Raw genomic sequence first — 120,779 nt, 5'->3', positions numbered from 1 at the left:
GGCAAAGGTTGTTAATGTTAGTATCAACCTTGGACCAAAAATTTTGTGTTATGTAATATTACTACTATGTTATAAATATTTGAAAACAGGACTCGTCACGTATTTTAAAATTCTTGTAAAAAAGGATTTTATAATTTATTTTAAATATTTTATAAAAGGTAAAAGATTGCAAGATGAGTGAACTAGAATAAGGATTTGTGTGTATATATGGAGAAGGGGACTGATCGAATGTGCATGGGTCTCTCCACTGCAATGAGATATTAAAGTGGCTAAGGCCAAGTTGTAATGCATGAAGTGATTAAGCTTTTTATTAGTGTTGTAGAACTTTTAAGCAATGGGGTTAAGTGGGGGACCAAAGGGGTCGAATCTCGTCACTAATTGCAAATTGTAAGTGGGACTTGGCACCTTAGCATTTGGCAAAAATATGCATGCATTTTTAATGCAAGATTTACTTCTTTAGGAGTAAAATTTTCGAATACGTGCTTTGTTCTTTGTTGAGACCTCATGTGAGACCTGTGGTGACGTGGTCGTGACTTAATCGGAAATACACATTTGACACATAAAAGAGTTATAAATTTAATCTCGACTCCTTAATAATAATTTACAAGAAGTTTTCTAAAACCTAACTTTAAATAGAAACAAAAGAAAAATGTTAAAAACCTAATAGCATGGTCTTATAGATTGAAAATCGAAACTATTCAGTTGACTTATCAATTCAGAATTTTCTAGAGATTTTTTTTTAACAAATTTGGGATTTTCAAAACGTAGTCCTTGAGATGAAACACAAACAAATACAACGTCCTTTTCTCAGACACCTATGTGCAGATTGTGATTGTGAAATTCCATCCATCCACTATACATAAGTTGGAATATCACATTCGGTGAAAATTATAAACTCAGCAACTTTGAAATGCACCACATTCTTCTGCAAATCTTCAATTCACGAAGCCTAATTAGCAAGAAACCTACAAGCTTAGCTTCAAGTTTGAGTAATGTTATGAAATTGATAGCAAACCACCTCTCTTTTCGTCGTCTGTTTCTGTTCTTAGTTTATACTTTTATTAGGTCGTCCGTAGTTGTTGAAACACACTTTCGAGCGAATCTCAACTATTCTCGAATAAGTAACATAAACAATGTTGCACGAAATAAGAATGTCAGCTAATTATGTTATATTTTTGCCGATATAATTAAAATTTACGCACATCTCGATCTCGTATTGATAGCTTGTTATGAGTTTCATATATTAACGAAACTGTTGTAAACAATTCATTAAAATTTAATTAAATCTAGTTAGATGAAGATTTTAATATAATCACATATTTATTCAACACACTTCTTAATCGTGATTTTTTAATTTGTAAAAAAGAAATACTAACATAATTATATGGGTTTGAATCACTAACATACGTATATTAGTAGCATACATTTAAGTATTCAACGAAAAGAAAATGTAGCACAATTTTGTCCTAAGATTTTTATGTATATATATAGGATGCCATAATATCATTCGGTGAAAATTATCTCATTCTATAATTTTTCATGTTCAGTATTTTTTTCGCTGAATGTATGCTAATATCGTTCGTATTTTCTTGATACATCAGTGATCGTATTATAACTATCCTAAACCAATATGAGAGTATAATTTATAACAAAACAAAATTAACTTAATACATAAATATATACTCCCTTCGTCCCATTTTAGTTGTCACATTTGGTTTTGTGCCGGTCAAATAAACTAAAGTTTGACTGAAATTTATTACTACCTCCATCCCAAATTAGATGTCCCCGTTGACTTTGGGCACGTAACTTTAGGTGCATTGACCGTCTACTTCCGAAATTTATTTTTTTATTTTTTCTTTTATAAATGAAAATTTCATATTTTAATTTTAATTTGCAAAAATAAAATTTTAAAAATAAGTCACATATCTATGCGGTCAATGAACCTTAAATTGTGTGCCCAAAGTCAACGGGGTCATCTAATTTGGGATGGAGGGAGTAATATTTTATTAATTGATAAAATTAAAAAAATATATCATCGGAAATAACTTTTAATCTATTTTAAGTTTACGTACATCTCAATCTCGTTTTGATAGTGTGTTACGAGTTTCATATATTAACGAAACTGTTGTAAACAATTCATTAAAATTTAATTAAATCTAGTTAAATGAAGATTATAATATAATCACATATTTATTCAACACTCTTCTTAATCGTGATTTTTTAATTTGTAAAAGAGATATACTAGCATAATTAGGGATATGATCAAATAAAAACTTTTTTAAGTTATAAACTTACAAACTTTTTTTTTATTCTCCAATCGTGTTAATCCTTAGTTATAGAAAATATCCATGTTGAAATTTTTTGAAAAAGCATCACAATTTTTTTAAAAGACACATAAATAAATCATGTATTCAACACATTTGTAACTGGGATTCAACATCGGGTGTTGAACACTAATTATCATTGTGTTGAATATATCTGTAAAGATACTTAAACTATACCTGTGGGGTTCGGGTAGGGTCTAGAAACATAAATATTAGTTATATAATACGTTTAACTTAGTTTTTACGTTGAAAAATTAGTTTATGTAATTCTCCAACAATTTTAGTCGATGTTCAACAAATTATGTTAAAAATATGTTGAACTCAAATTATATATGTGTTAGAACGTATAAAGTTTGTAAGTTTATACCAGAACCCACCCCAGCATAATTATATGGGTTTGAATCCCTGACATACGTATATTAGTAGCATACATTTAAGTATTCAACGAAAAGAAAATGTTGAACAATTTAGTCTTAAAATTTTTATGTGTATATATAGGATGTCATAATATCATTCAGTTAAAATTATCTCATCTTATGATTTTTCACGTTCAGCATTTTTTCCACTACGTTCAGCATTTTTTCCGCTGAATGTATCCTAATATCATTCGTATTTTCTTGTTCGTATTATAACTATCCTAAACCAATATGGTACACATATAATTTATAACAAAACATAATTAATATACTTATATAAAGGAGAAGCGGAGGGCGTGTAGGTGGCGCCTCTCACATCGCTCCGTTCTATTTTTTCTAATTTTCTGGAATTTTTCGGATATATTAAAAGCAAGTTTTAGAATCTGATTTTGTTTGAGATTATTTATGGAATACTACTTTTTTTAGTTTCGGATATATTAGAAGCAAGTTTCAGAATCTGATTTTGTTTCAAATTATTTATGGAATATAGTAGCTTGAAATTTTAATCTGATTTTGTTTCAGATTAATCTGATTTTGTTTGAGATTATTTATGGAATACTACTTTTTTATTTTCGGATATATTAGAAGTAAGTTTCAGAATCTGATTTTGTTTCAAATTATTTATGGAATATAGTAGTTTGAAATTTTAATCTGATTTTGTTTCAGATTATTTAATTATGGGAAAGAGTAGCACACAAGTCTCTCTGCACCTATAAATACCCCTATAAGTTGTAGGGTTTTCGATTATCTAAACACAACCTCCTCTCTCAATACCACACCCGATTTCTAATTCGGTGTCGCCGCTCTTCTGCAACGATAAATGAAGGCTGTTTATACGGTATTAAAAAAATAGTTGTTGCAAGCAAAGATAGTCATAGACCGCTACGTGAGAGTCGACAATTCCAAACACGGGAGAAGAATATAGTCTTAACATGATATTGATGGATGATATCAATAAGTTAACTATTAGTGATGTATGTTTGTTGGTTATTCTTTTATAATATATGTTTTGTTCATTGGACATGTTTGTTGTTGTTAATTTTTATATGATTTACTTTGTATACAGGAAAATATTATTCATGCATTATAGACTGCTATACAAGGAAAATACTTATATGAAAGGGAATCGAGGGGCGTGTAGGTGGCGCCTCTTACATCGTTCGGTTCTATTTTTCTAATCATCTGAAATTTTGAATGAAAAATATCAAAAATTGCTCCGTTATATAGTATTAAAAAAATAAAGATTGTTACAAGTAAGGATAGTTATAGACCGTTATCTCACGAATTTAAGTTAGATATTTTTGTGCACAATCAATCCAAAAAATTGGAGGAAGGTATGTAAGAATATGATTACTTTTTAAAAAATAACACAAATAAAATTAAGATCCGTCGTTCTTTAAATTGTTAATTACGTGTAGAAATTCATTTTCATTTTTTCACCATGAATTATAGTCCAATTTTGCAATTTTATATATTAGTATTGGTATTAAATCAAGATTTTTATAATATAAAATTTATTTTATCCTACAGATATTAATTTTGAATCATTAATATACTTTTTATAGACAGCCACAAAATTATTGCATCTTACAAATATTAATATTGAATCATTAATATAATATTTATAAGCCGCCGCAATGCGCGGTTTCTCAACTAGTTAACTTAATACATAAATATATAATAATAATATATTGAATTAAATAGATAAGGATGAGAGCGGAGACAAGATATCGGTGACATGCTAAAATTTTAAGTCGTTGAAAAATAACTTTATGCTTATCCATGTCTTCGAAGGTGTTGTTTGCCCATACTTTGAGTTGTTGCATTACCCAGTACTTCTGGTACCTCTGTTCATTTAATTAACAGGATATATTAATATATTCAATTTCATAAAAATCTAGAAGTAAAATCATTCAGTCAGATTCCTCTCTTGTTCCTTTCTTTCTGTCCTGTATATTAATTGTGCATTTCTCATGCATTTTCTGAATTTTAAAAGGGCATGAAACTCGTGTGGGAAAATAATTCTTTATAGTCTGTTAATTTTTTTTGTTGATAGAGGAATCTGGTGAATCAACAAACGTGAGGTTCGTTGACGGACTTAGGTGTTTTTACGGTGATTATATGACGGAGATCCGCCGTGGACGGTGGTTCTAGGTGTTTGAGGGTGGCTGAGATCAAGGGAATATATTTCTGCTCTCGTTCTCACAACTCTCGATATATCCCCTTGATGTGCCTACGTACCCCTTTATATAGGGGATCAAGCCGTACGTAGTTCTATAGAACCAGGAGTCCTAGTTTGATCAGGACTAGGCCTCTTGGGGATAAGACCAACCGTGGGTCGGTGACTTATCACTTAGAGTTCTACTCCAGTTAGAAGTAAGCCTTGAGGCAACTACCTTAGACTCCTAGTCCAAGTACATCACGGATACGGCATCATCTCCACTACGAGAGATGACACTAACCGCTACTCTTTCGTAGCATGGAGGAGACATTAGATAGAGCCGTGACCACTTCCTTGAGGTGTAGTGACGCGTCCTTACCCCTTAGCGAAGGTTCTCACTAAGAGGTAAGACCAATGAGGAGCCAAGTTACACGATCGTCCCAGTCCCCCAATGAGGGCTAACTCACCAGAATACAGGACCCGGACATATGATCGGCCTTCGTGTTACCCCTGAGGGCCTTCTACAACCATGATCACCCCAGGCCCCCGCACGAGGACAACCCGGCAGATAGCAGGACTGGGGATTATAGATCACGCCCGGACGTAACCCGGGAACTACCAGATGAGCCTGATAACTACCAGATGAGCTCTGGCACTAGTCTTCATATCCCTCAGAAGGGTAAGCCTTCGTATCCCTCGGAAGGGTCGTCATCGAGACTCACGCAACCTCACACATATATATTTTACCTGTGGGCGCGACCGCGGAGGGCGCGCCCTTCATCTTCATCATTTTCCCTTCTTCAGTCTTCAAACAAGTGACACCTGTTCTTGAGACACAAGGCCGCGCCTCCCGGGATTACCCCGTGGAGGGCGCGCCCTCCTCTACCTCTCCATAGCCTCAAAATGGCTATAACAAGTACTCCCCAGATTTGGTAGATATTGCAAATGTCTAGGAAATCTTCACAGAGCATCTCCCATCCTTGACAGAGGGCGCGCCTTTCTTGACGGGCGCGACCTCTCCCTTCTGAATTTGAAAAGCCACGACCGTTACAAGAGGACAGCTGTCACGCCCAACCTCCTGCTATAAATACTCCTTCTTCGTCTTCATTCTATCATTTTCACACATTCTCTCTCTTCCCGGCGATTCCAGCGGCGACTTCACACTTCCGGCGGCTATTCACCGATTTTCCGGCCATTTTCAGCGATTTCACTCCAACAAATCAACTACCCAACTCCTAAGGTACATTTTCGTTATTCTTTTGAAAGATTTCACCATGTATTTTACTAGATCTAGCACCGTGTCCTTTCGTCTTCCCGCTGTTCTTCATGTTCTTATGGTTATATATATGTACATGTATGTGTGTATATTTACTTGCTTTGCGTTTGATCTGAAATCACAATTAGTAATAGAATGGATCCTGTTTGTCGAATTAGGGCTTAAGTACCCAAGGGCGCGACCTCCTTCGAGGGCGCGCTCTGTGAACTATAGTGACAGCCACACTGGACCATCATTCTCCCATACGCTAGTCATAATGCTTAGAGGGCGCGCCCTCTCTCATCGGGTCGCGTCCTTTTACTCTTTCGAACCTCCCATCTTCACTCACCTCTTTTCTCTTTATCTTCTCATATTCATCTCCATGGGCGCGCCCTCACACCTTCTTCACTTTTTTCTTTTCAGCTGGCAGACGAGGGCGCGTCTCCTCCTTTTCATCCCTTTCGAGATTTCCTCAGCCGCATTGGGATATCAGTTTCCCCTCCTGAGGTCTTTCCTCCTTCCCCTCTCAGAAGCCCCCAAAGAGTTCCACAAGAGCTCTTAGAGAAAATCAACAAACAAATAGTGGAGGGCACTTTCATTTCAGACATGGATTCCTCTTCGCCGCAGCCTCAGGACACTACTCAAGCCCAGCCATCCAGTCATTGGGCGCGCCCTGTTGACTACGATTCCGAAATCGAGTCGTGGTTCGATGATGGCCCTTCACACACCAAAGCTGACAACACAGCGGAGGCCGCGCCCTCTAGGACGACTGAAGCCGCGCCTTCTAAACCTGACAAAGGGAAAAGGATTGCTATTGACGACACTCCTCCTAACTCTCCCCCTTGTCAAGAAAGTTCCTCAGAATCCGAAAGCGCGCCTGAAGAGGGACCTAGTGAGTTCACAATCACCTCCCCTGACAGTTCTCCGGAGCCCTACGAACATCCCAAGATAGAGTCATGGGAAGAAGATATTGAATGGGACACCCTTCCTGACAATGATACCTTGTCTCCTAGGGCTGTGGAAGCCATCAAGAGAAGAGCAGGCAAACTGGCCTGCGTAGACCAGGATTCCTTCATCTCCTGGGATGAGCTGGAGTGGATCCAAGATTACTACAGCATGCAAGGGAAATCCGTAGTCCCTAAGGATGGCATGCGTCCCCATAGATTCGATAAGGATAACATAAGAATCCCCAGGATGGTAACCACTCTCAGGCACGTGCCTTTGGGCGTGACCGCGCCCCTTCCCCAATTCTACATTGATCTATGTGATTGGTTCAAGGTCGCGCCCATCCAACTCTCTCCCAACTCATATATGCTGGCAGCCGGCCTCTATATCCTTTTTGACAAGGTGGGACTGGGCGCGCCCACGATGCGAGAGGTGAGTTATTTCTTTAGGTTGGCTCAAAGCCAACCTGGATACTTTTATCTAGTGGTGCAACACGAGCACAACAAGAAGGGTCTTTCAGAGGGAAGAAATACCCACGTGAAGAAGTGGAAGGATACTTTCTTCTACGTCTACAACACTCTTCGGGTCACCACTCAGTTTAATCCCAATCCAGGTATACTAACTCCCCCCTTTCTTCACATAGGCGCGCCCTTCTTGAAAGGACGGCGCGCCCTCCATTTCCTTTAGTCTATCTCGATAAACCCACTCTTATCCTTTGTTTACTTTCCTCTAGTCTATCACGATAAACCCACTCTTACCAAGGAAGAAGCAGACCGCGTAGGTAAGGTGTTTGGCCTTCCAACTGCTGAGAGGAACATTCCTTCCGTGGTTACGGAAGAGAATTTGGTAAAGGTCAAACTACTGCCCGAGGAAGTGGGGACCAAAGTTGGGTGGAAGAGATTCATAGACGGGCGCCCCGTTGGTGAAAAACTGAAAGGGACCAAACGAAAACGGTCTGAGTCTAGTGACTCAGAAAGTGATGGTGAGGATGGTAAGTCGAAGCCACGCCCTTAGACGAGGGCGCGCCCTTACGCTTTTGCTAGCTTGCTACATCCCTATCCCCACTCCCCTTGCATCTTGCACTTTTCACGCATTTGCATGACATACTTTTATTTCCTCGACTTTGTTAATAAAGGAGGGCGCGCCTGTACTCTAGGGAGGGCGCGACCTTATAAATCTTGTCAGGCTCTAACCCTTGTTTTGTCTCTATCTTTTTCAGATATGCCTCGTCCAAGCTTCATTGGCAAGAAAGGTGCTGCTGCCAACCAGCCAGACAAGGCCGCGGCCTCTGGCTCTAAGCAGCCACAGGAGAAGGCCGCGCCTTCCACTATGGTCCGGACCACTCTAGAGGTCCATGATGCTCCATCTACCGAGCAGCAACAACCTGCCAAGAGGAAGAGACAACTAACCAAGGGCGCGTCCTCTGTGAGCAAATCGGCGCGCCTCTTTGCCGACATGGGTGACACCTATGTCGACGAGAAGGAGCTCGATCAATGGAGAGCCAAACCCCAGGAGGAGAAGGACACTTTCCTGCTAAAGGGCGCGGCCGAGTTCCTTGTTCACCTCCACGACAGGGAGGAACGTCGACTGGAGGACGCGGCCTCCTTGAAGAAAGCTGAAGAGAATCTCTCCAAGTTGAGGGAGGATTTCAAATCTCAGAGGGAGGATCTAAGGAAAGCTCAAGAAGGGTGGAAGAGCTGCCAGAGGCTTCTTAAAGAGGAGAGGGCGCGCCTCGAGCCCCTTCAGAAAGAGATTGAGGGTCTGAAGAAATCCAATGAGGATTTAGCTACCGCCAATCAGCAACTTAAAGATAACCAGGCCTCTCTTTCAGCCGCGGAGGTCACAAAGATCGAGGGCGCGGCCTTCGATGATGGGGTCAACAATTATGTGGCCACCTTCGTTGCCGGCGCGCCCTCTTTTGACTGGGGCTCCCACTTTGGTTCTGAGATGGCAAAATGGGTAGAAGAATTCAAGGTCGAGCAACCAGAACTCATTGCTGCTAAGAAGGTTCTTATCGAGGAAACCTTGGCAAAAGAAGCTTCTGCCCATAGGGAGGCTGAGGAACGGGCGCGTCCTCAGGACAATGTGACCAAGGACACTGCCGACAACCAAGCTTCCTAAGTTTATCTTGCTTTATCTCTTTAAACCCTGAACGTACACTGAGGAGCAGGCCCTCTTTTGATGCCTTGCAAATTGTACTTAAACAAATTTCCATTTGTGACATTCAGAATTTCTCCGGAGGGCGCGCCCTCTGGTTGGCTATTAATCTACCTAATTGTCTTGCTCATGTTGTTAGTGTCTCTCAGTAATGCTTGTTGTTGCTATTAACTTGGCTATGTGACCTTACTGCACCATTTCATGTGGCGAAGACATTGTTTCTTGCTCGAAATCACAGGCTTATAGTTTTCTTTTAACTTTACTCCAGGGCGCGCCCTTAGAGTTATTGAGGGCGCGGCTTTTGCGCAAATGGACTGTAAACACATAAAATCTTTTATCGTCCTTCACGATACTTATTTTAAGTATCATCTATCATCGTTTCCCAACGCGCATATTCTTGAAAGGGGGCGCGGTCTTTCTTTTGGCAAGGGCGCGCCCTTTGTTAAAGCTGTAATTTGAACTGTGCTTGCTTAGTGAAGCCATAAGCTTTCTATTGTATTAGAAAATGTGTCAAGTTGTGGTTTTGTTATCTAGATTTAAGATGCCATATCTTTTATAGCTATTGCACGAAGGGCGCGCCCTCTGTATATCCTGGCGCATTTTATTGAAGGCGCGTCCTCCATTTGCCTTAGCATATTTTTCTGGGATTATTTCCTCATGCTATTGGCAGGGGCACGGCTCTATAGCTACTTTGACAATCTTGTTTGAATATGCAACACATCTTTTTGTGGAAAATAGAGTGGCTCTAGGCCTTTATTAAGATGGTTACAACATATCATGGCCTTGGGCCCATAGCTAAGGACAATAGAAATAATGCGCTCGAGTACGAAACCGCACCCGTCCCAGGGAGTTGTTAACCCCAAGGGGACATAAAAAGACTAGCAAAAAACCCCGGATAGGAGAGAGCATATGTGTATCACCACTCCCCTAGACTAGGGATGACATTAGTGTCATGGCTAGTCTATGCAGCCTTTGGCTACTGATAGTATTTCTTTAGATGCTCCGCGTTCCAAGGACGCGGAACAGGCTTCCCATCGAGGTCTTCCAACCTATAAGTTCCTTTCCATAGTATCACCTTCACTCTGTAGGGACCTTCCCAGTTAGCACCGAAGACCCCATGCAAGGGGTTCCTGTTGTTGAGCACCACTTTCCGGAGGACGAGGTCCCCTACTTGGAATGGGTGAGCCTTTACTTTGCTGTTGTAATACCTCGCTGTCCTCTGCTGGTATGCAGCTAATCGTATCTGCGAGGTAGCTCTGATTTCTTCAATCATATCCAAGTAGAGTCTTTGGTTGACGTCGTTGTCCTGTTTCTCAAAGTAATCTCGCCTGAACGATCCAGCTCCAACCTCTATTGGAACCATGGCTTCACATCCGTAGGTCAACACAAACGGCGACTCCCCAGTTGTAGTCCTAGGAGTCGTGTTGTAAGACCATAGCACCATGGGGAGTTCCTCTGGCCAGTTGCCCTTGCTATCCTCCAGCTTTGTCTTCAAGGTGTGTTTAATGATTTTGTTTACTGCCTCCGTTTGCCCGTTGCTCTGAGGGTGGTACACCGCTGCAAAGTCCTTCTTTATTCCTAGGTCATCACAGAGGCCTCTCAGTTCCTTGCTGTCGAATTGCTTTCCGTTGTCCGAGATCAGCTTATAAGGGATTCCAAACCTGCAAACAATAGAGTTAAAAACAAAATCCTTAATCTTTTTGGCTGTGATCGTGGCTAAGGGCGCGGCCTCCGCCCACTTGGTAAAGTAATCCACAGCCACAACTGCGTACTTCACACCTCCCTTGGCTTTAGGGAGTTCCCCAATCAAGTCTATCCCCCACATGGCGAAAGGCCAAGGGCTGGTCATGCTGGTCAAGGATGTTGCCGGGTTATGGGTGAAGTTGGCGAACCGTTGGCACTTATCACATGCTCTAGCAAAATCGAAGGCGTCACTCCTTAGGGTAGGCCAGTAGTATCCTTGCCTTAAAACCTTCATAGCTAATGAGTTACCTCCCGAATGGTTCCCACATATGCCTTCATGGACCTCCCTCAGCACATATGTACACTCATCGCCGTCTATACACTTCAACAATGGCTGGTTGAAGCCCCTCTTATATAGTTTGCCGTCATACTCGACATATCTGGCTGCCTTATATCTTAGCCTCCGTGCTTCGGCTTTATCTTCGGGTAACTTTCCTTCCTTAATGAAATCCCATATTGGCGTCATCCATGTTTGATGCTTGACGCCGTCTCTTATCTCCATGACATCTAGTTCCGGGATGCTAGGCACCTCTTGGAATTCTAATCGAATCACCCCCAACAAGGAAGCTTCCTTTTGCGATCCCAACTTTGCCAAGGCGTCGGCGTCTCCGTTGAACTCTCTAGGCACCTTGTTCACTTGCACTTCCTCAAATTGGTCTAGTAACCTCTGGACGCATTGGAGGTACATAGCTGTCTTGGGTCCCTTGGCTTGGTATCCCCCTTTTATATGCTCTACCACCAGCATCGAGTCAAGCTTTACCACAAGCCTTCTAACTTTCATCTCGAGGGCTAGCTTTAAGCCTCCCACTAGTGCCTCATATTCTGCGTCGTTATTAGATAGTTGGAAGGTGAAGTGGATTGCGTTCAGGAGCCTGTGTCCCTCGGGGCTTACCAACACTATGCCAGCACCTGCTCCATCATTATTCACTGCTCCGTCGGTGTGCACCGTCCACCATAATTCGGGAATGTCCTCTCTCGGGGCGTCCGGTTGTGGTGGCAAGTCTGGATCATATTTGATTAGTAGGCCAGAGTTCTCTCCATCTTCTGGGAATTCTAGAATGAAATCTGCCAGGGCCTGACCTTTGATGGCGGTTCTTGGTCTGTAGTCAATGTCGAACTGTCCTAACTCAATCGCCCATTTCATCATCCTACCAGTTACCTCCGGTTTATGCATGATTTGACGAAGGGGGTACGCGGTTCTTACCTCCACCTTATGCGCTTGGAAGTAGGGTCGTAGCTTTCGGGATGCATTTACCAAAGCGTACACCAACTTTTCCATACTTGTGTAGCGAGTCTCCGCGTCCAACAACCTCTTACTTACATAATAGACTGGGGACTGACCCTCCGCGTCCTCCTTCACTAACACGGCACTGATGGAGTAGTCTGATACAGCTAGGTAAAGTACGAGCGTCTCACCTTCATCTGGTTTGGCTAAGAGGGGTGGCTCGCCCAAGTGTTTTTTGATTTTTACGAAAGCGCTTTCACATTCTACCGTCCATTCGAAATCCTTGGATGCACCCTTCACGGCTTTGAAGAACTCTTTGCATTTTTCGGAAGACTTTGACACAAACCTATTCAAAGCGGCGATCCTCCCAGTTAAGCTTTGGACCTGTTTGATATTGGTTGGAGACTTCATTTCTAACAAAGCTTTGATTTTCGCGGGATTGGCCTCGATACCTCTGTGATTTACCATGAAACCAAGAAACTTCCCTGACTCTACACCGAAGACACACTTTTGAGGGTTGAGCTTCATCCTGTACTTTCTTAGGATTTCGAACATGTCAGATAAGTGGGACACATGATCATTGGCTTTCTTGGATTTTACCAACATGTCATCAACGTACACCTCCATGGTCTTTCCGATTTGATCCTTGAACATCATATTTACGAGCCTTTGGTAAGTCGCGCCTGCGTTGATGAGTCCAAATGGCATGCCAATGTAACAATATAGACCTCTGTCTGTGATGAATGAGGTGTGCTCCTGGTCAGGCTCGTACATGGGGATCTGGTTGTAGCCTGAGTATGCATCCATGAAACTAAGGAGAGCGTGGCCAGCCGTTGAGTCTACCAGCTGATCGATCCTAGGTAGTGGGAAGCTATCTTTAGGGCACGCCTTGTTGAGGTCAGTGAAGTCTATGCAGGTACGCCACTTCCCGTTAGGTTTTTTCACCAGTACAGGATTTGCCAGCCACGTTGGGTAAAACGACTCTTTTACTAGTCCCGCTTTCATGAGGCGGTCTACTTCTTCCTGGAGGGCCTCCGCTCTTTCCCCACTTATTGGTCTACGCTTCTGTCTAATACCTTTTTTGGTGGGGTCGATGTTGAGATGGTGACACATAACAGCCGGATCAATCCCGATCATGTCTTCATGACTCCAAGCGAATACATCAAGGTTGGACTTTAGGAACTCTGTCAGCTTGATCCTTACCTCGGGGCTCAGTTTTGACCCTATTTTGAGAACCTTGTCATCACTCCCCGGTGTAACCTGTATCTCGACTGTGTCCTCGGCTGGTCCCGTGTTCTGCACGAGCATGGGCAACCTAGGGTCTAGATCAAAATCAAATTGTTGGGGGGTTGCCTTGTGCTCTGGGGGTGCGCCTTCGGGTATTCCTTTCACTGGTGCGGGGTCGTCTAGTTCCATCACTACCTCCGCCTTGTCTATCTTCCGGATTTTTGCGGGGGGTGTGTCCTCTACCTCCGCGACTTTTCCTCCACATTCTTCCACCGTTGGCTCATGTGTGAGAGGTAGTTTGTCCTCAAAGTGGATGTGTTCTTCTGATGGTAGGGGTGAGGGCGCGCCCTCCGCATCACTTTCTGGGTATTGTATGAAGTAGATGGCGTGGACTGAATGGAGTTCTTCGTGAGGTCTCACTCCTCTCTTTTCTTGGAAATTTTTGAGTGACCGGCCATAACAATCGCGAGACTCGTACTGAGATCCCTTCACACACCCAACCCCTCCAGGAGTGGGAAACTTCAAGGTGAGATGATAGATGGAGGTGACTATCCTCATGTTTTTCAAGAGAGGGCGTCCCATTAGTGCATTATGAGCAGATGGGTGGTCGATGATCACGAACTCAGATATCTGTGTGGTCGCCCGTGGGGCTTCTCCCAATGTCACAGGTAGGCGGATGGTTCCTTTAGCCTTGATGGCCTCTCCTCCGAAGCCATAGATGTAGAGGTTCTCTACTGTCATGTCTTTATCTGGTAGTCCCATCTTCTTGTAAGTGTCGTAGTAGAGGATGTTAACCGAACTTCCATTATCCACGAATACCCGGTGAACGTTCATAGTGGCGATGCGCATGGCGACCACCAGGGCATCGTTGTGGGGATGGTGTACCCATCTAGCATCGTCCTCTGTGAACGTGATGTCCATGGTCTCTCCTTTGAAGACTCTCGGGGCCCTAGCTGACAAGTGGTTTACATTGGTAAGGGGGTAGTCCCTTGCCTCCTTGGCGTACCTCTCCATTGCCTTTCGACTACCTCCACCTATGTACGGGCCTCCGAATATGCTTCTAATGCTACCTTCCCTCACAAACTGGGTATCGCTCTGCTTCTCATCATCTTTATTTTCGGGTGACCTCCCGCGGGTGCGCCTTTCCGGTGGGTGATCCATTCTATATTTCTTCACCCATTCCGTTAAGTAACCTGCCCTGAGTAACTCCTCGATCTCCTCTTTAAGGTGTCTGCAGTCCGCGGTGTTGTGTCCAGCTGACTCGTGGAAGTCACAGTACTTCTTCTTGTCTTTGGCAACGTTATAGGGAATAGGCTGCGGCTTCCGAAAAGGGGCCTTATCTTTGCTTACCGCATAGATGTGCTCGGCTGACGCCACGAGAGGAGTGTACGTGCCTGGTTGTCTCGGAGGACTCCAATTCCTTCTGTCACTAGCCATGTGTACCCTTGCTGGGGAACGTCCTCGTCCTTTTGGTTCCGGACTAGGTGTGTGTTCCTTTCTCTTACCCCGCGACTTAGCGATTTCTTTCTGATTCTCGGCGAGTGACTGCTCTACCTTTTTGAAGGACTCGGCTGCTGCGTACAGCTCTGACAGGTTAGACGGGTCTTTCCCCTGTAAGTGCTTCCAGAAATCGGTACCAACCTTTAACCCGGCGATGAGGAAATTTTTCAAGGTCTCATCCGACGCTCCCGTAACCCCCATAGACTCCTGGTTGAACCTCTTGAAGTATGCGGTTAAAGATTCGTTATCGCGTTGCTTGACATTGGCTAAGGTGGTGACCGGTGGGGCGTATTTGGTTGCGGCTTGAAACTGCATCATGAACATTCGCTGCATGTCTACCCAAGAAGAGATCACACCTTCCCCTAATTTCTGAAACCATTGCTGAGCGCTTTCCCTCAGACTTGCCGCGAGGAACCTACACCTGACGAGGTCTGGGATTTGATACAAGTCCATCTCAATGTTGAACCTGATCAAGAATTCCCGGGGGTCCGAACTGCCATGGTATCGAAGGTCTGCATTCACATGTCTGAACCCTGTTGGGAGTTGGGCGTCACGAACTGCAGCGGTGAATGGTGAAGGGATGTTAGGTACAGCGGTGGAATGTCCAGCTTGTAGGAGGGCAAGTAGTTTCTTAAGGTCTTCTCCGTTGATGGCTCCGAGTCCAGGGATGGTTTGCGTAGCCGTTTGGGTAGTAATAGGTGTAACCGTTGTGCCGGTATTATTAGCTAGGGTAGTGATAGGTGTGGCCACAGTATTGGCGTTGCCGCCTGGGGTTTGAACGAAGGTCGTAGCAAGGGTCGTCTGCGTACCCGTGGGTGTTTGTTGTTGGGTCCCAGTGGCCTGTTGATTGGTTGTGATGGGAGTTGTTTGCTGAGGGTTAGTGATGATAGGAATAGTCTGCTGAGTATTACCTTGAGCGTTGGCTTGAGGGTTTGTACCCGTATGATCGTGGGTGGTTTGATTGGTCACGCCTGTCTGGCCATTAGGTGTAGTTTGTTGAGGATTGGTTTGATGGGTTGCGCCCGTGTTACCATTGAGGGGGCGCGACCTTCTTCGACCTAGCTGGTTTGGCGTGTGCTGACTAGACTCGCTCTGCGAAGGGAGGTATTCAATTATGGGTGGTCCGCGACCTCTTCCTCCGACCGATGTATGGTCTCTGCCTCTACCTCTTACTCCCCGGTAGGTTCTGCCAACACCCGTGTCACGCCTTTGCTCTGAGGGCGCGCCTTGGGTCCCCTGGCGCTCTCGCTGTTCCTCTCCCGCCAAATGCACAATCATGGCCAAGCTGTCTTGTGTGATCCCAAGTCTTTCGGCCAAGGGTCGGGTGTTCGCGTTCTGATTTCCTCTTCCTTGCCCGGACCCTCCTGGCTGAGTTGGTGGTATGGAGACGGTCAAGGGCGCGCCCTGGGTACCATGAGCCCCGTGGTTGACGGTTGTTCCTTGGGGATGATTAGCGCCAGGAGTTGCATCTCCATACTCCAACATTCGAGGTGTAGGGCGTCTGAAACGTCTGCGTCCTCTCCTATCATAGCTCCTAGACTGGTGAGGACGTCGGGGTGCGAGTTCTTCCAGGACGGACTCCAGGGTATTCAACCTTGTGTTGTATCTTGCTTGATTTTGTTCCATTCGGTGAAGGGCACTAAGAAGCTCCGTATTACTGACCACAACCGGAGGTGGGTTGTTAGGCAAGGTGCGGGGGTCTTCAATGTGCACCGGTGAGTACGGTTCTACTGGTTCGTCTTCAACGTAGTACTCTCCTTCATACAAATCATCGTCGTGGTTGGCCATCTCTTCCTCTTTGAGATTTCACCTGGTCCCCCTCCTTCTAGCGCCAATTTGTTGATAGAGGAATCTGGTGAATCAACAAACGTGAGGTTCGTTGACGGACTTAGGTGTTTTTACGGTGATTATATGACGGAGATCCGCCGTGGACGGTGGTTCTAGGTGTTTGAGGGTGGCTGAGATCAAGGGAATATATTTCTGCTCTCGTTCTCACAACTCTCGATATATCCCCTTGATGTGCCTACGTACCCCTTTATATAGGGGATCAAGCCGTACGTAGTTCTATAGAACCAGGAGTCCTAGTTTGATCAGGACTAGGCCTCTTGGGGATAAGACCAACCGTGGGTCGGTGACTTATCACTTAGAGTTCTACTCCAGTTAGAAGTAAGCCTTGAGGCAACTACCTTAGACTCCTAGTCCAAGTACATCACGGATACGGCATCATCTCCACTACGAGAGATGACACTAACCGCTACTCTTTCGTAGCATGGAGGAGACATTAGATAGAGCCGTGACCACTTCCTTGAGGTGTAGTGACGCGTCCTTACCCCTTAGCGAAGGTTCTCACTAAGAGGTAAGACCAATGAGGAGCCAAGTTACACGATCGTCCCAGTCCCCCAATGAGGGCTAACTCACCAGAATACAGGACCCGGACATATGATCGGCCTTCGTGTTACCCCTGAGGGCCTTCTACAACCATGATCACCCCAGGCCCCCGCACGAGGACAACCCGGCAGATAGCAGGACTGGGGATTATAGATCACGCCCGGACGTAACCCGGGAACTACCAGATGAGCCTGATAACTACCAGATGAGCTCTGGCACTAGTCTTCATATCCCTCAGAAGGGTAAGCCTTCGTATCCCTCGGAAGGGTCGTCATCGAGACTCACGCAACCTCACACATATATATTTTACCTGTGGGCGCGACCGCGGAGGGCGCGCCCTTCATCTTCATCATTTTCCCTTCTTCAGTCTTCAAACAAGTGACACCTGTTCTTGAGACACAAGGCCGCGCCTCCCGGGATTACCCCGTGGAGGGCGCGCCCTCCTCTACCTCTCCATAGCCTCAAAATGGCTATAACATTTTTTATTAATATATACACTAGGTTCAGAGAAGAAAACAAAAATGTTTTAGTTAAATATCGAATTAAAAAAATATTTATTGAACATCAGCGGATTAATAGCTCATGTAACTTAAAATAATTGTATAGTTTATGACTAGCTACCAAATGTATTTCTATAGTTTTATCAGTGTTTGACCATACTTAGTTTGAAAAAAGAGAAAAATAATATTTTCGAAAGATATGTTTGTAAAAATTAAAAAAAAAACGTCAACATAGCCAACTAATTTAACACTAAGAAAATATGGTCCAAGACAAATGATTGAGCTGCGTCTATATATCCGTAACTTATTTCTGTTAAGCATTGAGTGGTGAGTTGCATTAATATGTCGAAGAATATTGTAGAGTCCTGTTCTTGCTTTTATGGTGCTTGATACGTATTTTGATATTTTTTAAATTTTTTAAAATTATTTTTAAATTTATCTTTCTAACTAAAAATTCAAATATTAATTTTTTATTATTAAAAAAATAAAAATAAATTATGAATCATACTTTATAATTTATACGAGCATTAAAGTGCGTGTCACGTTCCGAGTATATATAATATATTGGAACCGAGAGAGTATCACTGATTTTTTCGTGAGATGAAATTAATTTTAAAATATTAATTTGAATACGGGGATTACAATATCTATTAACACAAATTGGCATATCTTATCATTTCATTATCCAATATTTTTCTTCTGGCTGATAATTTAATACTAATATTCGATCATTTTCAGATAGCTGCTTTTTATTAATATAAACTTTATTTTGTCAGCTTTTAACTTTTTAAAGTGCTAAGTTTGCAATGTATCGTTTTCAAATGAGACTATGAGAGTATTCACAGTCAACTGAAGTTCAAATAAAAAACTGAATAAGTTTTCAAAAATGAAACATAGATGAAGAAGCTACAATAATGCGTATCGAGCCGAGCCAAAGTTTTGTTATCAGAGTTCAAGCTTTTTGTAGTCGTCAAACTGAGTGTAAAATCTCTATATTTAAAGTTGAGTCCAAGATTTCTCGAATTCAGAAATTATGTTTAAATTCAACCCGTATATAAATCGATCCGAGTTAAAATATATATTTTATCATCTAAATCTGAGTTTGAGCTACTTAAAATAATAAAATATCTTTTTCAAAATGAGAGGGTAGTCAAACCTACGTTTATCACATCTAATTTTGTCATATTATATTATACTAACATATTATCATATTAAAGCCGAGTTCAAAAAATTTGTCAAAACATGGACCGGTTAAAATGTTTTGACAAATCAAAATATTTATACGAACTAGAATTTGAAGTTCGAATTTAAATTGCCGAGCTCGGATCGAGTTCAAAATTCGTCAAAACTCGGACCAATTAAAAATTCTTGACAAATCAAAATTTGTTTCAAACAAAATTTGGAATCGAATCGAGTTCGAGCGTCTCAACATTTAACCATACTCCTAGCCTACATGTGTAATTTTAAAACGTCCAAGTGCAAATATCAAAAGATGATGGTGCAAATTGAAGTATGGGATGCAAAAGAACCAGATTCACCGACAACACTCATAGCGAGTATTAAAACTGGGCCACTGCTCATGTGAACTTGACACTATTTACACTTTCAATGCTCGAAACAGATGAGTCCAAGCAAGCAAGCTACTCGTAAAGTCTTGAATAATTATTAATCGTTATCTTCTTCACCTTCTTTGTGAATTTATTATTTCGTACGCAGACAAGTGGAGAAATGAATAGGTTTGTTACATGAAGTTCTGGGTCAGTTCAGTACACTTTGGTGTTGTGTCGTGTACGTAGCGGTCAACTTTGAACAACTCGGAAAAAGTGTGCATCTTCTTCATGTCAGAGCTCTCGTTGTACTCCAGTTAATTCGAATATGTAGTTATTTAGCAAAAAAAAATAATCGAATATGTAGTTATAATATCTACCTAATTACAAATTTGGTGTATTTTTCGACTGAAATACTACTCATAACTAATTATAAGAGGAAAGAAACATGCTTCATAATACTCCTTGCGTCCCATTATACATGTATATTTTGGAAAAAATAAACATATTAAAAAAAGTAGATTAGATATAATTTTACCCATGTATTATTATTTAGTGTATTGAGAAGTAAAAATAGAGCTGAGTTTCAAAAAATTATAATGAATATAGAGATTTAGTGGATCGAGAAATGGGAATGAAGTTGAGTTTCAGAAAAATCACAATAAATATATAGGTTAATTTGTGCTGGAAGAAAAATGAAACATATAATTGACAATAAATTTTTTTCTTAAAAAGACATGTATTGGGTTGAAGTATATTGACAAGCATTGTAAAGGCTATAAACCACTTTAGTCAAAAAAAACATTGAGATCTCTACATGGTTAAATTTGAGGAAATATGCGACCTCTTCCTACTTTTTTATGAATGTCTTAATTATTGAAACATACTTTTAGATATTTGGCTGGTTATTACTTTTAAAATTCAATTTTTTGAATAAAGATATAATTGAAATTTTAATTTACAAAAACATTAATCACACATATTTAAAATTATTATACTATTAAAACATATGAAGTTAAGTATCCAAAATTAAAATTTCAACAATTGAATGGAGTGCAGCTAACAACCGGTTCAATTAAGAGTTTAATGTCAGCCGAGAATAATAACAGAATTATGAACGAAGATAACTCCCATTCGAAAATTTGAAGTAATAAATTTATCATTAAATAATTTTTTAATAATTACTCAAAATAATAAAAATAAAAAATCAAGAATTTTTTCTTTGTTTTCTCAACCGGGAACTTCACACAGCCGAGAAGCAATTGGTTTATTCGTTGTTAGCGGACTGACCGACAAAACTGAAGTCAATTGTAGCAACTAGTTGACTTGAGAAGAGTAATTAACATTACAGTATCCTAAACCTGTTAAGGTCTAATTAATTAGCATATGCATTATTGTATGTGAATTTTTCTGTATCGGAGTTTTAAATTATGGAGATATAAGTAAAAAAAATTAAAATTTTATTTTAGACAATTTGGATATTATGAGTGCGAGGGTGTCGGATGAAATAATGCAAACAAGCGAGCTAATCATTATACAAAGAGTTAATGACACTTTGTAACCCCTAAGTTTGCTCCAAATCGCAGTTTAGTACCTAAACTTTAAAACGTGTCAATATGCACCCTAAACTTAACATTCTCGTGCAAGTTGTAACCCTTAGTCACTATTCCGTTCAAATCTACTGTTAACTTTAACTGTTTGAGCGGTAACTGTGTGTATATCAGTTTCTAACAGCTATTTTATCCATTGTGACCTCTCAAAAATTATGTATTATATTTTGAAATTATTTCTGAACACACACAACGATATAAAAAAAAATTAAAATAATTTAAAAATTATGTATCTAGATTTAGAATCTGCAATTTTATATTTTTAAAATTATTTTAAATTTTTTTTACATCGTTGTGTATGTTCAGAAATAATTTCAAAATATAATACATAATTCTTGAGGGGTCACAGTGGGTAAAGTAGCTGTTAGAAACGGATATACACACAGTTTCCACTCAAACAGTTAAAGTTAACGGTAGATTTGAACGGAATAGTGACTAGGGGTTACAACTTGCACGAGAATGTTAAGTTTAGGATGCATATTGACACGTTTTAAAGTTTAGGTACTAAACTGCGATTTGGAGCAAACTTAGGGGTTACAAAGTGTCATTGACTCTTATACAAAAGTCCCACAAAGTCAATTGCTTGCTGTCTCTCACTGAATTTAATATTTGAGTTCCAACTTTAAATAAATGGACCAAAAAGCTAGAGGGCCTCTTTTTGCTGGATGCCATTAAACGATTTAATTTTATTTTTCTTAATTTAAATTTGGTAAATAAAAAAGAGGATCCAGACTCATTTCTGGGTCATACATAAAGGCTGAATATTCGACAAATATATGTCGTAATATAATCCCACTCGAGACTTTTCGAAAATATGAGGTCGGACACCATTCGGACTTCGGAGGCAGAATCATGGGTCGGGCTAAAGTCCTGATCTTTAAAATTAAATGATAATATATTTTATATATCACAAATTTAATTCAGTATTAACTTGATTGTTCCTGCAATTTACGAAATTTGATGATGACCTTTTTTGAAGTAATGATGATGATTATATAAAAAATTTGTTCTGATTCGGACACTGATTTAAATTTATTTAGGAGTTGATAAAACAAAGACGTTATCATGTATCATCTTAGCTAATCAATAAATTTTAAAACCTTTCTCTCAAAAAAATAAATAAATTTTAAAACCTATTATTTAAGTTCTGGTTATTTTGATGAACCCGAGTCCACCATTAATATTATTTGTTTACAACTGAATGAAACTAAAAAAACGTCACGATGAATCATTTATTAATTACGACTTTTCTTTAGCAATATTATTTTCGGCCTCAAGGAAACAAATCAGAAACACTGCAACGCATCTTTTTCCACCAAAACGATTTGCAATATCTCATCATTAACCATCAATATACTTATATAAAGGAGAAGCGAGGGGCGTCTAGGTGGCGCCTCTCACATCGCTCCGTTCTATTTTTCTAATTTTTCTATTTTTCTAATTTTCTGAAATTTCTGGATGAAAAATATCAAAAATTAGAACTACTTTTTTTAGTTTCGGGTATATTAGAAGCAAGTTTCAGAATCTGATTTTGTTTCAGATTATTTATGGAATATAGTAGCTTGAAAGTTTTAATCTGATTTTGTTTCGGATTATTTAATTATGGGAAATATAGATTATTTATGGAATACAGTAACTTGAAAATTTAATTCTGATTTTGTTCAGATTATTTAATTATGGGAAAAAGTAGCAAACAAGTCTCTCTGCACCTATAAATACCCGTATAGATCGTAGGGTTTTGGATCATCTAAACACAACCTCCTCTCTCAATACCACAAACCTACCTCTTTCTGGTGATAGTTCTCTTACTCGATCTCGATTTTTAAAGGAGAAGCGAGGGGCCGTGTAGGTGGCGCCTCTCACATCGCTCCGTTCTATTTTTCTAATTTTCTGAAATTTTTGGATAAAAAATATCAAAAATTAGAATTATCTTTCTCTTGCTCGATTCTTCTGCAACGATAAGTGAAGACTGTTTATACAGTATTTAAAAAAATAAAGATTGTTGCAAACAAAGGTAGTTATAGACGGTTATATCAGAGTCCACAAATCCAAACACGGAAAAGAATATAGTCTTGACATGATATTGATGGTTGATATCAACAAAATAAACTATTAGTGATGTATGTTTGTTGGTTATTCTTTTATAATATATGTTTTGTTCATCAGACATGTTTGTTGTCGTTAATTTTTATATGATTTACTTTGTATACAGGAAAAAATTATTCATGCATTATCTGTTTGCTCCGTTCAAGCAACTTTTAAGAGGGTAGTTATAGACCGCTATCTCACAGATTTAAGTTAGATGTTTTTGTGCACAATCAATCAAAAAAATTGGAGGAAGGTGATAATGCAAGAACATGATTACTTTTCAAAAAAAATAATTAAGATTCGTCATGCTTTAAATTGTTAATTACGTGTATAAAATTTATATTCATTTTTTCATCATGAACTATAGTCCAATTTTGCAATTTTATATATTAGTATTGGTATTATATCAAAATTTTTATAATATAAATTTATTTTATCGTACAAATATTAACTTTGAAATATTAATATACTTTTTATAGACAGCCAAAAAATATTTTATTCTATAAATATTAATATTGAATCATTAATATAATTTTTATAGGCCGCCGCAACGCGCGGCTTCTGAACTAGTTCAATATAATCATCATTTATGTAAAGAGAAGGGTGGTGGAAAGAATATATCAAGATTCTAGATTGGGCTTAATGTTCCAAAAGCTTCTATAAACCTAGTCATATACTACTATATATAGGAACAAATAGATTAAGATTCTAGACCGGGCTCAATGTTCTATATGCTTGCAATAAGCCCATTTACGTATGGGCCTATTTCACCAAAGTTTTTTACCCGCTTAGTATATGTTTAAATCTTATAATTTTGAATGTTTTTCAAATAAGCCTAATTCAATTAGCGGCGAGAAGCTTTCTTACATCAACCTTGGCTTTATTTTCAATATATAATGACTACTGAAGGAGCATGAGAAAAAACAACTGAGATATATGTCAACGAGCGACATCATTCAATTTTCGCACCTGTTTCACGAGGAACTTGAGTGTGTCACAGGTAACTCAATATTGGACGAAAGTTTGATGTATTAATTCAGTCAAATGTAAGTAAGAAGGAAAAAGCCGTCGGTACGTGATATGCAATTTTATTTTATTTTCTCTTGCACAACTAAATATTTGTGTGCTTGCAAGTTAAAGCATCTTCCCACTATTTATCATTATATTAAAACAATGATTTTCGGGATTCGTTGATCGATTTTCCCATCGTCTCCATCATCCGATCAGCCATCATATTATAGTCTGAAGCCTGTCCGGTGAGTCCGTTCCTCTTTTTATCTGCTCCTATTGCACTACAAATGTAAATTATTTTTTATTATTATTTACGATCTCTTCTTCTTTTTAGAGAGATTAATCTCATTGATTTTGGTTCACTTCAGTGTCAAGACTTGTTTTTGTGTCAGATCTTGGACACCCTTTGATTTTGCATTTTGTTTTTGCGGTTTTGATAATCTTAGGTAATAGATTGTGTGTTAGTTCATTACAGTTCTTGATTTTTGGCTATGTATGTATTTTAAACTGCACCTTGTTTGGGTATGGAATGCTTGTTCTTGGCAATTTTGATGTGTTTGTTTAGTTTCTTGGATTTAGTTATGTTAAATCTGTTTTGGACTCCCGAATAAAATCACTCCTCCAGCTCTCGACGCAATCATGAATCTGCTCATGCTTATTCTTGGTATATTCTTTTCTCAATTTTGATCGAAGCGGTCATGTACGAGAGAGATAGCATAGCGGTGGTGGCCGAGGATGGCGGCGACAGAGGCTCCGAGATCAGTACGGGATCCGATTTCAAAAAGGAAGGCGTTAATTGTGCCTTAATTGAGGACGTTTTATTGTGCCTCTTAATGAGGGCCTTAATTGTGTCATTGAGGGCGTAAATTGTGCCTCCTAATTGATGGCGTTAATTGAGCCTTAATTAAGGGTGTTAATTGTGTCTTAATTAAGGACGTTAATATTTTATTAATTGTGCCTTAATTGAGAGTTTAATTGTCTCAATTATGAGTTATCATGATTGTGGAAATATTTGATATAATCTGTTTTATATATTGACTTATATTTTTCTTCTTTTCCTTGTTCTATTTTCAGGATTCTTGGAAGAAGACTGGTTTTCTTTTCGGACATTAAAGTTTTATTGTCTAAATTTCCCCGGTCATCTTGCATGTCCGACGGTTAGATAATAAGCTTTCTTGAATGAAAGAATTATCACGGTGAATTGCCGAGTCATATTCGTTGAGATTTATTCTCATTATCAAAAAAAAAAAAACTTATAATTTTGAGATGTTGAAAACATAAAAAAAAATAGTGTTCTTTTTATATATTTGATTTTATAAAAATATAGAAGAATGCTTATAAGATATTTTATAATTCTTTATTATTATATTAATAATTTTATATTTGCTAAATTATATATGTAAAAAAATTATAGAACCTATGTTTAACTAGTTGTTTGAAAAACCCAAGAAAGAGATAAATTCACTGATCAGAGACATGAGCAAATCGAATGCTTCTCCTGATTAATCAGGGCGAAGATAAATAAATCAATAAATATGAATTTCGACGGATCCAATTCATCGAAAAACGAATGTCTTATTCGCAACTAGGGCTGAGCAAAATCAAACGGACCGGAATAATCGAACCGAACCGTACAAACTCAGTCCGGTTTAGTTTGAAATTTTTTAAAATTTTGGTTAGTTCGATTTCTGGTTATTACCGAACTAAAAATTCGGTTCGATCCGAATTCTGAAATGCATAAGTTCGGTTTAATCGAAATAACCGAAGTTTTAAAAGTCAGATTACAGTCTGTTTATTAATTGAGCAACAGACTTGATATATTTATAGAGTACAATACACTATTACAGTATAATAGTCATATTTGTTGGGTTCCGTCCCGAATTCCTAAATAAGTTAAGAATCCTAATTTGAGAAGGTATCTTATTTATGATAATTGAGGTAATCCGATTCTTGGTAGAATATTAATTGTGGAAGGATTTCTATCCAAGATAGGAAAAGATGGTAATTATCATAAATAGGAATTTGAAGTTGATTAGGATTAGAATATTTGTGGTGCCTATAAATATAGTTATTTGTAGGAGTTTTATTGTATTGCGAAAGTTAGAGAGTTGTGTGAGAGATACACAAGAGAGAACTTTTGTGATCAAGTTGAGGTGTTTGTATACAAGAGCGTTGAGTGAGGGACCGACTCCAATCTTGTAATACATTCATATTTAGTGGATTGGTGGTTTTACCCTCCCTTGAGGGGTTTCCACGTTAATTGTTTGTGTTCTTTACTTTCGTGCTTGTTATTGTGTTTGATTAACGTCAATCTATAGTGGATGCGATCCTAACAATATTTGCATGCCCGTGCATTTTACCAGCACCAGAATAGAAGGCTGTATGCTTTTCAAGTAGTAGAATTGTGTGCAAAAAGTCTTGGTGCCTTATATTAAGGACCAGAGGGAGTACCTTCTTTGTCTCCAAGAAACCAGAATTTATATTTCATACACACATACATTTACTGCTTCTTTCAGGAAAATATAGGAATCCATTCATAATCAAGAAACCAGAATTTATATTTCATACACACACATTTTACTGTTGCTTCTTTCAAGAAAATATAGGAAATCATGCATAATCTTGATATGGCGGCTTCTTGGATTCAAGAAGCCTCCATGTTTTTTCATGAGATGAAGCTTGATGAAGGAAATAAACAAGAACTGGGTAAGCTTTTAGTAGGTATAAAAGACAGTTGCAGAAATGCAAGCGATTATGAGCTGTTGATGAGGTCTGATATAGTTGAGCAGATCTTGGATATGTACCGTAAAGGGGATGATATTGGGGTTATTGTGTTGTCTGAGTTGGTCGGAAAGACAGTTGTTCTGCCAAAGAACAATGCGCGTGTGGGACTAAGATTCTTGACGAGAATCATGCCGAATTTGGTTAAGGGCGACGATTTGTAAAAAAAATGCAGAAGGCTTTTTACTAGAACTAATCCGTTGTTGTCTAAAGGAGGCATTAGAAAATTTGAGGTATCTAATCTTTTTTACGATCTTATTGATGAAATTCAGGTAGGATTCACTAATGAGCAGATCAACCCTTCAGTTCTATCATTAATGAGTCCTTATGTCGGATATCTGGAAAGAACTTGTTCGCACAAAATCACGCAAGCGTACGTGGTCACAAGTAATATAGAATATAATTCAAGTTCGTTCCCACAGAGACTGGTGTATTCAGAAATATGCACTTATGCACCAATGTATGATTATTATTCAATGCTTGGACAAGTATCAAATTGAGTTTTGGTTTTCTACTTAACTAATCCTATTTGAATTATGAAACTAAGAATTATCAACTAAGAGAATAACGAATTACTAATGAGAATGAAACATGGGATTCTAGCTTCATTAACAACTTCATTCAGAGTTCTATCTTTATTCGATTGTAATGGTTGATAGCTAATCAGATAACACGAGACTGATACACGCCAACTGTCGTTATACGTGCACCATACTGCTACACATCCACAATTAAGATAGAAGGTAAACAGACACCAATTATGCTTAGACCCTATATGTCTATAGAATTTGAAAACATAACGGTTGAAGAGCAAGTTATCTATCAAGATTACATAGGGCGATGCAAGATGGGTAAAATCACATCACAAGTCATGTTATCGAACACGAAACCTATGCTCGCATGGCCAGTTCTAAATCAATATATTCACTGTCGCTTCAATAAAGATTAACAAGCAATCTTAGATGTTAGCTACGCATCCAAGACGAATAAGCACAACCAATACGAGGAAATCAAACCATCACATATGAACAAGGCAAATTAACTACTGAAATTCATCGATAAATCCACTAAAATCCCATGACAATGATTAGTTCATAATCGAACTTCTCATCATCATGGGTTCGAATGTAAACATGGTACTGAATAGGAAAAACAAAATCAAAGTACTAGAACAAGAGTTAAGAAACATATCCGAAACGAGCATCCAAAGTACGCCTACTTCGAAGAATTACAAAAGTGAAAAGTATAAAATTGATCTTGATCTTCTCCGTAGCCGTCACGTGCTCCTTAGAATGTTTCTAGGTTGTCTTTTAAGTCCCCCAAGTCCTCCTTTAAGTTTCCCAGCAAACGGGCCTTTAAACGGATCAAAAACGGGCAATTCGGGCCAAAATTCCCGCTCAGGTCGTGGGGCGGCCGCGCCAGAGTTGGGGCGGGCGCGCCAACGGGGCGGCCGCGCCAAAATTGGGGCGGCCGCGCCAAATCAGCAGCCCTGACACCCAACCTTTTCACGTCCGTAACTTTCTCCTCGTGCATCCGATTGCTTCGCCGTTTTTTTCCAATTAAAGCTATGATTCCCCTCTTCGTTCTCCTTCCAAGAAACCTACACAACACCACACTAAAACATATCAAAAATATCAAAAGCTTGAGGCCATTCCATCAATTTAAGCCAAAACGAAGGCTTCCAAGTGGATATAAAATCCACTTATCAGAACTCCACATGGTTTTATGAATGATACTTGTGTTGTCGAGAAATACGAGTCTCTATTGTATCTCGTGGACGGCATATTATTTAATGGACGATTTGTAAATAGCAGGACAATTTCGCTCTGATTTATGATATCAAGACATAGAAGTCTACTAGGTTTTAGTTTGAATATAATCCTCAGACTTGTCATAATGTAAACTCCTCAATCCGTTGTTTTATACCCTAAGGTAAAAAAGTTATTACATTGAAATTGTCTCTCCTAAAAAGATTATTTCAGAAGTTACATTAACTTTGTTATGTTAGCTACTTTTTTGGTACAATAATATAAATAAGAGTTCATGAAATTAGAAATACGATAATATAATTAAATGTTTTTCAATTTAATTATACGAGATAAAATAAAAAGCACTTTAAATATTCAACAAATTAAAATAATTATGGATACAAAATCTACAAAATCTAAAGTTTGAGAAACAATACAAATATATTATAAGAATCAATTATGATAAAACTAATTATAAAATATTCTAAATACTTTTTAACAAAATATATATAATATTTTAACACTATTATAAAATATATTAACGATAAAAGGATGTGCAACGGTAAATAATAACATCTCTATGTTCTTAAGATCAATTTAGTTAAATGTTTGATTTCAATTTCGTTAAGACTCTCATGTATTACCATATATATACATACATATATATATATAGGCATTTGTTCAAATACAAATCAATCTTATCATACAAACCTAAAAACTAGTTTCAAAATTAAACAAATATTCCCCCAAACTTTTAAAAACTAACAATATCCCCCTAACTTCGCCATCAACTTCCTAAAGTTTACACTTTCTACCTCTGCCACGTCAGTACTGGGGTCCACCTCACCCTGCCACGTCACTCTGTCATGTCAGCACTGGTGTGGCGCCCTCCAAACCCGGGTCAGAAGTTTGGGGTCCACACCATAACATAAACCTGTAATTACTATAATATATGCAGTGACCCTTAATTGTCCATGGATCGCAACAGGTTAAAGTATAAAACAAGCCACAACATCACTTTAATTATTACAAACCCAAATCCCAAAATATAAACTTAATTCTTACAAGATTACACATCATTTGTGTCTCGTTATTCAAACTAGTAGATATATATATAAAAAGCCAGGTGCTGCTGATAGCTCTCTTCATCTCCTAGCCTGGAATCCTGGCCTTACCACTAGCCTGAGGGTCATCGTTACCAACTTTCTCTGCCTTCACTGGAAAGAACATAAAATACCGCAAGAGTGAGCTACCCAGCTCAGCAAGTATAACAATATCAATTTAAAATATTAATCATAAGCTGAAGGAAACCAGTGTCTAATGGAATCAATCTCAATACCAAGATTTGTTTTTAAAGTACGATTAGAATTGGATATTAAATTTATTTTTAAAAATCAAAGGTTAGGCTGCTGATCAGTCAGACACTAACCCCGAGCAGGTCCCACCATGCTCGTTTACTGGATCCAAGGCACACATTGGCCTAAAGCGACCACTCATCTGGTCTGACCATTCATTTGGTCCAAGTTTGGAAAACTATCCAATTCTATCACAATCAAGATGATCAACAATATTATTCAATAAAATAGAAACATCAACATCATAAATAAATTTTGAAGCAGAAGCAGACTACTATTCAAAGTGTCTCAGATGGATCTCAAAGGAGGAATGAGAAATATCTTCATGGTTTAGCAAAGAATCAGACATTGCCTTATAGGATGGCAAGGCATATCAAAGTTTAGTGTTTTTATGAAGAAGGTTCTAGGTTCACAAAAAGAATCCAAGTATAAATGAATGCTTTTAAGATCAAGAAACTAGATTTCATAGAAAGAATCAATCAACTGTAAAGTATATGTCTTAACAGATGTTATTTGGGGCTGATCAACTGATTAAGGTCTGAAAGATGTGTGATTGATAACTAGTTGAGGTATCGAGGGCATGTTCTTGAAATGAAATTAGGTTTTTAGGGTAATCATTTAGAAGTTTTAAAAATTGAAGGTTTACAATTGAAATAGGGTTCGTGGCAGATATCAAAGAATCGGTCAAAGGTTCAAGAATCAATAAAGTAAAGAGTCCATATTATAATTCAAGGAATCTGGTTGAAGGTTCACGAATCAATAGGATAAATAGTCCAAGCTATAATTCAATAGGTCACAGGACTTCATCAGAAAGTTCACTAAATAATCACAACAGATACAACATATAATTGAAGGAAAGTCTCAGGGAACTTGCCTTATATAGCTGATCTCAAGTTTCAATTACACTTGCTCGCTATACTACTCTATCACTACTTGCTTTTCCTTTCTACGCCTCGTTTCTTCTGCTAATCACAACAATCATCTATCAATATATGATCTCATGCTATTCTTATTATCACACCTTCGCAACGAGTTCCTAACTACCCTTCGTTTCATTTAAATCCGACTTACGGATTAAAAGATATGTCAAAACAATCATATAAGGTTCACATAGACATGTAACACATCAATCAGATATCATATAACACATATCAAATAAGATATTCAATGAAATTTATTTATCAAAGAAGGTTTGAAGTCAAAAGGATTTTTCTGGCATTTGATATGGATTTTAGAACATTTTTCGGAATTAAAACGGGTCAAAGAATCATTTTATAAATAAATAATCAATTTTGGATACTTGAAATCAAGTCCGAAATCATTTGAAAATAATTAACGAGCTTCAAACATATTTTAGAATACTATTTCAAAGCTCGAAACTATTTTTCGGAATTTTAAAATCATTTAAAATAATTAAATCTAATTAATAAACCAATTAAAATCAATTAATAATTAATTAAAACAATTAATCAATTAATATTTAAATTAATTGACCAATTATAATAATTAATTATTAATTAAAAATAATTAATAAATTAAATCAGATTTATTTTTGAATTAATAAATAATTAAAAACTATTTTTGAAATAAAAAAAATAATTAAAAAATGATTTTTGAAAATAAATTGAAAAGGTTTATTTTGTAAAGTTTTAAAACTTTTGTCGCAGGGTGCCAGCTGCAACAATTCAAAACTTCAGGGGTCAAAATGACAGAATTTGAACTTGGGTGGCTGGACTTCACCACCTCCAAAAGTTCAGGGGGCAAACTGCAAGTTTTGCAGTCGCCGCCCTGGCTTCGCCGGAGGTGGCGATTCCGGCCACCAACGGCCTCCGTAAAGTGCAGATACGCCGTACTCAACCTCCACGACTCATCCACGCAATCAGATTCATCAGAAACGGCCGGAATCGACCGGAAAAATCAAGAACAATCTCGCCGCCGGCGAGATTGTTTCCAGATTCCGATGAGGTCGGATTCGACCTCCTCCACCACTATACTATACTGAAATCGACTCCTCTCAACAGCCTAAACATGTTGGTGAACTCAAAATCAACCCAGATTCACCAGATAATAAACTCCCAAATCGAATTAAAAATATTCATATAAACTCATAAACCCTAATTTTCTAATTTGACAATTAAACTTCAAATTGAACACGTTATTGAACTCCAAATCGTGCATATGATATACCAAAATGATCACAATCCAATTCTTTACAACATACAAGCAAGAAATCACATAAACAACTTCAAAATCAAAAATCCCTAATTTAAATTTAATTACTTCGAATTAAAAACCTTAAATCCCTCCTCACCTGTAAATCTCTTGATGTTTTTGATGACAAAATCAGCTTCTACTCCTCAAAACCTTCGATTTGGATACTTGAACACTGAAATCTGAGTCCGATAACGCTTCCAAATCTTCGTTTGAATCTCACGAACACGAAGAACACTCTCTCGATAAACCCGTGTTTAACTGAGATTATGATTTCCCCAAATGAAATAAAGTACGGTTAAGGCTATTTATAGTTATGAAAATTAATACCCCTTTGGATCATATATGACACGAAAATACAATGTTTAATAGCTTTATATTAATAACACAGGTCCAATCGGTACCGGTTTTCGAGATAACTATCAAAACGGGGCTTTTTAATCAGTCATTAGTATGCGGGTCCCACTGCAATTATTACAAGATAAGGATGAATCAAAATATCTAGTTTCACGTTCATCGAGACAACCAGATAATTATCGATAATTTAAAATACCGAAAAACTCCGCCGGACCGGCTCCGGAACAAACCGTACTCCGGATCGAAAAAGTCAAAACATGAAAAGTGTCCGGAATATTCAAATTAGGCTAAAAGTGAATTTTGTTAAAATTTTCGGGAAGTAAACTCTCGGTACCGTTACAGGTTGACGGTTTTCGAAAAATTAAAATAATTAATAATTAAATATAATATACGTAATTAAATCCATAAATCAAATATAAAATCATACAACAACATATAAATCGATATGAAAATATCTAAATAAACTATATTTCGTACTGAACATATAAAAATTGATATTCCTCAAATTTAATCAGAAATGCATAACTAAATTAATAGAACAGGAACCAATTAATTCACAGAAATTCATATAATATTCATTAATCATCCAAATAATTACACGGATAATCCCAGATGTTACATCTGGGGCCCCACTGCTGGCGTGGCACTGCCATGTCACCATGCCATGTTAGCACCTGCTGACGTGGCACTTCTTCGTCATCTGCCACGTCCCCCACTGTTGACGTGGCAGATGATGTGGCAGTGCCACGTCAGTAGGTGCTGACGTGGCAGTAGACCTGCCACGTCAGCGTGGGCCCCCCAGGAAATTAAAAAAAAAATAAATAAATTGGAGTGCTCGTAGCAAAAATGGGAGTGGAAATAGTGGTTTTTAGGTTTGTATGGTAGTGTGGTTTGTAGTGGAATAGCCCCATATATATAATTATATATATATGTATGCTATGTATTATTTACATGATTACTGACATTATTTACATGATTAATGACATTATTTACATGCTATATATATATTACCTACAATTCTATGTATTATTTACATGATTAATGACATTAGCACGAATGCATCATGTGCAAGTTGTTGTTTATTTTGATTTAGAAGAGCATGTGCAATGTAGTAGATAGCTACTCCGAATCTTTATTTTCAGATCTGTTTGGCATTAATGATGAAGACAATAATTAGATACCAACTAAAGAGTATTCTAATAATATAGTGAACAAGAACATCATCCAACATATAAAAAAAGTTGCTAACATAAGCAATGAATTTGATTGAAATTTCCGGATTGCTGAAGAGAAAAATCTTTTTTTGAATCATAGACCAGGAGAATCATATCTATTATGACAAAGATGACCTACACATATACTCGTTTTGGAAGCTAAGCTCCCTGCGGATTATTGTTCTCCTATCAGTCTATGACATACTCTCGGTAGGATAAAAAATCTTTCTTTCTCTGTATGATTCCGAGAATTACTCGGTCATTAAAATAAGTAGTATAAAAGATTGCTCACAACCATTTCTCACGAGGTAGTTCCTTTCTTCATAATTTTGCCTTATTTTGGGAAAAGTTTTGGTTTACTTTATCATAACTCGTCGAATTGAATAAATATCCTATTAGTCAATTAATTATCCAATTAATTTACAATTAATCCAATTAGTCTATGATTAATTCTTGTTCCATATCTTCATAGATTAAATCCGACTATTACTTTTTACAACATTACTTTTAAATATAAATTTACAGAAGTGTATTCGATTTAGATTTTAAAGCATTTTTTCATTCATGAAATCTGAGGGTATTCAATTGAAATTGTTTGAAATCCATTAAATCTTTGGGTATTCGATTCGGATTTTAAATTATGTTACAAAATCTTGTGATATTCAATCTGAATTTTAAATTATGCTTAAAATTTTGATGGTATTCAATTGAGATTGTATAAAATCCATTAAAATCTGATCGTATTTAAATGCTGATGTTTTTTTTTTGGATTTGATAAAGTGATGAGTTTTGTGAGATTTCACAATATATTTTAAGTTTTTTGAAATCCCATCAAAATCCATGAGATTTTGAAGTATTGTGGTTAAATCCTACAGAATCTATATCAACTCTGCAACATTTTTATTAAGAATCCGTGCATTATCAAAATCACATACAATCCATTAAAATCCACGGATAAAAAACAATTCATTAAAATCTTCATTAGTTTTGTATAAATTAAATTAACATACAGATATTAAATTTTATTTAATATTCAAATGTCACCAAAATCTTAGAATTTCAAATGAAGTGAAGTGTATTCAACAAAGATGTTAATATATTGATAATAATTTATAGATTTTAATTGATTTTATCTGATTTTGATTTTATACATATTCTTGACAAAATGTCGCACAATTTATAAAGTCTTTAAAATTTAAGAAAAATGCTTAAGAAAACATAATATACCGAACAATCCCACAAAATTTACCATTTTGTGGATTCCAAAAAATCCATTAACATTTTAATATCATCATATTTTAATGATTTTTAAGTGATTCCAATTGAATACCATCGAATTTTTAAGTATAATTTAAAATCTTGATCGAATATCACCAGATTTATAAGATAGTATAAATTTTAAATATTCTATAATTCTGGTTCATTTTTTAAAATCTAAACTAAATATCACAAAAATTCATAAATAAAAGAAATTAATAAATTTTATAAATTAAAAATTATTTGAAATCTCAATTTAATACAGAAGAATTAGGATAGATTTCACACTAAGCTTGGATTCTCAGAACTTAGTAAAACATAATGTCACATGCTCTCATCAGAACAGCCGAACATGTTTTGGCAAATGTGGCACATCCATTATTATGATCAACGGCTAGTATCACATAGAGACAAGGCACAATAATTAAATGGGAACTAAACAGTAAATATGTTCATGCCTGGTTCTTTTATAAATGTCAAAAACTTAAATCAATTCCAAATCATTACAATAAACGGCTACTAATAAAGTACATACACTATAATCTCAATAAAAAATTTGATATTTTAGGAAAATATATTTTTGAACTCGATAAATGAACACAGATCAGCCATTGATCATTACGGGGACTGCTCCTACACAATTCTTTTGTGAAGGTAAAAAACAAACTCTAGTAAAAGTTAAGTAAATAGGGAGAGTGAAAGAGTACTTGCTACTTGATTAACCAACCACTCGTGTTTATAAATAATTTGCATTAATACATAAACACTAACTCTGTCTAGCTATATATAAACACTTAGTGACAAATCTAATCAAGTATAGTATCTTTACTGGGATTGTTCTTCACTTGTAATGGCAATGCTGCAACCTCTCTTCCTTCAGCTTCTTGTTTTCTTCTCCTTAGGTACTCTTCTTCACCTTTTTTTCCGATCTATTTATAACGGGGATGATATACCGAGTATGTCTGGTTTGGTTCTTTGGCGTAATTTGTGATCTAACTTCAGGTAGTATTAAATATTTTGCAGGAAGTTATGTGACATCTACAATATTTACACTACAAAACAGTTGTAGCTACACGGTCTGGCCCGGTACGCTGTCCGGAAATGGCGCTGCTGTACTAGGAGAAGGTGGCTTTTCTTTAGCTCCTGGCGCATCAATTAACTTCCCAGCGCCACCGGGCTGGTCTGGCCGCTTCTGGGGCCGGACCGGGTGCACCTTTTCCTCCGAGGGTATTCTAACCTGCCTGACAGGGGATTGCCCCGGAGGCCTAAAGTGCACGGGTGGGGGTACTCCGCCAGTAACCCTAGTCGAATTCACGCTCTCTGGCCCGGAACAAACAGGTAAAGACTTTTATGATGTCAGCCTTGTGGACGGATACAATGTAGGCATGGGGGTTAAGCCTTTGGCTGGATCTGGGGACTGTCAGTACGCGGGCTGTGTGACGGATTTAAATGCCAATTGCCCACCAGAGCTGAGCGTAATCAATGGTGGAATTGTCGTTGCCTGTAAAAGTGCATGCGAGGCGTTTAATGCACCGGAGTTCTGCTGCACCGGTGATCATGCAACGCCTGCAACATGCACAACAACGCAATACTCGGTGATGTTTAAGACCGCTTGTCCAACGGCCTATAGTTATGCATACGATGATTTATCTAGCACATGTACTTGTAGCGGAACTGATTATCTCATCACTTTCTGTCCAACTGTGTAGTAGGGTGTGCAAGTTTTTTGTCGAATTTTTTTGTTATTACAGAAATTTAAGTGTTCAGAGATGTAATTGTATCAATTGAGCCTAGTATCATGTCTTTAAATTTTGTTAAATCTTCTCATAATAGACCAGAGTAGCCTAATTACGGATTCACAGCCTCTGTTCTCCCTTTCCCTTTCCCTTTCTTCGGTATGAATATTAAACGTCTGCAACATCAGTAGAAGAATACTAATATATTATCTGCAAATCTGAAATGTTCATATTCCGAGAAGCTGGCAAATAATGAAATAGCAAGTAGGACATGGATTGGCGGTTTATTGTTGCGATTTGAAGATTCCATCTGTTCCTTTTCTTTTAATATCTCTACGAGACGTACGGATAATATAGTATTGGCACATACCAGATGGAATCGACCTAAATGCATGTATTATAATCCATCTCAGTACCTACCTCCATTGCATCTCTTAGGTTATTGGCTTCTGGCACACAGAAAAAGAAATCAGCCTAAAAACTATCATATAATCTAATCAAGAACTATATAATATTATGACGGTTCTTTAAGTAAATGTTTTAGGGTGGGTACCAAACTCTAAAAGGTACTGTAAAAGAAAAATCAGCTTCATATAATTACAGAGATCACCTGATATGGAATTCTTGTTAACACCCCGGTTCAGAAAATACTAAAGCCCGGAATATATAACTTACCATAGCCTGTGCAGTGTGCACCTACTTTTGAATAGAAATCTGATTCAACAATATTGAATTGCAAAGCTTCAGTGTTTTGGTTATTTGCATCTGAAGGAGAGATCAGTGGTCTAAGTACCAACTGTGTAGACATGAGCCATATTGTTTTTTTGTGAATAATAACTGAAGTGTTTATACGATCTTTCAGTCAGCGAGTAACCTCTCTAATCAAGCCTCTAGTGAAGCTAAAGTTCGGCTCAAGCTCTGTTACTTGAAGCAAAAATGTTAAAAAGATTCAGAACTTTAGCCATACATAACTTACTACAGAATCAATTGAATACTTAAGTTGCAACTACATGGCTCTCCATACCCGATCTTTCTCACTAGAAAACTAGCAGAATTAAGTACCAATATACTAGTACAAACATACCAGTGATCTTTCTGTTAACGAATACTAAACAGAGCTTTGAATAGTACAACTATTAACCATACAGTTGTTGTTAAGAGGACAAGAACGAGATCCAGGTCCTGAGATGTAGCATCTGTCGCAATTACTAGCCTTCTACACCAAAAATCTGCAACTCGCATGTAGTTGATTTTTGCAGTGTTTACGGCATTGCCTCTTAAACTCAATGCAAGAACATGCTGCTAACCTACAGCAGCATACTTGATCAAAATGGTTGTAAATGCAGCTGATATCACTTCTTTGAAATTCGGCAAAGATGCCAATACATAGCAGCTGGCTCACATGATTCAAGTCTGTTATTGTTCAGCTTGTCTAAAAAAGATGATCTCATGGAGTCTTAGCATTATTGTAAGAGACATAACGTTTGATACTGTTTCAAGTGGCCAACTCGTCTAAATTCTAAAGATGTCGGGAGAAAATTGATTTTCTACGATCATATTATAACTTCTGAGAGTATAAAACTGCAACTGAATTTTTGTAAATAAGCTGAGATAGCACATACGTAACTAGGAATCTCGGATGGAGTTATCATTGCTGTCTATAACCGTTTGGGCAAGCTTAAAAAAAGTGATTCTTTGCTTAAAGTAAAAAAGTGGATTAGAAGTGAGAAGTAAATAAGTTAATAAAGTGTTTGGAAAAAAAGTAGGTGTGAGAGAGAATTCGCTTCTTAAAAGTGCTTCTGCTTTTTTTACACAAACGGGTTAAAAGAAGCAGAAGCCAGAAGCAGCTTCTGCTTCTTCTAACCAAACAGCCCCATAGTAAATTTAGAAAATAAGTTCTACTTTTTCAGAAAAAACATATTTATATATATTTTCAGAAAAAATCAAGACTTATCTCAAAAAAAAAAATGAAATTTATATCCATGTTATTCAAAAAATAAGTCCTTGTTTTAATTAAAAAATATTTGATTTTATGTAGCAAACAAAATATAATAAAAATTAGCGTGTTATCGTCTCTGTTTCTGGATTTAAAATTGACTAATATTATCCTGATTTTTCATTCGAAAAAGATATTTTATATTAATTTAAATAAATATTCATGAATTTAATTTTCGCTTATCGAAATTAATCAAAATTAGTTCCTGAAGTCATATCCGACTCCGAGGGAAAAATAAGAAGTCGAACAAGCTTGCGGCAATAGCTTTTTGTTAGTTTAGGGCTGCAGCGAAAATGGCGGAGAATGAAAGAGACAACGATAAGCTAACAACTTTCGAGAAAACCGGAATATACCGGTTCGAGAAATCGAACGCAGTCTTCATAGACCCGGTCCGAGTGCTGAACCGGCATTACACCCGGTTCAAGCTCTCTCCATCTGCTTACTACTCTCGTTTCTTCGATTCAGCGAATTCAAATTCACAGAGTGTTTGTAGAAAGAGGAAACGGAAGGCCAAAACGACGTCGCGGCCTCTTAATGAGAAAGAGCAGCTCGCTAATCAGCGTCATCTGGTAGTACTTTAATTTCTATTTTTATTTTATCGTTTTTTGTGCTTATATGCATTTTAATTGATATTATATGAAAATGAAGATGATAATCTGTTGTTAATTTGTGTGTTTATATACTGTTTGTTTGATTGTTTGTGTAAATAGATGACTGATTGACTATAAACTCGAGTTAATTTTAGTTGATTATGACATTTTGTGTTGCGTAATCGTGGAGTCGTACGTGTAATTGATTTTGCCGGTGCGTAGATTATGCTTGTAAATAAATACATAACTAATCAACTATCAATTGTAGCCGATTTTGTGTTGCGTAGATGTGGACTCTTAGCATTGTTACTTTTGCGTATGAATGCCGTGTAATTAATATTGTATTTGTGTATTTATATACAATGTCATGGTTTGTGTCATTGTGTGTGTAAATACATTACTGGTTGACTATTAAGTCTAGTTGAATTCATGTTTGTAAATGCGGACTCTTAAGAGGTGTTACTTTTTCATTTGAATAGGGTGTGATTGATTTGTGTATAAGTGCGTAGTAACTGATTGTGTGTGTGTGTTTATAGTGTTACTAATTTTGTGTACAAATATTACCAAAAAATCGTAAAGTGTGTAAATGTGTCATTGATTGTCTTGTGCATATTCAAATTGATTGTAGGAGGCTAGGGTGTTTATGTTGAAGGCACATGAGGATTTACTTGGAAACAATGACATTTTAGAATTTTTAAGAAATTTGAGAGGTGATGAAGCTGCGGAAGGGGCAAGTGTTGAGCAGTCTTTTGTAGAGTTAGGAACTGTTTGGCAAGCTCATATGTATGAGATCACTCTAAATCATTGTCATGGTGATCGTTCGAATAATGAATCTCAAAATGGAGGTTTGTTCTATATTGATAAGCAGCTATACAATAGATCATGAAATTGCATACTGTTACTGCATCGCCTTGTTTCTTGGTTAGAGATTTACATATTTATGTCTGCATGCAGGCACTTAAAGTCATCTGCAATATAGAAAGTAGTATGCCTGTACTTGTTTCTTGGATTGATTTGGCACACTGTTCTGTCATCTTTACCTGAATACTTTTTCATCACTATACATATCACGTCTACAACAATCATTTTATTTGTAGGATGGTTAGATTTTTAAAGCAATAAGTCATTGGGCCTGAGTATTTTTTGCTTGCTTATTGCCTATCAGAGGCATACATACGGGTTCAGTCCATTGGCAATGGAAAAAATGTGCAAGTGTATTGGATTCAACGACCCAAAATTCTTTCAACCAACTATGTTAAATATATTGGGTTTCTGTTTTATTTTAGATTATATGATTTGCAATCCCTGCTTGTTGTATAGCTTCTACATCTACCTTTTGACTTAATAGGGATAAGTAGTAGCAGAGAGTAGCTGATACAATTTTGTGAAAGATAGGAGATTATTTTTTTAAAAAAGGAAATTTATAATAATGTTGGTCATTTACAATGCTGTTTTTTTGGAAATGTTGAACAAATGTTTGTGCTGCGCATATATCAATGAAAATAGTACCTATGGGTAGCGGTGGAACTGCAAGTTATCTGTAATATTTATACTATTTCTTCGCTTAAGTAATTGGTTTCAAGCCATATCTCCTTATATTTGCTAATTTCATCTTTTGTTTTATATTTTGCACTCGGAGGAGCTTGGAGTTGAGTTTCCCCTTCCAAACACTCTTTTCTTATAGAATTCTGCTGTAAAACGCATGTTAGATTAATCTCTTGGATGGAAACTACTTATTTTTTCATGTATCCGTTTTTGTATTCCTTGCATAACTTGCGCAAAAAAAAAATTAATTCTTTGTATTGAATTCTCAGGTTCCTGCCGCATCCAGTCTTGTGAACCCAAAACGTTTCTTCTTTTCGAGAACTTGGTTGTTAATGAGACAAGCAATGATGCGGAGGCTATATTTTTGAACAACAAATACATATTACCTAAAGAGAGCAGTTTCTTTATGGTATGCAATAAGCTGTATCTATAAAACATTATATCTCTATCTTCACTTTTTTGTATTATGTTTTTTTAATATAGAGTAAATTAAAAGTAAATGATAAAATCAAATCTATTTTTGATGTTTGTGTTTGTCTACTTTGCGATGTGTGTTAAACATGCTAATCATGCTTTATTTTCTCTTGACATGTGGAAGTCTGATTTGGGGAAGATTCACAACCTGATTCCTGGTAATTTTTTGCTGACAAGTACTTGAAGCTTATTATATACAGCCATGTTCTTTATATAAAATATAAATAGGTATATTAGTATATGCAGACTTGATAAATCTGTTATCTGTTGGAGAAATGTTAGAGCTCCCAAAAAGTTTCCCAGATGATTAGGTGTGATGTTATTGGTCACTCTTTTGTGAATAAATTGGACCTCCTATGTATGCACAGGCACTCCACGAATTATATTGTTCTTCGACTATTTGGCTTTATCTTGAATTTTACATGACATATTTGGATTGTTGATTACACTTTGGGTATAATTAAAAAATATGATGTTGAATCTAAATAATTAAGAGAAAGAAGTGCGAACTCCTGAACCTACCACTTCTGCATGCTGTGACTTTGTCTGCAGTATTAGCCGCAATGATCTGTTTTTGCCTAGTTGTGTTGCTAAGTTCTCTCTCTCTTTCGTTCTTTTCTCCATTTAAGTGAAGTTCAGAAATTTTATTAGGCTCACTTATATTTTTTTGAAATCATCTTATATATATTTTTTGAAATGCTATTAAACCTAGTGACTAGTGTTGATTTGGAGTAAATTTCTACAATTTCATGATTTTAAAGTTTACATCTTCTTTTTGCAGCTGATTCTGATCGTGGTTTCAATCTTATTGTAATTGATCCACCATGGGAAAATAGCAGTGCTCGTCAAAAACTTAAGTATGGTATTACTATTGGAATTCTGCAATTTCTAAGTTCTATTAGTGTTTAGGAAATGAGTACGGAATGATACTGTAGTGATAATATTCTCTCATTAAGTGAATGTTATGGAAAGTATACCTTACAAACAACAAAATGATCAGAAATATATTCGCTTATAGAATATACTACAATAACTAAACCCAGCATATTATTATTTATTAACTGGCCCTTGTTTTCGCTATAATTAAAAGTTAAAAGATGAGTAGATGTGGGAAATTAAACCTGACTTTTGGAGATCGTTTCGATGTAGTTGTGCAATAGTATCTGTATAAAGGTTAATACGGGTCTTGATTTATCAGAGGTGCTAGCATTTGTACATGCCACGTTTCAATATAACATAAATTTTTGGCTGCTGCCAATGTTTTGATTATATACATATCCATTCTTAAGTTGATTGTCATGAGAGGAAGTGGAACCTTTAGAGAAATGATGAAGATCCAGGACTGATGGAAACTGAAATTGTAAAAGCTTTTTCTGGTTATAGTGGTTTACATTTAAGGAATATTTAACCCGGAAAATTCTAGCTCAATCAGAGTGAGTTGGTTGAAGGCTTACAGATCAAGAAAGTATTATCCAGGATATCCACACATTTATTGTCATCGGTCCATCCTCTCTGTCTTGAAAAATTTGGGAAAAGGTTCAAGTCAATGACGTATTGGCATGTAGCATATTTCTACAATCTAAAAGTTCCTGATCAGCATTATTAAATTACTTATTGTTAATTATATGTTTTTTCCTATTCTGCAGGTACCAAACTTTGCCTAACAGGTTCTTTTTATCTCTTCCTATTAAGAAGCTAAGTCATACTGAGGGAGCATTAGTTGCTTTGTGGGTAACCAATAGAGAGAAGTTACGAGCTTTTGTTGAGAATGAACTGTTCCCCAAATGGGGAGTCAAATATATGGCTACCATGTACTGGTTAAAGGTGCTTATTCTTATGTGAAATAGCAAGCACTACACTTGTGTCAACGGGCTAGAAAAATCCTTAAAATCTTATTATTTCATTTTACAGGTGAAAGCAGATGGCTTATTGATTGGTGACTTGGATCTCTTTCATCATAGACCATATGAGTGCCTACTCCTAGGTTACTGTGTGAAGGAGGTGACACTATTAATTTATTCATCTATTCATTGACTGATGATTATTCAAGTATGTTATTATCACCTTACATTCCATCTATAAAATTGTATGAAGTGTGGATATTTTATCTTTTGTTTCTGAAGGCTGTATACTGTGATCGATATTTTGGCTTAAAGCCTATACCTGACAATCAAGTCTTCATTAGCATTCCTGGAGATTACTCAAGAAAACCTCCGATTGGAGGTAGCCTTTTTACTTTTATTTTTTCTCAGAGTGATTTGTGCAACTTCACCTTTCTGTATTTAGTATAAGATTATGTGGCTATACATGGTTGCTCTGGTATTATTTGCAATCTGTTTATCTCAAAAATCCTGACATAACAGGTGAGCTATTATATGACAATTTAAGTATTAGCAGGCAGCAGCATGCACCTCGCCAATCTGCTCAATATGTCAGTCTGTAGTTCTTCACTTACCAATTTATTTATGTTCCTACATCTTCTGGCATTTTAGAGTTGCTAAAGGAATATGCACCTGGTTTTGAGCCTCGATGTGCAGAGCTATTTTCTAGAGAGATGCTAGCTGGATGGAGTTCTTGGGGAAATGAACCCCTGCACTTTCAGGCTTCAAGTTACTTTAAGTAGGAGGACGTGGATTTGATGCTTTTCGTGAGAATGTTGCCTTACAATATTTCCTTGGACCCAGAGCAAACCTCACATTCTATCTGAAAGCAGTTAAACTTGTAAGTTGCTATATAACTGATTTTTAGTACCTGCATCTTCTCTTGATACTCCTGCTTGATTCTTTTAGTGTGTATTTCCGTAGCTGACCTCTTCTTTACTCTGTATGTAGTTGACATACTTTTTAAACAGGGTATTGTAAGTCAGAGTACACTTGTCTTTGTAATTTGTCTTCAGCCGGAGATGCACAGCAAAGATTAGTCTCATAATGGTTAATTGGTTGTGTATCTATGTTTTAGTTGACACAAGCATAAAGGGCTAAAGCACGACATAGTGAGCAATCGAAGCTTGAAAGTGTCGAGGCGGATGTCAAATCTTCCCTAGTCTGCTGAGACGTGAAAAAGGGCAGTGTTCCATGGTTCGCAGAAATTGGAGACCAGAATTGCTGGAGCAGACTTTTGTCGTTCTGCAAAATATCATTTTTACTACTGATATTTATACCTTTTGTTACATTTGGTTCTCGACTTATGTTCCCTGCTCTGCTGAAACTTAGCATCTATATTTAAGAACAGGAATGACTTCAGTGAGAACTCAAAAGATGACAGTTATTTCTTTGGTTTCAACACAAGTACTCAAATAAATTTTCAAGAAATAATTTGGATTCTCTACTTATTTAAGTTATAGAGACATAACATGTTTTATATCTTATATTTTGGAGTTAAAATTCATTTAGTTGGATAATTGTTTTCAGAACATTACTCGTAGAAATGAGCAGCAACTCAATTCAATATATGTAACTTCAATAAAATATTCAATTTATATTCAATTTTTAGTAAGTTATGGCATCATATTGAATGAGAATCTAAACAATTGTACCTATATTTGTTCTATAGTCCTTCTATAATATTGAATTTTTAATTTGTTTGGGAAATAAATAACGTGATAAAGAGAAGAGTGTGAAGAGAAAAGTTAGTATTTTATTTTTAAAATCATAATAAAAAATGATTAATTATTACCTGAAACTGAGAAATGAATGAAGTATCCTAAATTTGTACTTTTAGATTCCCACTCATTCTATTACAAGTAGAGAACAAGGCAGCCAAATTAGTCAATGTGCTACACTCTCTCAGGCCTTTTATCAAGCAGGTGTGCGCCTTTTCTTAATCTCCATGTATTACTTATTACATATGCTACAGTTATACGCAACATCACAAAGATAATCAAGTCTATATGTCTTGTTGATTCTTATGCATTTGCTATATTATCTGTTGCGATTGTGCTGGATTAGTCGAAAAGTATATGTAAAGGAGATACAAGCTAGTTCTGTTGAGAATTGTATCATTGTGGTAATAGAAAAGTAGTTTGATAGCTGTGAATATCTAGGATGATGTGGTAGCTATGGAGGAGCTGGAATTTAGTCTTATTGCGATGTTTTGAGATTTGCTAGTCGAGTTTTGATGAAAGACTGAGTGATGGTTATTTTTATGCAACAATTCAGAAATAATGTTGAGTGAACATTTTTATGATATATTGTAGTAGGATAATAATATGATTTTTTTTAATTAAATTAATTATGGTTTTGGATTAGTGTTGGGAAGTAGATCAGGATGTTGGTACTTGATTTACCTGTTTTCTTACTACCCAATTTTCTAGTCTCTGGCCTTCGTCGAAGTTTTGTTGGAGAATAGACACTTAATTCACGCATGTTACATGATATAGGCAGACCCCATCTGGGATGGTGCCTGCCAGATCCTATTTTGTTTGCTAATATTTTACTCTCTTGTGATCTTACATTGTTAAATTTTAGTGGCTAAATGTTTTCAAACTGAATTTTATAATGACCATATATCCCCCTAGAAGATATGATCATAATTCCATAATATGTTGGGATTCAAGAGTGTAGTTTATTAATCATTTGATATATATATTTATAATTTGTTGGGCTTACTTTTTAATCAAAATTTGGATTTTATATATTTTTGTAGCAGGGATTTGTCTACTAGTTGCTTTTGACAGGTTCCTGATCATATGACTAATTCCAATGTGCACATGCTTGTATATTATTTAGCATTTCTTTGAACATTTCCTTTATATGCAGGGGTAATGATTGGATTGTTTAAAGCGAAGGAGAAGCAGAGAGAAGCTGCTGAGAATTCTAATGGGAAGCCTCCAGGCAAGAAGCAAAGTGCAGGAGAACTACGACTTCATAAGGGTATTGATTTTGGTTAATTCTGTATCAAATCAAAGTTACATTGTGATAACTGTTTATTGGGCCTAAGCATTGAAAAGTTCCCGTTGGTCCTATAAGGCAGGATCTGAGCTGTTGGCGTCGAGTTTGAAGTAGAAATGTAATTTCACTTATCCATGTACGAATTTAATCCTTTGGAGTTATACTTTGTCTTAGCTTCTGACTAAGGTGAGTTTTACAGAAAGTAGTATGGTGAAAAAAGTTTTACTGTCAAAGGAAAATTCCTTTACATACTTGACAGTTGCCGAGAATTTTTTCGTTCAAGGCTTTCATGATCTGGATTAAATTGCACTGTCTTTACTCTTAAGCATCTCTATCTGAACGTTTTTAGTACATCTAGGAATGATATCATTAGCAAGGGAGGATGTCCTTCTCAGATTGTTGGAATTGGGAGATAAATTAGTTTTTTGGTGCATTTATAATAAAATAATATAGGTTAAGAAATCTGATTTGGCGTATACTCTTGATTCCTCAACATGACTGTTTTAGGCGGTGTGTACCACAATGCATTAGTATTAATATTGTAGTCTTGCACAATGTGTAGGCTTTTGGCACAATATCCTACAGTGTGATACTATGATATTATAGTTTCTGTGACATGCCATTGACATTTAGTAGAAGTTCTCTTGGTTTGGGGTAAATGTTAACTGATATGAAACATTGACACATGCAAACTTATCAAGCCAGAGTTCTCTCCTGAACAAGGGGAGTTTTACTTGTCTGTCATGCAACAATATTTGTATCTTTTGACCATTTGATATGATTAAATCTGAATGCTGTATACGCATTTGCTTTTGCATGTAGATATAAGCGAACTAAACCTTCCCAAAACATGCCGCATGTCATTCCCTAATGGCAAGGATAATCTGATGAACTTTGAAGTCACAATTCGACCTGATGAAGGATATTACTTGTAAGTATGCCTATAGAAAGGATCACTGGTCACTCTGTTACTTGAAAGGAATAGAGGAAAAACTTTCAAGCTGGCAAGTAGTTTACCAGTTGTATCATCTGATTAATGCATTTCTGTATGTAACATCATGTCTTGTCTACGTTGATGCTTGTCTTCAGGGGTGGCGCATTTACTTTCACGTTTCAAATATCTCCTATCTATCCTCATGAGGCACCAAAAGTCAAATGCAAGACAAAGGTATGAAAAGGAAAGAATAGCACCAGTTCTTATATATTTATTCTAATATGAAGAGTGCTTGAAAGACCTATAAATAAATCTTTCAATGCGGAGAAGTAGTCACTAATGTAGACAAATATTTTCAGATCTACCATCCAAATATTGACTTGGAAGGAAATGTATGCCTTAACATTCTCCGGGAAGACTGGAAGCCTGTCCTTAATATTAACACAATTATTTATGGGTTATACCATCTCTTCACGGTACATATCAGTCATCTTGATTTGATGGTTGCATAGTAGTATTGCATTTCATCAATAATTGATCTTGTTTATGCAGGAACCAAATCACGAGGACCCCTTGAACCATGATGCAGCAGCAGTGCTGAGGGATAACCCCAAGTTGTTTGAATCTAATGTGAGAAGGGCAATGTCTGGTGGGTACATCGGTCAGACCTACTTCACTCGGTGCATATAGAGTGAGGGTTACTGGTTGCAGCATCTGGTGTTAACTAGCTTTATAGCCCGTGCGAGGCACGGGCATGCTCTAAATATTTCTATATTTGAGTTTATGCGTCTTTTTTATGTTTTGAGAACGTAATGCAGAAATAGCCAAAAAAAAATCTATCAAAGTGGATTAAAAAAGATCACCACAAACCAAAAGAAAATTAGCGGAGAACTGATGATATTATATACTATACTGTGAAATAATCTTATCGACAACTAAACTCCAACTACACTAAATCAAATCAGCATCATCAGAACCCTTAACATTCATGTGTGCAACCCTTAACATTCATGCATATGAAAATTCATGGAACAGTTACCCATTATTGTAATTATGCGTGCATAGTCTTTTTGACAAAATAACTTGTTTAATCTATTAAGAAATATGATAACTACTTTCTATCAATTCTTTACTAATCATAACATATAACTACATTTGCCTAACTATATCATATCAATTTTTTACTAATCATAACATATAACTCGAAATGCCTTTAACTATTGTATATTGGTTCATTTTTTGGTTTGAGTGCATTAGCTTAATGAATTATATAAATTCTTTAGTAATCATAACTTATCACTTAAGTTGCCTAACTACATTAGATCAATTCTTTACTAATCATAACATATAATTCGAGTTTCCTTAATCGTAACTAAATCAAATTAGCATGATAAGAACCCTTAACATTCATGCATGAAACCCTTAACATTCATGCATATGGAAATTCATAAAACATTTACCCATTATTGTAATATTATGTGTGCATAGTTTTTTTGACAAGATACAGTAACTTAATCTATTAAGAAATACGATAACTACATTAGATAAATTCTTTACTAATCAAAACATATAACTCGAATTGTTTAACTAATTAGATCAATTCTTTATTAATCATAACATATAACTCGAGTTGTCTTTAACTACCGTATATTGGTTCACTTTTTGATCTGAGTGCATTAGTTTGATGAATTAGATAAATTCTAACTAATCATGACATATAACTTGAGTTGCCTACAATCAATTCTTTACTAATCATAACCTATAACTTGAGTTGCCTAACTGTATATTGGTTCACTCTTTACTTTGAGTGCATTAACTTGGTGAATTCCTCGCAAAGAATATTTTTATTTTGAATATGTAGTTATTCGTAATTAATAATGTATAATGATTGATGAAATGAATGATATTAATGAGTATTTTACAAATATTTTAAGGACACATTCATTCAAAAGTAGGGAAAATAGATTTTTTTGCCACCCAACTTATGGTTTGTTTAGAAATTTGCCATCGAATTATAATTTTTTTCCTTTTTGTCACTAATGTTAGGTTCTGATTCTTTTTCGTCACTAACCTTAGGTTCGGATTTGAATATTAACATTATGTTATTTTTTTAGTATTATATTTCGTTACTAACCTTAGGTTCGGATTTGAATATTAGCTTTATGTTATTTTTTTAGTATTATACTAAAATATAATGATAGTCTACAATATATTATGAAGATCTGATATATGTCTATATCTTTGTATATAGTATATTATATGTACCGTAGATAGTTCACCTACATGTATTTTAAGACTCCTAAAAGATTTAATTTCATAAATTATTTTAATTTTTTTTAAATAAAAGTTATGATTGTCTATTGTCTATATTATATATTATTTCTTAAAAATCAAGATTAGATGTCAGCTACAATTATCTATATTATTGTAAAAAAATAAGGACGAATACTATAATAAAAGTAGACAATATACAATTATTCTCGATTTTACCGCTCATTTATGTTATTATTACTCCCTCCGCCCTCCTCAATTTTTTATAGTTCTTTTCCTACTTTTTATAAAACATAGTTCCATAATTTAATTTTAAGATTTTCTTTTTTGTGTATAAAAATCCAAATGTTAAATTTTTATTCAGAAAAAAATTAAAATAATTAATGAAACTAATTTTTTTAGGAGGCTTAAAATACGTGTCAAATTCTCGTCCTCCAAGGTACACTAACGAGGACACATATGGAGTACTCCCTATAAAGATATAGACACATCATGTCACCATAATATTGTGGACTACCATTATGTTTCAATAATGCTAAAAAGAATAATATAGTGTTAATAAATTAATCCGATCCTAATATTAGTGACAAAAAAAAATATCTGAACCTAATATTAGTGACAAAAAGGAAAAAATTTATAATTCGGTGGCAAATTTCTAAACAAACAGTAAGTTGGGTGGCGAAAAAAATCTATTTTCCCTCAAAAGTATTATTTTATAATAATGTATAAGATATTATTATTAATAAATATCAGAGTAATTGACAAATTGGTGGCTGCAATTTTCCGAATTTTACAAGATGGTGGCTGGATTTTTAAAATTACATAATGGTGGCCGCAGTTCACTTCCGCCTTTTAATAAGGTGGCGGTCGTGAACTTCTGTTAATTTTCCTCCGTTAACTCCGAAAAATAAAAGAATAAACGACAAAATGGTGGAAATCCGGCCAACCTTTTGTAAAATTTGGAAAACTACAACCACCACTTTGTCATTTACTTTTCTATTTTTCAGAACGGAGGAAAATTAACGGAGGTTCACGACGGCCACCTTATTAAATGACGGAAGTAAACTCCGGCCACCATTATGTAGTTTTTAAAGTCCAGCCACCATCTTGTAAAATTTGGAAAACTACGGCCACCGCTTTGTCATTTACTCTAAATATTATTCATGTATTTATAAGTAATTATCAATGTATAATAATTGATGAAATGATCCAATGATAACTGAATTACCATTGTTAGTATTCGTTAGATACTCCCTCTGTCCCAAAATAAGTGTCGCTTTGACTTTTTTCGCGTAATTTCAAATGCAAAAAAAATATTTCTACACATTATTTTTCAAATTTCCTTTTTCTGAATAAAAATATAGATGATAAACTTTTATTCAGAAAAAGAAAATTTCAAAAATAATATGCCGAAGTATTTTTTTTCACCTTAAACTACGTGAAAAAAGTCAAAATGACACTTATTTTGGGACAGAGAAAGTATTAAGGAGATTTAATAATTAGATATAATTAATAGCATATATTAAATATGTACTCCCTCCGTCCCACCCATTTCTTTACACTTTCCTTTTTTAGGTGTCCCATCCAATTCTTTACATTTCAAAACTTACCAAAAATAGTCAATGGGTCCCACCACTTCTCCACTTTTCTTTCCTTTTCACACTACTTTTACTCCACTATCTTCTTTTTATACATTAAAAATCAATGGGTCCCATCACTTTACCCACTTTTCCACTATTTTATACATATTCCTTAACCTCCGTGCCCAACCCATTTGATAAGAAATGGGTGGGACGGAGGGAGTAGTTGTTAGTAGTTAATAATGTATAATGATTGATGAGATGATCTAATGATAAATAAATTACTCTCTCTATTTTTTTTATTCGACGCTTTGACTTTGGGCATGCATTTTTAAGTTCTTTGACCAGGTAGTTAGAAATATTATTTTTTAAATTTTCTTTCTCTGAATAAAAATATATAACTAAAACTTTTATTCAAAAAAACAATAAATTAAAAATAATAATTTTTACTACCCGGTCAACTCATCAAAAGAAGGGTGCCAAAAGTCAAAACGTCAAGTCAAATAAAAAAGACAGGAGGATTATTAGTATTTGCTACATACTCCCTCCGTCCCTAACAATATACATTGAGGGACGCGGACGGGAACACGGCACAAATTTTAATGCTCCTGCAAAGTGTAGTTGTGTAAATTTTTTTTATAAATTTTGTTTTTCTGAATTAAAGTTTGGGATATAATTAATAACATGTATTAAATATGTAGTTATTAGCAGTTAATAATGTATAATGATTGATGAGATGATCTAATGATAAATAAATTACTCTCTCTGTTTTTTTATTTGACGTTTGACTTTAGGCACACTTTTAAGTGCTTTGACCAGGTAGTTAAAAATATTATTTTTTAAATTTTCTTTCTCTGAATAAAAATATACAACTAAAACTTTTATTCACAAAAAAATAACTTAAAAATAATAACTTTTACTACCCGGTCAATCATCTAAAGAAGTATGTCAAAAGTCAAAACGTCAAATAAAAAAAAACAGAGGGATTATTAGTATTCGCTAGGAACTCCCTCCGCCCCCTAGATAGTATACACCGAGGCACACGGACGCGAACATGGCACGACCTTTAATGCTCCTGCAAAGTGTAGTTATGTAATTTATTTTTTAAATTTTCTTTTTTTTGAATTAAAGTTTGGATGTTAAATTTTTATTTAGGAAAAAAAAATCCTCAAAAATAAGTTACATAACTATATTTTCTAAGAGCATTGAAATGTGTGTCAAGCAGTTGAAACGTATAAAATTAAATGGGACAAAGAGTGTATTAATTAAGACATAATAATTAGATATAATCAATGACGGATATTAGATATGTAGTTATTAGTAATTAATAATGTGTAATAAATTAAATGAAATAATTATTAGTGTAGATATTAATGAGGATATTAATGATTAAATTGGCTCACCAAAACCCATGTTGTAGTATTATATATATAATAGATGGGTAGCGGTCCACAGCATCCGTATGCTGTGGAGCGCTTAACCGGCATCCAGATTCTGGACCGTTGGATGCATATCCAGCGGCCAGGATCATATTAAAATTTTAATATGTCCAGCGCTTTTTTAGCGTTGGACGGGGATTCCCATGTCCAGCGCTTTTTTAGCGCTGGACATGGGAATCCCCGTCCAGCGCTAAAAAAGCGCTGGACATATTAAAACTTTAATATGATCCTGGCCGCTGGATATGCATCCAACGGCCAGGAAATAGGGTGCCGGTTAACCAGTCCCTGGCAGCCGTATGCCAGGGACCTGGTCCCATAATAGATTACGTGTAGGTGATGTTTTAAAATGTGTTTGTAAAAAAACTAAACGATGAACTTTTTTTTTTTTTTTACGCAAATCTGTAACACTGACACAGGTCCAGGGATTCAGTTTTGTTAGTCTGTCAGACTGTTACTGCAAGGACCAATTATAATCTGTTTGTCAGGCCGATTTAAACTATTAATTTGCTCCATGAAGTCTGAAATAAGGTAAATATCGAGCATCAATATGCTCAATCAACTTTAGTTTCATTGTTTCTTAAATAATTAAGATATATGTGAGCTTGCGATAACATATTCTGAAATATGAGTCAGTGTGGATTAGCCAAAAAGTTTACTTATTATTTTTAGAAATATGAGTCAGTGTGGATTAGCCAAAAAGTTTACTTATTATTTTCAGCGAGATGTAAATTTTTATATTTATTTTTGTCAACTTAAATTTATCTGTAAATTACATACCTCTCAAGTGATGATATACAAATTTATGTATGCTAACTTCGAGTTGTTCATGCCAAGTGCTAACTGAAACAATTCATGCCAAGTGCTAACTGAAAAATAGAGTTGTTCATGCCAAGTGCTAACTGAAAAATAGCGTGGACGACAACATGTGTTCTAGAAATCTTTGATTTATTGATATTTTTTTTATTGATTTAAAAAATATGTCATTAGTTTATTGATTATATAATGATTTAATTAAAAAATTTCAATTTATCAAAAAATCTCTAATAAATCTTGAATTGATAAGTTTACTTATTAATTTTAATTCTCGAGGTTTATACTCATGGTGTCATGGCAAAAAAAACCAATACATCAATTTTAGTTTTTTATATAATTAATATCAAATTGGCACATTAAGATGGCCTGGAAATATTATTATTATTATTATTATTATTATTATTATTATTATTATTATTATAGTATAAGTTAAGGAGGAAAATAAATTTATTTATTTATTTTTATTTAACAAAAGAGACGAGGGAGAATGAATAGTAAACTTGTGTGATTCACTTATTGCGTGAAGGCAGTTTTGTTTGTTTATAAATGTATGCATAGTATACGCGCACAAGCATGACATAGATACCACAGCTAAAACATTGTGTGTGTGGGTTTGTTTCTGTACTTTCAGTTTCACACACACAAGAGGAAAGTATAGAGAAGCCTAATCCTCGTGAACGGAACAGAATTCTCTTACACCCCACCTTCTTACATATCTAATTATCTATACTTAACTTTCAGTTACAGAGAGAGAGAGAGAGAGAGAGATTGGAGAGAGATTTGGGAGAGATTGGGTTTTGAGGGAGAGAGATTTGGGAGAGAGAGAGAGATGATGAATTGGGAAGGTGAATCACCTGCATCATCAGCTGCAGCTGGAGGTAGTGGAGGAGGAGGGAGGAGGAAGCCGTCATGGAGGGAGAGAGAGAATAACAAGAGGAGAGAGAGGAGGAGGAGAGCAATAGCAGCAAAGATATATGCGGGTTTGAGAGCTCAAGGGAACTTTAATCTACCTAAGCATTGTGATAATAACGAGGTTCTGAAAGCTCTTTGTGCTCGTGCTGGTTGGGTTGTTGAATCTGATGGCACTACTTATCGAAAGGTTCATGAATTTTGCTCTATTTTCTTGATGTTATCTTTGATTTGATAGGCTTGTCTGGTTATTTGATCTGTTTCATTTTGTGTTGGTGGGTGATTTTGTGCTAGATCTATAGATTCTTGAATTGCCCTTTCCTTGAATTTCTGTAAATTCGAGTTTTGTCTTGCATTTTGGAGTAGATCTTGATTTGGGAAAGTCAAGGGCTTACTTGGGCTTTTCTCGTTCTGGGTGTGGGGGGATTTGTCTGCAAGAAGTTATGAATTTTGTGAAGAATCGGATATCTCGCTTGCCCTGTTGTAAATTTATTAGCTGAAATTGGGAAGATTTCTTTGATATACTAAGTGTTAATTCATTGAATAACATGCATGTTTTTGGCTTTAAATGACATGTCAAGTGTCCATTACCATGTTCAAGTTAGTGAAGCGGGTTTCTGGAGCTGAACTGAATAGTCTGGGTAATGCAATGTTACATTCATTGCTTTTGTGGTGACATTTTTCTGCAGCACTGTGCCACGGATTCTCAAACTATTGGAATAAATGTCTATTCTTGTTGTTTGTTTATATTGTCCTTAGGTGAACCAGTTTTTTGAGACCCCCTTGCTGGTAGTATTTATGATTGTCTAATACTGTTTAATGCACTATATTATTTAGGGATCAAGACCGCCCTCACTTGATATTGGATCAATGGATATTGGTGGTACTTCAACCCACACCACCCCATGCTCTTCAAGATGGCCAAGTCCCCCATCTTCAGCATTTCAAAGTCCTATTCCTTCTTATCAACCAAGTCCATCGTCCTCTTCCTTCCCAAGTCCGTCCAGGCTTGATGCTCAGATGTCATCAAATCCATTTTCATTTATGCGTTATTCCAATCCATCATCTCTCCCTCCACTTCGGATTTCAAATAGTTGCCCCGTAACACCACCTCTGTCATCATCGACCACCGGAATCTCCATGCAAAATTTCAATTGGGAGTCCATTGCCAAACAATCTGCGTCATTGAGTTTCCCCTTTTTGGCTGCTTCTGCCCCTAGTAGTCCAACTCGTGGCCAACGTGTCCCTCCAGCCACTATACCGGAATGTGATGAATCTGATTCCTCCACAGTTGATTCAGAACGATGGATGAACTTCAAAACATGTGCACCCCCTTTGGTTCCAACCTCTCCGACTTTTAATCTTGTGAAACCTGCGACACAGAACATTTCTTCCCAGAATGCACTCTCAGATAAAGGAAAAGGGATAGATTTTGAGTTCGAGAAAGAACCAGTGAAGGCATGGGAAGGGGAGAGGATTCATGAGGTGGGATTAGACGATTTGGAGCTGACACTGGGAAGTGGGGGAATGCAGTGATTTGTTTAAAAGAAGCTCATGTCGCAAAGAACCTTGATTTGCGTGAGGATTGTATAAACAGTTGATATTGTTGGTTTGGGTCTCAGTTTCCTCTTCTAGGGTATACAACTTTCTTTGCCGACTTGCAGAGTTGCAGTTTGCGGTGCTATTGGTTCATGGTGAAAGACTTGTGTTCGGTATATTAGATTTCTTTGCAATGATGTGTATTGAAAGTCAGTTTTGTGTTCCTTAAGATTGAGATGTCAAGATTTTTCATAGTAGGTTTCTTCGTTGTGGCATTGTTAAGAACTGAGCCTGATTATATTGATGACGGCCTTTTCATCTGTAGATAGCAGGTTCTTTTAGCCCCCCTCCGGGATGCAGAATTCATACGTCCAGCGGGACATATGAGCAGAAGTGCAGAACTGAGAACTTTTTTCATGGCATTGTGATTCCGAAGATGCATTGTATAAGATGGAATGTATTAGGTACTATCTTATTTTAATCATTGCTAATATTTGTCGTAGTAAAATTGCTATTCTTTGTTTCATTATATAAGTCGTTTGATTTTTTTACATCTTTAGGTGGTTTGACCAAATATCTGAAATTGATATTTTTTTTAAAAAATATTTATTTTTTATTCAAAAAAAAATTAAACAAACAATTTAAAATATATGGTCAAACTTTCTAAAGATAAGTGTAAAAAATCCATCAACTTATATAATGGACCAGATGCGTTGCCACTGTAATCCCCTTTGTTTTAAGCTGGCAATCAATTTGATTGCTAATTTAAGAGTTTGAATGAAGAAAATTGATGGTGACAATGATAATGGTTAGGAAAACTGCAAACCTGGCTCTTAGCTACTCTGATATCCTCATATATAAAGTCGATAATTGCCCCCATCTTAATCAACAGCAGATACCAAACAGGGAGTTAAGGCTCTATGATACCTCCTAATCATAACTCATTGTGACCTTCAGACTTAGAAGAGAACTCAATTATATCAAACAAGATATAGTATTTATTTATCATATTAATTATATCTCACTCGGAAAATGAGATTATGAGAAATCTTCATACGTAATTATATCTCATTGAAAATTAGGATCACTGAAAATTATCACAAATTATATTACGTATCAAAAAAGTTTTTGTAGTTTACACAGATACCTGACACATTATATGTACACATATACGAGAGATCATATTCGTAACAATATTTCATCTCATTTATAATAATATCTTATTCGGAAGTAGAATGAAGAGGAATTATATCATTTCATTTATAACAATATCTTATTAGAAAGTAGGATGAAGGAAAATTATATCATTTCATTTATAATAATAATTTATGCGAAAGTAGATAAAGATTAAATGTTGCATATAAATCATGCTCAATGAGTATGAAAGCTAAGTAAGAACACAAATACATATAAACAAGTTTCTGGGTTTGACTGAAAATGAAATGAAGCAAAGATAAGGGGAAGAAAACAAAGAGTATTATTCAATCATTTATTATTATGAGATGGCCCTATCTTTCTGTCTGTTAGAGGGGCCTGCTCTTTTCCATACCTTTTCAGAGCCAAAGCTTTTATATTGTTTCTTGTCTTGTGCTGCATGTGGCTTATGCAACACTTACTGTTTTCTCATGATAAAATGGCCCAAATTTTTTTTGCCCCTTGCAGTTTCAATGTATCTAACATTTCCGAGTTTCGACCAATCATGTGCCGCATAATTGATGTGAGCTAAAGGCCGAAATTCACTTGCGGCCAGATATATGTTTCAAAGTTTGAATAGTGAAATGTATGTCGATTTTTGGCCGTATCGAGAAATATCATTGCAAGCCTCTCGTGGGGCAAGCAGTAGCTTTTATTTTTCGCTGGAATTTATGTTTTTTTTCGGTGGCATCTTTCTAGAATGTATGTTTTTTTAGTCATAAAATCCAACTGAATAGAAATTAAAAACTTAATAATAGCGGTCTAGGTCTAAGTTATAGCCTTTAATTGAATTGAATGTAACATTAAAATAATTAGAATAAAGAAACAAATAACTTATAAAAAATATATTTGTGTAGTCAAAAATTAAAAAAATTGTTCGATATCTATTTGGTATCGTTGTGAAAAAAATTGACAAAATTCAAATTGGGTTTAAATTAAAAAATTTAACTTGCATTTTAGGCTATAGGTTCTAATTATACCGAACGGATCATTAAAATATATATTTAAAAATTATATATATAATGTGTATATATATATAGGGGCTTACTCCACTAGAAACTAAATTAGCCTAGAAACTAGAAACTAGTCTCTGACCCATATTTGATCACTGTTTTTAACATCAAAAATCACTCATTTGTACAACACAAATCACTGTTTTCTATATAAGACATCTCATAAATATAAATATATAAATATACATATAGACAACGTATATCATCATCATCTTCGCTCATACTACATTGATGAACCTCCTCGCATCATTATCAACCTTTTCCACTGCTGCGACCATCACTTATAACCACGATTGACCTCCCACCGTTTGCCGCCATTACTTGGCATTACTAGTGACTATTTATCAATTCCACGCACCTCATCTCGTCACTTTTTACCATTATAGATACTCTGCAACAATAATTGATCATCAATAATCGATCACCAATACTATACATAAGCAAATTTAGTCAATTATCAACAATAAAATATGTTAATTTTGCTGTATAAAATAGTGATTAATAGAGTATAAACGAGTGATATCTGTACTTATAAACAGTGATCACATGAGTGGTTTCTAGTTTCTATAATAATATTAGTTTCTATTTGATCAATTGCCTATATATATATATATATATTATTTCTATGAAAATTTTGAATTAATGTAGACAATTAAAAAGTTACATGAATATTGGGTAATATCATTATGTATTACTTGAAGTCTTGAACTGAGCCTCCAATTCAATTCACAATTCAGACTTCTTTTGAAAAACAAAAACAAAAAAAACAAAAACAAAACAAAACAATACAGTCCGACAATTTCTCTCGAGAAAAGGAAAAGAAAGTCGAGATGATTGAAAAATATTTGAATTACAATTCTTCAAGTTTTTCAGGTCTCCTCTTGTATCTCATTTTCTTCTTGTACAACAACTCCCTCTTCCTCTTCTTCAACTTCCACATCCTGATTGCTTTTACTTGATTCCCCCACGCTTTCGAGCTTGTTTATTCTTCTCGGGTAGTCGTTGAGGTTTTGAACGACTATCCCTTCTGGATGCTCGTCGGAATAAACATCTACCTGTTCTGCGATTATTCGCAAGAAGGGTTTATTCCCAACCAGGGGACAACGATACAGGTGAAAAAAATATAATTTGGGCATCTTGAAAGTATAGCTTGTAGCGGGACTGAAATTCCGGAGGTTTGGCAAATCTATGAAAAAAATTCTCCAGAGTTTAGGGAATCTGATAATCCTGTTAGAAGTCTCATTGCCTCTTGCAACCTCTACGATGCCTTCCAATAATCTGCAATCTTTCACTTCTAACCATGTCAGCTGTTGGAGGTTTCCAAAGACAGAGCATGTGAAAAGAATCGAGGGTTCCCCTTCCACCTGCTCTAAACAGGGGATAAGATTCTTAGACTTTGTGCGAATAAAACTTTTGAGTTTTGGCAAACCCTCAAGAGTGACTTTCTCCAGCAGAACTAGTAGTGCAACAGTCTTCGTATCCATGCCAGAAGCTTCTTCACCCTCAACAACCTCCACGATATGTTCCAATGAATCACAGTTGCTTATTTTTAATTCTCGGAGCTGTTGAAGTCTTTCAAAGTCTGGGAATGAGAAAATACTAGAGCAACTAAGTTGACCAAGTGTGAGTTTATTCAATCTCTGGAAACGTAGAGATTTCAGCTCATCTGACCAACAGCGTTCCAGTGACAAGCTTTCCAGATTATCTAATTGAAGTAGCCATCGGTTAGGAATTTGTATCTCCTTACCACAGCTTATTGCTAAGTTCTCCAGCTGAAAAGTAGAACCATCTCTGCCTGACTCTATCATTTCCAGTAAGCTAGTATTTTCCCCACAACGGAGTTGAAGCTTCTTCAAGTTTGGGAATTCAACCTACAAAAAACAATCCCATACATTATGTCAATCTGACTCGGTGAATGCGCCTTCCTCACTTTAACGTCTTTACCTCAGAAATGTTAAATTGATACAGTAATAGATCGGGTTTTATATCAAACTGACCACTCATTTCGTCAAAATTTCTCATTTGACCCACATTTAATTTCGGACTCATTTAAGTCATTATAAACCAAATATATATCATTTTACCCATATCATTATTCATATTTCTTCACTTAATCATTTATCAAAAATCAATCGTTTGTTTTTTTACTACAAAACAACTTCGAGTATTTTCATGACTGTCTCTAGTATTTATCAAAATAATTTGGGAATTTTTAAAATAACATAGCTAAGGTGATCATATAATTATATATTTATAACTTTATATTTTTTAAACTACATAGTAATGTTGTTTTAAAAATTTCCAAATTATTTTGATATATACTAGAGACAATTATGAAAGTACTCGAAGTGATTTTGTGGTAAAAAAAACAAACATTTGATTTTTGATAAATGATTAAGTGAAGAAATATGAATAATAATGTGGGTAAAATAATATATATAGTATTTGGTTTATAGTGGCTTGAGTTTGAAATTAAATGGATGGGTCAAGTGAGAAATTTTGACGAAACGAGTGGTCAGTTTGATATAAAAGCAATAATAGATCTATACTCTCACTCTCGCGCGAAAAAAAAAACAGATGCATGTTATGAATCTTAAATTTTTTTCATTTGGCAATTAAATATAAATATACCTTGTGGCTGTTGGCTTCCCCACTGGCCTCCCCCCAAAAACTGGTCAAACTTGGCAAGTCACTTAGTTGAAGAGAACACAACTTATGGAACACAATGCCATTGGCCATTTTGTGTTTACCTGCCGGTCCTGCCCCAATTATCTCTCTCATCGTAATGCATTGCCTCACGGACATTTCCTCAAGGTTCATCAAATGTCCGTTGGTACAAGGTATGATGGACACGTTTTCCAATCTTTCGCATATATTTATATTTAACTTTTTAAGATCCGGGTACAAACTCACTGCTCCGGATTGGTCCTCAAAGTTCAACCCTGTCTTTTCCAAACAAGGCAACCATTCTAGACTCATTTGAACCAATGGACATACCTTTGTGTTTTGGGACGGAACTTGAACTGAAATATCAGAGGGATCATTCAAATTTTCTTCTGTTATTGTGGGGGTCCTCCTGCATACAGATCTCGACGCACGTACAGTTTTCTTCAAAAAAATTTGTAATTTTTTGTATGGATTATGAGAAACCACGGCCTTCACAAGTCCTTCGGGAGCTCTGCCAGTAACCAAATCTGTGTGGCTTCCATGAGTGTCAACTTCAGAGGTGAGTGAACTACGCAACGTGGCAGGTGGGATCACATTTTTAAGCTTATTACAGAATTTTACTTTCAGGGTCTTCAGTTGGGAAAAGGAGGAAGCATTGTCATGATTATCTCCCCAAATGTCAGTTATGTCTTCCAAACCACTGATATCCAACATTTCCAAGGAAGGGAATGCAACCTGCTCAAATAGTCAGTGAAAGGCATACCATCAGAGAACAGAAAGGACACTGTAACCAAGTGCTACTTGTAATAAAAAGTTACTACTGTATTAAAAATCTTAAAATTATATTACATGAACAGCGTAAACATATTTTTTTATACGTGACGGGTGTTTGTTTAGGTTCTTATTTCCAAAGTTTACTCCAAGTGCCATTATTACTTGTGAGAGTACATGATACAATGTAAAGATTACAAGTTCCGAGGGTGTTTGTTTAGGTTCTTATTTCCAAAGTTTACTCCAAGTGCCATTATTACTTGTGAGAGTACATGATACAATGTAAAGATTACAAGTTCCGAACTTTAATCCCTTAAAACAAATATATTGACATAAAGAAGTAACCAAAAAGAATCAATTATGTGCAAAATAGTTTATTGACTTTGCCTGAAATCATTACACAGTGTAAGTAATATTATTAATATGATGATGATGATTGATGAGGGGTAAGCAAAGCATACCATTCTGTCAAACAGAGGTTGAATTTGCGCATAGGGAATCTTGTCCTTGTAAAAATGTACGAGTCTTGGCAATTTAATTAAGCTCATTTTTCGTAATTTGGACATGTTAATGATATTTCCATCACTTTTGCCCTCCTCACGTACAACTTCTTCCATTAAAGGACAGTCCCTTATGTGGAGCTCTTCCAGTAGGAGGAGACATCTTGCAATAGAGTCGCAGAAGAGGTATTTTAGGCTGAGACAACACTTAATTTCCAATTTGATCAGGTTAGAAAAAGGTGTTGATCGCTGAAGACTTTCCTGAATCTCACCCTGTGGTGATGAAATCCTTGCTAGATACTCCATGGCCTTGCAATTTTCAATTTGCATGTACCTTAAGTTGATAAATTCTTTAGTGTCTCTGATCCCAATGCTACTCCCTGGGAAATCAGTCTCATACAATATCACCTCTTCAGCCTTCTGAAATAGAGTCTGGTAGCCCTCTACAAGATCGTGGTTGACCAACTTAATTGACTTCGTCACTGAAACAGGTGACAGATTCATAGACCGATTATTAGCCGGCGGCTCACCAACAAACAAATGGAATTCACGTAAGTTGGAAAACATAGTTGCAAGTTTACTTGACTTGGATACTCGGGAACGAATATGTAAACTTGTCAGTGGCAATTCACTAATCTCGTCCAATACCGACAATGATCCACCTTCTGCACATTCTTCATTGATGTAGAAATTAGATGGCAAACGTAATTCTTCTAAAGTGGATAGTCTTGATATGGTATTTGGCACCATACATAATCTACCTCCGGAACTGGAATAGATGTCTAGCTTTCGAAGATGGCTCAGTTCTGGTACATTCAACTGTTTTGGCATACGAGACCCCCAAATACAAAGATTTTCCAGTCCCTCTGGAAGAATTTTAACATCCGTCTCACCAAAGAACTCTAGGTCACAATTGTCGAACCAAAGCGTTTTAAGTTCACCCAATGATTTGAGAGACAATTTCTTTGGCCAGGAAAACCCCACAAGCACCAGAAATATGAGATTTGTAAATATTTTACCGTTGATCCAGTCCTGAAATTTAAGCAAGAATCGTTATTTTTTGTGTTTTATTTCACCAGCATATAACATGCATCAAGTGCAGACATAATTAGAATTTTCAAAATAACAGCTTTTTTATTTTCTTTGACAAATATGACTACTTATGGCCTTACAGAAGAGGATGAGATCTTAAAGAGTCCAATAGATTAGTTAAATAAGTTCTTAAACTCATATTTAGATACGGTATCCATTATCTATTTTTAAATAATTATTGGTCATTACATATTTAATATTTATGAATAAAAAATTCATCTCTCCTCTTCTTTCTTGGTCTTTGTCTATTTTCTATTTTGTCTCTCAAATTTATTATTAAAATAATAATATGGGAACAAATATAAGGATTGATAGGTAACTCTACCTCACATATACGTCTAATCAAATGTTTAAAGGTATAAATTTTACGAACAAATATTATAACTGTGTAGTTATCATATTTGCAAAGATCACGCTGATTCGCTTTTTCAGGAAGCTAACCAATAATAAGGATGAAATGTGTTATGTGTTGTATATGTTGCTTAAAAAAAGAATAAATAATCATTTTATTCATATCAAAATTATAGGAAGATAATTACAAAGACACGAGTCTCCTGAATCATTGACTTAACCGATTAGTGATTTTTGAGATAATTTGATATGACGGTTAAATTTAGATCAATAATGTTAAGTCTTCATCTTTTGAGATATATAACCGTGAATTTTGATTTATTTTTAATCTTCACACCTAAATTTTAGACCCATTTTTGAAATAATTTTAAACTATCATAATTAAATTTTAGACCAATCAAATTTATTGGTTGGATCTTGTCTTTTATTGAGTTTAACTAACTTCCGGTTAAATTTAATTCATTTTTAATCAATTAAAGCTAATATCTAAATTTTAAATCAATAGTACTAATTTTTTCAAAACTAAATTTTGGAGCAATCATCATATCAATCATTCCAAAACTAAATTTTGGATCAACCATATCAATTATTCCACAACAAAATTTTGGATCAATCATATCAAGCATTCACATCCCTAACCCCCAAAGCCAACCGCATCTCCATAATTTATTTTAAAGAAATCTACTATTTTTTGTAAAAACGTAGTCTACATTCAGATCCCAAAATAAGGTTTGGTTTTGGGACTAGAAATAAATCCCCATATTTGGAGTTTCACTATTTGTACCTCATACATTATTCATCCTCCATTTCATTATCATTTCATTATAATTTTATTAAATATCAATTCTTATCTTATACTTCTATGAGAATAGGGATTGAATATAGGGAATGGGATGTAAGAAACTTTTAAAAATTTGTAATTTTTTTGAGGAATTAATATTTTTAGTAAATTTTTGGGATTGAGGGTTGGGTCCGGATGTGAATGCTCTTAAATACAACAACTAAATTTTAAAGAACTCGTACATGTTCTTCAAATTTAACATTAGAGTAATCATATTTATTTTTTGTATTATTTTCTTATAAAAATAACAAGGGTGGTGATTTATGCATTCCCTTACATCTACTTTGTATTAAATTATCCGATAGTTGGTGAATTGAAATAATAAAAGACATGCACAATTTGATATAAAAGAGGATGTAGAATATGTATAATATAAATAAATTTAGAGTGGGCCGGCACCCAATTATAAACAACACTCTAAACTTAGCTATATGCAAAATAAACAATTTAAAATACCTATTTGAACCAAACAATAAAATTAGATCTATTTTTAATCAAATTTGTTTTGAGGTAAATACCTCATGCACAGAGGTACCATGAAAACTGAGGATAAATTAAAGATTTGGCTAAACAAAATTTTTAAAACTATAATACATATAAAATACATAATCATCGATCCATACTACTGTGAGAGAATGATTAAGAAATCTAGAAACATTGATAAACAAAAGCCTACGAGAGAGAGTTATCCGATAATCGAAAATAAATATAAAAGATTTCAAATTTATAGTAGAAGACTATAAAAAATTCATAAATTTTTTAGTTATCAAACTAAACTTTTTTATGATATGTATTATAAGTCATCTTTGTAAAAATCAGTACAACAATATTAACAGTGAGAAGTTTTCACGGGATATTAAATATATATCATTCCAAAAATTCAATCATATATAATTTTCAAATCAAATAACACTGTCTAATAATATGTTATTATAAGATTGTTCTTTTTGTTCAAAAAACATCATACGAGTATGTTTGAGAATGTCCAAAATACCTGGCCTTTGTCAATTGTTGGAGGCCTTCCTTTTAAACTGAGTATTTCCCTGTACAAATTTTTAATATTTACTTATAATTTTCATATTTTAAATATATATTATAGACTTTAATATTTTGTATTTAGTTCATATGTAACTTTATTTTAAAGGTATTTGTACAAGAATAAAATTTTCCCTTTAACTGGAATACTTTTTAAATAATTAATCTTTTAGCATAAATAAAAAATTAATTTAATTAATATATTTAAATTAGTATATATTTTTATTTATCTCGTTAATTAATCAAGATCAAAATAAATATTTTTTCATTAGAATAAACAAGTGGATCGGGTTCATGTATTATAAATCACATATTACTTAATTTAATTTATATTAAAAATTAGACACCTAAAATATAATTAATTTTTGATATTATACAATTCCACAATCTTGATTAATGTATGACTCAATATTTAATTTATTATTTACATCAGAATTTAGTAAAATTTTATAGCAATTATAATATAATAATTATAAAAGTTAAATAACGCTTATATTAGACGATAGCATTAATTAATGAAATGTGACTCATAAATCCTGTTTCATAACAATTCATATCGTTTAAACTTATCTGTCGTCAAATCACTTATTTTTATTCTATCATCAGATATATAGTTATCATAAATCAAAAATTGAGCGAATATGTAAAACAGTTTTTGAATACCTGCTGTATCAGTGTACGTGGTGTTTTCCATGATGATGTCCATGATGATGAATATAGCGACAGTGTATGCAGTTCTGGGCACTTTACATTACTTGGAAAACGTAGACTAGTCTCCTCCTCGACATCTATATGCAGAACTTTCAGACCGGAGTAATCAGCAGGATGCTTGGGCAACGAGCTACTTGTTGCGAATAAGAATGCGTAGTCTTTGGTAGCAATGGATCTTGCCATGTCCCTTATTATGTCATGTAGTTTGATACGTTCAATAATACCCCAACGGACTTGAAGCACCAACGAGGCTGACTTGAGAATATAAATCATTGAATATACTCTTGTTCTTATATCATCAGCCTTTATAAGCTGGGAGCCTCTTGCTAACTCAACCAACTCGCTAACATAAATGTGAGCATCTTCAGGGAATATAGAAGCCAACAAGAGACATGCCTTCGCATCGTCCACCAAGTTATCAAAACTCCACTTTAAACACGCATACACGTCTTTGCTTATTCCAGGAAGTTCTTGAATTTTGAAAAATTTAAGTTGATTGCGTGCATCCTTCCATGAATCAAGAGGCTTAAATTTGAGGGCGTTACCTACAGCAAGAATGACTAGTGGTAAACCCCCGCATCTCTTACAGATGTCTTCGGCAACGGATATATTCTGCAGAGAGTCGATTATCTTAGCACCAACTGTTTCACTGAACATATCCCAAGCTTCGGCAGGTGTAAGAGGTTCTACTTTGACTAGATCCCCGCAGTCGTTACGCTGGCATACCTCGTGATCTCGTGTCGTCAAAAGAATCTTACCTCCTTTGGAACTCATACCATCTGCAGACATGATTCCGATAGTACCTAAAGGTATCCTACTCCATACATCATCTAAGATGATGAGTATCTTACCCCCCTGCTTTAAACTAGATCTCAGCTGACCAGCTCTATGTCCCACATCATCTTGACGTTCAAAAACGCAACCTAAATTACCTGCAATCTGGTTTTGTATGCTTATGATGGTCTTGTTCTCCAATTTCTCATTCCCCACATTGGCTCGGACGACCTTGTTAAAGGTTCCCTTCTTACCAGCTTCTGTGGTGATTCGCTCCATTAATCGAGTCTTCCCGGCTCCTCCAATTCCATATATCCCAAGGATTGAAGAGCTTCCATCTGTCACTAGCTCCTCCAGCTTTTCATAAGCCTTTTCTCTAGATTTGAACTCTTGAAATGCAGTTACAGGTACATTCATATCCAGAGGAAGATATGCAATTTGACTTGCCAGGTGGTGACTTCCGGTTGCAGTAAGCTCAGTTGTGCTCTTGGCCACCTTGGCCGCCTCCTTGCCTAATCTATAACGAGAGATGGGATGAGGAAGTGGGATATAGCGGATGTAGCGAGGACAGTTTTGCTGTTGGCTCTTTAGCTTCTCATTTTCTTGCAAACACCTCGTGACTTTCTCCTGCTCTTCTTGGACTTCTTTCTGCCACTCCACCACATACTTCTCCAGTATTCTACCATTGTTACTTTCTTGCTCAGCTTTTCTGGACATCTTCGTCTCCTCAGCCAGAAGTTTATCATTTTCAGATTTCAGATCCTTAACAAGACCCTTGTAACGGAACATATATTCTACATGTCGGAACAGTGCTTCTATTGTCTTGTCGGAAATTTTAGCTACCAACGGTCCTACAAATGGAATGGAATTCAGATCTATCATGATTTTTTCAAATTTTTTTTATGGTGAAAAGAGAGGAAAGATGCTGATGAAATTGCTTAAACTTCAACAATGACTAACAAGAGAGAAGTAGAAAAGAGCTGGGCGGCAATAATATAGCGAGGAAAGCTAGAAGCGAGTTGATGATCAGACAATAAGATGAGTGGGAAAAAGAATTTCAGAATTCTCCCTTAGTGTGCAGTATTTATCGTACAAGTTCTCCAATCACCACTCACCAGTAGCGTTTAGAATTTTTAACTATGATCAAATATATATTATATCTGTATGTAACAGTTTATGTTTGAAAGGTTCCGTTTGGAGTCTTTAGACTGAGAATATTGGAGTAGATAGCAAGGTTAGGTACGTATGACCCTTGCGTATGCCTGGCTTATTAACAAGAGTTATACTCCCTCCGTCCCAGTAATTAGTATACGTATGGGAAGTGGCACGAAAGTAAGAAAAGTGGATGAAATAGTGGGACCCATTAATATTTAATGTGTAAAATAAGTGTAGGGTTAGTAAAATGGTGGAACCTACTAATTTTTAATGTATAAAGCGGGTGTAGTGGAAGAAGGCAGTGAGTGTAGTTAAGTTTTTTATATTATAAAAATTTACCATTTTTGGAATGTATACAATTGATGGGACATCCAAAAAAGAAACTGTATACAATCAAATAGGACGGAAGGAGTATGGAAAAGGGTCGGTACACTTTTTAATTAAGAGGAAGATGACCATCATTGTTAAAGGGATGCGAGTCAATATACAACACCTAATTAAAAAGTGGATTTTAATATGTGCTCAGCACACACTATAAAATCTGTATGTAAAATTAGGATAGAGGCTGGAATAGAATTGAATAATCATTAATATTTTATTTTCCAGTTTCTAGGCTGAAGTTAATGATAATGGGAGACGATAACAGTTATCAAGGGAAGGAGATTGCGATTAGACTGATAGGAAACTTCGTAAAACTAAATAATTATTCAATATAATTGTTCTGATCATTAATTCCTAGTTTTTATATTTTAGAATTATGAAAATATTTTTTTTTTTTAGATGACAGGAAATAAGCAGAAGATGCTCCCGGGTTGGTAAACTGACATTAGTGGAAGATTAGTTGGCGTCTTTTGTATTTGATTGGTCATTAGTGGGTGGGTGTCTTTTATAAAATAATTACTAATGATTCAAAAACCACTAATAATTCTAAAGGTTAAGAAAAAGGAATCAGCCGGCTGAGTTTATTCAATGCATTGGTGTATTGTTTGTTGAATGCTCTCTGGACTAAAGTGGGCAGTTCAACTATGGCGGGCGCCTTTAGAATTATTAGTGCCTTTCGAATCATTAGTAATTATTTTATACATTATACAGCTACTTTACTATAAATTAAAAAGGATTAATAATTTATAGTGTTTATAAGATGAAAAGCATATTTAGCATTGGAGTATCATTTCTATAATAATATTAGAATCTTTATGTTATAATAAACTAATTGTCAAGGTCGTGCTTCGCGGCGGTATCGCCAAACATCCAAACCAACTTTGTACTCCCTCCGTCTCTAAATACTTTTCCTGTTTTGACCGGACACGTTTGCCAACGCACATTTTTAATCGTTAATATCTTTAATTTCGTATTAGTATTAAATATAAAAATTTCACTGTATTAAAGTACTCGTAAATACGAATCCAACAAGATCACTCATGACTATATTTAGTCTTATAGATTAGACGTAAATTAATAATTTGTCTCATGTTATGAACAGTCCCAACATTTGAAACAGGAAAAGTTTAACGAGACGGAGGGAGTATATTTTTTTGGGATCTTTCTAGTGTGTGTCCAAGAGCACACATTAAGCACTAAATTTGATGAGTTTAGTGGATTTTAATTGGTGGATTTGGTGTAAATGTAGGAGGCATTCATATTTATGATTACATGACCAATAAGAATGCACCAAAATCATAAAAATTAGTGTTTAGTGTGTGCCCACCATAAAACAACCGTATTTTTTTAAGTAAAAAGAGATTCCCCACCTTCACAAAGATTTATAGAAAAAGGGAAAAAAATCAATTTTTCATAGTCAGGAACTTCCGTCTCGTGGACGTGGAGTCACTGTTTTTGTTGACATTTATGGGCCTATTCTCTATGCATTCGAACCGTATCAAACAACCTCCATTTAACACTGATCTCATACCTCCATCTTCAATGTGAGTAACTTCCACAGACCATAGAATAAAGAGTGTCACCAACAAGCGCTGAGTCCCTATAGATCCAAAAAGATAAGAAATTTCCGCCAACTCCATAGAACCAGGACCGATATCATACTAAAACACCGCATAAAATTTAACCCTCAAGTACAAAAGAACAAAGATTTGTTCATCAACAATAAATATAACAGAATCCCGGCAGGGGTTTTCCAGAGTTCATTGGGGAACAGATGAATTCTTTAAAATCTCTCTTTAAAGTAAATTTTAGTGATGACCACCGTACTAGACCTCAATCCAACAACACATGATCTGACAAAGTTTGTAAGATCAACATTACATGGTCAAAATATAAATGAAGATCGACTTTTTAGGTTCGTTTTTCCTGTGCCTTTGGTAGAAGACCGTTCAAACTCGCATTTTAAAAAATCTTGAAATATATAATTAGAAGGCTTGTTGCCACTCATATTGTGTTATACATACATATTGAGCTGACCTGTCATAATATTCTACAAGACAAAAGTATTAGTCGAAAACAATAATCTGGTCTGTTTTATAGGCTTCACTCAGGGAATTCTAGTAAAAAGTATTTGTGCCCCAAATTGAGGTTGCATGGTCATCAACTGCCTTGGAGCATGGACATATAGGATTGAACTCTTTTGCATCTGCTCCCCATATGTCAGTGTCATGATGAATTGCAGTCATAGGCAAATAGAGCTGCGTTTCAGCTGGAATTTGGAGGTTGCCTAGCTTTACAGTTCTATTCGTCTCCCTCGTTAGCATCACATCTGGTGGGTAGAGTCGAAGTGTTTCATTCAGAATCATGTTTATCTGCCAACAAACACACACAATTCAGGCATTTTATCCACTCGGGTATTACTAATTATCACTCTCCCAATGTTGAATGCAAGGATATCCATTTAGATTTATCACTTCTAGTTAATTTTAGAAGTTCAAAAAGGTCGTTAATTCTATGAAAACAACAAATTTAAAAAAAGCAGTATGAAATGAAAATATGACTTACAATCTTTAAGTCGGTTAAATTATCAGCACTTGGAGATGAACTCTCTCCACAGACACAAGATTGTTTAGCATTCGTTTCCTTACCCGCAAAGTAGAATGTCTTGCATTCATCATTGAATATTTTTTCGGAGCTCAGTTTCTGTTCCTTACTTTCTTGATTCTTATATCGAGACATCAACAAAGTAAGTAAGTACACATTTCGGACCGTAACTTTTCAGGGAGGCCTAAAAAAGTTGCAAGGGAGGAAATCTGGAAATAAGCCTAACCTGTTAAATCTGTCATACCTGTTAAAAACGCAGAACCTAACCTAATGACAAACCTATCCAGTGATTTATATGTTGCTATCAAAAGATAAAAAAAGTAATGACTTATGTGAATAAAGTAGTAACGAAGAATGTGTTACTTGAGTCGAAGAACCTCCAAGACAAGGCCTGTCTGTTGATCTTGTAATTCAAATAGCTAAGAGCTTGACACTTTTCACATCTCACAATTCAGCGTCAGATTTCCTTGAAAAACAAATACAAAACAATGCACAGTCTGAGACATTTGAGAAAGAAAGGAAAAGAAAGCTGAGTTGATGAAAAACAATTGAATTACGAATCTTCCTCTATTCCTCTTTCTTCTCCTACAACAACTACCTCTGCCTCTTGTTCAACAACTCTGTCTTCCTCTTCTGCAACTGTTATGGTTTCCATCTCCACATCCTGATGGCTGTTACTTGATTCCCCGACGCTTTCGAGGTTTTTTATTCTTCTTGTGTACTCGTTGAGGTTTAGAATGACAATCCCTTGTGGATGCTCATCGGAATAAACAAGTACCCGTTGTGCGATTATTTGTAATAAGGGTTTATTCTCAACCCGGGGACAACGAAACATATGAAAATGAAATAATTTGGGCATGTTGAAACTATAGCTTGTAGTGGGACTGAAATTTTGGAGGTTTGGCAAATCTCTAAGATGAATGTCAGAGAGTTTAGGGAATGTGATAATCCTGTCATCCGTCTCATAGCCTCTTGCAACCTCCACAATGCCTTCCAACAATCTGCAATCAATCACTTGTAACCTTTTGAGCTGTTGGAAATTTCCAAAGACAGGGCACATGAAAAGAATGGAGGGCTCCACTTCCACATGCTCTAAACTGGGGATAAGATTCTTAGGCTTTGTGTGCATAAAACTTTTGAGTTTTGGCAAACCCTCAAGATGGACTGATTCCAGCTGAACTAGTGCAACAGTCTCCGTATCCATGTCAGAAGCTTCTTCACCCTCAACAACCTCCACAATAGCTTCCAATGAATTACATTTTGTTATCACTAATCCTCGGAGCTGTTGAAGTCTTTCAAAGTCTGGGAATGAGAAAATAGTTGAGCAACTAAGTTCTTGAAGTAAGAGCACCTTCAATTTTGCGAAATGTAGAGATTTCAGCTCATCTGACCAACAGCGTCTCAGTGACAATCTTTCCAGATTATTCAAATGAGGTAGCCATTGGTTGGGAATTTGTATCTCCTCATCACAACTTATATCTAACTTCTCCAGCCGAAAAATAGAGCCATCTCTGCTGCCAAACTCTATCATTTCCAAGCTAGTAATTTTGCCACAGCTGAGTTCAAAACTCTTCAAATTTGGGAATTCAACCTACACAAAACAATGTCATTCTTTATGATAATGCATATGCCTAACTTTAGAAAATCTTTACCTAAAAACTTTTACAGCAAACAGGAGCTCTAACTAGATGAAGATTTTAAGTATATATACATGAAAATCAGGTCCTGAATATCGCGTTTTATCAGCCATACATAAGAGAATTAAGCATTTATATATATACTCAAGCACACAAACAAATGCATGTTATCAATGTTACTCATTTGGCAGTAAATGTAAATATACCTTGTGGCTGTTAGCTTCTTCACTCGGGTACCCCCAAAAACTGGTCAAACTTAACAACTCCGTTAGTTTAACAGAACATAACTTAGGGAACACAATGCCATTGGCAATTTTTTGGTCACCTGCCCCGATTATCTCTCTCATTATAATGCAATTAGTGACGGACATGTCCTCAAGATTCTTAAAATTTGCATCACGAGAAGATATGAACACGTTTTCCAATCTGTTGCATTCACATATATTTAATTTTTCAAGATATGGGTAAGTACTCACTACTCCAGATGGATCCTCAAAGTTCAACCCTGTCTTTTCCAAACAAGGCAATTTCTGTAAACTCATTTCAACCAATGGACATACCCTTGTGTTCTGTGACGGAACTTGAACTAAAATATCAGAGGGATCATTCAAATTTTCTTCTGTTATCGTCGGGGTCCTCCTGCATACAGATTTCGACACAAGCACAGTTTTCTTCAAAAAAATTTGTAATTTTTTGTTTGGATTATGAGAATTCATGGCCTTCACTTGTCCTTCAGAAGCTCTGCCAGCGACCGAATCTGTGTTGCTTCCAAGAGTGTCAACTTCAGAGGTGAGTGAACTAGGCAACTTGGCAGGTGGGATCACATTTTTAAGCTTATTACAGTTCCATACATTCAACTTCTTAAGCTCGAAAAAGGAGAAGGCATTGCCATTATTATCTCCCCAAATATCAGTTATATCTTCCAGACCACTAATATCCAACTCTTCCAATAAAGGGAATTCAACCTGCTCAAATAGTCAACCAAAACATACCATCAGAGAAAGGGGTATTTGGTTCGGTTCTTATTTCTAACTCACTCCAAGTGCCATGTATAAGTATAACTCCTGAGAGTATATACTCCAGTACTCATCTCTGTGCAGAGAGTACTAGTCTATATAAGAAAGTAGATATTTTCGAAGGGGAGGGAATCATATTTTCTCACATGTTTTGTACACAGTGGCCCTATCCCAATTTTGTACAATATTTACAATTACTAATATTTCATATGTAGCTTAGTAGAAAGTTAATTAAGCCAATGATTTCATATGTTTATGAAAATTATATAAATATCAAGAATGGGCAATTACTAATATTTGAGGTGGACAATTTGAACTTTAATCCCTAGAAAACAAATATATTGCCTCAATGAAGTAAACAAAATGATTTATTTTTAATGAAATAAATGTAGCTTAAATATTTGAAAATATAATTTACTAATTTCGCTTGAATACAATTATAACATATTTAAGGGTTAAGCAAGCATACCGTTTGATTAAAGAGAGGTTGAATTTGCCCGGAGAAAGTGTTATCCTTGTAAAAATGTATGAGTCTTGGCAGATCAATTAAGGTCATTTTTCGTAATTCGGGCATACTCATATTTCCATCACTTGTGCCTTCTCCGAGCACGACTTCTTCCATCATATGACAATTCTCTATCTTGAGCTTTTGCACTTTGTTAAGACATCTTGCAACAGAGTTGCAGAAGAGGTATTTTAAGCTGTGACAATTATTGATTTTCAATTTGGTAAGGTTAGAAAAAGGTATTGACTGGGGAAGACTTCCACCAATCTTATTACCCGGTGACATCCTAGCCAAATACTCAATGAACCGGCAATCCTGAATCTTCATGTACTTCAAGTTGATAAATTCTTTAGTGTCTCTAATATCAATGCTACTCCCTGTGAAGTTAGTACCACACAATATCACCTCTTCAGCCTTTTCAAACAGAGGCTTGTAGTGTTCTATGAGATCGTGGTTGGACAATGTAATTGAATTGGTCCTCGAAGACACTCCCGGAGACCAAAAATCTGGTCTTTTACCAACAAACAAATGGAATTCACGTAAGTTGCAAAATATAGTTGCAAGTTTACCTGACTTGGATTCTCGGGAACAAATATTTAAACTTGTCAAGCGTGACAATTTACAGACCTCGTCTAATATCGGCAATGATCCATCTTCTGCACATTCTTCACGGATGTAGAATTCAGTGGGAAACTTAATTCTTCTAGATCGGATAGTCTTGATATTGTATTCTGCTTCACAATGATTTTATCTTCCCACAACCAAGGTCTCGTGTTGATATAGATCTCTAACTTGCGAAGATGATTTAGTTTTGCTAAATTCAGCTCTTTTGAAAAATCACAATCCCAAAAACAAAGATTTTCTAGTTTTTTTCGGAAGCAATCCAACTTCGCTCTTCCCAAAATGGACAAGGTCACATGTGATGAACCAAAGAGTTTTAAGATTGTCTAAGGATTCAAGAGAGAACTTCTCCGGCCAACTAAACTCCACAAGCACCAAGAACCTGAGATTTGCAAATAGCTGCTGACCTTGACCAATCCATTCCTGAAATTTTTGTAAAGAATTGTGATTTTTATTTTTTTTTTATTTACATGTACTCCTCCTAATTTTATATATAAGTCACTTTGACTTCTTTTCTTTTTTGATTTTGACCACATACTTCGAATTAATATTTTTTAATTTTTTTAATAAAAGTATAAGTTTCATATTTTAATTAAGAAAAAAATTAGAAAAGATAATTTTAAATAAGTGGTAAAAATATAAAATTATGTGTAAAAAGTCCAAGTGACTTATAAAAAGGACGAGGATGAATATCGTTTGAACAACACATTATGAATATACTCCCTATGTTTTTTAATATATGACGTTTAATTTTTTAGCACACACTTTTAAGTATTTTGACCGGAGAATTAAAAATATTATTTTTGAAATTTTCTTTTTTGAAAAAAAATACGTAATCAAAATTTTAATTCAAAAAAGAATCAATTAAAAATAATAATTTTTTACTATCAAGTCAATACACCTAGATACACAAGTCAAAAGTGACATATAAAAAAAATCATAAAAGTGAATGTGGAAAATATAGTTGTGTGTTGGAGGCGTTCCTTTAAACTTCTAGAGTTGATGTTTAATTGACCGATTCTGTCTTGATTGAATTGAGTAATCGTGTCGAAAAATAATTTTTAAAAAATCTGATTGATCAAAAGTTGATCAATTATAAATAAAAAATTGAAATTTTAAAATTAATTTAATTTAAATAAGCTTAAATATACATATATGATTTTGTTAAATTTTTTTTATTTTTGGTCAATTTTCTTGATGATAATTGTATATATAATAAAAAAAACTTATCCTATATAAATTTAAGTTATTTTATTAAATTTTAACTTCCAAATTATATATAATTTTATAAATAATATTTAATTAGTTCTGATTAATGATTCAATTATTTGATTAATCCTTGAACGGTCATTCAATGAACAAGTCTAATTCATACTCCCTCCGTCCCAATCAATTCTATACGGTTTATAACTTTAATATTTTATAAATAAATATTAACTGGCACTCTTTATTTATAACTTTAATATTTTATAAATAAATATTACAAGATTTAATATTTTGTGTTTAGTTCGTATGTAACTTAATTTAGAGGGATTTGTACAAGATAAAATCTTTTCTTTAACTGAAATACTTTTTCAATAATTATTTTTTTGTATAAAATTAATTTTATTGATATATTAAGTAGCAGATATATATTATTTAACCTGATAATTGATCATGATTAAAATAAATAAATTTTTTAATATAAACAACTAAACCGATTCAAATATTATGTATCACATATTATTTTATTTTTAGTTCATATTTAAAATTATACACTCAAAAATATATTTAATTTTTGATATTATACAATTCCACTAAAACATGACTTGATTTATAACTTATTGTTTATATTATATTTTAGTAAAATTATATATAATTATATTATAACAATTATAAAATATTGATACAGCTAATATTACTAGACGATAGCATTGATTGATGAACCGTAAAAATCATTTATTTTTATTTTATCGTCAGTTGTGTCACATTAAGAGGCCGCCTAATTTTTTGTATGAAAGTGATTACGTGGTTTTGAAAATTAAGCGGACAATAAATTGATTAAACGATCATTAAGCGGTCAAAATGATGTTGACTTGTTAATTTTTTAATTTTAAAATAATTTTTACAATATAACTATAGTCATATTAAAAATTAAAAATATATATATATATATATTATAAAAAATATTATAAATTTAAATTCTAACCAATAGATAACTTTAGTTTTAACTAAATTAATATTGCAATTAAATATTTAATTATATATTATTGATCCGCTATTGAGCGCCTCAAAATTCTACTTAAACGTTCACTCAACCGCTTAAAAGTGCTACAAGGTCCCAATTTACGTTCTATAACACTAATCATCATAGTTATCATCAATTGAGTGAATATGTAAAACAGTCTATGAATACCTGCATCGGTGTTGGGTCAATATATGTAGATGATGATGAATGTAGTGACAGTGTAGATGCAGGTCTGGGCACTCCACATCACTTGGAAAACGTGAATGAGTCTCCTCTACATCTAAATGCAGAACTTTCAGACCAGAGTACTCAGCTGAATCATTGGGCAACGACCTACTTCTTGCGAATAAGAATCCGTGGTGTTTCTTGGCAATGGATCTTGCCATGTCCCTTATGATGTCATGTAGTTTGATATGATCACCATCCTTCCCTTGAAGCGACAACGAGGCTGACTGCAGTATAGATATCATTGAATGTACTCTTAATTTTATTTCATCACCCTTCACAAGCTGGGAGCCTCTTGCTAACTGAACCACCATCCTCGTAGGAATGTCAGCATCTTCAGGGCACATAGAAGCCAACAAGAGACATTTCTTTGCATCGTCGTGCTCCAAGTTATCAAAACTCAACTCTAAACACGCATACTCTTCTTTACCTATTCCAGGAACTTCTTCAATATTGGAATTTTTAAGTTGATTGAGTGCATCCATCCATGAAGCAAGACGCTTAAATTTGAGCGCTTTACCTATAGCAAGAACGACTAGTGGTAAACCCCCGCATCTCTTACAGATGTCCTAGGCAAGGGATCTATTCTGCAAAGAGTTGATTGTATCAGCACCAACTGTTTTGCTGAACATATCCCAAGTTTCGGGAAATGTAAGAGGTTGTATTTTGACTGGATGCTTGCATTTGTTGCTCTTGCATACCTCCTCACTTCGTGATGTCAACAGAATCTTACCGCCCTTGGAACTCATACCATCTTCAGACAAAATTCCGATTCTATCTAAAGGAATTTCACTCCATAGGTCGTCTAGTATGACGAGTACCTTACCTCCCTGCCTTAAACTAGATCTCAGCTGACCAGCTCTACGTTCCACATCAGTTTCAGATTCAAAGTCGCAACCTAGCTTCCCTGCAAGCTGTTGTTGTATGCCTATCACATCCAACTTCGCGTTCCTCACATTGGCTCGTACGACCTTGTCAAAGGTTCCCTTCTTACCAACTTCTGTCGTGATTCGCTCCATTAATCGAGTCTTTCCTGTTCCTGGAATTCCGTATATCCCAAGGATTGAAGAACTAGAATCGGTGACTAGCCCTTCCAGCTTTTGATAAGCCTCTTCTCTAGATTTGAATTCATGAAATTCAGTTACTGGTGCTTTCATATCCAGTGGGAGATATGCAATTGGGTGAGCCAGGTAGCCATTTCCGGAAGTAGCTAATTCAGTTGTTGTCTTGGCTATCGATTCCGCCTCCATGCCTAATCTGTAACGGGAGAAGGGATGAGGAATTGGGAGACACCGGAAGCACGGCTCCTTCACATTACTAGGCACCTTGAACAAAAGCTTTACAAATATAACCACCTTTTTTTTCACTTCACATTTCTAACCACCCTAATTCATACACCCCTCGGGCGAACACAGCTGAAATTTTTTTTTAAGCCCAGATCTTGCTACGGGCGAACAGAAGAACTCCAGGCAAGTGTGTTCGCCCCTGCCACGGGCGAACATACCTGTGAAGCATTGACGTGTCCGGCCCAGTCAGGGGCGGCCACGTGTCCCTTTTACCCCTCAAAACCCCAACCCCTTTGTTTCTTCTTCATCTTCGCCGCAGCAAACAGCTTCTTCTCAGATTTTCACACATTGCAAGCTTCAATTTCTAGAAGAAAGGGTGATCCGGACAGAGAAAAGGGGGGAAAAAGGAGCTTGCTTTGCTACTTTCACCGGATCAAATTAATCAATTTCACCCATTTTCAAGGTTTTTCCACCATTCTCAATCTCATCAAATTGCATGCATGTATTTTTATAAATTTTATAATGATTGTTCTTAGTTGCTAGTAGCTACAAATTATATGACAAGCTTGATTAGTAATTTTGTATGATGATTTATAATGAATGTTGTTAGTTGGTATTTGTTAGTAGATTATGTTAATTTTAGAAATTAGGTTAGTAGATTAAATTTAGAAATTAGGTTAGTAGATTAAATTTGGGTGTTTTACGTTAAAAAATAGAATAAAAATAAGCAATCTCACATTTTCGAATTTAATTGGAATTATTTCGAATTTTGGAATTAAAAATTGGAATTATTTCGAATTTTGGAATTATTTCGAATTTTGGAATTAAAAATTGGAATTATTTCGAATTTTGGAATTAAAAAAATATTAATAGAAATAGGAATTATTATGAATTTTTGATTTGATTAAAATAATTTTCGAATTATAAAATTGGGAAAATTAGTGTAGATCTCATATTTTGAATGAATTAAAAATTAGACTTGATTAGTAATTTGTTTGATAATTTATAATGGGTTTTGTTAGTTGGTATTTGGTAGTAGCTTATGTTAGTGATAATTTTAGTTTAGATTAGTAGTTGGTGATGATTGTTGTTGATTAATAGTGGTAGTGATAATTTTAGTTTAGATTAGTAGTTGGTGATGATTATTGTATTATTTACGTTAAGAATAGATTAAATATAATCAATTTAATTTTAGCTTTTATTGAATTTAATGAAATTAAATTAAATCGAATTTAAAAGTAAACTTGACACCATTAAATTAAATAGATTAGTAGTTGGTGATGATTGTTGTATTATTTACGTTAAGAGTAGATTAAATATAATCAATTTAATTTTAGCTTTTATTGAATTTAATGAAATTAAATTAAATCGAATTTAAAAGTAAACTTGACACCATTAAATTAAATAGATTAGTAGTTGGTGATGATTGTTGTTGATTAGTAGTGGTAGTGCTAATTTTAGTTTAGATTAGTAGTTTAAATTAAGTAGTGGTAGTGCAAATTTTAATTTAAATTATACAATGTTATATTATTCCAATAAATAAAAAAAATTAGATTTGTAAAAATAGTTAGAGATAATTATTTCGAATTTAAAATTAAGTAATATAAAATATAATATAAAATATAATATAAAATATAATATAAAATAAAAAAATCATATTTGTAAAATTAGTTAGACATAATTACAATTAAAATTAAAATCACAATGTTATATTATTACAATTAAAATGAAAATTATTTCGAATATTGGATTTAATGAAACAATTTCAAATTTAATAACAAATATTTTGAATTTAATTTCGCAGATGGATGTCGGTCGTTCTGGTCCCGGACCTTTAGACGGGAGTTTGTTGACATTACAGTCTGTGCACAGGTCTCAGGTTGTGTGGGACAACATAGAGGTAAACTCCTTCTTTAGTGCAATTTTTTTTACATTTGTATGAGTCTGTAGCCTATAGGGACTAATATTTTGTGCACTACAATTATTTCAGCCACCCCCTGATTTCAGATTGAGGACAAACTTTGGGGAGTATTGGAAGGCAGTTCGAGCCCACAGACCGCATCAGATGATCATGGATGCAATCAGGGATTTAGGATTTGATTGCATATTTAGGCTGGGACAGTTCAAGCACGACAGGGGTTTGATTACAGCCTTTATCGAGAGATGGCGTGGAGAGACGCACACCTTCCACCTGCCGTTCGGAGAGGCCACTATCACTCTTGAGGATGTTCATCACATTCTCGGGTTACCCACTGAGGGTGATCCACTGATCCTCCGTGGAGCGAGTACCAGCGTGGAGGAAAGGCGCGTGCTAGTAGGCGAATTTCTTGGGCTATTACCAGAAGCCAAGGACGATGTTAACCGAGGTGGTTTAAAGATCAAATGGCTTGTGGATAACTTCGGGTCTTGTGAGCGGTTGGAGCAGTTGGATCCAGAGGATATAGGTTATGGTGTACAGCTTACCTACCATATTCGGGCGCACCTACTATGCGTTATTGGATCATTGTTCCCCCACAGCAGCGGGAACCGCGTGCAGCTTGACCTTCTATGGTTAATGAGGGACATGGACCAGCTGCGTCGGTATAGCTGGGGTAGTGCTGTTCTTGGCTTCCTATACCAGAAGCTATGTTCTTCTAGCAGGGCTAACTGTACTGATTTCTGTGGCTACGCCACATTGGTACAGGTAATACTAAACCAACCACAACTTTCTTTCTCGTCTTTATTGTTGCATTATTTATTCATCATGTGCACTTGTACTAACCTTGCCGCTAATTTTTTCGAATTATAAAATTGGGAAAATTAGTGTAGATCTCATATTTTGAATGAATTAAAAATTAGACTTGATTAGTAATTTGTTTGATAATTTATAATGGGTTTTGTTAGTTGGTATTTGGTAGTAGCTTATGTTAGTGATAATTTTAGTTTAGATTAGTAGTTGGTGATGATTGTTGTTGATTAGTAGTGGTAGTGATAATTTTAGTTTAGATTAGTAGTTGGTGATGATTATTGTATTATTTACGTTAAGAGTAGATTAAATATAATCAATTTAATTTTAGCTTTTATTGAATTTAATGAAATTAAATTAAATCGAATTTAAAAGTAAACTTGACACCATTAAATTAAATAGATTAGTAGTTGGTGATGATTGTTGTTGATTAGTAGTGGTAGTGCTAATTTTAGTTTAGATTACTAGTTTAAATTAAAAAAATCAGATTTGTAAAAATAGTTAGAGATAATTATTTCGAATTTAAAATTAAGTAATATTTATTTCTCGTCTTTATTGTTGTATTATTTATTCATCATGTGCACTTGTACTAACCTTGCCGCTAGGTGTGGATTTATGAGCGCTTTCCGTCACTAGCGCCTAGGCACAGGGGTCAACCCTTGTTCGAGTACCCGCTGGCGCTGAGGTATGTTGTCACTCCTTTTGTTGATTAACTTCAATTCATATTTGTTGCATGTATAACCTCTGAGCACTTATGCCAACTTCCACTGTAGGTGGAAGGCGCCACTTAGGCGTTGTCAGGTGCCGCATGCGCAGAGCCGCATGACACAATATGAGTTGGATGCGTTGACACCCCGACAGTTTCGATGGAGGCCATATGCTGATTTACCTGCAGAGCATCACCCGGAGGCCACTGTGTACTTGCGTTGGACGGCTCCCGCCCCCATGATGTACATGTCCTACGTCGAGTGGTGCTACACGGACAGGGTGACGAGGCAGTTTGGTTTTATGCAGGGTGTACCATATTCCTCTCCCTACCCTAATCATCAGGACCTGCACGACCACTACAACGAGCAGGTTGATTGGATGTACGCGAGGGAGCCATTTGTTGATCTTTGGGATTCGCGCATGGAGCGTGCCCTCGCATCTCCTCCACTTATGCATGGCGAGGGTTGCACTGCCTCATACCTGCCATGGTTCCACAGGGTCACACGTCGAATCATCATTAACCCCTTACACTGGCCACAGCAGGAGGGTGCCTTCCAGGGAACACAGCTCTCGCCACAGGAACTGGTAAATATACATGCTTAAATATACATGCTTAAATATACATGTTCTCCGCTTGTTTTGTACACTGTTCTGACTTAAATATACATGTTTGTAAACAGGAGGAGCAGTTATCCGCTATGCAGCGTGCCATTGACCCTTATGCTCCTGATTTGGGTCTGGCAAACCATATTTTACAGGATATGGTTACGCGTGTACAGCGTCGACCTACGGAACAGGCCCCTGCCAGACCTAGGGCACGGGCTCCTGCAGGGCGTAGGGGACGACCACCAGTCACACCGGTAGTGCCCGAAGAGGGCACTTACTACACCCATGTGGGTAGCTCACACCTTGCAGGCACCTCACATTCTGCAGGTCATGATGGAGCAGGTACTTTTGAGGCTGGTGGTTGGTCTCCATTCATTCAGCCTTCTACATCTGAGGGGGTTCCATGGCCCCAAAGGAGCAGATTAGGGGATGATGAGGCACAGGACGATGAGGGTCCGTCACAGGATCACTTGTCAGAGTCATATGTATATCGTCCTGACATGTCATTCTTAGAGGATCACACACCTCCCCCATTCACCCAGGACCCGTCCTTTGGGAGCAGTACATACAGATTCGGGAGTCCACCTGTCACGTTCACTCCGATGATGTCCACCAGCGGCCAGGGTTTTACCACACCTTTACCCGCTTTTGCTGCATTTGCGGGGGATAGTAGCCCCTGGGCGTACGCACCTGTGCGTCCACCGAGAGCAGCAATGAAAAGCATACCTCGGTGGCCGCTGATGCTGAAGATGATGATGAAGATTATGATTCCGACTATTATGTCGACATAACTCAGGATTGAGAATATTAAAGACCTCGAACTTATCAAATGTACTTTTATTTGCAGTTTTTATTTTTCCAAATCATAATGATATGAGCAATATCTATTTATATTAACCTAAACAAAATTATTCATATTACCGAAAAAACGACATATTTTAGTGCTTATTTTTTATTATTGTTAATCCAAGCATTACATAAACTGAGGGATGTGTAATTTAAAGGAAACACAAGCATTACATAAAATTAAAAGAACACAAGCATTACATAAAATTAAAGGAAACACAAGCATTACATAAAGTGAAAATAAAATTACATTTGATTAAAATAATTAAAATATTTAAAATGACAAGTCTCTGCAGTTCTTGTATCTTCTTGAGTCAAACTTGTAATGCAGTAGAACAGTAGCTGCAATTTAAAGGGGTGAGTAGACAACTCATAATTAAAGTTTGATATGACAAGTCCTTGCAGTTTGATATGTTATTGAAGGATGCAGTTATTCCCCTTCAAAATAATGCATTTACAAGTGGCTAAAAATCTTTCCGGATCTGATAATAATTTTGGATTTTACAAGTCCTTTGGCTTTAAGTCTAATGCAGCCTTACTTTCTGCAGAACCTTTACTTTATGACATACTGTTCATCATGTGAACCTCTGCATTATGAGATACTACTGTTGATCATGTGAATATCAGCATTATGGGATACAACTGTTGATCATGTGAATATCAGCATTATTTCGTTGCAATGTTATGCTATGCCTATAAATAGGTTCACATACAATATGCACAATGCACACACAACCATAGACCTCACACAAGATATAGTTCATCATAAATCATGAGTTACACACCAGGTGATCTGTTTGTTGCCATGGGTAGAAAATGGTGGTGTGATGATGACTTTACCTACTCTTTAAACCCTAATTTACGATACTCCCCTCAGTCGATTACCACCATGTTGAATGAGTGGGAGTGGCGTGTGCGTAGGCATGAAGTGTGCATGGAACGTTGTGCACTAGCTGGGATTCCGATTCCTAAACAAAGGGCTCGTACTATGCCTCGAGAAACGCCGCAGCAGCTGGAGGCCGCCCTCTTCAGAGCGAGAGAAGAGGAGAATCGCATGAATCTGCGACTGCATCGTCAGAGTCTATACGATGATGCTAGGATGTTTCGGGAAGAAGGGGACCGGTTTAAGGAACAACAATACCTTGCATTGGTCACCACTCCGGATTATTATTCTGATAGTGTAATGTCGTCCGAGGACGATTAAGTGGTCTGTAGTTTCGTCGTAATTGTTTTCTGCTTTTCAATTTAAGTCGTGTTATCGTTGTTTTAATATCTTCTATGAATAAAAGTGCTGTGTTTGATCAAATGCATTCGGGACAAGATATTACATGACGTTTTCGGATTAACAAAAATAAAACAATAACAATATTATTTATCTTTTATGAGCTTAAATATGAACTTAAATATTAAAATATTATATTTTAATATAAAATAATTTTGTAATATTATATCATTATATAATATAATATTATAAAATATAATAATATAAATTATCACAATTTTCCCTTTTTTTGAATTTTTTATAAATTAAATAAACGAACTGAAAAGTGAAGAATTTTTGAGCAAACGAACAAAAAATTTCCCTACTATGTTCGCCCGTGGGGGGGGGGCGAACATATAAGGAAAATTCTTTGTTGTTCGCCCCTGGGAAGGGCCTCCTGCAAAAATATTTTGTGTGGTGTTCGCCTCTGGATGATTATGAATTAGGGTGGTTAGTTTTGTGAAGTGAAAAAAAAGGTGGTTAGTTTTGTAAAGATTTTGTTCCGGGTGGTTAGTAATTTGAAGGAGCCCCGGAAGCACCTCCCTGAAGGACGGTTATCGTATTTTTCCAAACAGCTTTTAACACTCTCCTGGTTTTGTCTGGCAGCTTTTTTCCAGTCCACCACATGCTTCTCCATTATTCTGCTGTTGTTACTTTCTTCATCAGCTTTTCTGGACATCACATTCTCCACGATCTCAAGTTTTTCATTCTCAGATTTGAGATCTTCAACAAGAGACTTGGAGCAAAACATATAGTTTAGATGGCTAAACAAAGCTGCCACGATTATATCGGATATTTTCTCCACAATTTTTCCCACAACGGGAATGCTAGTTGGATCCATAATGATTTTTTCAACTTCTGTTTTTGTATATATGTTATGAATAGTAAAAAGAAAAGGGAAGAGTTTGAGAATACAATGAGTGGAATTGCAAAGTCGAGATGGTGAATTATTTGCTCCTGCAGAATACTATTTATAGTACGAGAATGAAATGGTTAAATTCTTTTAATAGTTTAGGTAGACGATAAAACTCTGTTTGACAAATTTAGAATTTATTAAAACTTCTTTTTGATTATTATAAATTTATTAAAATTCAGAGAAATCAAGCGCTAGTTTTCAAGTTTAACAAGTTTTATTATTAAAATATATCAAATTTTCTTTTTGATTATATCTCAAATATTTGTATAAATAACAAAAATATAATCTCAGATTTGAAGATCTGATTTACTGCTGTTGGCATTACATGATTAATATTTATTCTCTATACTACACGTGTACATACAGCCTGTCAACAGCATATAGTTTGTTAGAGAATTAGTTAGCTTGCTTGTATATATTGTAGTGAAGCCACTCTGTAAGACTCAGTTAGTTGAATACAAGTTTTACTTTTCTGTTCTCTCTCTCCATGTTAGCTTAACAAACTGTGAGTTCAACATGGTATCAGAGCGACACCGATCTACTCATCTCCGTTCATCTCCGCTGTAACTCCGCTGCTTGTTCCTTCATCTCCGCTGCTTGTTCATCTCCGGTGATTTCTCCGGTGATTTCGTTTCTCACTTTACTTCGTTATTCCTCTCTGTTACTGTACATATTTGTTTGTAAACATCTTTAGATTGTTTTGTTGATTCGTGATTGTTCAATCTTGCTCGTTTTACTCTGGTGATTGTTCGTTACCATAGCGATTAATTCAGAGATTTAGTCTTCCCTTCTTAATTGATTGATTGTTTTGAGTTGTAACATCATGAGTTCTTCAAACAATCATGTTTTCGATCACAATTCTACCACTCTTCAAGATAATCCACTGCATTTGCAATCATCAGACAGTCCAGGAATGAAACTTGTGAGTGATTGTTTTGATGGAACTGGATTTAGTAGTTGGAAAAGATCAATGAGAATTGCCTTATCTGCTCGCAACAAGTTAGGGTTTGTTGATGGAAGGATTCCAGAACCAGATCCTTCTTCTCCTTCGTTTACCAGCTGGTCTCGTTGTAATGACATGGTAATTTCATGGATTCTTGGTGCCTTGGACAAGACCATTGCTCGTAGTGTTAGTCGTGCTGATTCGGCTTATCAAATGTGGAAAGAACTTGATGAGCGCTATAATGTCTCTAATGGAACACAACTGTTTGCTTTGCAAAAGGATCTTTGTGAAATACGTCAAGGAAATAGCACTGTTGCTGATTACTTCACTAGATTGAAAGTCTTGTGGGATGATGTTGATTCTCTTTGCCTCACTCCTGTTTGCACCTGTGAAGCAGCACCTAAGAATGCTGTTTTGCGTCAGAATCAACGAGTTGTCAAATTCCTTATGGGTCTAAATGAATCTTACAATGTGATGAGAGGTTCTATTCTGATGTCCAATCCTCTGCCATCCATCAGTCAAGTGTACAATCTTCTTCTACAGGAAGAAGCTCAACGAGAAATTCATTCTTCTCACAATCTGATAACAGATTCTACATCACTTCATGTCAATTCCAAACCATTTTCTTCTCAGACTTCTCAGGCTTCTCAGGGTCAATTCAAGAAATCTAATCTTACTTGCAAATACTGCAAGAAGACAGGGCACACTATTGACAAATGTTACAGAGTTCATGGCTTCCCATCTGATTTCAAGTTCACAAAGTCTACTAAAAGGTTTGCTGCAAATGCTGATGTCCTCCAACATGATTCTACTCCTGACACAGTTGCAGATTCTACAACTTCATCAAATAATTCTGCTCCAGTTATGACTCCAGAATTGTACTCTCAATTGCTCCAGCTTCTCAAAACTACTAAGCCACCAGATCAAGATACTTCTTATGCAAACTTTGCTGGTAACTCTCTCTGTTCAGACTCTATAGTTGCTTGTATGTCACAATCTGATTCTGCTACTTGGATCATAGATAGTGGGGCTAATGATCATATGTGTTCACAGAAACATTTATTCAGTTCACTTACCATCTTAAACACACCTCTAACCATATCTCTGCCTAATGGTCACATTTTACATATCACTTCCATTGGCACTGTTCCAATATCACATGATATTACTCTTGCCAATGTCTTATATGTTCCACTGTTCCAGTTCAATCTTCTTTCTGTGAGCAAATTAACAAGTCAGCTGAATTGTACCTTACAATTCACTAATGACTTTTGTTATTTGCAGGACTCTTCACAGAAGAGACAACTGGAAATTGGTAAAGCATTTAAAGGCTTGTATCTTCTTTCATATTCCAGCTCTGCACCTTCATCATCTTCATCAGACACTTCTGTCACCTTTCCAAATGTCAATTCTGCTTCCATTGCTAATACTAGTAAGACTTTTGCTAGTAATAATAAAGAATGCATGATGTGGCATACCAGATTAGGTCATTTACCTTTTGACAAACTTAAATCATTACATATTTGTAATGTTGACTCTATGCTTGATGTACCTTGTATTGTTTGTGCTAAGGCAAGACAACAAAGGTTGCCATTTCCTGTCAGTCATATTCACAGTAAAAGTCCTTTTCAATTAATTCATGTTGATGTTTGGGGCCCATACAAGGCTCCCACTTACAACAAATTCAGATATTTTCTTACCATAGTAGATGATTTTTCTAGAGCTACTTGGACCTATTTGCTTGCTAACAAAAGCTCTGCGTTTGACTTCCTTAAATCATTCATTATCTTAGCTGAGAAACAATTCAAATTACCTGTACAATCAGTAAGGTCTGATAATGCTTTAGAAATTGGTCTCAGTCATGCTGCTAAAGATTTCTTTAAATCTAAAGGCATTCAACATCAGACTTCTTGTGCTTTTACTCCACAACAAAATGGAGTTGTGGAGAGAAAACACAAGCATTTACTAGAGACAGCCAGAGCTCTTCTCTTCCAATCACAGCTTCCTGTTAAGTTCTGGGGTGATTGCATCCTTACAGCCACTCACCTTATTAATCTCTTTCCTTCCAGAGTTTTAAATAATCTTTCCCCTTATGAAGTATTACTCAAGGAAAAACCCAGTTTTGATCACTTAAAACCTTTTGGTTGTTTAAGCCTGGTGACTACTCCAAAACCTCATAGGGATAAATTCACCCCCAGAGCAATCACTTGTGTCTTTCTTGGTTATCCACAGGGCAAGAAAGCCTATAAATTTTACAGTCTGGAAACAAAGCAAATTTTAATTTCCAGAGATGCTGTTTTCTATGAAAACCATTTTCCATATGTAGATGTTAACTCCTCTACATTCTTTCCCTTACCTGTCCCTGACTTTCCTATTCCTGATCAATCTACTCCTACTGTTGAGTCACCATCACAGTCATCATCACAGTCTATCCCTTCACAACTTTCTACACAGTCTCCCATACACTCTTCTACTCCTACAGTCTCTCATACACCTATACAGTCCTCCTCTTCATTTCAACAATCTGAAAGTTCTGTCTCAGATTCACCACAGCCACCACCTCTCAGAAAATCAACCAGAACTTCAAAACTGCCAAACTATCTAACAGATTATGTTCATTCTGTACATAATGCTTGTTCAGATTCTTTGTGTTCATGCACCATTACCTCAAATTGTATTCCTCTTAATTCATTGCTTTCTCCTCAATCTGTTTGCTGTGCTATTCCCACACCACTTCCTCTCCAAATACCAGTTGCAGAGCCTAAATCTTTTGCAGAAGCAATGATCTACCCAGAATGGTAGCAGGCTGTGGCTGCTGAGTTTTCTGCATTAGAAGCCAATAATACCTGGAAGTTAGTCCCCTTGCCTCCTGGTAAAAAGGCAATCTCCTGTCGTTGGGTTTTCAAAGTAAAACATAATGCTGATGGTTCCATCGAGCGTTACAAAGCTCGACTAGTTGTTAAAGGGTTCACTCAAAAGGCTGGTATTGATTTTACTGAAACTTTTTCTCCAGTTGTTAAGATGACAACTATTCGAACTCTTGTTGCTACTGCAGTTAAGAAACAATGGCACATGTACCAGCTAGACGTGAACAACGCCTTCTTACATGGCGATTTATTTGAAGATGTTTATATGCAATTACCTCCAGGTCTTGAAGTTAATGATTCCACATTAGTTTGCAAACTCATTAAATCCCTTTACGGACTTCGTCAAGCATCCAGAAATTGGAATTACAAACTTTGTTGTGCTCTCTTGTCACGGGGATATTCTTATTCCAAGAATGACTACTCACTTTTCTACAAGAAAACAGGATCTTCTACTGTTTTTCTAGCTGTCTATGTTGACGATATCTTACTGGTTGGGGATGACTTAACTGAGATTACTGCTGTAAAAGCCTTTCTCAACGACACCTTCAAAATCAAAGACTTGGGAAATCTGAGTTATTTCTTAGGCCTTGAATTTCAGAATGTTTCATCTGGTATGGTTGTGTCTCAAACCAAATTTACTCAAGATTTACTCAAAGAATTTGATTGTCTCGATGCTCCACCTGCAGTCAGTCCCCTCGATCCTACTATTAAACTTATCCATGATCAAGGCGATCCTGTTTCTGACTTCTCTTCATACAGAAAGTTGGTTGGCAAACTGAATTTTCTCACTAACACACGTCCTGATATATCTTTTGCTGTCCAACACCTTAGTCAATTCATGAGTTCTCCTCGAGTTCCACATTGGGAAGCAGCTTTACATGTTCTCAGATACCTTAAGCTTACTCCCAGTCAAGGTTTATTTTACAACTCAAAACCAGTATACAATCTTACTGCCTATTGCGATGCAGACTGGGCTGCTTGCCCACATACTCGAAAATCTGTGAGTGGTTTTGTTGTTATGCTAGGTGACAGCATTATTTCCTGGAAATCAAAGAAGCAGCACACTGTTTCCTTATCTTCAGCAGAAGCTGAATACCGTTCTATCCGCCGCATTACTGTTGAACTTGCTTGGCTATCTCGTCTTCTAAATGAACTTTCTGTTCCAGATGTGACACCTATTCCAGTGAAGTGTGATAGTCAATCTGCAATATACATAGCTAAGAACCCAGTTTTCCACGAGCGAACGAAACACATTGATTTGGACTGCCATTTCGTTCGTGAAAAACTAAGTTCTGGTCTTATTTCACTTTCCTACACTCCTACTACATTACAGCTTGCGGATGTGTTCACCAAAGCCCTGAATGGTGTTAAACATCAGAACATTATGTCCAAGTTGGGTGTGCTCCCCTCCAACTTGCGGGGGGGTGTTGGCATTACATGATTAATATTTATTCTCTATACTACACGTGTACATACAGCCTGTCAACAGCATATAGTTTGTTAGAGAATTAGTTAGCTTGCTTGTATATATTGTAGTGAAGCCACTCTGTAAGACTCAGTTAGTTGAATACAAGTTTTACTTTTCTGTTCTCTCTCTCCATGTTAGCTTAACAAACTGTGAGTTCAACAACTGCTGTTTGATTTTGTGATTTTTTATGTGATATGAGCATTGACCTTGTACACTCATTTTTCCTTTTTTCCAATCAATTGCAAATATAAATTTCTATGTATTTACGATTGTGTATATAACAATTCTGTAGAAATACGAAAGTTTCATTTGAAATCATGTCAACAAACTCTTTTTTTTTATCAAATGAAACTTCCGTATTTCTGCAAAATTGAATTCAGAAATTAGTATCGTTTCAATTTTTATTTGTAAAATTATATTTTTGCAAATTTTCTTCAAAAATTACAAAAATTTTACAAAAATATTTTCCGATTGTAAAAAAACCCAAAAAAGCATAAAGCCAGCCATACATCTGTTTATAAATCAATCTCGGAACATCTTACATATTGACTTAGCAAAGCCAATACAAAAAAGCATAGAACCAGTCATAGAGCACCAAACTACATAGAAATGAAAGAGACTCCAAGAAAGTCATGCAACTATGCAAGCATGTAGACAAACCTAGGAAAACAAAAGCTTGCTACTTAGTACTTAGTATTTAGACATCAAGGATATAAAAACAGCAAAAGGGAACATCTACTGAAAACCCTCAGATGCTAGCCGCCCCTTGAGGAGTCTGAGACGATCCCAGGCCCGGGGTGCAAAAATATCAAAAACTATTTGAAGAAGTAACTCACGCGTACAAAGGATTATTTCTTTATAATATTAAAAGATAAGTTATTCAAACAATTATGCATTGGAGAAACGTCATGCTCTTTAGTAAAATAGAATGAATTTGACATATTTCAGCTTAGTACAGCTAATTTCAATTATATTAGGGAAACTTAGTATTTATATTAGGTCAATGGATTATTTTAAACCTAATTTGAATAGTAGAGGCAGTTTAACTGTATTTTAAAAGTCAGTTTTTTGACTTATAAATCACAAGCGACTTAGGTTGTGTTTGACTCCACTTATAAACCCAGTTTTTGAATTTATTTGTTCCTATTATTTGTATGACGAATTTATAAGTTCATTTCCAACTTATAAGTCATAATCTGAGAAGTTGGAAATCTCAACTTTTTTTGATAATTTTATTTTATTTTTTTTACTTGATTTTACAAATATGTACAAGATCATTTTAAAAGATAATTTATTATTATATTAATAATTTTTATACCCACTTAATTATAAACACCAAAAAATATATCCCAACTCATAAGATAAAAGTTACTTTTTACTTATAATTAACTTCTCATTTATAAGTAATAAACATTATTTTTAAATCACGTCAAACGGCCTTTACTCGTACCAAATATGTATTTATGCATCTTTGGTTCTAAATTTGAAACCAAATATGCATTTATGCATCCATGACACATCATCAATTAACTATAATTGGTATATATAATGGTGAACTTTAAATAAAATTTAAGAGAGAGGGACTAAAGTTACTTAAATTTGGAATTATTTGGATGCAAAATGCATCTAGCATTGGAGTTGAAGTTCTATTTCAACAATGAAAAACACTTTTTAATTCTAAATTTGAAACCAAATATGCATTTATGCATCCATGACACATCATCAATTAACTATAATTGGTATATATAATGGTGAACTTTAAATAAAATTTAAGAGAGAGGGACTAAAGTTACTTAAATTTGGAATTATTTGGATGCAAAATGCATCTAGCATTGGAGTTGAAGTTCTATTTCAACAATGAAAAACACTTTTTAATACTAATTTATAACAATATCTATAACTATTTTACATCTTGCATTGGATTTGCTCTAACGTCTTTTGCTATGAAAAAAAAACAACCTCCATTCAACAGTCATCTCTGATACCTTCATATATAGTCGTCAATGTGACTAATGGTAGTAGGAAAGGTGTAATTATCACAGAAAGAGTGTCACCAACAAGCACATATAGTCGGTGTCACTTGTTTGTATTTGATTGGCCTATAGAAAGATTGACTTTTGGACAAGTTACTTTCAGATATTTAATTTAATATTTTAATACGAGTCCTATCACCACATGTGATAAAACATTTTCTCAGTGCTAAATTATCAAATATTATTGTAAACACAAAAAGAAATTTCACTTGTTACGAAATCAGTTCAATACTAACATAGTAACATACTGTAAGTATTTCACATGAGAAGGTCAATCTTTAACCTGAGATAAAAGGAAAGAAAGAAATCAATTTGACGGAGAGGGCAGACAAAATCATCGATAAAAGTTTGGAAAGAAAATAAAGAAAGAAATTCTAGTACTTATTTGGAAATTACAGTTTGTTCCAAATTATATATTTAGCCAGATGCATGATATGTTAGGTAAGAAATGAGGAATTTAATCTTAATTTAAAATCTCAAATGACAATCCAAATGCTAGTATACTATTTTCACGAATATTATATTGTTTGAATAAGTTAGAAAATTTAAAATGACAACCGATATTATGTCCATTTGAAATATATATATTTGGAAATGAGTTTTTCGTATTACTAAAAAAATGTCCCCATTTGTGGAAAGCTGAGGAAAGTAGAATAATCATTTTACTTTTTATTATTTTACACTAGTACAAAAATGCCTAAGTCAAATAAGACCTTTAGCGTCGGCAGTCCAGCGCAGTATATGAACCCGACGCTATAGAGTAGTCTCTATTGCGTCGGTTTTTCTAACCGACGCTAAAGTGCACAAGAGAACTCATTTTAATATATTGAAAAAATCATTTTAACATGATAAAAAGGCAAGAGAAGTAGAGAACTCATTTAACATATTGAAAAAATCAAAACAATAAAAAGAAAATCAATAACATTAAGAAAAACTGAAATCAATTTGACAAAGAAGAAACTAAAAGCTTACGTATATGATTCACAAAGAATAACAACCGCATCCCTCACTCAGGGCGACTGGCAATGATGCATGTTAATTTTTTTTATTTTTTACTTTTTTTGATAATAGAATCTTATATGCCTTACAAATGAGTATCCGTTCTAATACTGTTCGGATGAGGCAGAGTCGAACTCGGGTCTCCGGGACAACAGAGGATAAACCCACCACTTGAGCTATCCAATCGTGCTCGATGCATGTTATTTGTGTCGCTCAAACATGTCGAATTTACGTGATATATGAAGATTTAAAGTCATGCACAAGAGGATTAAATTTTCTTAAAGAAAACTCCTTCTGCCTCTGACTTTCTTATCATTTTTTATTCATTAAATTTTTCGGTGATATTATTGTATTTCAAATTTAATATACTAATTAATATTAGTCATACTTCAATGGTAAGGATATCACATAAAAAGTTTACTAAAAAAATTGATAGTACAAAGTATAATGAAGAATATTCTTTAAAATACTTTCTGGATTTTTAAAATTCAATTTATTCAAATAGTTTATGATTGCAACTTTTAAGTAGTAAATCATTATAGATGTCCAAAGTGCAAAAAAAAATGAGGTTTCAATAATTAACTAATTTATTTATTTAAATTGCAAATAAGATACAATGATACACGTGAAATTTAAAATACTAAGATACCGATCATAGGTCAGAAATAAATAAAAAAATCAAAAATAGAGGTGACAATGTTGATATTTTATTTTTTATAAGAACGGTCAACAACAACTACCCGGTATGCATGGGTGAAAGGTCAAAGTCTTTGGTAAACGAAATAAATATTCCACCTCAAGTCACGTGACAAAAATTAAAACGGCACTTACTTTGAAACGGAAGAAGTATAAAATAAATTCTATTGATGGCGATCCAACTAAACCGAGATGCAAATAAATACTCCCTCCGTCCCCTTTTACATGTCTATTTTGCTTTTCGAGAAGCCAAATTCACCAATTTTTGACTAAACATTACAAATTATCTACTCGTTATTTTTATAATCTGAAAGTTGCATATTAAAATAGATTAAATATACTTTCTAGTAATATAATTTTTATTAATTTTTCCAATTATCTAATACGTGTAAAGTTCAGTCAAAATATAGTTAATTTGACTGGTCAAAAATCAAAATGGACATGTAAAAAAGGACGGAGGGAGTACTTAATTAATTATCCAGCAAAATTGTAAGAGTTGACATGACATACATAAAATATAAATGAAAATATAACATAGCTCCCCTTCTTAAAATAGACTTGTGATCAAGTGAGATCACAGGCAATAGTTGCCCTCTATGCCACATAACTAGATTAGAACTACAGGAAACTGTTTCAGAAACTGCCTAGCTGATTGTCATTTAGCTCCAGAGTCTGGAAATCCATCTCCCTGAACTAAGTACTGAATTCTAACCTGGGCTCTGGTACTTTAGGAGTGTTGACATTAAAACAGAACACACACTTCTCACACACACACACACCATAAAAACAAGCCACTATGCAATCTTAAAAAAGAATACAGAACAGGCCATTTCTCACCGGTCAATATATCCAACAAGTCCATCTCCAAGCAACAACTCGGCCTAAGGAATTCATCAAAACCTCTCTAATAAGATCTGGATCAGGTACAGCGATCCTGGGCTTCGGCCCAAACCAATACAAGAAGTTGTTTCCATATTCTATCATCATTCATCAGTGAAACTAGATGGTTTAAAAAATTTGAAAGAACATCCTTGGGCTAATCAGCATTGCACGAAGAAATTGAGAGCTTGGTAAGTTGTACTGTGGCTCAACGTGCAGATCTTTATGAAATCCAGCTAAGCTCTTACAATAATATTGTGCATCTCAAAACAATATAGCTCGGGAACTACTAAATAGTTGCATCATGAGCTCATTAATATAGATATATCATGTTTTATCTCTGGTAGGAGTTGGCACCAGTTGTGTTTGAATGACGCGGTTTCAGTTTTTATGCGACTGCACAATTAGTCATTGGTTTAGGTAGTTCATAAAGAACCGACGTATTCCAACTGTTTGTAGCATCTATTTTTGTCTGCCTTGCCCATATATTAGTAGCTATGGTTTTGTATCACTGAATTCGTTTGTGTTGCAAGGATTTCGTTTATTTGATTGCATCAAGCCATGTTAAGGCATACAGTAAATACTGACTAGTATTTAATGTAATAAATTCAGCAATACCACAGCTTCAGCTTTGCATCAATGGTTAATGGAGTAACAACAATGGAAACATGGAATCACCCTAACTCGAACCCCAACTTCCTCGAGAGTCGAGAAAGAGGAGTAATATCAACCAGGACCTTTTTGATCTTGTTAAGTGGATGTTTATGTCCCAAGTATACTGTATATTGGTTGAAGTTTAGATAGTTTTTGTCTGACTAGCTAGTCAATGGTTGGAGTACAATATGATCTTGAATTGCTATTTGCTCCTTTGCGCTTTTATGTTTGGGAGCGTGTTCTTTGCTGTTTGGTATTGTCAATTGTGCCTTGGTTTAGTTTGGGCTCCTAAATAATTGCGAGTAACCTTTCTTTGCTACCTGAGAATTAAATATTTATGTGTTTGACATTCTTTATTTATAGGAATAAATTATGGGTTTTTTTAATAAATACCCAAGTCAAAAAGAAATTTTGCAAAAATACTATCATTTTTTAAAATAAAAAAAACTCTATCATTCAATTTTTTTTTGCAAAAATACGATTTTGCATATGTAACCAAATCTGCAACTGCGAGCAACCATACTTTCAACTACATATGTAACTTTTTTTTTAAAAAATGCTAAAATTATATTAGGTTGCATAATAAGTTGCAACTAGTTGCAAAGACAGAAAAATAAATGCCCCTGCGGGGCCAAAAGAATCAACAAGTTTTGCAACCACAAGTAACCAGCGCTAACCAAAACTTCTACAGAGATGAAGCATAACAAAAAACAAAAATATATTCACATAAAATCAACATCAGCAGCCATGTTTAGGAGTTTCTACTTCGACGTTTCTCCCTTCTTTTAAAGTCATCTTGTGTGTATCCGCTATAATCACCGATCCAACAATCATCAAGAACACCACTAAGATTGTACTCCCTATGAGTACCTAGGGCTTCGTGATCGGAGAATGTACGGCTGACATAATCAATGGATCGAAGAAAAAGATAGAGAGAGCGAGGAGAGATGGAGGCAGAAGAGAGAGGGAATTAAAGAGAGAGACAGATCAAAATGAGCCACAGAGGAGGAAGGGTGAGGCAAGAACAAAGAACGGGTTCGCTTGTTTCTCTCTCTCACTTACTCCAGGAAGCAGTTCATAGTCATAGTCGTATATATGCAAATACTTTGTAGCTTTTTTAAAAAAAAAAAGTAAATATGCAATTTTTGGGAGAAAATTGTATTATTGCAATAAAAATGTTAAAAAGAGGTATATTGGCCCATAAATTATTTAGGAAATATTAGGTATTTTTTTTGAAACTGGAAAATATTAGGTATTTGAAAAAGTGTTTCCAAATTCTGTTTGATTGGTTCTTCTCCACTTGATAAAAATTTTGAGAATAAAATTTGGGATACATAACATTATTCAATTCTCTCAAAAAAAACATTATTCAATTGTTTATTTAAGAAATATTTGAGAAATAAAAATTTAATAATACATTCTAAATTAAAGCCTCTAATTAACGGAAGGAATCATTAAATGAAAAAACAAATAATTTATAGGCATAATCAAATCAAGAAACTGCTTAATATCTACTCCCTCCGTCCCAAATTAACTGTCCAGTTTGACTTTTCGATGGTCAATTTGACTCAACTTTGACTGAAAAATATGTATATTAAATAATTGAATAAAATTATGAAATATATATCATTGAAAAGATTATCAAATCTATTTTTGAATATATTTTTCAGTTTTGTAAAATTGTAAAAGGATAATTTTTAATTTCCAATCAAAGTTGGGTCAAATTGACCATCAAAAAGTCAAACTGGACAATTAATTTGGGACGGAGGGAGTATTTAGTATCGCCATGATAAAAGTTGACAAATTTTGAACTTGATAAAATTTATTTTTTTGGCAGAAAAATAATCAAAATTGAAGGTTGACGATTGCAGTCTAGGTTATAGGTTCTAATTAACAGATCAATAAAATAAATAATAAAATGTAATATATATTGTGTGTATACATAATTTGGATGAAGTGCTTTGAAATTAATATATACATTAAAAATTAGAACAAAGTTCCATGTAATCCACATATTTACTGTAGTACCGTAGACCACGTATGTTCTGCAACTATAAAATGACATAAAAACATTGCAAACTGTGTTATTTTGCAAATCATGTTCTATAAATATCATTATTTTGTTAAAATTTTTGACAATCTTAAACATTCCACAAGTTAAATAGTGAAAAACACATTATTCTGCAACACATGTTAGGTTTGCAGAACATATTTACATATTACTGAACATATGTGTTATACTTGTCGAACATAAATGATTTTCAATATTTTTCATGAAATAGTGATATTTATAGAATGTATTTCACAAAATAACAAGTTTCATATATTTTGCAATGTTTTTATGTCATTTTATAGTTGCAGAATATACGTGGCCTACAGTACTACATAAATATACTACATGGAACTTAACTCTTAAAAATTATGCAGGCCATAGATATTGGACCTGAAATTGTATTACTGGAACTGGGCCTCCAATCAGCCCGCATCCTCAGTTGTCGCTTTTCACAACTTACAATTCAGTGTCAGACGCTCAGACCTCCTTCAAACACAAAACCAAAACCAAAAACAAAAACAAAATGAAAAACAATGAAGTCTGAGACTTTCTTAAGAAGAAAAAGTCGTCTTCTTCTGCACCAACTCCCTCTTCCCGTTGTTGAACAACTATGGCTTCCGCTTGTTCAACTCTCATTGTTTCTGTTTCCACATCCTGATTGCTGTTACTTGATTCCCCCACGCTTTCGAGCTTGTTTATTTTTCTAAGTGTGTAGTCCTTGAGGTTTTCAACTATTATCAGTCGTCGACGCTCCTCGGAAGAAAAATGTACCCTTTCTGCGATTATTTGCATGAAGGGTTTATTCTCCATCCGGGGACAATAGAACAGACCGAAACCTGTTAATTTGGGCATCTTGAAACTATAGCTTTTAGTGGGACTGAAATTTTGGAGGTTGGGCAAATTTCTAAGTTTAATGGAATAGAGCTGAGGGAATGTGATAATGTGGTCATTCCTGTGAGAAGTCTGATAGCCTCTTGCAACCTCCACAATGCCTTCCAACAATCTGCAATCAGTCACGTCTAACCATCTGAGCTGTTGGAGATTTCCAACGACAGGGCACCTGAAAAGAATCGAGGGCTCCACTTCCACCTGCTCTAAACTGGCCATAAGATTCTTAGACTTTGTGTGTGTAAAACTTCTGAGTTTTGGCAAACCCTCAAGATAGACTTTTACCAGCTGAACTAGTGCAGCAGTCTCCGTATCCATGCCAGAAGCTTCTTCACCATTAACAACCTCCACGATATGTTCCAATGAATCACAATGTGCTATTCGTAATTCTCTGAGCTGTTGAAGTCTTTCAAAGTCTGGGAATGAGAAAACAGTGAAGCAACTAAGTTGACCAAGTGTGAGTTTCTTCAATCTCTGGAAACGTAGAGATTTCAGCTCATCTGACCAACAGCGATGCAGTGACAAGCTTTCCAGATTATCTAATTGAAGTAGCCATTGCTTAGGAATTTTTATCTCCTTACCACAACTTATTGCTAAGTTCTCCAGCTGAAAAGTAGAATCATCTCTACCTGACTCTATCATTTCCAGTAAGCTAGGATTTTCTCCACAATGGAGGTGAAGCGTCTTCAAGTTTGGGAATTCAACCTACGAAAAACAATCCCATTCATTATGTCAACCTGACTCTGTGAATGCGCCTTCCTCACTTTTGACATCTTTACATAAGAAATATAGGCAGAGTACTAAAGTTGCAAATAACTAATACATAATGAAATACTACTATTTTGAATTTTGATCAATTTTTTTTTTGTGCAACGTTTCTTAATTAACCGGACAACTGAAGCACACACCCTGAGCGCAACTATAACATTTTAACCATTATCTCACTTGGAAAAAGGAACTATAACAACGGACATGATGATTCTAGAAGCTCTAATTGATGGAGGATTTAAGTGTATATACATGGGAATCAGGTCATGAATATCAGTGTTTTAGCAGCCATACATAAGAAAATTGAGCTTTTGAATTGATAATAGACCTATACTCTCTCACACACACAAACTGCATGTTATGAATGTCAAATTGTATTCATTTGGCAGTAAATATAAATGTACCTTGTAGTGGTTAGCTTCCCCACTCCGGCATCCCCAAAAACTGGTCAAACGTAGCAAGTCTCTTAGTGTAAGAGAACGTAACTTATGGAACACAATGCCACTGGAATATTTTTGTTTACCTGCCCCAATTATCTCACACATCTTAATGCAATTAGCTACGGACATTTCCTCAAGGTTCATACAATGCGTGTCATTAAAAGGTATGAACACGTTCTCCAATCTATCACATTCATATATATCTAACCGCTTAAGATTGGGGTACAAACTCACTGCTCCAGATTGGTCTTCAAAATTCAACCCCGTCTTTTCCAAACAAGGCAACACCTGTAAAGTCATTTGAACCAGTGGACAAACCCTTGTGTTCTGTGGCGGAACTTGAACCGAAATATCATAGGGATCATTCAAATTTTCTTCTGTTATTGTCGGGGTCTTCCTGCATACATATCTCGACACACGTACAATTTTCTTTAAAAGGATTTGTAATTTTTTTTTTGGATTATGAGAAAGCATGGCCTTGACATGTCCTTGGGAAGCTCTGCCAGTGAATGAATCTGTGTTGCTTCCAAGAGTGTCAACTTCTGAAGTGAGTGCACCACGCAACATGGAAGGTGGGATCACATTTTTAAGCTTATTACAGCCTCTTACAGTCAGGATCTTCAGTTGGGAAAAGGAGGACGTATTCTCATAAATTTTATTATCTCCCCATATGTCAGTTATATCTGACAACCCACGAATAACCAACTCTTCCAATGATGGGAATTCAACCTGCTCAAATAGTCGGCCAAAGCATACCATCAGAGAGAAAGGGGTATTTGATTTGCTTCTTATTTCGAAAATTTATTTCTGAAAATAAATTAAATTCATTTTATTTTATCAAATTTAGTTAATCACTTATAAGTCTTAGCTTGCTTCTAACCTCTACTCCACTTTTTTATTTTAAGCAAAAATCACTTATTTTAAACTCACTCAGACGACCCCTATATAAATAGGACAATAACTAATTAATGGACAATTTAAAGATTACAAGTTCCCAACTTTAATCCCCAAAATAATTATACTGTATTAATGGAGTAAACAAAATGAGTCATTAAAATGTGGCTTAAATATTTGAAAAATAATTTATTAATTTCGCCTGAAAATAATTGGGTTAATTATCTAATTGGTCACTGAAGTGGGCTTAATGTATCAAATTGGTCACTAAACTCAAAACGGTATCAAGATGGTAACTGAAGTGGCTATAAATATCAAACAGGTACCTTAAAATATAAGTTCAAGCAGTAAAAATATTATTTATAAAGTTTTACGCATTATTTTTGAATTTTACCAAAACCAAGTAAAAGGTTATGACTTATAATATTTATGATAATATATTTAGATTTTATCAAATTATTTATTATTTATTTTTAATTAAAACAACGAAAATAGCTATATAATAAAATATAAATAATAAATATACTTTATAAAATATAAATATATTATTTTAAATACTAGAAGTCATAACCTTTTGGTTGGTTGTAGTAACATTTAAAAATAATGTGTAAATTTTATAAATAATATTTTTACTATTTGAATTCATATTTCAAGGTACTTGTTTGATATTTATGGTGACTTTAGTGACCATCTTGATATCGTTTTGAGTCAGTGACCAACTTGATTTATTAATGCTTCAGTGACCAACTTGATAATTAACCCGAAAATAATTATATTGTGTTTAAGAGTTAGGTAAGCGTACCATTTGATTAAAGAGAGGTTGATTTTGACGGGCGTCCTTGTAAAAATGCAAGAGTCTTGGCAAATCAGTTAAGATCATTATTTTTAATTTGGACATGTGAATGATATTTCCATCACTTGCGCCTTCCCCGAGCACGACTTGTTCAATTTCAGGACAACTTACTATCTCGAGCTCTTTCAGTTGGTGGAGACATCTTCCAAAAGAATCGCAGAAGAGGTATTTCAGGCTGTAACAACTTTTGATTTTCAATTTGATAAGGTTAGAAAAAGGTATTGACTGGTGAAGACTTTCCTGGATCTTATCGCCTGGTGAAATCCTAGCTAAATACTCAATGGCATGGCAAGCTTTAATCTTCATGTACCTCAAGTTGATAAATTCTTGGGTGTTTCTATTACAGATGCTATTCCCTGTGATATAAGCACGAGACAATATCACCTCTTCAGCCTTGTCAATAAGAGTCCGGTAGCCTTCTATGGCAGCATAGCTGGACAACTTAATTGACTTGGTCACTGGTGACACTTTCGTGGACCATTTACGCGGTAACTCATCACCAACAAACAAATGGAATTCACGCAAGTTGAGAAATGTAGTTGCAAGTTTACTTGACTTGGATTCTTGGGAACGAATATGTAAATTTGTCAAACATGGCAATTCACTAACCTCGTCTAATATCGGCAATGATCCATCTTTTGCACCTTCTTTATTGATGTAGAATTTAGATGGCAAACTCAATTCTTCTAGACTGGACAGTCTTGATATGGTATTTTGCTCCACATTGATTCCACGTGCCCACAACCAAGATCTCGTATTGATATAGATCTCTAATTTGCGAAGATGGTTTAGTTCGGGTAAATTTAGCTGTTTTGGAATATCACAATCCCAACAACAAAGGTCTTCTAGTTTTTCCGGAAGAAATTTAGCTTCCCTCTCCCCAAAGCAGAAAAGGTTACAGTTGACGAACCAAAGGGTTTTAAGGTTGTCCAAGGATTCCAGAGAGCACTTCTCCGGCCAACTAAACTCCACAAGCACCAAGAACCTGAGGTTTGCAAATACTTGAATTTGACTGATCCATCCCTGAAGTTATTAAACGAACTTGTTATTTTATTTTATTATTGAAATGTATCATCACTTGAACAAAACATGATGAGAATGTATATTTTAGAATGTCCAAGATAACAACATAATGATTTTATTAAAATAAATTCATTCATTCCACCTTTCATTCTAAAATAAATTCTTATTATAATATGTAATTTGTTTTAAAAAAATTGAAAATTTAAAGTAGGATGAAGTGACAATAGAAAGTTTTACACCTAAACAACCATAATGTAAATAAATATATTATGAAGGATTAATAACGCTAATATTAATAGACCATAACATTGATTAATGAACTGTAAATACATTAATTTTGATGTCTATTGTCAAATCATTTATTTTTATTCTATCATCAGATATATAGTTCTCATAAATTGAGTGAATATGTAAAACAGTATATGAATACCTGCAATGTTGTTGGGTCTCTATATGTAGATGAACGTAGCGACAATGTATGCAGGTCTGGGCACGCAACATTACTAGGAAAACCTGAATGAGTCTCCTCTACATCTATATGCAGAACTTTCAGAGCGGAGTACTCAGCTGGGTTATTGGGCAACGACCCACTTGTTGTTGCGAATAAGAATCCATGGTCTTTGATAGCAATGGATCTTGCCATGTCCCTTATGATATCGTGTAGCTTGATATGTTCACTATTCAACCCTTGAAGCAACAAAGAGGCTGACTTGAGTATATATATCATTGAATGTACTCTTGTTCTTATTTCATCACCCTTCATAAGCTGGGAGCCTACAAGCTGCTCGGAGCCTCTTGTTAACTGAACCAGCTCCCTAATAGGAATATCAGCATCTTCAGGGTACATAGAAGACAACAAGAGACATGCCTTTGCATCCTTCTCCAAGTGATCAAAACTCAACTTTAAACACGCATACACGTCCACGTCTTCACGTATTCCAGAAACTCCTTCAATTTTGGAATTTTTAAGTTGATTGCGTGCATCCTTCCATGAATCAAGAGGCTTATATTTGAGGGCGTTACCAAGAGCAAGAATGACGAGTGGTAGACCCCCGCATCTCTTACAGATGTCCTTGGCAACGGATATATTCTGCAGAGAGTCGATTGTATCAGCACCAACTGTTTTGCTGAACATATCCCATGTTTCGGCAAATGTAAGAGGTTTTAGTTTGACTGGTTGCTCGCATTTGTTGAGCTTGCATACCTCCTCACTCCGTGAAGTGAAAAGAATCTTACCGCCTATGGAACTCATACCGTCTGCAGACAAAATTCCAATAGTCTCTAAGGGAATCACACGCCATACGTCATCCAATATGACAAGTACCTTACCTCCCTGCCTTAAACTAGATCTCAGCTGATTCGCCCGCAGTCCTGAATCAGTTGTAGATTTAAAATCGCAACCTAGGTTCCCTGCAAGCTGTTGTTGTATGCCTATCACATCCAACTTGCCGTTCCCCACATTGGCTCGTACGAACTTGTGAAAGGTTCCCTTCTTACCAGCTTCTGTAGTGATTCGCTCCATTAATCGAGTCTTCCCGGCTCCTGCAATCCCGTTAATCCCAAGAATTGAAGAACTATCATCGGTGACCAGCCCTTCCAGCTTTTGATAAGCCTCTTCTCTAGATTTGAATTCATGAAATTCAGTTTCTGGCGCATTCATATCCAGTGGGAGATATGCAATTGGGTTGGCCAGGTGGCGATCTCCAGAAGTAGTGAGGCTAGTTGTTATCTTGGCCATCTTTTCCGCCTCCTTGCCTAATCTGTAACGGGACAAGGGATGAGGAATTGGGAGAAACCCGAAGCACCTCCCAGAAGGACGGTTATCGTATTTTTCCAAACAGCTTTTGACACTCTCCTGGTTTTCTCTGGCTTCTTTTTTCCAGTCCACCACATGCTTCTCCAGTATTCTGCCGTTGTTACTTTCTTCTTCTGCTTTTCTGGACATCCGATTCTCCACAATCTCAAGTTTTTCATTTTCAGATTTGAGATCTTCAACAAGAGACTTGGAGCAAAAGACATAGTTTAAATGGCTAAACAACGCTGCTACGATCATACTGGATATTTTCTCCAAAATTGGTCCCACAACTGGAATGCTCATCGGATCAGTCATGATTTTTTCAGCTTTTTTTGTTTTTGTTGGAATAGTAAAATGAGAAGCAAGATAGCTGATCAAATTGCGAAAACTGCAATACAAGAGGGAAGGAAAGGGATTGCAAGTTGAGATGGTGTATATGCTCCAGCCATACCCAATATTTATAGTAGGAGAATGGAATAATTAAACTTAATTTAATTTTATCAAAATTCTCATTATATTAATTTAATTTAACCACAATATTATATGACGGCGGCTACAATTTAACTTAAGCATGTTAGTTGTTACGCTCGGACATTTTCAACTCCTGCTCTCGAGAGGATCCAGATACCCAAATTTAATATTAAAATATAAAATGATTGTCACAGCAGATTAATTAATAAAAAGTAAGTCTTCACTTAATTTCATAGAATAAGATGAATATGACAAATTTTAGTTTGGTACAACAAACATTTAATTATTTTAAATTGTATTTTATATCATAAAATCATGATAATCATGAATTATATTGAACCTAATTGGAAGGGTGGTATTCAATAAAAACAGACACACAAGACAATTTTAGTTTGGTGCAACAAATACTTAGTATATTAAAAACTCTTGGTATTTTGAATATTTGACTGGGGTACATAAAATATTAATATATATGTATTTATAAATTGTATACATGATATATTAGTTCTAGATATTGTATTACGACATGTTAGTATTGTCGATTGCTCTCTGAACTAGAGTAGGCATTCTATTATTGGAGAGGCTTTTGGATTTATTAGTACTTAAGTCCCTCTGTTTGGATTTAATTTAACAGTTATTAATTTCTAGAGATGTTATTCTACATTCGCACAACAAGCGGCTACAGAGAAAAATATGTTGTAGTGACCGTTGAATGTTAGATAGTACTTGAGTAGCGTATAAGAATCAACCCTCACGTTAAAAAAACCAACATATAACTTCGTCCAGGCAAAACCCTCTTGAGACGAAAGCATAAAGATTTGTTTATCAGCAACAAATTTAACACGATCCAGGGGTTTCCCAGAGTTCACTGGGGAACAGATAAATTCTTTAAAATCTTTCTTTAAAGTAAATTTTAGTGATGACCACCCTGCTAGACCTCAATACCAACAATACTTGATCCGAAAAAGTTCTTAAGATCAACATTAACATGGTCAAAATATAAATGAAGATCCACTTTTAGGTTCGTTTATACTATGCGTTTGGCAGCAGACTGTTTAAACTCGCATTTTAAAATTCTTGAAATATGATTATTAGAAGATTTGTTCTGTCACTCATATTGTGTTATACGTACATAATAAGCTGACCTGCCGTAATATTCTACAAGACAAAAGTACTAGTCGAAAACAGTAGTATGGTCTGTTTTACAGGCTTCACTCAGGGAATTCTGGTAAAAAGAATCTGTGCTCCAAATTGAGGTTGCATGGTCATCAACTGCCTTGGAGCATGGACATACGATGGTGATATCTCAAGATAATAACGTTGAATAACCATGGCTAGTACAATCTTTGCTTCGACCATGGCTAGATTTTGACCAACACAAATTCTTGAGCCCAGGGAGAACGGAAAAAATGCAGCTAAATGCTTCCGGCTCTCCCCAAATCTCATAGGATTAAACTCTTTTGCATCTGCTCCCCATATCTCAGTGTCGTGATGAATAGCAGTCATAGGCAGATAGAGTTGCGTTTCAGCTGGAATTTCGAGGCTGCCTAGCTTTACAGTTCTATTCGTCTCCCTCATTAGCATCACAGCTGGTGGGTAGAGTCGAAGTGTTTCATTTAAAATCATGTTTATCTGCCAACACTCACACAATTCAGGCTTTTTATCCACTCGGGTATTACTAATTATCATTCTCCAAATTTGTGGTATGTAAGGAAATTTATTGAAATTTATTAATTCTAGTTAAATTTAGAAGTTAAAATTTTAAAAAAGCAGTATTAACTGAAAGAGGACTTACAATCTTTAAGTCGGCTGAATTATCAGCACTTGGAGATGAACTCTGTCCGCAGACACGAGATACTTCTTCCCTAGCCTTTTCCTGCCATTCTTGGTGCAGAGCTAGAAGGAGAAGTGCCCAAGTCAAATGATTAGCAGTCGTTTCCTTACCCGCAAAGTAGAATGTCTTGCATTCATCTGTGATTTCTTCAGAGCTCAGTTTCTCTTCCTTATTTTCTTGATTCTTATACGGAGACATCAACAAAGTAAGTAGACATTTCGGACTGTCACTTGATTTCTTGTTTTCAAGTATTGTCCTTATCGACTGTTGCGTTTCCTTTTCCAACCTCCACCTCATTCTGTTCTTCTTGGTGGGCAAAAACCTGTTCAAGAGTAACACAGATCAAAATGCCTTTCTTCACAGAATAGCATCTAACAACATTTAAAGTAGAAGAAACAGATGAAAAAACAAAAGCCACTCTTGAGCAAAAAAAATAAAAAAGTAAGCACCTATGTGAATAAAATAGTAAGAAGAATGTATTACTTGAATCCTGGAACATAAACGCTTCGAAGAGCCTGCAAGACGAGGCCTGTCTGTTGATCCTGTAATTCAAACACGTGCTTTCCCTCTTCAAAATTACTCCCAAAAGCTGTTCGTGATATAATATCAGCAGAGAGTTTATGAAGTTCTTTGTGCACATCGATTTCGTACTTATCTCTTCCCCCACTTTCTTCTTCCCATCTGTCCAACATTTTCCTAGTACTTGCCACCATTTCTGGCACCCAATCCTACCCAGAAGTGCTCACACGACAGATAAGTAAAATTTTTGTATTAATTTTTTATAGGATGTGTGTTGTAACTACAATCTTTTAACCAAAAACAAACACTACTACAATAGTCCTCAATGTACATTCATCTAAAGAGGACAACAGGATTCTGTCAAAATCAGAACATCAATGTCTTTTTTCGAAAAATTACATACTAGGAATAGGAAAGAATTCTGTTTTTATGATCTTTTTCAACCCACAACAGATCATGTATAAGTTTTGCATTGAAATGGAATTCTTAACAGAAGAAAGTATTTATCACATAAGTAACAAGAGACAAGAGTAATTACGTATTCCAAATCTTGTTTCAATTTTTTTTTTCTAAATCACGTGACAAACAAATGGCTGAATTTAATTGGATGATTCATGTGTGTACAGTAGATTTCATTTTATTATTAATAGAGTAAACTTCAGAGTTGTGGACAAAGTTTACACCGATTTTCAAAAAGTTGGCCAGAGTTACAAATTCTCAGAAAAATGACCAAACTTTGGCTCCGCTTTTTAAAAGTGTGGCTCCCGTTAAATGTCACTAACTAGTCAATGTCATATTACAACCCGCGCACCTATTTTTATTATCTTATGTATACAGTCAGATACGTAAAAATTTGTGTCAGTATACAGTCTGATATGTAAAAATTCGTGTCAAAAATCAAAACGATAGATATTAAAAAAACAAATAGAAAACCGAAGGAGTACACAGGGATAGAGATGTGATTAACCTTAACTCTCTCCATATTGAACGCTTGAGCAGTGATCCTTCTATGAACACCCCATTTCTCCCCACTCAACCCAACAAGTCCTTCTCCAAACAACAACTTGGCCGAAGGATTGAGCTTAGGTTTCACAAAACACCCACTTGAATCCAACAAAACCTCCTTAATAAGATCCGGATCAGCCACAGCAAGCCTGGGCTTGGGCCCAAACCAATACAAGAAGTTCTTGCCATACTCTTTAGACCAGTTGTAATAATGTGGCATCACTCTCTGCACAATATCATGGTTGAAAGCCATGGCCGTTGATTCTGCCTCGGCCATCATGAGCCGTCGGATCTCCGCAGAGTTCCCGAGGAAGATACGATACGCGGGGCCCTTGATGCCTTGGTTTCTGAAGTGGCGTTGGATTCTTAGAGGAATCCATATGTGTTTGTGTGTGAGTTTTGAAAGGATTATTACAAGAAGTAAAACGAGAAGAATCATGTTTGTGAGTTCGCAAAGTTGAGTTGGTCAACTAAGTATGATCATAATTCATGCCAAAAAACAAAAAATAAACTTAAAATGGTGGCCACTAGCCACTTGCAGAAAATAATATTAGACTTCGCAAAAAAGCATAAGTTTCTTTCCCGGCGGTTTGTTAATACTAATAGATTCTTAACTATCTGGAGCAACTTCGGTGAGCGCTGAATATCGGCTCATTTAGGATCCGGTGGTGTTATTCTAGTCCATGATATTTGAACTAAAGTCTTCAATGATTTTTTTTTTTTCCCTGGTAAGTCTTCAATGAATTTAAATTTGGATCATCAATGATCCAAATTAGGATGGAATTCGAATTCATATACATTATTATATTTATATATATATTTTCAAATATTTTAAAAAGATTAAGTAATTTTTTTTAATTATAATAATAACATCAACAACTAGATAAAAATAAATTACTATAATATAATTCAAGAAAGATAAGATTATACATAAAAATAAATTTTAGAAAAATGAAATAATATATAAAAATATTTTTATCAGAATTAAATATATCTCACATATATTCAATAAGTACATCTCGAAATTCAAGAAGAGCATCTTTATCCTTAAATTATCTATGTTGTATTATCTTAATTTCATATTTTTAATTTTCATGTATTCTGAATTTTATTTTATAATTAATCAACGTTTTAATTATATTTTAATTTTAATTATTTCATTTTTAATTACATTAGCAAAATTATCATATAATAAAACGTGACAAAATTTTAATATTAAAAAAATGGATCAGTAAATAGTAGATTTCGACCATTATTATTCATATCATTTTTTTAGTAAAAAATTAAGGTGATTTGGAGTAAGACTATTCCAAATTTGAATTTTTAAATCATAAAAATGTCCTTTCAATTTATATTGATCTTTCCCTGTTCCTGAATAAATTTGATCCTCCGTGCGCATCCAGAAACTGGAACAGATATTTCTGCGGAAGTTGAGAATTTCCTCAATTTTTTGAAATAAATAAATGTGCGTGTTTCGCTGTTTGTCGTAGTAGCAGGTTTGGAAGGTCTATTTCATACCTATTCATAGGAATAGTGAGATGGACACAACTGAATCTGACATATAACCGACTACCTTCTTGTAAACAATTTTTTTCACTTCACAAAACTAACCACCCTAATTCACAAAAACTTTACAAACTTTACAAAACTTTACAAAACTAACCACCTTTTTTTTCACTTCACAAAACTAACCACCCTAATTCGTTTTCATCTCGGGCGAACATACTTGGAAACAATTTTTTCTTTTAATCCCCTGGGAGGGCGAACAACAAATGGAAGCACAGTAGTGTTCGCCCCTGGCTCGGGCGAACATTACTACACGTCTGTGACGTGTCCGGCCCATTGAGGGGCGGCCACGTGTCCAGCCACAACAGCAAAACCACCCCCAACCTCCTTCTTCTCTACTTCTTCAGCCGACTCCTCCAAAAACAGTTCTAAACATACTTTGCAAGCTTCGATTTATAGCTGAAAGGGTGGTCCGAGACAGAGAAAAACGGAAAAAGGGTGCTTGCTTTGCCACTTTCACCGGACCAATTAATCAATTTCACCCCATTTTCAAGGTTTTTTCACCATTCTCAATCTCATCAAATTGCATGCATGTATTTTTATAAATTTTATAATGATTGTTCTTAGTTGCTAGTAGATACAAATTATATGACAAGCTTGATTTGATTAGTAATTTTGTATGATGATTTATAATGAATGTTGTTAGTTGGTATTTGTTAGTAGATTATGTTAATTTTAGAAATTAGGTTAGTAGATTAAATTTAGAAATTAGGTTAGTAGATTAAATTTGGGGGTTTTTCGTTAAAAAATAGAATAAAAATAAGCAATCTCACATTTTCGAATTTAATTGGAATTATTTCGAATTTTGGAATTAAAAATCGGAATTATTTCGAAATTTGGAATTAAAAAAATATTAATAGAAATAGGAATTATTATGAATTTTTGATTTAATTAAAATAATTTTCGAATTTAATAACAAATATTGCATAAAAAAAATTAATAAAAAAAATCCTAAATATAGTACAATATTTTCCAATTAGACTAGTAGATTAAATTTAGAAATTAGGTTAGTAGACTAGTAGATAATTTCGAATTTTAGAAATTAGGTTAGTAGATTAAATTTAGAAATGAGGTTAGTAGATTAAATTTGGGTGTTTTTCGTTAAAAATAAGCAATCTGACATTTTCGAATTTAATTGGAATATTTCGAATTTCGGAATTAAAAATCGGAATTATTTCGAATTTTGGAATTAAAAAAATATTAATAGAAATAGGAATTATTATGAATTTTTGATTTAATTAAAATAATTTTCGAATTTAATAACAAATATTGCATAACAAAAATTAATAAAAATAGTTCGAAATTTAGTGTAGATCTCATATTTTGAATGAATTAAAAATTAGACTTGATTAGTAATTTGTTTGATAATTTATAATGGGTTTTGTTAGTTGGTATTTGGTAGTAGCTTATGTTAGTGATAATTTTAGTTTAGATTAGTAGTTGGTGATGATTGTTGTTGATTAGTAGTGGTAGTGAAAATTTTAGTTTAGATTAGTAGTTGGTGATGATTATTGTATTATTTACGTTAAGAGTAGATTAAATATAATCAATTTAATTTTAGCTTTTATTGAATTTAATGAAATTAAATTAAATCGAATTTAAAAGTAAACTTGACACCATTAAATTAAATAGATTAGTAGTTGGTGATGATTGTTGTATTATTTACGTTAAGAGTAGATTAAATATAATCAATTTAATTTTAGCTTTTATTGAATTTAATGAAATTAAATTAAATCGAATTTAAAAGTAAACTTGACACCATTAAATTAAATAGATTAGTAGTTGGTGATGATTGTTGTTGATTAGTAGTGGTAGTGCTAATTTTAGTTTAGATTAGTAGTTTAAATTAAGTAGTGGTAGTGCAAATTTTAATTTAAATTATACAATGTTATATTATTCCAATAAATAAAAAAATTAGATTTGTAAAAATAGTTAGAGATAATTATTTCGAATTTAAAATTAAGTAATATAAAATATAATATAAAATATAATATAAAATATAATATAAAATAAAAAAATCATATTTGTAAAATTAGTTAGACATAATTACAATTAAAATTAAAATCACAATGTTATATTATTACAATTAAAATGAAAATTATTTCGAATATTGGATTTAATGAAACAATTTCAAATTTAATAACAAATATTTTGAATTTAATTTCGCAGATGGATGTCGGTCGTTCTGGTCCCGGACCTTTAGACGGGAGTTTGTTGACATTACAGTCTGTGCACAGGTCTCAGGTTGTGTGGGACAACATAGAGGTAAACTCCTTCTTTAGTGCAATTTTTTTTACATTTGTATGAGTCTGTAGCCTATAGGGACTAATATTTTGTGCACTACAATTATTTCAGCCACCCCCTGATTTCAGATTGAGGACAAACTTTGGGGAGTATTGGAAGGCAGTTCGAGCCCACAGACCGCATCAGATGATCATGGATGCAATCAGGGATTTAGGATTTGATTGCATATTTAGGCTGGGACAGTTCAAGCACGACAGGGGTTTGATTACAGCCTTTATCGAGAGATGGCGTGGAGAGACGCACACCTTCCACCTGCCGTTCGGAGAGGCCACTATCACTCTTGAGGATGTTCATCACATTCTCGGGTTACCCACTGAGGGTGATCCACTGATCCTCCGTGGAGCGAGTACCAGCGTGGAGGAAAGGCGCGTGCTAGTAGGCGAATTTCTTGGGCTATTACCAGAAGCCAAGGACGATGTTAACCGAGGTGGTTTAAAGATCAAATGGCTTGTGGATAACTTCGGGTCTTGTGAGCGGTTGGAGCAGTTGGATCCAGAGGATATAGGTTATGGTGTACAGCTTACCTACCATATTCGGGCGCACCTACTATGCGTTATTGGATCATTGTTCCCCCACAGCAGCGGGAACCGCGTGCAGCTTGACCTTCTATGGTTAATGAGGGACATGGACCAGCTGCGTCGGTATAGCTGGGGTAGTGCTGTTCTTGGCTTCCTATACCAGAAGCTATGTTCTTCTAGCAGGGCTAACTGTACTGATTTCTGTGGCTACGCCACATTGGTACAGGTAATACTAAACCAACCACAACTTTCTTTCTCGTCTTTATTGTTGCATTATTTATTCATCATGTGCACTTGTACTAACCTTGCCGCTAATTTTTTCGAATTATAAAATTGGGAAAATTAGTGTAGATCTCATATTTTGAATGAATTAAAAATTAGACTTGATTAGTAATTTGTTTGATAATTTATAATGGGTTTTGTTAGTTGGTATTTGGTAGTAGCTTATGTTAGTGATAATTTTAGTTTAGATTAGTAGTTGGTGATGATTGTTGTTGATTAGTAGTGGTAGTGATAATTTTAGTTTAGATTAGTAGTTGGTGATGATTATTGTATTATTTACGTTAAGAGTAGATTAAATATAATCAATTTAATTTTAGCTTTTATTGAATTTAATGAAATTAAATTAAATCGAATTTAAAAGTAAACTTGACACCATTAAATTAAATAGATTAGTAGTTGGTGATGATTGTTGTTGATTAGTAGTGGTAGTGCTAATTTTAGTTTAGATTACTAGTTTAAATTAAAAAAATCAGATTTGTAAAAATAGTTAGAGATAATTATTTCGAATTTAAAATTAAGTAATATTTATTTCTCGTCTTTATTGTTGTATTATTTATTCATCATGTGCACTTGTACTAACCTTGCCGCTAGGTGTGGATTTACGAGCGCTTTCCGTCACTAGCGCCTAGGCACAGGGGTCAACCCTTGTTCGAGTACCCGCTGGCGCTGAGGTATGTTGTCACTCCTTTTGTTGATTAACTTCAATTCATATTTGTTGCATGTATAACCTCTGAGCACTTATGCCAACTTCCACTGTAGGTGGAAGGCGCCACTTAGGCGTTGTCAGGTGCCGCATGCGCAGAGCCGCATGACACAATATGAGTTGGATGCGTTGACACCCCGACAGTTTCGATGGAGGCCATATGCTGATTTACCTGCAGAGCATCACCCGGAGGCCACTGTGTACTTGCGTTGGACGGCTCCCGCCCCCATGATGTACATGTCCTACGTCGAGTGGTGCTACACGGACAGGGTGACGAGGCAGTTTGGTTTTATGCAGGGTGTACCATATTCCTCTCCCTACCCTAATCATCAGGACCTGCACGACCACTACAACGAGCAGGTTGATTGGATGTACGCGAGGGAGCCATTTGTTGATCTTTGGGATACGCGCATGGAGCGTGCCCTCGCATCTCCTCCACTTATGCATGGCGAGGGTTGCACTGCCTCATACCTGCCATGGTTCCACAGGGTCACACGTCGAATCATCATTAACCCCTTACACTGGCCACAGCAGGAGGGTGCCTTCCAGGGAACACAGCTCTCGACACAGGAACTGGTAAATATACATGCTTAAATATACATGCTTAAATATACATGTTCTCCGCTTCTTTTGTACACTGTTCTGACTTAAATATACATGTTTGTAAACAGGAGGAGCAGTTATCCGCTATGCAGCGTGCCATTGACCCTTATGCTCCTGATTTGGGTCTGGCAAACCATATTTTACAGGATATGGTTACTCGTGTACAGCGTCGACCTGCGGAACAGGCCCCTGCCAGACCTAGGGCACGGGCTCCTGGTGGGCGTAGGGGACGACCACCAGTCACACCGGTAGTGCCCGAAGAGGGCACTTACTACACCCATGTGGGTAGCTCACACCTTGCAGGCACCTCACATTCTGCAGGTCATGATGGAGCAGGTACTTTTGAGGCTGGTGGTTGGTCTCCATTCATTCAGCCTTCTACATCTGAGGGGGTTCCATGGCCCCAAAGGAGCAGATTAGGGGATGATGAGGCACAGGACGATGAGGGTCCGTCACAGGATCACTTGGCAGAGTCATATGTATATCGTCCTGACATGTCATTCTTAGAGGATCACACACCTCCCCCATTCACCCAGGACCCGTCCTTTGGGAGCAGTACATACAGATTCGGGAGTCCACCTGTCACGTTCACTCCGATGATGTCCACCAGCGGCCAGGGTTTTACCACACCTTTACCCGCTTTTGCTGCATTTGCGGGGGATAGTAGCCCCTGGGCGTACGCACCTGTGCGTCCACCGAGAGCAGCAGCACAGCCGTCGGAGGTTGAGGATGAGTCTGACGATGAGGAGTCTGACGATGAGGAGCCATCCGAGCATGAGCAGAGACAGCAGCCACCTAGAGCTGCGAAGGGGAAGGGTCGTAGATGTTACACTGGAAGTCACTTCTTCGGGCATACGAAGAAGTAGGCTTTTTGGCTTCCCCTCGTATGTACTTTGTTTATGTGTATGCACTTTTATTATGCATTTGATAATGCATTATGTTTATCTTTATGTACTTTTATTCGGGTAGAACGGTTTATGTACTTTTATTATGTTTATGTTTTTTGTTCACTCATATTGTTCTATAATGTTAGCACTTTCCGTTTACATGATAACATAACAAATGACATAACATAATAAATGAGGCTCCTTCAAATTTCTAACCACCCTAAACAACTTCTTTACAAAACTAACCACCTTTTTTTAAAATACTAGCTTATAGCCCGTGCAAGGCACGAGAGCTTTTTAATTATTTAGAAATTTTTTAAATATATTTTAAACGGTGTGGAAAAATTTAATTTATAAATAATAAATTAAAATTTTCAATTAAATTAAATTTGAAAAAAAATTTGAATTTTTTTTTTAAAATACTAGCAAAATAATCACGATAGAAAAAACAGATAATCGAGCGTATAGAACAGGTAGTTGCGTGTTAAACATCCAAAACGGTGAGTCAGAAGATCCAAATGGGCAAGTCAAGTAGTATGATAATTGAGTTTATGGTAATTAAAAAAGCGAGGAGTGTAAACGCAAGTGATACGAGGCAAGCCCTTGTATGTTCGCCCGACTGGGGGGCGAACATGAATTTTATTGTTTGTCATTGCTAACAAAGCCACACAAACATAGTACGCATCAACATACCACTTAAAATTCCACTAAAACATACGAGTGGGCACTTACAAACGTAACACGAGCAAACAACAATTGGAACAGTTATAAAGATAGATAGACAGATGTGCATAAGTTAAACAGCATTGGAAGCCAAACACATAACATGAATAACATCACACAGCCTCAGCATCCCATCGAGATCCATCACCTTTCATGGTCTTCCTCATTCTTCTTACTCTTTCGGCATGCTTCGTCTCCATTTCTGCCACTTCCGCTGCCTGCGACCATTTGAGGTCACTTATTTCCTCAGCAAGTTTGTTGATGACCACAGTTGAACGGTTGTCTAGTCGATCATCTAGCCATAGTAAGTAACCACAACCAGTTGCGCCGTCAGGACATTGCAACATCCGTCTACCAACGTCGGGACCGTTGTCCCGACAAACCCTCTTAACAAGGGCTTTGTCACAGTAGCACTTATCGACAGCAGCGGAATCCATAAATGATATAATGTGTTTGAGCTGGTGATGAAAGTGAGATGATGAGGGAGAACTTATTTATAGGCGAAAATTACATAGAGGTCACTTTAAAATATTAAAATGTAAATAACTTAATAAATAAGACTGAGTTCGCAAAGTAGGAAAGGACATGGACAATGTATTATTGATTAACATAATAAGAAAAAACAACAGTACATGCACGTTGCCAGGACATCAACTTTTATCCCTTTTTTGAACAACCCTCCCCCATTTTTTTCCCCTTCACAGATTTAAGTTCTTCATCATGCCTCTCTCTAATCCTCTCCTTCGCAAAGTAATGATCCCATATCATGTCACTCATCTCCTTAGTCATCTCAGTAAGCACTGCACTAGCACGCGGCTCAAGTGGCTCATCGATCCAGAACATGTATCCGCACCCGTTTGGCCATAGTGGACACCGGGACATCATTCTTCCAGCATTAGGCCCTTTCCCTCGATAATGACTATGAACGGCAAGCCTTTCACAGTAGCACGTATCCCCTTGAACAACCTCACCTATTGGCTCCATGTAATTAAGATTTGTTTAAAAAGTGTGAACAAGTTTTCCACTATTTATAACCCCAATTTCCTAAGTAGGCTCCCTTCATACACATGTTCACTCAGCATTATTGCTGAACAAAATAATGGAATCTCTGCCAATGTAGTGCCTCACATGGCTACAGCACCCCCCACTATGCCATTTACTTTACTTTTATCATGGTTACAGTAAGGGAATCTATGCAGTTTCACATGGCCGGAAGCATTTCACACACCTCCACCACTTTACTCACATGGGTGTACTGAACCTTTAACATGGCTACAGTGCAAAGGGCAGAACACAACAATTTCACATGGCTACAGTGCAAAAGGCCACAATATCATTGCAAAAGGCCACAATAATTTCACATGGCTACAGAGGACGAATCTCTCTGCACCATTTTATCATTGCAAAGTCCAAAACATATTCAAATGGCTACAGTCATTTACTCTCTGTGCACCAAACATATTCACATGGCTACAGTCAAAGGCTACAGAGGACGAATCTCTCTGTGCACCGAAAATATTCACATGGCTACAGTGCTTTTGAACTCTATATTTGCTTTCACATTCTGAACTTATACACATAGAGACAGCTTCAAACTTTCAATCTATAATTACACCCACAATGTACTCATCAAGTAGAAAGTGGTTGCTAGTAGAAAGAAATGATGATTACGAGAGTTTAAAATACAGCGATCCGAGAGAGTATTTCGCTGGTGTTCGGCGCGAGTGGGCTCATCGTCTTGAAGAATCCGACCAGTTGAGAAATGATCTTATAGCTCTAGGTGCAAAACTCCCGGCCCGTGACTCGTTAGCTATTTATCCGGAATATAGGTTCCAGGGTAGTTGGGGTGAATATCGAATGAAAGTGATTGCAGGAGTGGAGCAGATCAGGGAAGAGAACAACAGAATGTTGTTGCGCCGATGTCGTATGTACATGTATCAGTTGGCCAGAGACTCGGCAACTGCTAGCGGAAGAGAAATGTCTTTCGAAGAAGAATGTGCACTGCTTCAAAATCCAAATTACAACTCGGATTTCTACATGTCTGACGAAGACTCAACCGGTGCCAATGATTCTGATTGACAAATATCATTTGTATTTTATTCCAATAAATATAAGTACGAATAAATGCATCTTTATTATTTCTTTTGAAAACAAAATTACAACTGCTTTGCATAAGCATCAAAATTTGATTTCTCAATGACTTTTACTTTTGCAGCGTATTCTGCCGAGCTTTCTCTCAGCAAACCTATCCTTTCCTCATCCGTGATCTTTCCTTTCAAGAAGGCATCATTTATATCCCGGTCTTTTCTGTAGTGATATTCACGTAGCGGGCGACCGACTCCATGCAGAACTTCAATATGGGTCTCATCCTTAGTCGGCACCCAGTGTTTGCCCTGTCTCGCTTCTCGATACTCCAACAACCGCATCTCCATAGCAAACTTCATCTTCTCCGCATCCCTTTCCATGGCAGTTGAAACAAGTCTTCTCGTTTTTGTACAACTCCATTCTTCCATCCCGTCGTCAAGCTTTCTAGATTGTTTCTGCTTGTCCATGAGATGTTTTTAGTATGAGCAGATGAGAAGTTCGAGTATGTGTATGGCCTTAGTTCTAACTATATATAAACAAATTTACTCAATTATCACTTCAACTGATGACTAATCAATAAAATAATATCAATTCAATATTTACAAAACAACCCATTATATGTTCGCCCTCTCTTCGGGCGAACATAACTAATTAGTTTCTTTCAAATTATGCGATGAAATTTTTTGCTTCCCATCAAAATAGGGTGTGAAGACTTTGGTAGGAAAAAATTTCATGAAGAAATGGTATCCGAAAATATGTTTTTTTGACTCGTGAAAGTGGTCTGAAAAATCAATATATTCGTGGAAAATGGTAGAATAAGGGCATTTTCAACAATTTCAAAAAATGCCCTTATTCTATTAAAAAACGATCAAATTATGTTCCAAAACATGATTACAAAACTACACTTGTTTTTTCGACCCCAGAAAATGGTCATAAAAGTCATTTTTCGACTCAAATTAGCTTAGTTTTTGGCGTTTTGACGCATTTACAAAACTCCCTTCCCTATATTTTTTGATGAAATTTTTTGCTTCCCATCAAAATAGGGTGTGAAGACTTTGGTAGGAAAAAATTTCATGAAGAAATGGTATCCGAAAATATGTTTTTTTGACTCGTGAAAGTGGTCTGAAAAATCAATATATTCGTGGAAAATGGTAGAATAAGGGCATTTTCAACAATTTCAAAAAATGCCCTTATTCTATTAAAAAACGATCAAATTATGTTCCAAAACATGATTACAAAACTACACTTGTTTTTTCGACCCCAGAAAATGGTCATAAAAGTCATTTTTCGACTCAAATTAGCTTATTTTTTGGCGTTTTGACGCATTTACAAAACTCCCTTCCCTATATTTTTTGATGAAATTTTTTGCTTCCCATCAAAATAGGGTGTGAAGACTTTGGTAGGAAAAAATTTCATGAAGAAATGGTATCCGAAAATATGTTTTTTTGACTCGTGAAAGTGGTCTGAAAAATCAATATATTCGTGGAAAATGGTAGTTCTTTGCATTTTCAACAATTTCAAAAAATGCCCTTATTCTATTAAAAAACGATCAAATTATGTTCCAAAACATGATTACAAAACTACACTTGTTTACGTTGATTTTTGTTAACCAACAAAATTGGGGGTGAAAGCACTCCAAATTATGATTTTTCGAACCCATAAACTGGTAATAAAAGTCATATTTGGTTGGAAAATTGGGAACTATAATATAATGCGATTTAAATGTTTAAAGCCGGGAAAATTCATTAAATCAACTAGAAATGTTACAAGACTTTTTCTTGCCTTACTAAGTCACTGAGGCAAAATAATACATAGTAACATCTAATATGTGTACAATGTATTATGCATTGTACATGGGGCACTTCTTGTTCCGCTTCGTATGACCTTCTTGCTTGCACCGACTACATTTGTGTCCCGTTCGGGAACCGTCCATCTCGGTCCGTATTCTCACCGACTGCCCCCTTTGGCCTCGCTTTGCTCTTCTCTTTCGCATGGCCTCGTTCGGCACCACGGTTCCATACCTTTGCCATGCTAATGGGAGTTGCACATCCCAATAGCCGGTTGCTGGTAACGGATATATCATAGGCTCCCACATATTTTGCAAAACGGGAGTGTAGTGGTAAGGGCCGATCCACTGTTTCCAGTTTATGGAATTACGATTACACCCAGCAATCAGATGAGAACATGGAAGGCGATGACAGGCCCATTTCCCGCACGTGCAAGTACCCCTTCTGATGTCCACGACTTGTGTGTTTCCGCCCTTTTCCACACCTTTGAACCTGTACCTACGCGTCTTTACGGAGAATAAACCACTTTGCCGGTTAAATGTTTCAACGTGGTGGGCGTTAGCCCTCTCAGTATTGGTTTCCAACATTCTCCTAGCTCGCAGGCAGAGTTCATGACCTTCTTGCATGCTTTCTAGAGCAGCGTTTCTCTCCTTGTTCACCGTCCTTACAGTTTTGTAAAAGAGGAATTCCATCATTGCGGTGACCGGTAGGAAGCGAGCTTGTCGAATGTTGCCATTGAAACTCTCCGTCACGTTGGTAGTGGCCTGGCCGTAACGAGCGTGGCCTGTGTCATGACAGATGGTCCACAAGGCAGGATTTATCTCCCGCAAATATGT

General features: G+C 35.7%; 9 protein-coding genes, 1 long non-coding RNA gene and 1 pseudogene across 21 annotated transcripts; 7 read left to right on the top strand and 4 right to left on the bottom strand.

Annotated features, from left to right (window-relative positions):
• Positions 1-24,247: 24,247 nt before the first annotated feature.
• Positions 24,248-25,309, top strand: LOC135151722 (uncharacterized). The gene is made up of 2 exons (XR_010290608.1): positions 24,248-24,342; positions 25,172-25,309. It is a non-coding gene; the product is annotated as an uncharacterized LOC135151722 (long non-coding RNA).
• A 10,451-nt stretch (positions 25,310-35,760) lies between these two features.
• On the top strand, positions 35,761-36,804 carry LOC108213260 (pathogenesis-related thaumatin-like protein 3.5). The gene is made up of 2 exons (XM_017385035.2): positions 35,761-35,922; positions 36,044-36,804. Exons 1-2 carry the CDS (start codon positions 35,871-35,873, stop codon positions 36,727-36,729), a joined length of 738 nt encoding a protein of 245 aa, XP_017240524.1. The 5' UTR covers positions 35,761-35,870; the 3' UTR covers positions 36,730-36,804.
• Positions 36,805-38,954: 2,150 nt separating this feature from the next.
• Positions 38,955-44,622, top strand: LOC108215084 (methyltransferase-like protein 2). 4 transcript variants are annotated; one of them, XM_017387423.2, is made up of 10 exons: positions 38,955-39,321; positions 39,971-40,187; positions 41,157-41,296; positions 41,486-41,519; positions 42,143-42,218; positions 43,008-43,185; positions 43,273-43,362; positions 43,485-43,584; positions 43,725-43,792; positions 43,899-44,081. In XM_017387423.2, the coding sequence occupies exons 1-10, from the start codon at positions 39,046-39,048 to the stop codon at positions 43,920-43,922; spliced, it is 1,203 nt and encodes a 400-aa protein (XP_017242912.1). In that variant the 5' UTR covers positions 38,955-39,045; the 3' UTR covers positions 43,923-44,081. The 4 variants fall into 4 exon arrangements, 1 of the variants encoding a protein (XP_017242912.1); XR_010290435.1 differs by lacking the exon at positions 43,725-43,792 and adding an exon at positions 44,320-44,622 and having other exon boundaries at positions 38,957-39,321; positions 43,854-44,082; XR_010290437.1 differs by lacking the exon at positions 43,725-43,792 and adding an exon at positions 44,213-44,622 and having other exon boundaries at positions 38,957-39,321; positions 43,854-44,082.
• Positions 44,623-46,119: 1,497 nt separating this feature from the next.
• On the top strand, positions 46,120-53,033 carry LOC108215085 (NEDD8-conjugating enzyme Ubc12-like). Of its 2 annotated transcripts, XM_017387425.2 has the most exons (6): positions 46,120-46,232; positions 47,073-47,181; positions 47,340-47,418; positions 47,544-47,660; positions 47,737-47,908; positions 52,798-53,033. In XM_017387425.2, exons 1-5 carry the CDS (start codon positions 46,124-46,126, stop codon positions 47,872-47,874), a joined length of 552 nt encoding a protein of 183 aa, XP_017242914.1. In that variant the 5' UTR covers positions 46,120-46,123; the 3' UTR covers positions 47,875-47,908; positions 52,798-53,033. The 2 variants fall into 2 exon arrangements, with proteins under 2 accessions (XP_017242914.1, XP_017242913.1); XM_017387424.2 differs by lacking the exon at positions 52,798-53,033 and having other exon boundaries at positions 47,737-47,981.
• Positions 53,034-53,829: 796 nt separating this feature from the next.
• On the top strand, positions 53,830-56,261 carry LOC108215277 (protein BRASSINAZOLE-RESISTANT 1). The gene is made up of 2 exons (XM_017387702.2): positions 53,830-54,386; positions 55,034-56,261. The coding sequence occupies exons 1-2, from the start codon at positions 54,117-54,119 to the stop codon at positions 55,730-55,732; spliced, it is 969 nt and encodes a 322-aa protein (XP_017243191.1). The 5' UTR covers positions 53,830-54,116; the 3' UTR covers positions 55,733-56,261.
• A 2,341-nt stretch (positions 56,262-58,602) lies between these two features.
• Positions 58,603-67,894, bottom strand: LOC108214435 (disease resistance protein RPS2). The gene is made up of 4 exons (XM_017386428.2): positions 65,863-67,894; positions 61,842-62,912; positions 60,574-61,344; positions 58,603-59,813 (listed from the first exon to the last, which is right to left on the bottom strand). The coding sequence occupies exons 1-4, from the start codon at positions 67,564-67,566 to the stop codon at positions 58,812-58,814; spliced, it is 4,548 nt and encodes a 1,515-aa protein (XP_017241917.1). The 5' UTR covers positions 67,567-67,894; the 3' UTR covers positions 58,603-58,811.
• A 2,286-nt stretch (positions 67,895-70,180) lies between these two features.
• Positions 70,181-109,151, bottom strand: LOC108211999 (cytochrome P450 734A1-like). 8 transcript variants are annotated; one of them, XR_010289724.1, is made up of 6 exons: positions 73,947-74,920; positions 72,668-73,426; positions 71,423-72,415; positions 71,188-71,290; positions 70,786-71,068; positions 70,492-70,592 (listed from the first exon to the last, which is right to left on the bottom strand). XR_010289724.1 is itself a non-coding variant. In XM_064088843.1 (4 exons), exons 1-4 carry the CDS (start codon positions 108,922-108,924, stop codon positions 70,338-70,340), a joined length of 1,338 nt encoding a protein of 445 aa, XP_063944913.1. In that variant the 5' UTR covers positions 108,925-109,151; the 3' UTR covers positions 70,181-70,337. The 8 variants fall into 8 exon arrangements, 2 of the variants coding, with proteins under 2 accessions (XP_063944913.1, XP_063944912.1); XR_010289725.1 differs by having other exon boundaries at positions 70,786-71,059; XR_010289726.1 differs by having other exon boundaries at positions 70,786-71,050.
• LOC108214152 (probable disease resistance protein At5g43740) lies at positions 74,887-78,305 on the bottom strand (annotated as a pseudogene).
• LOC135151171 (protein MAIN-LIKE 1-like) lies at positions 78,662-83,229 on the top strand. Its single transcript, XM_064088844.1, has 6 exons — positions 78,662-78,804; positions 80,146-80,241; positions 80,332-81,024; positions 81,672-81,751; positions 81,840-82,359; positions 82,455-83,229. Exons 2-6 carry the CDS (start codon positions 80,146-80,148, stop codon positions 83,169-83,171), a joined length of 2,106 nt encoding a protein of 701 aa, XP_063944914.1. The 5' UTR covers positions 78,662-78,804; the 3' UTR covers positions 83,172-83,229.
• LOC108214151 (probable disease resistance protein At4g27220) lies at positions 98,355-105,077 on the bottom strand. Its single transcript, XM_017385966.2, has 4 exons — positions 103,292-105,077; positions 101,788-102,861; positions 100,056-100,820; positions 98,355-99,588 (listed from the first exon to the last, which is right to left on the bottom strand). The coding sequence occupies exons 1-4, from the start codon at positions 104,969-104,971 to the stop codon at positions 98,473-98,475; spliced, it is 4,635 nt and encodes a 1,544-aa protein (XP_017241455.1). The 5' UTR covers positions 104,972-105,077; the 3' UTR covers positions 98,355-98,472.
• A 3,069-nt stretch (positions 109,152-112,220) lies between the features above and the next one.
• LOC108226915 (protein MAIN-LIKE 1-like) lies at positions 112,221-115,479 on the top strand. The gene is made up of 5 exons (XM_064090949.1): positions 112,221-112,316; positions 112,407-113,099; positions 113,747-113,826; positions 113,915-114,434; positions 114,530-115,479. Exons 1-5 carry the CDS (start codon positions 112,221-112,223, stop codon positions 115,325-115,327), a joined length of 2,187 nt encoding a protein of 728 aa, XP_063947019.1. The 3' UTR covers positions 115,328-115,479.
• Positions 115,480-120,779: the final 5,300 nt, after the last annotated feature.

This window comes from Daucus carota, chromosome 3 (assembly GCF_001625215.2).
Source record: "Daucus carota subsp. sativus chromosome 3, DH1 v3.0, whole genome shotgun sequence".
Lineage (NCBI taxonomy): Eukaryota > Viridiplantae > Streptophyta > Magnoliopsida > Apiales > Apiaceae > Daucus > Daucus carota.
The sequence above is the reverse complement of the archived record's forward strand: the minus strand, read 5'-3'. Positions and strand labels throughout refer to the sequence as shown.

Bases quoted from the DNA above. Each gene is read 5' to 3' on its own strand.
- LOC108214435 (XM_017386428.2), bottom strand. From the start codon at position 67,566: ATGATAGATCTGAATTCCATTCCATTTGTAGGACCGTTGGTAGCTAAA. The intron at 62,913-65,862 runs GTATTCAAAAAC...CTTAAATTTCAG, and splicing joins CACGTACACTGATACAGCAG to GACTGGATCAACGGTAAAAT. The intron at 61,345-61,841 runs GTATGCTTTGCT...CTATTTGAGCAG, and splicing joins AACCTCTGTTTGACAGAATG to GTTGCATTCCCTTCCTTGGA.
- LOC108215085 (XM_017387425.2), top strand. From the start codon at position 46,124: ATGATTGGATTGTTTAAAGCGAAGGAGAAGCAGAGAGAAGCTGCTGAG. The intron at 47,182-47,339 runs GTAAGTATGCCT...GCTTGTCTTCAG, and splicing joins CCTGATGAAGGATATTACTT to GGGTGGCGCATTTACTTTCA. The intron at 47,419-47,543 runs GTATGAAAAGGA...AAATATTTTCAG, and splicing joins AAGTCAAATGCAAGACAAAG to ATCTACCATCCAAATATTGA.
- LOC108226915 (XM_064090949.1), top strand. From the start codon at position 112,221: ATGGATGTCGGTCGTTCTGGTCCCGGACCTTTAGACGGGAGTTTGTTG. The intron at 113,827-113,914 runs GTATGTTGTCAC...CTTCCACTGTAG, and splicing joins GAGTACCCGCTGGCGCTGAG to GTGGAAGGCGCCACTTAGGC. The intron at 114,435-114,529 runs GTAAATATACAT...GTTTGTAAACAG, and splicing joins AGCTCTCGACACAGGAACTG to GAGGAGCAGTTATCCGCTAT.
- LOC108215277 (XM_017387702.2), top strand. From the start codon at position 54,117: ATGATGAATTGGGAAGGTGAATCACCTGCATCATCAGCTGCAGCTGGA. The intron at 54,387-55,033 runs GTTCATGAATTT...TATATTATTTAG, and splicing joins ATGGCACTACTTATCGAAAG to GGATCAAGACCGCCCTCACT.
- LOC108213260 (XM_017385035.2), top strand. From the start codon at position 35,871: ATGGCAATGCTGCAACCTCTCTTCCTTCAGCTTCTTGTTTTCTTCTCC. The intron at 35,923-36,043 runs GTACTCTTCTTC...AATATTTTGCAG, and splicing joins TCTTGTTTTCTTCTCCTTAG to GAAGTTATGTGACATCTACA.
- LOC135151171 (XM_064088844.1), top strand. From the start codon at position 80,146: ATGGATGTCGGTCGTTCTGGTCCCGGACCTTTAGACGGGAGTTTGTTG. The intron at 81,752-81,839 runs GTATGTTGTCAC...CTTCCACTGTAG, and splicing joins GAGTACCCGCTGGCGCTGAG to GTGGAAGGCGCCACTTAGGC. The intron at 82,360-82,454 runs GTAAATATACAT...GTTTGTAAACAG, and splicing joins AGCTCTCGCCACAGGAACTG to GAGGAGCAGTTATCCGCTAT.
- LOC108214151 (XM_017385966.2), bottom strand. From the start codon at position 104,971: ATGACTGATCCGATGAGCATTCCAGTTGTGGGACCAATTTTGGAGAAA. The intron at 102,862-103,291 runs GTATTCATATAC...TAATAACTTCAG, and splicing joins GAGACCCAACAACATTGCAG to GGATGGATCAGTCAAATTCA. The intron at 100,821-101,787 runs GTACGCTTACCT...CTATTTGAGCAG, and splicing joins AACCTCTCTTTAATCAAATG to GTTGAATTCCCATCATTGGA.
- LOC108215084 (XM_017387423.2), top strand. From the start codon at position 39,046: ATGGCGGAGAATGAAAGAGACAACGATAAGCTAACAACTTTCGAGAAA. The intron at 40,188-41,156 runs GTTTGTTCTATA...TTGAATTCTCAG, and splicing joins TAATGAATCTCAAAATGGAG to GTTCCTGCCGCATCCAGTCT. The intron at 43,585-43,724 runs GTAGCCTTTTTA...CTGACATAACAG, and splicing joins AAGAAAACCTCCGATTGGAG to GTGAGCTATTATATGACAAT.
- LOC108211999 (XM_064088842.1), bottom strand. From the start codon at position 108,924: ATGATTCTTCTCGTTTTACTTCTTGTAATAATCCTTTCAAAACTCACA. The intron at 107,284-107,444 runs GTAATACATTCT...ACTCTTGAACAG, and splicing joins GTTTATGTTCCAGGATTCAA to GTTTTTGCCCACCAAGAAGA. The intron at 106,760-106,922 runs GTAAGTCCTCTT...GAGTGTTGGCAG, and splicing joins ATTCAGCCGACTTAAAGATT to ATAAACATGATTTTAAATGA.